The following is a 138,787-nucleotide window of genomic DNA, read 5'->3' as shown; positions in this document are numbered from 1 at the left end:
ATTGTGAACACAGCTTAGATTTCAGCATTCCCCGCTTCAAAACCACTAAGATGTCTGGTACCCGGTATCTAGACGCCCGAGAACTATTCAAATGGGGTATGTTAGCTGGAGTTCGAGTTATATATATATATATCTTTTTCACTTTTGTTAAAAAAATGATAGTAAAGTGCAAGAAATGAGAATATTTTAGTCTAGTTCATCTATTCATTTGGTGGCTGCTGATCTACAAAGGTTAAAAAGTTTTAGGAAATGTTTCATCAATAGCAGATTAGTAGCAGAATCTTTATTTATTAGTTTTTCTGCACATGATTTGTCACAATTTAGCATCTCCTTTCTCACATAATTGTCCTGTTTCTATGAACCATATTTCGTTATTTGCCTAAGTACGTATGTACAATGCACCCCTTGCATAAAGAATCATATCAGGAACTGACATGTGGCTTACTGAGACGGGGGAAATTTTTGCCTTGAAAAGGATGACTAGAACTAAAATGCTTATACACAGTTCATATAACTCGAGCATCAAAAGATCATGCGCATATGTTTGCAAATTGCCAATGCCAGTAGTGTATTTGGTTGATTATGTTTGCAAAGACCATGTATATATGTTGAAGATAATGATTCTCCTGCTCCTTAAGATTTGGAAGCCGGCCAGCCATCCTTCTTTACTTGTATAATAACTATGTGAGCATAGGCTGGGAGTTTAGCAGACCCCACGGAATGGGTTGGGGGAACATCGGTATACCTGACCCTATAAAGAATCCTAACCTGTTTCAAGATAATCAAACCATTCTTATTGATAATATATAAAATAATCCATGTTGTCCAGCCTGAAAAGGCGTAAGGCTATCTTTGCAGAGGCTTTTAAATAAGTCCAACTGGAACTACAAACCTACCCTTCAGATATAAAAGGAACAATCTCATGGTTGCAGCAATGGAGAATCGCAGCACTAGAAATCTCAGGTTTTCATCTCCATGTACTCAAGAAAGGATCTTACCTTGCGGTTATCTGCAACCATGCGTGTTCTATTGCCTTTTACTGCTGAGGCCTAATTTAACCGCCGTTGTATAGTTTGCACACCAGTAGATAGCAGCCAATGCTTCAAATAGAAAAGTGAAATAACTAATAACTGAACAATTGTGGACAATTATATAATAACAAAGGAATTCTTGCATAAATCAAATTTATCATAAGTGCTTGGATTTATATATCTAATAAATAGATTATATTATATATCTTTTATATTTAATTTTTAATGGATAATATATATAAAATAATCTGATTGCAGCTTAAAAATCTAATACAAAATAAATGAGGAAAAACTCTATTATAATAAAATGAAAATATAGACACGGCTATTTTGTATTATCCATTAGGATTTTAAAATTTCCCAAAATTTCATAATTAATTACTAATTGATATTATAGTCTATATGATTTCAAAATAAAATTTATATTTAAATCATAATAATTTCAATACTACTAAATAAAGGTATTACAAAATAAGTAATCAACCGTTAGCTAACAAAAATTATCTGACTTAAGTTGTTAAAGATAAAAAGGTTACAAACTTAAAAAACGTGGTAAGTAGATGTAAGGTAAATAGAGTAATTTTTGTTTTTTGGAAACTAGTAAAAATAAATATTTTCAAAAATAAATAATAAAGCAAAGATGATTAATCTGCGAGTGAAACTGGGTTAGTTTGCTGAGCTTGACGGCAATGGCTGCTTCTCTTCTTTCTCTTTTCCAGCCAAACCTCTCATCCCCTATAAGGCCCCTTGCTGTTCTCAACAAATCCCGCAAAATGAGGATTCCCTACGAGTTAAAGCAGGGGCAGACTCGTCTTTTCTACCAGCTTCCTTCTGGGTTGAACATGGAGGTGATTGAGCAGAAGGGTATAGTATGTAATAGTAGCACAGACCCAGATTATAAGAGAAGCAGTGAAAACCCACCTCTGGTTTTTGTTCATGGAAGCTACCATGCGGCTTGGTGCTGGGCTGAGCACTGGTTGCCTTTCTTTTCAAGCTGTGGATATGATTGCTATGCCCTTAGCTTGTTGGGTCAGGTCATTCCTCTCTGTACACTCGTGTTTTATTTACTTGTAAATTTTGCCAAAGGATTGTTCAATTCTCATTTACAATAATCATATCATGTTTATTTGCCCCATTTTTATACTTCAGCATTGATTGATTTTGACACTAGTCTTAGCGCAATAACTCAATGGTTCCTTTTCTTGTTTTCAATTTGTGACTCCTATTTCTTGTTGCTTTCCTCTTTCTCTGTTTATTGATTTGGCTTATTGTTGAAAAATTAAGAGACATTGAAAGATATTTATAGTAACTTAAATCTTCTTCCTTCATTATTGGGATCTCGGGAAAGTGAATAGGAGTTCATTTAGGTGGGACTATATGTGGCTTAATGTAAAGGTTCTGTGAGTATAGGCCTGACCAACATAAAATTTTAGGACGCAAAGCCGTAGACTTTCCTTTTCCTACTGTCTTGTTGGTCCTATCTGATTCTGATTCATTAATATTTAGTTTTTGACTATCAGCCTTTGTGTTGTAAGGCTTTCTTCTGTACTTTAAAATGAAAATCTAGACACGATGCAACTTTATTTATCATTATTATTATTATTATTATTATTATTATTATTATTATTATTATTATTATTATTTGTTTTGGAGATAAAATTTTCTTTTTGTAGTTATACTGAAAGATAAATAATCAATTTGAGAATAAAATCACTTATCCTATACTTTTGCTTTCACATTTCATCTATTTCTTGGAAGGATTTACTGGCGTTTGAAGAAAAGCAATCCTTCCAATGAACTCCAACAAAACAAGGGAAGTGTCTTCGTCTTGGCATTCTTTACTTATTTTCCTTTTCCTTAATAAGATATTTTCCTTTTACTTAAATTATATATGTAAAAGATCACATACTTTAATGTCTGGACTCTGGGATGTGAATGTATCCCACTTGTTTAACAACTCACTTTCGAAAAAGCCATAAGCATTTTCTTCTTATCATAACGTTTTAAGGTTGTTAACTCTGCATCGGTGCCAAGATGTAGTAGCTTGAGTACTGGAGTGTAAGCTGCCTATATGTAACTGATTAGGTACTCCTTGCCCACTTATCTACAGGGTGAAAGTGATGGACCTGTTGGTTCTTTTGCTGGTTCTCTACAGGTATTTTGGCTTTTCGATTAAAAAAAAAAAAAAAAAAAAAAAAACACAAACACACCCTTCATTTTGATTGTTCTTTCCTTCTTCTATTCTATTTTCTAGACATTCTGCTCCATATAGTTGAAAATGCTCAAATAATTCTTATATCTTGTTCACTTACAAATTCTGCAGTAGACACATGCAGGTGACATTGCTGACTTCATCCAGAAAACACTCAAGTTGCCACCAGTTTTGCTTGGACATTCTTTTGGGGGGCTAATTATTCAGTATTATATTGCAAATATTAGAAACAAACAATTTATAGGTAATCTTCATCTTCCAATTTTTAGGCAACTGTCATTTAGTAGTTGATCATTATTGCTGGTCTCATAACCTTCTTGTCAACAGTCTAAAATTATTGTAGTAGATGCATTGAACCACTTTTGTGATTAGCTTATGCCGTCAAGAACCAACAAAATGTTAGTTATGTTTCAATTTTCTTTGGACAAAGCCCCTCCTAAAGGGGTTAGCTATGAGATGCAAATCTCTTTTGTAGTCACAGATATTGAACCTATTTTTGGGCCCTCACCTACAAAGCTTGAGCTTGTAGGTTTAAGATCTTTACTATAAGATCTAGGCTGTTTTATTGCTTTGAAAAGCTACTGCTTCACCCTGTGCTGACTTTATTCTTATTCTAATTGGGCTAAATTCTAGAAATGAAGAAGCTGTACCCTGATCTTGCTGGAGCTGTGCTTGTCTGTTCTGTACCTCCTTCGGGTAATAGGTAAATTCACGAAGTATCTATGGATATACTATTCCTTTAGTTGAATTGTAACTAGCTGAACTTAAATTTTGCTTATCTGTGCAGTGGGTTAGTGTGGCGGTATCTCTTTTCCAAGCCTATTGCTGCTTTTAAGGTACTCACGTTAGATTCTGAGGAAGAAGCTCACAGCTCTTTATCCCCTCATCAATCTTGGAACTTTGATTATGAAAACCTAGATTAAAATACTCTCTCTGCTTTGCCCCTTTTTATTCACCTAGAGTACAGTTCTGATTTCAGCTTCTGACATCAGAAATTGTCAGCTGCATATTCTATTCTTCAGAGTGATTTAAAGTCCTTGATACTTTCTTTTATCTGTAAAAACTTATTGTAGAATTTGGAATTCTGTGTAATGTTAAAGAAAAATGTTATCATCTCTTAATTGATATTCTCAGCTCTCCTTCTTCACTTTTTGATTCACATCCTCTGCTTTTCTTCTTCATTGCACTCTAATCTTGAAGAAAAGCCTTCCTTTTTTTGGATATGACTAATGACTAAAGTACAATTCTTTTGAACTATGAGCAGGTGACACGCAGCTTGGCAGCTAAAGCTTTTCAAACTGATCTTTCTCTTTGTAAGGAAACATTTTTCACATCAACAATGGAGGATAATCTGGTGATGCGGTTTGTTCACTGGCCCTTTAAGAAATAACAATTCTCATGAACAGTTAAACTCCTTGTGGCATTTGAAATGATAAATGGAAATTAACAATGTAAATTTATACGGTTAAGGTTGTGTTTCATTTTATTGATTTAAGCATTTGTTGGCCTATTTAAGTGCAGTGTCTTCAGAAAATTGAATAAGAAAATTTCACTGCAAGTCAACTTGCATTCTAAAATCCAAACTCATACTATCTGAGCTAAAGAGAGGCCATTGTTTGATCTGATCTAAAATCATCCATGTAGTCCCTGGTCTTGAAAATACACAGAGAATGTGCCAAGCTGTGATTGAACTTAATGGACATCCATAACTTAATGAGAGAGTTTATTTTGATGGATGTTTTAGTTGAAGTTTTCAAACTTGCCCATATGATGTCATTCCTTCACTGTAAAAAACCCTACTTGAGTTATGGAAATTATATTTGTTGATCCTAGCCCTTGATTTTGACTGATATCTTACATTATATATTTCTATTGAGAAATAATTATAAAAGTCATCTTTGGTATATATCTAGGCAGTAGCAATGTAAGCTCAAGAAAATTATGTCCTCATAAATGTTTCAAAATGCTTAACTTGCAACTTTATGTGATTGCATGCTGAGCAAAGGCTAGTTTTTTCTTCAATATGAAAACTTGGATGGTGGTTTCTTTCAGTTATCAGGAACTAATGAGAGAAAGTTCAAGAATGCCATTGTTTGATCTACGGAAGCTAAATGCATCACTTCCTGTTCCTTCAGTGCCAAAATCTTCCATGAAAGTCCTTGTGGTGGGTGCAAGTGATGACTTCATAGTGGTAAACTTCATGTCTAACTTAATTCAATTCTTAATTAACTTCTTAAATTCTTTACTATGTTGCTGCCTATATAGATCTCAGCCATACATATTTTTCCTGGTAAGAATGATATTTTAGTTAAGATATTCACTGGGAACAGAAATATGCAAAACTGTTCAAAACCTTTAGCTTCAAATGGAAGCATAATAGGTCTACAAAGTTTAATCAATGTTTCTAACAGATATCAAACTATGAGTAATAGAATTTGGCTATACTAAACCACTGCAATTTCATATATTTCATGTTGTCATTTCCTTACTTTCCAAGTTGCTTATGATTTGCTTAAAAAACTTTTAGGATGCCGAAGGACTTCATGAAACAGGAAGATTTTATGGCGTATCACCAATCTGTGTTGAAGGAGTTGCCCATGACATGATGTTAGATTGCTCTTGGGAGGAAGGCGCAAAAGTTATCCTCTCATGGTTGAATGGTTTGAGCAGATAAGACCCTATGTAATTCGAAATGAACTCATCCATCCTTAGATTGCCATTTTGACAGTTTGCTCGAAACTTGTGTATCCATGCAAGAGCAAGAATAAACTGGTTTATTCTGATTTTAAATTTCCTTTCGAATGGTGAAAGGTCTATTCCACTAATGTTAAGTCGGTGAGGGTTTGAATCTCACTAATATGATGATCATTCACTCTCTAATATTTAAAAAAGAAAAATCATAATTGAAGATATTTTCTAGCTGCCTGAATTTCTCAAGAGGAAAATGGTGTGATTCTGGCCCCTATAACTTTTACTATATTTCATTGCATTAGGTGCGGTGGGGGCAATATAATTTGTGTTTTGCCCATTTTTAATAGGATATATTTACTTACAAACTTGAATATGTATTTTAATAATTATTTTTCTACTTAATATTATCTACTTATTTCCCTATATTTATATATTTCATATATTCAATTTGAATTATAATAATTTTGAGTTTGATGAATAATCACAAAATTAAGGGCGCGCTTGTAGGGAATATTTAATGAGTGTAAATTTAAAATACTTTATAAAAAATATTATTTTACATCTTTTTTTAAATGAGTTACCTAATATATTTATAAATTAATGTTCATTCATAAATATATATAATTGCATATATGATAAGCCATTCTTCATTAACATAAATTATATTAAAATCAAATTTAAAATCTCTTATGTCAAATCATTTCATATATATATATATATACACACACACCCACACACATGAATAAATTTACTGATATATTTTGTTCCATATTTATTTTATTTTTTGAGGGGCCTATGATGGACAAAAATATAAAAATGTGCAATTCACATACAATATATATAGATGTTATCATATATATCTTCTATCTTATTCCATTATTGATTGATCTAAATAAAAAAAAGTTCCCTAAATTTACATGTATATATAATGCCCCAACAATAAAAATTTCTAAATCCGCCTCTGATTGCATTTACATGCAAGCTCTAATATTATATTATATTACATAAATACAGAATATATAAAAAAAAAAGTAAAAAGAAAAAGTTGGCAATACATAGCATGAGGCATGCAAAATCTGAAAATCAATCGAAAATCACCAACCTAAAACTGAGAGCTGCTCTGTCTTCCCACTCACAAGATTTGGAAGAACCTGCTATTCACACCAGCCCTATACAGATGCAGCTCAGATACAGTTGTTATGCTAATCTCAATGTTGGCAGGTGCAAACAGGACATCTCCTTCAGTAACAACCTCTTTAGATGATTCGGTGTGCATTCTTCCCTCCCCAGCTGTGATCACAAATATGGAAGGACCTGGGACTGCAGGGAACACTGTTGATGCCCCCCTAGGAAGAACACAGCTATCAACCTCAAATTCATCAAAAGGTGGGAGATATCTTGTTATATACGGACTCAGAGGAAATCCTTTCAGGATTTCAGGGAATCCCTGGATCACAATCAGAAAGCAAATTTTCAATGTATTATATTGTGTTCTGTTCATATATTCATTTTGATTGCTTTCTGCACGCAGAGGCATCAACATATACATACATGCATGAATACAGGGACATACCCTATCTATAGCCTCGATTTATGAAAACCAATATCTTGATCAACCAATAAGAGAAGCAAAATGTTGATCAAAATTCACTAAACGGCTGACAATATACCTTCAATTGATTAACCAATAATAGGCAAGGCAAGGACCTGTAGCCTGTAGGTGAAAGAGCACCTCTTACTAGCTTATTTCCTTTGAAAGAAATTTCATTTTCTGTCCCAATTCCCTCCCCTGCGCCGTCATCATGGCGCCCACAATCTTTCCCAAAATAATAATAATAATAATAATAAATCTACTCAAAATGCAAATTGTTCATTGTAAAGAATCACTGCAGCGATCTACATGTCTACTTATCAAATTTTTCTAATAAAAGATATGTTCCTGAAATTTCCTAATTTATAAAGCATCACACTACATAGATCTTTGATCATTTGAATTACCCAGGAAATAAAGAGCACAGCTTGTTTTAGTGCAATATAATAGCAGCTATTGGTAAGGTATGTAATTTCCATGGTATTTCACACTATGATTGCAATTCATTTGATGAGCTAAGGCCAGTACATCATCAATATCAAATTAAACACAGGAAACACATACACCCACTCTCAGAGGAGGAAATTTGAAAAAGAAAATCTTAATATGTGAATGATTTCTTCACCTGTTTGTATGTGAGCATGGAACATAATGTTTGGATATCCCGATGCTTGGGAGTAAGGCCAGCCCGCACAACATTGTCTGATGTTGCCATGCATTCAATACAATCACCGTATAGATATGCATGGGGCTCATTTGCCCCAAGATACAGTGCTTCACCAGGATTAAGCTTCACATAATTGAAAAAGAAGGCTGATATAATGCCAATATCGGCTGGATATTGCTTTTCTAACTGCAAGACCAGCCGTTCCTTGTCTGTCAACTTCCTCACCTGATGCAGTATGTAAAGACTCAGATTAAAATCAAGAGAAGATCAAGAACATAAAAGGAAGTTATACAACTAACCATCTCCGTATTAAATAAAATGAATATTTGAAGAAAATGACACCCCACTACAAAAAATTTAAGCAGCCACACCATTTTTTTGTTAAAAAGAGTAAATTTGTCACCTCTAAGAAAATCAACACATTTAACTGTGCATTGCTTTTAACTCTACTGCCAAATTCACAATCTAACCACCCACTCTCAAAGGTTCACTCACACGCATGGAGACAATATACACCTTACAAGATGGTAACTTCAGATTATATGTTAATCACAACTATCAGGTTACCCTACAAAATACCAGCATTAAGCAAGAAATTTCAACTGACCTGGCTTTCTAGGTGCAATCGAGTTTTCAATTTTGATATTATTTTAGTTGTCATCTCTTTGCTAGCAGACATAAGTTGGGTAAAAATTGATCTCAGGACTGATTTTACTTTCTCCTCCCCATCCTGCTCGTTCATATGTAAAACTTGGTTGGCATCTGTACAGCCAACCAGTTCTACAATCTCAGGAATATTTTGAAGTACCCCTTTGAGCTCCTGAAAAGAGATAGCAATTTTCTCCAGGTAAACTAATGAGTTCATGAAAAAATTCACAAGAAAATCATTAACAATCTACATGCCAGCACAAAATAAGATTAGTAGAAAAAGAAAGTTTTTATCTTTCATATAGTAATTCTAATGATCCCTTTTGGTTAAGAATGAAATTTAGTCCTTTTGACCTAAAAGACATAAACGAATGAGATAAATCAACAAAAAGAATACTAAATCACATAAATGCACGTGACTAAGTTATGTAGATCAGAGAACCACCTCAAGACTGATAAAACCACAAAGGGCCTCAAACTCAGTTATGGCCAAAGCCATCTCAGGCTTATGGTTATCATCCTTGTAAACATCTGGCTGCAACTTGTGCAGCATTTTGGCCAATTCTTTATCAGGGTGAGCCTGAATCGACAATGCTTTTGCTACAGAAAGTACCTATGAAGACAACAAACAGTGAATATTGAGACATAACTCCATAAGCCAAATCCTTGACATTTCAACAGTCTCATAAACTTCAAAAAAAAAAAAGTTACAAAAAACTGATTGATCATACGATGAAATATAAACATACCATTCTTATACACACACCATTTCTAATTGAGAACAAAGTTAAACAAAAATAAAAAAAATCAGATCCAAATGTTCAACAGACAATGCAAGTACAATCACCAATTAACACTTGGCATGAAACATAAATCTCATTGAAATTTTGAAATCGACATGTAGAAATGAAAATTTGAGTCAACCCAAAAAGGAAAGACTGAAAATAAATGGAATGACCTATCGCCTTACTATATTCAAAAAGCCAAGACAGGATGGAACATAGAGATAAAAGATCGCAAAAAACTTTGGCCTTTAGGCCATCCTAACTTGACAATTAGAGCATGCACTTCTGCCTGTCAGAAGCATCTATTGCTTCCAGTTCCCAAAGCAAACACTCAAACTAGAAATGGAAATCCAGACACTATGTGTAGAAGATTATACATCAAAATTCACATCCCCAGCAAGATTACGATTAAAAATTAGTAAAAAGAAGAAAACAAGAAAACGAATAATTACAAAAACAAAAATTCACGTTGTCACACAAACATAAACAGAATCATGTACCTTGAACAAGAAAGGGAGATCAGAACCCCACTTATCAAAAACCTTATCTCCAAGCACATTAGGGTTCTTGGCAATCCACTCTTTCAGAGTGATACATTGAGACCCAATTGAAGCCCCATTCTCCACATCACTTTCCAGCAGAAAAGACGGTCCAGACTTGTGGGTTCCCATCCAAAGCTCGGCATAGAGCTTGTCAAGTTCAATTTTAGACCCAGAATTCAAGGAAAAAAGCCTAGCAACCTGGGAATCCGTGCCTGGTTTGCCCCAATCATAGTTCTGAACTGAGCATCTGAGTCTCAGCAGTGGTCGACGGTGATAGTGGTGGTTGAATTCAGCATCCATTGGTTAAATAAAAATAATCAAGTGAAGAGAAATGCAGAAATGGGAAAAGGGTAGGCAATGGCCATCGAAAGAAGGCAAAAGGGTTATATGTAATAGCTGGTCTATTAAGAGTTTGAAACGGCATGAAGAGAGAGGGAAACAAGTTGACGGAGGCAGACAGAAGCCCCGAAGAGAGACTTGAGTGAGGGACAAGATAGAGAAATGCTGTGGGGTCCGATCTGACTACGCACAGTTCTCTTCCTTTTTCTTCTTTCTTTTGTTTTAACTTTCTTATCGCTAAAGCCAATAAGCCTTTCCTTTCTTTGTATCGTACTTTCTTCTAACGAAATTTCCTTCCTTTTCCACCTTCGTATTCTTCAACTCTCCATAAAGGGAAAATAAAAAATAAAAAATAAAAAATAAAAATTAACTCTAAAATATATATTTTTTTAAATTTATTTTATTATAATTTAACAAAAATTAATTAAAAAAAATAAATTTAATATCAGTCAAGCCGCTTTTTTATTTAAAAATTAAAAAAAATTGAACCGTTATATATGGACTGAATCGAAATTGAAACTGTAATCTCAAGAGTTCATAGTTTTAATTTGAAGACAGGTGGAACTAGAGAAAAAGATAGAATCAAAAGGAAGTTGGAGCGCGGTGAAAAAAACAAAGAAGAAATGAGAAGGAAAGTGCAATTGTAGTTACCGTCATTCGCCCGTACGGTTGGTCATCGTTAGAACCCAATACGATGCGTACAACACCATTAACCGACGCCGTTAAATTTGGAAAATAGACAAGTGGGTCGGTGGAGATTGCCTCGTTGTAAACTCAGCAGTCAGTCAGTCCCATACTTATCTGCACTGTATGGAAGTGGGACCCTGAATCCAGTAATCATCATGTGATAGGAATTCGACACGGCGTCGCTTTCGCTACAAATCTTTCTCTTTATTAATTACTAATTTAAACGGATTAGTTAAATGAAGATTTTTTTTTGAACTGAATTCACATATATTGTTGGACCTTTTCGTATTTTTCTTTTTTTTTTATTTGCTGTTTTCTCTTTTTCTGTTACGTGCACGTGAAACTCATAACTTGCGCAGTTTCGTAATCGAGAACAATCCAATAACTCTCAATTACCTTCTTCTTTATAGTAATTTTTTTTTTCTTTCTATAAATTTAATTAAGTTTATTAGATGTGTGTTTCAAAATAAATATGTGATAATCTAATTGTTTCTATTTTATATTTGAAAGAAACTATTAAATTAAAACTATGAAAATAATTAGAGCAATAAATATGATAAAATGTAAAGACCAACATGCTTTAAAAAGTATTTCAAAAAAAAAAAATCAAAGTTCATCAAATTAATATATAATTTTTTATAAATAAATAAATGCAAATGTAAAAAGATGGACCTGGAATAATTGTAACACCACTCCATAAGGTTCTCAATTAATATGATTTGATCATCAAAAACACCTAAAATATGAATAAAGGAAGCCCAGGGCATTTTGGTGGTAATGCAGAACCTCAAGGACTTCACTGCAAATTTCCCAAATGTTCTCCAAAGCCCTAAACTAGGGTTTTTACTCCAAACGCAGAGGTCTCCAAGTTCTCAAAATTCGCCATCAATAATGGCGGAATCAATTTGCAGAACCCTCCGAGATGGATCTCTAGAAGGAGAGCATGCACCAGCTCTCACTATCAAAGATACTGCTGCTTCTCCATTCGGGTTTGACGTCTTTGCTTATGTGCTCTCCCAATTATCCTCTTTCATTTTGGCAGGAAAATCCCAGTCTCGGTCAGTCCAACTTCAATTCATTCGTCATTCCTTTCTTCCCCGAAACGGCACCGTTTAATATCGGGTCATCTCTTTCTGATGCAGAGTTGTTGTAGTTGTCGCGTTTACACGAAGCCCATCGTTTTATGTAGACTTGTTGAAGAGGAGAGGACTAGATGTTACTTCCTTTCATAAATGGTAAAGTTTTGAATTTAAGTATCTTATGTTTTTCAATCTTTCTTCTTGTTGATTAAATGAAGGAATGTAAAAGAAAATGTGGGAAAATTACCAACCTCCTGTATTGTCTATGCTGTTATTTATTTTGAAGTTTTCTTCTTTTTGTTATTTTTTCCTTGGATAGGAAACATAGTGCCGACCTATGAACATTAATGACTTTCACTCTTTATTAAGTCTTTAGTTGAGAATATTTGTTTTGAATTTTTCTTATTGTGTGTATTTGCAGAATGTTTGAATTTTGTTGGCATTGTTTTCTGCTAGATTAAATTTATGTGCAGAGACCTATGAACTCAACTGTCTGTTATAGGATTCAGATTTTGGATTGTTATACGGATCCTCTTGGGTGGAAGGGTAAGCTTGTGGAGTCTGGAAATGCTATGTGTATATCTGATGAAGCTTCTAGCGTGACTCACCTTTGTAAGGATGTGAGAGATTTGGACAACTTATACTCTTTGATTCTTGAATTGGGGAAAGGTGATTTCTTTGTCAAAATTCATAGCTCAATTTTTTTTAAAGGTAATTTGGACAACTTATACTTTTTTTTTTTTTTTCGTCCTATAATTATTTTGTGGTTTGGAATTGTGCCTGCAGGATTGGCTGGACAGGGCAAAGCTCATTTTTCAGTTGCCATAGACTCGGTATTTCTGCAACCCATGGTTATTATTGTTATCTATATTTTATAATTTGTGAATTAGGTTAATGCCATCATTGTGAAGTTTAATTGAAGTTAAAGCAAGCCAGCTGGTGGGATAAGATGTTTATTCTTGTAAACCATTGCTTTGGATATGTAGGCACATTCCTTATTCTGATGGATAGGAATATGTCTGGATTGTAGTATCATTCTCTGCAAGAGTCTTGTGGCTTCACAGGTGTCGTGTGGAAACGTCCCATCATATGTACTGAACATGCTCCAGGAGCAAGAGTTTTAGTTGTTCTGTGGATGCCTCATTGTATAGAGTATCATCTTTTCTGAAGGTAGTGGTAGAAGGTTTCGAGAAATTATTTAGTGCTTCCTGTGTATGTCCGGCCTTTTTAATAATTATAGGACCCCTTTCCCATATTTTAAGGAAGACTAACTTTTTGTGAGTATGAGGTGCGCTATTTTTTAGTGCACCGGGAGTATACTATAATTTGCTGAGGTTTCTTGTCTATGCCAATATGTACCAACAGAACTTGCAAGGATAGGCATTTCTCAGACAAAGAAAGGCACAATGTGCCTTTTATGCATGTTGTCTAGTGCCCTACATTAAAACTAAGAAATTTATGGATATATTCTTACATGCAGAAGTGGTTGTATGTGATTGCTTCCATTGTGCTTTATAGTCCTGGAATAAATTTGGAACATTTTAGTCCTATCAGAAAATGTTAAAGAATGCTTCTCTATGCCTCCTTTTGGAGAAGTGGTATATAGATGCTCTCTGTTTGTTTTTGTGTATGTGTGTGTATGTGAGAGAGAGAGAGAGAGAGAGAGAGAGAGAACCTGTGTGAATTTGGGAGTATATGTCAACCTTGAATATACTACTACTTGGCAGTAATGTGATTTTCTGCTTTTTTTTTTTTTAATAAAAAAACATTGTATTACTTCAAAATGATAAAATTACACTGGTAAAAAATTTGTCTTTGCTTTGAAAGATTGTGGAAATAAGAAAAATAACAATTGCAAAATATATTACCTCTATGATGTTCAGAAATTTTAATTAGGTGTTGATACTTGCTTGAAAAATTCTCAACTTTATTTTTTCCCTATATATCTTCTAATTACCTTCTAACACAGTTTCACAAATTTAACCAGGTAAATGAAATGTTAAGACACGCTTCTCTTTCAAGAGTTGCAGGCCTTTTAAGCAACCTTCGTAGTCATGGTATAACACATTTATGCTCTTATCAGATTTTCTCTAATTGTTGTAGGAATTCAGATTGTTTTTCTCCTTTCAACTATTTTCTGCTGCTGCCATTTTCTTGGCTGCAGATGCAAACTGTAGTTTTGATTTTTAAATGCTTAAATTTTTGAGGTTTGTCACTTGTGGTTTATTATTTTTAATTATGTCTAGATATATGGGCATGCCCATAGTGGAGTAGATGATGAGGATGCAGTTCAGTGAATGTATGATTTGAAGTCAACTTTGAAATGCTGCTGTTTTCACTATCTTTTCATGGTTGCAGATCAAATATCTTGCATCTATTGGTTGCTACATTCAGACCTTCATGAAGTGAGGGTGACATCTTCTGTTGAATATATGTCCTCTATGGTGGCCAATGTGGAACCACTAAATCCATCTGCTAGTGGGCAGAGATGGGATTCGGAAAATGTCTCTCTGTTGAAACAGAATTTCCAGAAAGGAAAGCTTAATGTCAGATTCAAGCGCCGAAATGGGCGTGTACGCTTGATGGTGATCCCCCCCTTCTCTCTCCCCTCTCTCTTCCTCTGTCTCTGTGCATAGTACCCAATTATGATGTAGCAAAGCACTAACATTTTTCTCTTTATTCTGCTGTTAGTGTGAAGAATTTCATATCGAGCAGTCAGGAATTAATTTTACACCTGTTTCATCTGAAGATGGAACTATTAATCAAGGCCTTTTGCCAAAGGTAAGTATTAGTTTCTTTTGTAATCCCCCACATGCTAACATAAAATACTTCTATATGCACAAATATGCACAGACATTCATTATTCGTACAAGGATGGTTAATACCAAACTTCTCAAGCGATAAACTGGCACACTAATTTGGACGCCCATGATGCATATATAGCTCAAATGAAAGAGAAGAAACCAGATTCTAATTTTTCATTCATTTTATTTGAATCGGTGCTTCTTTTAACAGGTGCAGTTTAGCCTGCAGCTGTCAGAGAAGGAGCAGACCGAAAGGGCTAAGGTTTTACTCCCTTTTGAGCACCAAGGTGTGAAAAAACAAAGAAAGATTTGACTTTTTCCCCCTTTCTGTTAGTGGACGTTATGTTAATGTACCTGTGGTATATTTTGTATGTTGAAAACCTTTCCTTTGCTTGCTATAGGAAATGGCAAACCCATACAAATTTATGATGGTCGAAGATCTCTCGAGGATAACAAAAATGAGGCAACACTTGCGTCAACTGGGAATTTGCAAAGAAATGAGGCCTCTGGTGAGGGTGAGATAATATATTTTCGTGACTCAGATGATGAGAGGCCAGACTCAGATGAGGATCCAGATGATGATTTGGATATATAATGGGTGTGAAATCTTATTAATGCCAGACTGCCAAAAATTGTAAATTATAGCTTCTTATATTTGTTTGGTTGATTTTTTCACATACCCTATGATATGGATTCAAATGATATAAACGTTGGGGCGTCCTCTACTAACGACGCGCTACATCGGAGCCCGGGTGTAGTGATAAATATGCAAGGGTGTAGGGCGTTCACCGAAAGCGACGCGCCATGCCGGCGCCCGGGTGTGGTGTTAAGTGAGCAAGGGTTCCCACATCATGGACGGGTGTGGGTAAAGAAGTTAGTCCATAGGACAGATAGTAGAACAAATAGTGGAACAGAACACAAGATAGACATAGAAAATAATAGAAGATATCATAGAAGGAAACCAATTAGGAAGGAGCAGTATAGGAGGAGGATCAGGGTTGGTACTTGGAATGTTGGATCACTTACAGGAAAATTAATGGAGCTTGTGGATACCTTGGAAAGGAGAAGGGTGAATATTGCTTGCATTCAGGAGACTAAATGGGTAGGAGAGAAAAGTAAGGAAGTGGGTAATTCAGGTTACAAATTGTGGTTTCTGGGAAAGGAGAGAAACAAGAGCAGTGGGTATAATTATAGACAGGACATTGAAAGACGCAGAGTAGTGTGAAAAGAGTAGGAGATAGAATTATACTAGTAAAGCTAGTACTAGACGGAGAAACAATAAATATAGTTAGTGCTTATGCCCCACAAATAGGACTAGACAGTGAGAGTAAACAAAGGTTTTGGGAAGATATGGATGATTTAATGCAAAGCATACCGAATGAAGAGAATGTTTTCATTGGTGGAGATTTGAATGGACATGTAGGAAGTGATAGGCAAGGTTATGAGAATGTTCATGGAGGTTTTGGTTTTGGCAGTCGAAATGAGGAGGAAAAAAGCATCCTGGATTTTGCTATGGCATACGACCTAATACTAGCAAATACCTACTTTATAAAAAGAGAGTCACATTTAGTGACTTTTAAAAGTGGGCAACATAGAAGCCAAATCGACTTCCTCTTAACCAGGAAGACAAATAGAGCTCTATGCAAGGATTGCAAAGTCATTCCAGGAGAGGCTTTAACAAGTCAACATAGGTTGGTGGTCTTGGATGTCAAGTTTAGGAACAATTCAAGTAAGGTCAGAAGAAATAGTGTAGCTCGAACAAAGTGGTGGGAGTTCAAAGGAGTAAAGCAAGTGAAGTTCAAAAATGAGCTTCTCGAGTCCATAGAATGAAAGCTGGATATGGAGGCCAATGATATGTGGATACTGGATGGCATCAAAGATTAGAGAAGTAGCTAGAAAAGTACTTGGGAGTCTAAAGGACATGGACCACCCTCAAAGAGAGATGGTGGTGGAATGAGGAAGTACAAAAGGCGTTGAAAAGAAAAAGGGAATGGTATAAGAAATTACCTAAATGTGATAATAATGAGGCATATGAGCAGTACAAGATAGCAAAGAAAGAGGCAAAAAGGCGATTAGCCAAGCAAGAGCACAGGCCTTTGAAAAGTTATATGAGAAACTTGGAACTAAAGAAGGGGAGAAAGATATTTATAGATTAGCAAGGAGTAGAGAAAGGAAATGTCAAGATCTCAATCAAGTTAGGTGCATTAAGGATAAAGAAGGAAAAGTGTTGGTGAAAGATGAGGACATTAAAGAAAGATGGAGAAATTATTTTAATGATCTCTTTAATAATAGTCAAAATGGAAATAGCGTGAATATAGATTATAGAACAATAGAAAAAAATGTAAATTATACTAGAAGGATTAGATCTTTAAAAGTAAATGAAGCACTTAAGAGAATGAAAGTAGGTAAAGCCTGTGGACCCGATGAAATACCAATTGAAGTGTGGAAGTATTTGGGAGATATGGGAGTGGCATGGTTAACTAAATTATTTAATAAGATTCTAAACTCAAAGAAAATGCCTGATGAATGGAGGAAGAGTATTTTAGTACCTATTTTTAAAAATAAGGGAGACATACAGAGTTGCTCAAACTATAGGGGAATTAAACTCATGAGCCATACTATGAAGTTGTGGGAGAGAGTTGTGGAGCATCGACTACGTCATGATACTTCTATCTCTCTCAATCAATTTGGTTTCATGCTCAGTCGTTCAACTATGGAAGCGATCTTTCTCATTAGAAGCTTGATGGAGAAATATAGAGATGGGAAGAAAGATCTACACATGGTTTTAATTGATTTGGAGAAGGCTTATGATAGTGTTCCAAGAGAGGTCTTATGGAATGCGTTAGAACAAAAGAGGGTATATATTAGGTACATACAAGTATTGAAAGATATGTATGAAGGAGCAACTACTATTGTGCGCACAGTGGGAGGGGACACGAGATTTTCCGATCTCAATTGGATTACACCAAGGATCAGCCATAAGCCCTTACCTTTTTACATTAGTTTTAGATGAACTGGCGAAACATATACAAGATAGTATTCCTTGGTGCATGATGTTTGCGGATGATATTGTTCTGATAGATGAGACACGAGAAGGAGTCAATAGGAAGCTAGAACTTTGGAGAAGTACTCTAGAGTCAAAGGGTTTTAAGTTAAGTAGAACGAAGACAGAATACATGCATTGTAAGTTCAGTGAAGGCCAAACTGGTGATAGGGAAGGAGTTAGTTTGAATGGAGTGGCACTGTCCCAAAGTAATCACTTTAAATATCTAGGCTCAGTCCTTCAAGTAGATGGGGATGTGAGGAGGATGTTAGTCATAGGATTAAAGCCGGGATGGTTGAAGTGGAGACGTGCCACGGAGTTTTATGTGATTGTAAGATTCCCAATAAATTAAAAGGAAAATTTTACCGTCTGACCATACGACTAGCTATGCTATATGGTAGTGAGTGTTGGGCACTGAAAGAGTCGTATGCATCTAAGATAAGAGTTGCAGAGATGAGAATGTTAAGGTGGATGAGTGGTCATACTAGACTAGATAAAGTCCGTAATGAAAGTATTAGAGAAAAGGTAGGAGTGGTGCCAATTGAAGATAAGTTGAGAGAAGGGAGATTGAGGTGGTTTGGTCATGTGAAGCGTAGACATACGGAGGCTCCAGTTAGACAAGTAGAGCACATTAGGCTAGAGGATAGAAAGAAAAAAAGGGGTAGACCTAAATTGACTTGGAGGAGAGTAGTACAGCATGACTTAGAAGCATTACACATTTCTGAGGATTTAACCCAAAATCGTTCAGAGTGGAAAAAGCGAATCCATATAGCCGACCCCAAATTTTTGGGATAAAGGCTTAGTTGAGTTGAGTTGAGTTGAGTTGAGTTGATTTTTTCACATACCTTTGAACGTGAATCAACTTTTACGATCAAAATATGAAAGCCAGTAAACCCACTTGACATTAGGAATTGGATATCCTACAACCCTAAATTCTGAGTCTCTGCACGCCATCTCTTTCATGTGTAGGACCGAAGCTTACCTTTGTACTAGACATTGGCATGGGTTCCCACCAATCCAATATTAAGACCTCTAATATGTTATGCGTATGTGAGCGCACCTGCGCATGAGGTAGGTGCCAGTTTAACTTTATTTGTGCTTTCATATATAAGTGCAGGAACATTGGAATTTTATTTTAGCCATGGCAATTATTGAAGCTTAAGAATTGAGGGGGGATTAATTTTATTTTAAGCAATTTTGTTCTGAAATTTCAGTTATGCTTTTAAATGAAGCTTTTTTATTGGACTTCTTTCCTGGTTGGTATATATCAGTAGGTTTAGGCGAAGCCCAATGAACTTTAAGAAGCTTAACAGTTTCATCACCTTTAGTGAAAGAGGAATATTTGGAGTTCCTGAAACACGTGTGTGTTTTTGGTGAATATGGTAGTCAACTTGCAAAGGATCTACCTTTCACAATCAAAAGGAGCAGAACATAATCGTCTTAAATCCACTAGTTTAGATTAAGCTTGTATGGGGAAAATTCATTTATTATTTTTTAGTATAGGGAAACCAAAAGTTGCTTCCCAGGCTGGTATCAGAACAAATGAAGACGTTAATGGGGCAACAGGCAATTTGTCAATCTAGTTTCTTTGTAAGGTCTAAATAATATTCGTGGCTAGCTATTCTTGCAGTGGGGTTATTATCGAATTTATTCTTCGAAAAGTATGAAGATCTCAAAAAACTTCTTGCTGTTTTGCTAAGGATTCCATGACTATTGAATATATATATATATATTGATGGAAGATCGAATAGATTTCGATGGTGGCCTCCTTTAATTTCTCCCTTGCATTATCCAATTAGGGAATTTATTACCCATCAAAGGTTGAATTCGCAATTAAAAATATTGGACTTTCTCTTGACTCTTCAAGTGGTGAATGAGTCCATTTGAGAATTGAGATCTTTATTCTTCAGAAAATTCGGGAATTCTTATCTGAACCAATGTTCCCACTTTCCAGCCACTGGGTTTATAAGGTTCAAGCAACTTAATAAACTAATTGGCGAGCAATAAAAGCCACGCAATATTAGTGTAATTAATTCTACCAATAAACACAAAATAAAATCACAAGATAAACGAATATATATGGTGGGGGTGTTTATACAGAGTTTATTATAAAACTCAGTTTAATATATACACCATGTTTTAGTAAAACTCGAATTAACATGCAGACTCGCTAACCGACTTATTTAGGGCCTGTTTGGATTAACTGTTGAATACAACTGATAGCTGTTAGCCGATAGCTGTTACTGTTAGCTGATGATAGCTGTTTTATATTAAGTGTTTAGTAAAATTATATTTAGCTGTTGCTGTTAATATGTGAAATGACTAATAAGGGTATATATCATATAATTTATTTTATTGTTTAAATAAATATAAAATTATAAATTTATTACATTATATTATTTATTTTATTATTAAATTAAATATATAATTATTAAATTAATATATTATATTATTTAAATAAATATATAATTATTAATCTTTTATATTATATCATTTATTTTATTATTGAAATAAGAAAATAATTATTTTTTAAGATAATTAAATAATTTTAAAAATATAGATAAAATAATAAAATAATTATTATTGTTAATAGAAAAATTTATAATTAATTTTAAGTTTTTGGATATAAATAAATATTTTATATTTTATGTTATTAATAAAAAATATTTTAACAAAGTTGAAATGCATTAATTAAAATATTAAAATTACAAATAAAAAAATAAAAATATTAATAATATTAATTTTCAAGTTAAATAAAAAAGGATAATATGGTCAAAATAAAAAATAAAACCAGATCAGCTATCAGCTGATGAGAAACAGATCTAAAAATAGAGCTGATACAAACTGCAGCTGATGGGTATCATATCAGTTGCCCATCAGTCATCAGCTCTATTTTTTTAAACCTGCCAAACACCACAATTTACCTGTTTGGGTGCCTATCAGCTATCAGCTGCACCCAACAGGTAAACCAAACACCCCCTTAATCATACGCTAGACAATCATCCGCTAGAGAGTCAGTTGTCTCATGTATAAAAATCAGGTAGGAATGGCAATGGGGCAAATTAGAAGTAGGGGTGAGCACTGTTACATTTGAGTCAAATAAATCAAATTGAACCCTTTTAATTTAATAATTTGGTTTGGTTTAGTTTTTCATTTTAAAAATTTCGATTATTCGATTTAGTTTGATTTTGGACAAAAGAAATCGATTGAATCGAAGTAAACTGAATTGTTTTATTGATTTTTAAATTGTTTTATATTTATGAAGAATTTATGTATTTTATATATTTTTATATATATAAATTGTTTAATTTTATTGATAAATGGTTATTAGATTTAAATTAAGATCAAAATAAAATCAAATAACTTGAAAATCAAGTATAAATACAAAAACTATCAAAGTTCAAACCGATCGATTTAAACTGAGCATGATCGAATTAGGGTGATTTAGTTTACTTTTTCATACATTTAGTTTCGATTCCGTTTCTAAAATATGGTGATTCAATTAATTCGAGTTTGACAATTCACTTGAGTTTAGTTCAATTTGAACTAAATGCTCAGCCCTAATAGGAGGCGGAATTGCTACTCGTTCTTGCCTTACAAAAATTGAGGGTTAGGGTGGAGACTTTTTTGCTAAAGAGCGGAGTGAATTTTTTGGCATGGACTTTTCTTTTTATTTTTTTATTTTAATTTATCATTATATAATATATATTTATTCATTAAAAAATAAAATTTAAATTGAAAATATAAGTTGTAATCATAATTTTAATAATATATTTATAATTTTACTAAAATTATAATATTTAAATACATAAAAATATAAAATATTTTTTTAAAATAATAATATGTTATTGTGTAGAGTAGGTTATAGGAAGAGAGAGAAGGCTACCTCGTCCCAACCCACACAATATTGGAATCAAAATAAATTCAAAAACTTTTGTCATCCTTTAAAATTAGGTATAATCTTTTTGAGAAAAATATATTATACATAAAAGACATTTAAAATTGGACGTAATGGTGAAAAATATTAGGTTACTTTTTTCTTAAAAAAAAAAAGGCTGGTGATTGAAAATTTTAAATAGTTTTTTTAATTTTATTTAAAATTTTAATTTTAATAATAATTTATATTGATTTCAAAACTTAATTGCAATTTTTATTTAAAAGGGTTAAGATTGAACTAATAAATTTATCACTACTTTAAGTTATAAATTAATAAAAATTATGTGTAAGTCCTTTCGAATGCAATTAGTATTTTTTATACCCACATATATACGAGTCTCTCTATAAATTATAGAGAATAAGTCTCACATCCACGTTCATTTGCTATAATACTACACGCTAAAAATATTTTAAAATTTATCCAACATGAAATACCTGAAATGATGGCAAACGAATCGAACCTAAAACCGAAAAATATTTAAGTAGAGAATCAGATGATACTGAGTGCGCTTGCTGGATTCGATCAACTTTTCTTACTAATTAAGTGGATGGATTATAAAACCCAATGAAGCTCATACGTAGATAGGCACAAGGGCCTTGTTGAGCCTGAGACTGAAGAAGGAGAAGTTCCAATCTCCCTCAAAGGCTTCCAATATTCCAGGCTATGATAAGATTATCTTACATGGGAATGTTGGAAGTCTTTGAAGGGGACTGGAGGCTTACTCCACCCTACCAATAATTAGTTAAGAAGCTTTCTTTCATCACCATTTTAGCTAAATTTACTCCACCCTACCAATTATTAGTTAGGAAGCTTTCTTTCATCACCATTTTAGCTAAATTCCTGGATGATGATAGTAGGAGATCATGATCCACTATTCTTTATTGCGATCTGGATTCGTGATGCACTTGGTTTTTGAATTGCATGCATGCATATGCATATTAACTTGTATATATTATGGTAGAACTAAAAGACTATATATATGTACGCAGAAATCGAATTTGCATGTTAGTTTAATTATTAGGAATAAAGACAGAGGAAAGTAAGTTCATCATATCTAATAGATCAATGCCTATAAAAATATATATGTAATAGATCGATGCTCAACAGTTTTAAGGCTTGTCCATGGACCTACTGCCTCTGTCAGACTTTCCTGTTTAGTTTTCTGAGAGGAGATTACCAAGTGCGAAGCATGCTGTGTAAAACCAGATCACAAGACCGGTCTTTCTTACAGCAAAAGAAGAACCAAGTATATCAATGATGACTACAACGATTGAAAGAGGTTTTTCTGAATTTCTGATGTTATGTTTTATGCATGTTTATCTTTGAGTTTCTTCTTGTCTACAATTTCATTAAGTCATTTTTCATCATCTTCAATTCATCGTGTTGTATTCATAATATCCCTTCCCTTTTTATAATCATCATCGTTTTAATCTTCTTAATTAGAGGTAATGAATAGCATCTTAATACTTATTAATTAAATTTACTCAAGGAACCGAGCTTAAATTTTATGAAATTATGCAAGAAAAGATCAATATTAACTATGCATTATTTAGCGGCACTTATTAATTATATCATCGCAATTGCGCACCATTTATCCAAACATTGCTAAGATAATAAAGTTCGATATAATTTTATGGTATGGGAAGAAATTAAAAATTCAATAAAATTGTTGAAGTGAAATCTTATTTTAAGTGAAGTGATCACAGAAGTTAAATAATCAAAACACATAATAAAATAAATTGAAAAATGCGAAATTAAGAACAAGAGACAATAGTTACAATTTATTAAAAATATTTAAGATAAATATTATCTCTCTTTTTCTCATAATTAATGGATCCTAATGTAATATGTATTATCCATAATATTTACTTAAAATTGTATGGGATACTCTAGCAAAAACCATAAATAAGCTTTTTGATATGTAAATCTAAGAATATTTATAGTGGAAGATGGTATGCCCGTGAATGTAGTACTATGTAGAGAGGGTAAACCACTTAAATATTGGTATTTTGTTTGTTTGTTAGAGTCCAAGTCCAATTGGAATTAGGAAGTATATTAGTTTAGGAAGTATAATTAGTTTAGGAAGTTTAGTAAAATTTAAATTGTGAAGTTTAATAATTAGAGTCCTAGAAAGACTAAATTTTAACGGCCTATATATATGAATAGTTGGCCGGCCATTATATGGAATGTATTGCAAAGAGCCCATAAAGTGGAGAGGTGTGTTGAATTCTATAAGTTTTTGTCTGAGTGATTTTGAGGGTAAAAAAAATAATTAGTGATTGTATTTATTTTTTTCTTGATAGTGGATTTGTTTGGTAGAGTAAGCTTACGCTGAATTACGTTAAATTTTGTGTTCTTTATTTTGTAGGTGTAATTTTTCACAACAAGTGGTATCAGAGCCTGGTTCGAGATGTCAAAGATGGCGAGCACAAAATTTGAGGTGGAGCCGTTCAATGGAAAAAATAATTTCAGTTTATAACAAAGCACCGTAAAAGATGTCCTTATATAATAAGAATTAATTAAAGCATTAAACGAGAAGAAACCATCAACCACTAAAGATGATGATTGGAAGGAGCTTCAATAAAGGGCTGTGAATACGATTAGATTGACGTTAACCCCAAATATAAAATACAATGTCTTGGAGGAGACCTCGCCTGTTATTTTGTGGAAGAAATTGGAGAGTCTATACATGTCAAAATCACTCACAAATCGTTTGTACTTGAAGAAGGAGTTGTACCAACTCAGAATGGATGAAGGTATTTATGTGAGGGATCATCTTAATATTTTTAATAAATTAATTACCCAATTGGCTAGTGTTGGTGTTAAGGTTGATGAAGAAGATAAAGTTCTCTTGCTTTTAACCTCTCTCCCACACTCTTATAAAAGCTTGGTGACAGCTTTAACAGTTGGGAATGAGACTTTAAAGGTGGAGTAAGTTACCGCAGTTATCTTGGATGATGAAAAGTTCAAGAAGATAGGTAATGGCAATGAAGGTGGAGTTTTTGTTGTTGGTTCTAATCGTGGTAGAAGCAATTCACGTGGAAATAATTGGAGAAGGAATAGTAGATCGAGTTCAAGATCATGAGTAGACCATGAAGATAGAGAATGCTACTATTGTCATGAGAAGAGCCATATTCAATACTATTGTATGAAGATGAAGGAAGATCTTGTAGAATTTAAACAATTCAAAAGGAGTTGCAGGAAAAAAAAAGAAGAAATTGTTGTAATTGCAATGGATGATGATATTGATAGTGAATATTTGACTGTAGATGATGATAAGGAAAAGGCAAAAGATCCATTACAAGATGAGTGGTTAATGGATTCTGCTTACCCATTCCATATTTGCTCAAAGAATGAGTAGTTTGATGTGATTAAAGAAAAGAAAGGAGAAAAAGTGAAGTTAGCCAATGGGAACAAGATGGAAGTTGAAGGTATTGGAAAAGTGAAGATCAAGCTGCATGGTGATCAAGTAAAAGTATTCAATGAAGTGAAATATATTCCTAAATTTGAAAGGAATTTAATTTCCTTGGATAAATTGAATTCTTTGGGTTATGGGTGTTCGATTCATGGTAGATTCATGAGAGTTAGCCGAGGTATTCTTGTGATCATAAAGGGTGAGAAGATTAGTACAAAGAATCTCTACAAATTGGAAGGAAGCACATTGATTGGAAGAATGCAAGTGGAAGCAAGAGGCAACATCAACAATCAAGAGTGCAAGGAAGTACCCAAGAGAAATTGACTTTTGCAAAAATTATAAAGATTAATTTCATTTGACTTGGAGGTGGAGATTGTTAGAGTCCAAGTCCAATTGGAATTAGAAAATATAATTAGTTTAGGAAGTTTAAGAAAATTTAAATTGTGAAGTTTAATAATTAGAGTCCTAGAAGGACTAGATTTTAGTGGTCTATATATATGAATAGTTGGTTGGCCATTATATGGAATGTATTGTAGAGAGCCCACAAAGTGGAGAGGTGTGTTGAATTCTGTGAGTTTTTGTCTGAGTGATTTTGAGGATGAGAAAAATAATTAGTAATTGTAATTATTTTTTTCTTAATAGTAGATTTGTTTGGTGGAGTAGACTTATCCTGAATCACGTTAAATTTTGTGTTCTTTATTTTGTGGGTGTGATTTTTCACAACAAATATCAATAACAAGTTTATCACCTTAAATGAAAACTCTAATTCTAAAGCCAATAAGGCTAAGAGTACTAAACATTTCGTGAAGGAAGATTTAATGAAGTCCACATATTTCAAGTGACCTAAAACCAATAACAACATTACAAAAAATACCAAAAAAAAAAAAAAAAGTAAGCCCAATCAACAAAATAAATATATAAATGAGAAGGAGTGAGAAATCTAACGGATGTTAAGAGAAGATCAAGAATCAAGAAAGGGGAAGGGGCAGAGGGGGTTTTAGTGGATTTTTAAAACTATGCAATGCAATGCATGTATGTGTATCCTAATATTTTCAAAAAATAGTAATAATATCTTAGAGAAATTTTTGCCTAGGCTCATTAATTATGAACTCAATGTATTCAATAGGTAGACTTCACTATACATTTTGTGTCTTATGTTCATAATAAATTAGGTCTAAGTAAAAAAATCCTCCATCTTATGATCTATATCTAATAAATATGAGCTAATTAATACACAGGTCTTTTCGGATTTCATAGAAAAATTTGTCACTACTGCTGAACACATAACTATGTTCATAATTTGCAAAATAAAGGTCGCAAAACAGCTCTCAAGAAAGAAGCATGTATCGCGCCGAGGGGGTAGCTAGTTTAATGACAAATAATGTACCTTTCAATGTGGACAAAATCCTCAATTTGAGTCCTCTTCTGGAAAATGCAATTAATATACCTACCACTTAAAACAGTACTACTACATCAGCACTTCAGCAGCACGCTGGTATCATCCTATCTTGCTATATTGAACCTATCGATCATTCATTTAATATCTAGATACAGATGGCATCAAAGATTAGAGAAGTAGCTAGAAAAGTACTTGGAGAGTCTAAAGGACATGGACCACCCTCAAAAGAGAGATGGTGGTAGAATGAGGAAGTACAAAAGGCAGTGAAGAGAAAAAGGGAATGGTATAAGAAATTACCTAAATGTGATAATAATGAGGCATATGAACAGTACAAGATAGCAAAGAAAGAAGCAAAAAAGGCAGTTAGTCAAGCAAGAGCACAGGCCTTTGAAAAGTTATATAAGAAACTTGGAACTAAAGAAGGGGAGAAAGATATTTATAGATTAGCAAGGAGTAGAGAAAGGAAATGTCAAGATCTCAATCAAGTTAGGTGCATTAAGGATAAAGAAGGAAAAGTGTTGGTAAAAGATGAGGACATTAAAGAAAGATGGAGAAATTATTTTAATGATCTCTTTAATAATAGTCAAAATGGTAATAGCGTGAATATAGATTATAGAACAATAGAAAAGAATGTAAATTATACTAGAAGGATTCGATCTTTAGAAGTAAAGGAAGCACTTAAGAGAATGAAAGTGGGTAAAGCCTGTGGACCTGATGAAATACCAATTGAAGTGTGGAAGTATTTGGGAGATAGGGGAGTGGCATGGTTAACTAAATTATTTAATAAGATTCTAAACTCAAAGAAAATGCCTAATGAATGGAGGAAGAGTATTTTAGTACCTATTTTTAAAAATAAAGGAGACATACAGAGTTGCTCAAACTATAGGGGAATTAAACTCATGAGCCATACTATGAAGTTGTGGGAGAGAGTTGTGGAGCATCGACTACGTCATGATACTTCTATCTCTCTCAATCAATTTGGTTTCATGCCCGGTCGTTCAACTATGGAAGCGATCTTTCTCATTAGAAGCTTGATGGAGAAATATAGAGATGTGAAGAAAGATCTACACATGGTTTTTATTGATTTGGAGAAGGCTTATGATAGTGTTCCAAGAGAGGTCTTATGGAATGTGTTAGAACAAAAGAGGGTATCTATTAGGTACATACAAGTATTGAAAGATATGTATGAAGGAGCAACTACTATTGTGCGCACAGTGGGAGGGGACACAAGTGATTTTCCGATCTCAATTGGATTACACCAAGGATCAGCCATAAGCCCTTACCTGTTTACATTAGTTTTAGATGAACTGACGAAACATATACAAGAGAGTATTCCTTGGTGCATGATGTTTGCGGATGATATTGTTCTGATAGATGAGACACGAGAAGGAGTCAATAGGAAGCTAGAACTTTGGAGAAGTACTCTAGAGTCAAAGGGTTTTAAGTTAAGTAGAACAAAGACAGAATACATGCATTGCAAGTTCAGTGAAGGCCAAACTGGTGATAGGGAAGGAGTTAGTTTGAATGGAGTGGTACTGTCCCAAAGTAATCACTTTAAATATCTAGGCTTCTTCAAGTAGATGGGGGATGTGAGGAGGATGTTAGTCATAGGATTAAAGCCGGATGGTTGAAGTGGAGACGTGCCACGGGAGTTTTATGTGATCGTAAGATTCCCAATAAATTAAAAGGAAATTTTTACCGTACAGCCATACGACCGGCTATGTTATATGGTAGTGAGTGTTGGGCACTGAAAGAGTCGTATGCATCTAAGATAAGAGTTGCAGAGATGAGAATGTTAAGGTGGATGAGTGGCCATACTAGACTAGATAAAGTCCGTAATGAGAGTATTAGAGAAAAGGTAGGAGTGGTGCCAATTGAAGATAAGTTGAGAGAAGGGAGATTGAGGTGGTTTGGTCATGTGAAGCGTAGACATACGGAGGCTCCAGTTAGACAAGTAGAGCACATTAGGTTAGAGGATAGAAAGAAAAAAAGGGGTAGACCTAAATTAACTTGGAGGAGAGTAGTACAACATGACTTAGAAGCATTAAACATTTATGAGGATTTAACCCAAAATCGTTCAGAGTGGAAAAAGCGAATCCATATAGCCGACCCCAAATTTTTGGGATAAAGGCTTAGTTAAGTTGAGTTGAGTATAGTACTGCTTCCAAATATATGTGAATTTGCAGAAGATGGTGGACAAAGATTCTGATCTGATTTGAAATGAAAGTTCAGTTCACTTCTTTTTGCGTCTTTATGCAGGATTTCTTTCTAATACAGCTAGAAATTCTTGTTTCCACTCCACCGAACGCATATAGAAAGGTTACAGTGATATGTGTGCATGCCAATTCTTGTTTTTTTTCCTGTTCTTGATATATTCCAAAGGGTGATAATGTGCATTTTTCCAAGTTTAATGATGACCCTTTAAATTATTCTTCACTTAAGTGTGAAAACTTTATATATATAATCTTTTTGAGAATATGGATTCTAAAGCTATATATATAATTACAATCTTGTTTTCTTGCTTTTAGATTTACATATAAATGAACAACTTGCAGCCAGATAGAAGTTGAAATTCCCATAGAAAATTGAAGTATTAATTGCATCGCACTTGACTCTTGAAGGATGGAATTAGTCCATGCCGAAGTTGATATTTTTATTCTTTAGAAACTGTAGCTTAGACTACAAGTAATAAACCCTAGGCAGATGTTTGCCATCTTAGTTGGAACTAAAATATATTGACCTAAAATTCGATGAATACTTATTTAAAATGTGTAGTCGCCAACCCAATAGAACCCTAGGGAAAGAAAAGAAATAAATTAATGCAGACCATACTTTTTTTTACAGATAGAGGGCGATGTGATCGATCATACATCCCTATATAAACCTTACAAATGTTTGTAGTTTGGTATGGCTCTAAGCAGGTATAGGGATGCATTTACAGAGAGATCAATGGAGAAGGTCTCAATTTCCCTCAAAGGCTTCCAGTATTCCAGGCTAATATAAATGTTACTAATTAGGTATATGCGTGGGAATTCTGGAAGCCTTTGAGACAAATTGAAGGCTTACTCCCAGCGACAAAGCTTCATGAGATGGGAATGTTAATTTCACTGCACACTTTGCCAAATAATCAATTTACAACTAGCTAGCTAGCTTTCTTTTTTCAGGTATGCTATAATTTGCTTTCATTAACCAATTGAAGTTTACATATGTATATATCCTTAATGCATTCATGTGTGTAAATTATTTGTGCAATGCATGCATCAAAGGTACACTAATGAGAGATTCAAATTTGATATATCGAGCTATCTCCTTTAAGAAGTTTCTATGTATAAAAGAAGAGAAATATTTCTCGATCTCTATGTCACCAGTCCATCGCTCTACCTCTTTCCATATAATCTCTCATTATTCTTTCTTCCCAGGAAAACCCAAATGGCCATGCTTCTAATTAAGTACCGTCTCTTTCATGGAATAGCAGTCCAAGCCATGAACCCTGTTGCAAGAGCTTTTCAAACATGGCCTGTTACAGGTATTTCAGATTTGCAAACGCCTGACAATATACAATTGTTCATATTAAAATAATAAGCTTTAACAGAGGTGATGATGGAATGGCATCTTTTCAATGGGTGTGACCGATGCTTTTGCACCGCAAAACAGACGGCTACACCATGAGCAGTTGGGGTTCTCTCCACCTTTCACCAGTGACTAAGCTAATTAAGCCTTTTTATTAATAAAATTACTCATTTTTATTTTTATTATTACTAAATTTTGATAGAATAATTTATACTATTTTTTTAGAAATTTATTCGAAATTTTCAAATATAGCTTATACTATTATATTTCATTTGTTAGTACATAATAAAATTGACTAAAATTTTCACAAATTCTGCACTGAAGATTTAATTTAAATAAAACAAAACAATAAAATTCAATAAATTGACAATTAGTGAATACTTTTTGGCCATAAGCCACATGAAACAATATCAAGTTTGTTTCATATTACATACTGCAACCAATTGATATTGAGCAAATTAAAACATTTTTTTTTTCCCAAGAGATAAAATTTCCATTGACAGCTTTAAAAAGGCAGACAAAAACCCTAAGGTTACCCAATCGGGTGGAACACCCACAGCTGAGGACCTGAGACATGGCAACCAGCGCTCCATTTCTAGTCTTGCTCAGCCAAGACCATATGATAGATAGGGAGAGGCAATCAGAACCAGCAAAACCAAAGAGCAAATCAAGCTAAAAACATTATCAACTGTGTAAATCAGGAAAGCCATGAGGCCAGAGAACCATTCAAGCATAGATTTGCGCATTCAGAGGGAGGAAGCAAAGGAGCAGCAAAAACCCAGCAGGCATCTCACACTCAAGCAAGGGCGGTGGCACTCTCTCGGCCAAACACTTTAACCCTAGGGATGCATCCTCCTTACATGCACAACAACAGAGTTTCCTTCAATCAAGTTTGCAAGGCTGCTCAAAAGGACATGCAAGAGTCAGACAAAGCAAATCTTTAGAGGCTCCTCCCTTAAGCCATTTAACACCTGCAAAAGCACACACTAAAACCAGCAAAGGAACAAACATAGCTAGATCACAACACAAATAAAACCCATCGGCAGCCCAAGGACCCTCCTCCTTTCTCCATCACTATCCTCAAGTCAAAATCTATCTAGAACCCAACCCATCAGTGACGGAGGGGAAGCCCACTAAAACAGGAGGGGAAGGCCTTCCCCTCCCAAAGAGGCAACGGCGGCCATCCCCACCTAAAGGGGCAAAGGAAAGCCGCCTGAAGCAGTAGAGCAAGGGGACTTCAGTCTCGGAAGAACGAAAGAAAGATGAGAGAAATTTTCTCTCTCCACCAAGTGGAGAGAGACAGCTCGATTATAAGTAATTCATTGCAAAAATTCTTTTTAATACCTTATGAATCACTATCCATTGTTTTAAAATAGATTAAGAGGAAGCTCTTGAAAATATATAGATGAGACCTATACCGTCATAGCTAGTGCTTAAAGTCTACGGTGTTAAAACAATCATTAAAAAATCGATCCTCTTACTCTTTATGATTGCATTGTACAATTAAAAAATGAACATTAACAAGTTAAACCGAACCAAGCTCAACTCCCTTAAGGGAGATTTTTATTTTTAATCCTTAATCAGACAAAAAAAAAAGAGTATATTTGGAAGGTCAGACAGAAGAAAAATGCAATTGAATTCTACTTCAAGCTTACATGAGCTTCTATAATAAACACTTTTAAGTAATACCGCTGAACCTAAACATTCCTCTGCCTAAATCTCACGTATAATGATATAATGAAGATTCTTCATTATTCCAACTCCTAAGTCATGACAACAGGTAGCAGTAGCACGAAAGGTATTAGTTATGTGTAGCCTGGAGAGTCACGGACCTGTGAGGCTTTGGTGCTGAAAAATGGGGGAAAAATTATTCATTAGTAGAAAGGAAAGAAGAAAAAGTAAAAAAGAAATTATGACAAATTTTTTACTTCCGTCTCAACAAAATTACTTACCATTAGGGTTCCCTTGCTCATAGAAACATCGCAAAAGTGAGACTGCTTCAGATGCCATTATTCCACCAGTACATTTGAAACCCTTTCCTTGTGCAACTTCCCCACTATCAACAAAAAGGATATGTTAAGAGTTGATCTGAATTGCATAATAATGGAAGCTGTATTTTAAATGAAATCTCTACCCATTGATTGAATGTCCCTGCATCAGGAACTGGACAATCCAGGTAATATGTAACTATAACAACCTCCAATCCTACTAAGAGAAATCAATCAGAAAAACATACTATTTTTATTTTCCCTCAGTCATAATAATCTGCAAGCAGGGAAGTGATTCATATATTGCAATGGTATATGATGAAAATTTAAAGAACATAATTGCATAATTACTAGCTTTACAGCCGTTGAAGATACAAGTACACAACATATGAGACACAACTGCAATTGCATATGATTAAACGTTTCTCATTCTTAATTCTTCTTCTTGTTCATCTGTTCCTGCTTTCTTCTGTTTTTAGAGATGGCCTAGACCCAATCATCAGTTCAGCCTCTTGATCCAAGAGTGCTCCATATCTCCCCTCTTTCTTTAGTAAAAATAGTATAATTGTACTGATCTGAAATGTTATTTTCATATTGAAGTCTGTCACTGGCTTATTTGTGAGAAAATTTCAGAGGGGCATTCCCTTGATTTTGTTGAATTTAGTCAAATATTGAGATCCTATATCCTCACATGCTATTTGAAATTTCCTTCTTATAATTGTAGTTATTCAGAATGTATAAATAAGGCATAGTGTTATGTCCAGTAGCAGACATCTGAATAATTGTCACAAACTAAAAGAGAATAAAAACATAATGTACCTATTATGTGGTTGATTGCTGCTTGAATGCAAAGACAATATTGACCCACAGCCTCCAAATTTATCATTTGCACAGCCATAATATACTTCCTTTATACCTAAGCCAGGCAATAATAGAGCAAGTTATTAACTAGACTAGTGAGCAAAATTAGAAGAGATGTAACAGGCATTAGAGAATCATCATTTGAAAACCAAAGGATACCAAGAATAGACAAAGCAGCAGCACACATTATACATGGTTCACATGTAACATAGAGAGTGCATTTTGAAAAAATTTCAGCAACTTCTGACACTGAAAGTCCATTTTTCTGCCACTGCTCGAGAAGAACATCTATTGCTTCCATTTCTGCATGTCTTGTAGCCTGCCTCAAGAAATTAAAGCAGAAACTCAGAAGCTGTAAAAGCATAGAGTAAGGATTATAATATGAATGCTAGTGATTTCTGTCATAGTGTTTTTTATTTTCCAAATTTCAAATTATATTGCGATTTTCAGGAGAACTGTGGTTGAGTTTTTCTTGAATAATGGTCAGATTATGTGTTCAGGTAGCCACTATATCACCAGGTATTACTAGTAGTCTCATCTAGATTACATGATTCTGTGAAGAACAAGACATTCATGTGCTCACACACAACAACCAACATAGTTCAGAGGAGCTCAAGACAATGAAACTAATCATAGAACATCATTAAAGGATGTCAGAAGAGTTAAACTAATTGATGAGAGAAATGAAACCAACATAGTTCAGAGGAGCTCAAGACAATGAAACTAATCATAGAACATCATTAAAGGATGTCAGAAGAGTTAAACTAATTGATGAGAGAAATGATGCATTGATGAACTTACATTTCTTGTCTCTGTGGTTCGATTTCTTCCAGATGCAATTACATTCCCACTTTCAACCATCACACAACTGGTCCATAAAAAAATATTTTATTATTAAAGGAGGAACTGCCCAAATATTATAATAAACAGATTTCAAGCAAAAGAACCAATTTCTTTTTTCTGGAATGGGTAACTGCAAATATTGAGCATCTTATTCTTAATGAAACAAAGCCGGTCTTTATAACCACAGAAAAATTACATTATACCAAAAACTTGTCAGAGAAAATGTCATGACACACATCGGTAAAGAAGCAGAAGCTCTGCAACTTAAAACCTCAACTTGCTCATGCTATGGAAAAATTACAAATTCGAATAATAGAAAACAGCTTACCCCACTGGCACTTCAAGACAGTCCAAAGCATGTTTTGCCTGCCATACGACAAACTGATAATATATCAAAGAGAAACAAGTCTAAAATCCAACACAACAATTTAAATTGAACACAAGCTAAAACAATCAACATAACGTTTCACTTGCTTTAAGCAGAAACAACATTTTCTTAGCATGCCAGGAGGAACAAGTAGCACCTACAGGTTAACTTAGCCTTGTCAAATTCACAAATAATTTAGTGGACACTTTATCTTTTCAAAAATATCTAGATAAAGAATTGCTTTACAGGTTTCCTGACATCAATCAAGATCTGCTCATGAGGATTACCATAATTGAGTAAGTACTTCAAGAATTCAATTTAATCTTTTTTCCTAAGAGCAAGGTCGACGCATTACCTGTTCTATTGCAAGCTCCATATATGCAAGAGTCTCAGGTGAACACACTTCCCCTTGACCTTGAGATTCCATCTAAAATATAAGCCCTAAAGAAGAGGAAGAAATTACCAAAAAGAAGAAGAAGAATAGAACAGCAATTTCATTCAAAAAGAACTAAATTAATAACAAAATTATGTGAGCATGAATCGTTTCCTTCAAAAAAAAAAAAAATTCACCAAGTCCACAAATACTTGTATCTTACTAACAATTAGTCTTCATCTTTTCATTGGACTGGCATAATTGTCTGAATCAATGAAAATCACAAGGGGGAGCTACTGTTTTCTCACAAACATATTGTCAAACGTGTGGCAGGCACACTTTTTGAGTGCTGAAATGCGTCAAACTTATGACTAAGGCACGACTTCGAACGATAAGTGAAATCGATTACCTGAAAGTAAGCGGAAAAATGTTGCAGTCCAGTGAAGCGAAGGGAACCTGGGGAGATGGGCACAGAGCAATGTCAATGTACTTAAAGCAGTGACATTTTCAGTTTGGATAGAAGCTCCAACAAAGAATTTCGAATCAGATTTGATTATTTGTGGCCGAAAGCTGCACGGGAGAGATTAACGTCTATTCTTACTACTAATAATAACAATAATAATAAAAGCTTCATTTGGATAAAAATGTAATGATTTGGTAAATTGTTTTGGATATGAATATGATAATAAAAGAAAATAAGGGTTTATATAGAACCTGTAAGGGTTAAATATATAATAAAAAAATAATTATAATTCTATGATGGCTCAGAGTGTTAAAGTGTTAACTTTTATAATTTTTTTAAATAATTATTGTAGTTAGCATTATCATACTCTTTAATTTTGATATGGTTGAATTGCTTCAAAGTTCAGCCATAATTTTTTCGTTAATAATGGTTTTTTTATTTAAATATCCGAAAACTCGTATTACCCGTTTGTAAATATAAAAACACTATAAAGTTGGCGTTCTTGTTTCTCTATCCCTTCGGCTTAGGATTTTCGTTTCCTCTCCACCCAACAATAGGTTTATCTCCTCCTCCACTTTAAGTGGTGTTTATAGATATGGTATTTTAGTGTTTTGCAAGTCCAAAGCTTCAATAGGCAAGGGGTTTCAGGTTGGACCTGCATAGCATTGTCACTAGCTGCTTGTGTGTTTTTTTGGAGGTTGTGGGTTTCTATGTTGGGTTTGGAAGTCTCATGCGTCTGTGTATGTTTCTATAGTTCTGATATAGCATGAGAAACAATCATCTGGTGAATCAGTCCGAAAGTTGCAAATGAGACGCCGAAGAGTCCCATCACCAGTGTTCTCTGCTTGTCTTTGTGCCAATGCGGAGTGTTCCTTGAACTACCTGCAAGTTCCTCTGTTCACCATCTTGGCTCCGAGATTTGTCGATGCTCATGGGTCCTTCTGAGTGGCTTGATTTTCAGGGAGTGCTCCTGTGAGGAATGGTCTATCTATAGGCTCAGCCATATTGATTCCTCGGTGATTTTTCTCATAGTTCAACAGTTTTCCCTGTTTGATCTTTAAGGGGTTTGACTCCTTGGACAACGACTATGCTCATGATTTTCAGAGTGCTCCAACTTTACGGCTCTGTTAATCTTGGGCCTCCGAATCCCTTCGTTAGCTCTAGATTAAATCTATCTTTAGGGCCCATTTTTTATGGGCCTTGATATATCTTATTAAGAGCTGTAATTGTGATATATTAGATTGGTTTTTAATTAGGGTGAACTAGAATGGTCTTGGATCCTTAGGTCCTTTCTATATACTGGGCCTTGTTTCCTTAGTTCTTATTCTACAAAACACCACTTGTTTAGTTATTTTTTTAAAAGCCGTCCAAATGTACTGCTACCACCAGTAAATGGAATGTACTTTGAAAAAAAATTGAGTAGCCTCTAAATTCCAAATCAATAAATTGGTATATGTCTCCTGTACAAATAAATAATAGATTGTTATATAACCCCAAAATAAAAAGGGCTAAAAGAATGAGACCATGTACACAAAACTACACAGGAGAACACTACTAAGCATCTGATGAATCAAAATGACAATGTTTCACAATGAAGAAAAGCCAGAGATGAGAAGGGGCCCATAGTGAACAGTAAACGAATGCCCCTCCAATTTATCAACAAAATATTTGATCCTGAGTCTGCACCTGGGAAACACAAAGCATGGTCAGAACCACTTGAGGTATGAATGTAAATCTTAGGCATGCTACCCCACCCAAACCAAAAATAAAAAAAAGGAAAAAAAAAAGCACTTAAGAAGTAGACTGTCCCTCAAGATAGATCACAAGTACCTCAAGATAAGATCACAAGTCCAAGATATATGGATCCAGAGAGAAAAATAAATGATATCATTCCCCTGCAAATAGCCACGATGTAAAGTATGTTAGAAACAAAAACGTAAATCCATAATCATTGAAACATTACCATTTCCACAGATCATATAATGATGACTGATAGTCAATTATCTATGCTCTTGCCAAAAACTCACCAAATAACTCCCCAACCAACACCATTACAAGGACAGGGGCAAAGTTCTGCAAACTTCTCAGCATCACTAGAGTGGACTCTTCGAGATATTAGATCATCATAAATATCTGCAATTATTTGCGATTAGGAACTCCATAACTTTAATAATAGCCCATTTGACCAAATAATAATAATAATAATAATAATAATAATAATAATAATAATAATAATAATAAAATAAGGTAGAAAAGAAGAATGAAGAAAGTATAGTTGTATACCATAAACTGAGAACAAGCTGTTCATTACTCCTGCAATTATATACGGATACGAGTTACAATGCTTTAATGTACAACTTAACAAAGAAATTTTTGTACAGAAGCAAGTTAAGAATAAAAATGGGAAGATATAATTGAATAAGTATTTATACCAATGAAGAGAATGACATATCGAAGAATCCGTACTTTTGTTGTTTCTTGCAATAGCCAAACAATAGCAAGAAAAATAATGAAGCCTGATAATTATATTTGTAAACATGCAAGATGTGAGAATTCAAAGCTATGAAGAACTGGTAACAAAAAAGGAGGTGGAAAATCATTGTAGCACTCACCAATACAAAGACCTCGAAGTGTCCACTGTTGAAAAGTAATGTGTAGTTAGTAAGACTATACAACTTTAAAGCTTCAGAAATCCCTTTCTAATGAATGTTAATAAAGCAATAAAGAATGATATCATGAAAAAATTTATAGCATATAGTAGAAATAGGAAAAAAAAAATTATTATTTTGTTCCTAACTTACATTTTTAGCAATAAAGAGCACAACCAACAAAGCAACAGCAAAACAACCTGCTGCTATTCTTGCAGTAGTGAGATTTGTGGATGCAAGTATCAAAGCCATTCCCCAAAATGATGAACCAAGATCTGGATGCAAAAAGGCAATTGCACACTGTAAATGCCGATAAGGAGTAGAATTGAACATGTCTCAAGGATAGCATTTAAATTGAAAATCAGTGGAAGTTAAATGATGTTATTAGGGGAAAAAATACCAAACTCAAACTCATGGGTTATTATATAACACTTCTAGCGTTTAAGAACCTGGAATCATGGCAATTCCAAAAGGTTGCTACAAACTGAACAGGACATAATTAACATAACTTCTCAATATCTAGTATGCTTTGTACTTGTCCAAATCACAACATATTGGCTATACAAAGCGATAAAGGTTATGATGGGATTGGAATAGGCCTACAGGTTTAAACGCAGAAATGCAATAAAATTAGGCTTCCAATAGGAAGAGGAGGAGGAGAAGAACCAGCCAACAGCTAATCCCTTGAACACAGGTATGCACAGCAAAGATACAAATAATATACTCTCTGCGCTATGACTGGATTCTTACTTCAAACAAAAGCCAATCAGCATGCCCTTGTCTTTCCCTCTACCATAACCATGTCATGCAACATATATATTAAAACAAGAAAACACTGATTAAAAATCTAGTTTTCAGGGGAAGAAAAGAATTACATCCTGCAGGCAAGATCAACCAATATACACCACCCCTTGTTTGTGTCACTCCACCTTCATTTGCATGAACCTGAATCCCTTCCACCTGCATATTTCAGTGTGTGAGAATAATGGCAGTTGTGCATGTCGCCAGAATATTTTAACATGAATTGGCATGTTTGCATGTCAGCAACATGAGTCCTAGTATAGTTTAGACATTGAAAATATGGTAAATCCATCCATCTGCTTGCTGGAAAAGCATTCATCATTAGAAGGCTCAAAGAACATACAAATAAACATCCAGAAGTTAGTGAGATAATATTTCAAACCAGGCAGAACGATTACTAAATAAATTAATTTGCAAATAGATACAGTTGTGAAGAATTATGCGTCAGACCTCTGAAAGTTGAACTAAGTTGAAACAGACAAGAAGACTCTTATTTTAATTTATCTCTATTCGTCTGATGAAAAATTCTAATTACATCATTCTTTTCCAGAAAAATAGTAGCAGTAAAGGCAAGTTCTTTGTTTACATTTCGCTTCACTAAATAACACCACAATGTAAAATATTGCATGCAACAAGAGCAAGCATGAGTATTTGGACCTCTCACATGCACAAAAGCATATTAAATGGTGGTGAGAAGTGGAGACAAAGTGCTATCTAATTATTAAAGCGTGAAAATTTGAAATGGCATGACAAAAATATCGTGTGTTTTGATTCTGCGGTAAAGTGAATAACAAGGCACCGCACAACCCAATTTAGTCAATGACCAGAAAGAACTGTGAAGTATTCCATATCGTTAAGTAGTCAATTTTCAAGATCTCCCCTGCTATTGACTAAGAGGAAAAGTGATAAACTAGATGCTTTACATGCCTCTAAATCTCATCTGCCACTGAAGAGGAATACCTGAAGGATATTTCAAAGTTAACTCCCATTTAGGCAAACTCAATTACATTCCAGTAATTCTACCATAAGGGCTAGTTATATCATAGTCCATTAGAAATGCACTTAGTTAACTTTGAAAGAAGCAATGTTTCATAACCAAAAAAAGAAAGAAAAAGTAATATGCTTTGTTCAAATTGTCTATTTATATCTTCCATTAAGGATTAAACTATAACGTTTGGCAATCAAGCGGATTATGAAAACATATACTATCTCTGTCCCATCAATGAAATGCTCGAGGGAATCAAGAACTTGTTACCTGACCACAAGTGAGTTTACACGCAATTGCATGACTTGCTTCATGCAAAAATACGGTGATGAGCTTAAAAGGTGTCATTAGTATTGTCCTCCATAGCTACGTCAACAAAAAGACCAAACTAAACATCAGAGGAGAAGACAAGCAAACAAAGTTTGAATGCAACTAAACACAATACAATAAATATACCAATCTAAATCGCATTAGCATGTAGTTATACTTTAGAGCTAAACTCGCAACCATCTTAATTATATAAATACAGCAACATGAATCCTTCTCTTAGTAGCACAGGCAAAAATGGGAAACGCTCATTGCTGTAATACACAGCTATTCAACTTAGCCCAAATCTTCCATCTTAATTATTTGTTAAATTCTATCTTATCATAATCTCAGTGCTCTATGATCACCTCTAATCCCATCTGCATCAACCGTTGTAAGCATATTGTAAATCTGAAGTGCACAAATACCTCCACCCCTCTATCCAAGTTTCACTATATATATAAAGCTCGAAACAATTAAAATTCTCCACAACAGTAAACAATGTGACTGCAGATCCAACCTAAAAGGTTTCGTAACACGATTTAACTAATTAAAACTACAGCACTGTAAATCTGCCAACAAAAAGAACACCCAATAGAAACGAGCTTTTGAATTCACAAAGCTTATAATCTTCAAGGGAAAAAAAAAACAGAGAAGCATACCGCGAGGATAACAAGGGAGAAGACGCCGATGGTGACAAGGAAGACGACCTGGTCGTGCTGGCAGCAGTTCTTCAGTTCCCAATTAGGCATATTTCTGTAATTTTTGAATCCGGAAAATGGCTGATAGGGACGAGAGAAAATCTGGACAGAGAGAACCTGAAGATAAAAGGAAGCAGAGAAAGTTAAAATCCTTTTGTCCTCTAACTTTTCAAATGGGTCCTTTTAGCTTTAGGTTTGTTGAACGTTGCATTGCGCCGTGCATATGTCAAAGAAAGGAAGAGCCAATAGCGTGTGAGAAAATTTGAAAGCATCCTTGGAGGTTGAAGCTTAGTTGTCCTTTTCCAGACTCGGTCGTCGTCATTGGTTGTTTTGGCAACAAGGAGCTTAGTTTGTCCTCTTCCATTACAATTTTAAATTTGTTACCACCAGCTGTACATTTTTTTTTCTTTATTTCTTTTTATTATAAAATATAAAAGGTTTTAAAAAAAAAAAAAAAAAAACCCTTAACTATAGTTATAAAATACTGATGATCGAACAAGTTGACTCAGAAACAAAATTGTGTTGATTTTTTCATTGAATCGAATGCCAAGTTAACCCAAAAAATTTAAATGATCTTATAATTAAACTGATGATCCATTAATTCAGTTAATTTATTTTTTTTTAAATATATTTTTTTAATTAATGATATTAATTTTAATATTTTAATTTATATTTAGATAATAAATAAAATATCATTTAGCTATTTATCTTTTTCACTTATAGTAATGCAAGAAACTTTATAAAAATGATACAAATGATATGTTTCTTTTTTTTATTTCTAATATATAATTAATATTTCGTTAATTAAGGAGATAATTATTCATTTATAAAAATATTTTTATTTCATGTATTAATTATATAATTTGAGAATAAAAGATATCTAAAATTGAAATATTTTTACTATTTTCACATAAATTATAAAAATATTATTAAGATTTACATAAATATAACATAATGTTGAAATTTTAATTTTAAAAATAAAATTTAATTCATTAAATTTATTTATTATATTAATAAATTTAATATTTAATTAATTTTTTTTAATGATGAGTTTAATATCGAAATAAGGTTCAAATTGGCCCCTTGTACTTATTGAGAAATTTCAATTTAGTTCATTTTTAATTTTTGGTCTAATTTAACCCATAAGTTTTAATTTATGCTCAAATTAGTCCAATTAATAAAAATATTATTTTTTAATATTAAAATATAATATAAAAATTTATTTAATATTATAATTATACAAATTATATAATATAAAAATAATATTTTAATATCATTTTTAAAATATTTAATTATTTTGTTTAAATAATATTAAAAAATGACTTTTGTTAATATTAAAATATTATTTTTATATTGTATAATTAATTAATTAATTTGTTTATATATCAAATAATTTATTTAAATTAATTAATTAATATTTAATTATTTTTTAATATTAAAATATTATTTTTCTATTGTATAATTAATTAAATAAAATATTATTTTATTATTCAATATTATTAATTGGAATAGTAATAAATTTTTATTTTAATTAATTATATGAAAATATAAAAATATTTTTTTATATTTTCAGTTTAATTAATAATATTGAATAATAAAAATAATATTTTTATTTTTTTAATTAATTATATAATATAAAAATAATATTTTAATATTAAAAATAATTAAATAATTACATTTTTTTAATTGAATTAATTTAAGCATAAATCAAAACTTATAGGTTAAATTAGACCAAAAATTAAAAATTGATTAAATTGAACCTCCCTAATAAATACATAGGGCAATTTAAACCTTATTCTGTTTAATAAGTATGCTTGTTATGATAATATTCATTATGGATTGAAAGTCATAATTTCGAATTATGAAAAAATTTCTGTCTGCGAGTTAGAGGTAAGGTTGTCTACATCATTCTTTTCCAAAATTCACACATAGAAATGTCAACGAGTCAAACTTTTATGGGTATCCGATCTGATTGAACTCCAAAAGAATAAGATTGAGTAGTATATAATTGGGTTTACAATAGGTTCGGATTTAAAATTTAATATCCATGATGGGTTCAGGTCAAATTCAGATTTTACATATTGGGTATCTGTTACCCGAACTTGTTTATATAAATATTTAATTAAATATAAAATATATTTTTTATAATAATATTTATAAAATGTTATGTATTTTATTTGATATAAAATAAAATTGAAATATTTTATGAAATTATTAAAATTTTAAAATATAAATTATTAATAAAAATAATTTTTTATATATATTATTAATTAAAATATATAAAATTAAACAGGTTCAGGTATTTGCTGAGTAATAATAATCGAGTTTTAAACGAATTTAGGTAATTGAGAATAAATTTTAATTGGATTTATGATAAGTTTAGATTTTGATAATATTAATTGGGTTCGGATTCAAATATAATAATTTCTGTAAGTATGTTATCTGCTGTCATCCATATTCTCACATGTAAAATGTTTTTTACATTAAATCCCTTTTTTTTTAATTAGTGTTTGATTGAATTAAGCGATCATCAATTAAAATTTATTTTTTAGAGTTTAATTTTTAACAAAGATAAAAAAGAACCAATTTTGATATATTTAATTGAGCATAGCTTATGGTAATTCTTTCACAATCGTTTTGTTGGTTCTTTGTTTTGTTTTTTTAGAATTCAGAGACTAAAAGCTAATTTGAGTTTATACCTTAATTTGAATTTACAAATATTTAAAAATTTAAATAATAATATGCTTAGTTAAAATATTTATAAATAGTTGATAAATAATTAAAATTTTTTATTAAAAAAATAATTTACAAGCATACTTATTATTAAAATTACCAAAAAATGTACTAAATTATTTTCTTAAATAATAAATTATATTAACTCAATATTTTATTATAATATTATCAAAATATATTTCAATAGTATTATAATATAATTTAATTTTAAATTAAATAAACAAATATCTTATGGACAAATATTTCACTAAAGTTAATAAAAATTAATTTTAAATTTATTAAAATTAATTTAATTAATTTTTAAATTTATTAAAATTAATTTGAGTAATTTGCTTAAATTATTACAAGAAAATAAAATTTTAACATGAATATGAGAATAAATACAATAAAAATATATAGTAAAATTATAAAATTATATGAGAATAATATAATAAAATACTTTATTAAATTAACTTATAAGCATCCAATTTATTAGTACTAAAACAAAAAATTGCTCTCCACTAATTTATTTATTTTGACTTCACAAACACCCTCTAAGTTTTGTTGATAATATGGCTTTATATATATATATATATATATAGAGAGAGAGAGAGAGAGAGAGAGAGAGAGAGAGAGAGAGAGAGAGAGAGAGAGAGAGAGGAAAGAGGCTGCATAATTTTGATACTTCAAAGTTCGAAGTCCACTTCAATTTTCATAATGTAGCCTTAGAAAACAGAAAGTGACCCAACAAAGAATTCCTTTTTTTTTTTTAACTCATATGTATGTTTCAATCATTATTATTAAAAAAATTATTTTAAATATATTGATTAAAATTTATTAAAAATAATTTTAAATTAAATTTAATATAGTTTAATATAAAATATAAAACAATTAAGTAATTTTTTCAAACTGAATTTCGAATCAATATCTATAATAACATTCTTCCAAGAAATATACTGAAAAACCAAACTCTGACTTCTTTTTTTTTTTTTTTTTTGAGGAACCAAAGCTCTGAATTAGTAACAAAATTTCCATTGTAATTCCAAACGTGACCCAATTGACAATATTTGAGCCCAAGTTTTCATAGTTCTTTCTAATGGATATCCAATGTGGCCTAAGTTGAAAGGTTAATTGGGCTTTCCATTAAATAAAATTCTACTTTCTTATGAGCCCATGTAAAGCCCACAATCATTTACATGCACGAATTGTTTTTGACCTCAGCCCAATTTTTCAGTATCAATTTACAAATTGTCCAAAACAAAGCCGACAAATGAGTGTGTGCGTGTTTTATTTTTTTTTTAAGGGTTTGCAGAATGAGATTAGAGCTCGCATTTAATCACTAGATCAAATCAAATTAAGTAATAAATATGTTTGTTTAACATAATTGATTAAAGGAAAATAATAAAAATTCAAAAAAAATTACTTTGCAAAGAATTTTTTTTTTTTCATAAATCGATTCCACCGTAAATCTAAAATACTAATGAAACTCATCCATTAAATATATGAATTTCACATATTTATTTCTTGGGTTTATAGTGGATTGAGTTTGGTTAGTTGTCTTATAGAAGTAGGAGTAGGACTTGAACACGGTGGTGATATTTATTCTAAAAGAAGTATACATAGTGTATCTTGAATCGAATTCTAAAAATTCTCTATTTTTATTATTTTTTGTAATTTTCTTGAAGACATCAAACATATAAATGAAATTTTGTAAAGCTAATCCTTCAAAGTTCAGCAGCTTTATGCATATTCTCTTTAGTTTTTCTCAGCGCTTTTGTGAAGGGACAGAGACATGCATGTCGGCCAGCAAAAGAATAAAGAGAAAAAGATTATTTTTCATGCATGCAGCATGCTTGATCCCTTCTCTCAATCATCAGTTTATTTTGACACCAAATCAAATGTCATTACAGAACTGAACTTGATTACTGATTGAGATCAAATGTTAATTTCTATCTCAAAAATCAAACAAACTACTACTGGCAGTTGAGAATCTCACCTTATCTACACAAAATGAAAAATAAAGTTTTTGCAGGATAGTGGTGTGCAGGAAATTTAGGGCTATCATTTTGGATTATACCTACCATTATTATTGCTTACTTGTAAGGCACTGAGTCTGTGTGGCATCCCTGACCACTGGCCTTCTTTTTTCCTTCTTGCTTTTATGCCTATATATCTTGCAGATCACCAACTTTGTCCCTAGCTCTTGTTGGGTCCAAACATGGGACGTGGAATCATCATTGTGATTGATCCATTTTTTGCTTACCAAGAGGGTTCAATGAACCACATATAGTTTTGGAAACCAATTATTAGATGCAACTTAAGAAAAGCAAAAATCATTAGCAGAGACTGATCAAATGGAACCTGAGGCACCAGCCAACAATCAGAGGCAGTTCTGAGATAACAATGGCTAAACTAAGATTTGGGTTTGGTTAAGTTTAGGGCATGGTCGTCCACCCACAAAGATACAGCAGTAAGGACAGTGACAAAACCCAAGAAAAGAGAAAGAAACATCCATCTCTGGTGCCAAAAGTCCACGTTGATTGTAGTAGTAAAAGAGCAAAGCAGATGCTAAAGTTTCCTAGATACCTTTGCTTGTTCTCTTACTTTCTTTTAGGGCTATGTCACATGGCAAGTGCCCTTGGATGGGAAATTAAAGGCAAAGAAAAAGGGCTCATAGAAGTTGAAAAGTATTCCTTGGTCCCATCCCATGGATATAAATATATATCCCCAATCTCCTGGGCCACGTTTTTGCTGGACCATCAATCATCCTTCAATTAATAAAGTAATTAATAACCTCTCAAGTTTTGATCATCGATCTCTAAAGAAAAACAATTATTAAAAATTAAACCTATTATCATGTGAATTTAAGACAATTATGGATTGGTTGCTCCCTTCGTTGCTTATAGCATTTATATTGGAAAATTCTTATTTAGACCCGATTCATTACGAACCTAAGATATAAACATATGAAACCTATATATTTAATGAGTGAATATTATTATGCATCTTATATATTAATTCATAATAAATTGAATTTAAATAAGAAAAATCTTATTTATATATTCCTTTCTCCATAGAATTACATAAATAAAAAAAGTATAATATGTTAGGTAAAGTTGTTAAATAGTAAAAAGTGGATTAGTTTTGTAATCTTAGTTAATTAGCTATTGACAATTTGCGACTAGATTTTAAGTAAATAATAAAAATCTCAATTTTTAGTGTTTTAATTATAATTTTAATTATTAAAATTTACCTATATATTCTAATCATCAAACCATCTTATTTAATCTCACTCACATCTATAATTAAGAGTACAAACATCAAAAGCTAGCTTTCAGTTACACTTTGAAATAATGATTAAATTTAAATTTTTCAAAATTTATTTTCTGTATCAAAATTTTTTAAAATACTTATATTTTAAATAAAATTTAAATAATATTATATATTATAAAATAATTATTTAATAATACATTTGGTAAGTAATATTAGATGTATAGTTGAGATTCTAATTTCTATTTTACTTCTATTGAAAACAAACAATAATTCCTCAGAAAATGTAATATGAGCTGCTAAGTTGTGATGCAATGCTTATGTAAGCCAATAGGAAGTGATTCTTGGCAGTCATATACTTATTATTTTTTTTGTCAATATTATATATTGTTGAAATTATAAAAAATATATATATATAAATAAAATAAAATAAAACCAGGGAAGATGGCCTAAAAGAAATGAAATTAAAGATTTGTTTTATTATCCATTTTTTTGAGTTGGACAAGAGAGTCGATGCATTAAACATCAAGAATGGGAATGATTCTCCTCCTAAACAAACAGCCTTAGGCCAAAAACCTTATTTCTGCTATAACCATATTCAAAAAGTTGGCGCATGCCGATTCTCTGTCTATTTATAATAACTTGCCAATTCAAAAGTTTAAAATTTTTTAATTCCAATTATTTAAAGTCTCCAATTATATATTGTTTTTGATAAACACTACGAATACAAAATTTTTAAATGGGTATCAGAAATTTTAGTTTGAAGGATGTCAGGTTTTAAAAGATAAGTTCTTAATTTCTTATATTAAAAGATAAGTTCAATTCGATGATTGGCAATGATAAATCAAATAATTAATTAAAATTTTCAATTATTTAATATTTTATATTGTTGCATCAGAATTGGAAATGAAATCATTCTCTCTTCATAATTAATAGATGAGGGATATATTTAATTAATGGCTTTGATCTACCAAAAGATGGACATGCTGCCCACTAATATGACAAATTCAATTGCAAAAGGATAGGGTCTTTGTACGGCAACCAACATATATAGGCCTAACTAATCAAACTTTATTTTATTTATGATGTTTAGGTGACAGATATAATAACATATCATAAAATGATTATATGTTCACACCTATATTATTTGTTAATGAGTTCAACTACTGTTTAAAGCACCATTATGCAAACATATATATCTAGCATATCAAGCTCTCTCTCTCTCTCTATATATATATATAAAAAGATTGTTAGCATTTGATTATGAATTTGCTCAAGTTAAAATAATTAATTTTATTCTCATGAATTTATAAATATTTATAATTAGATTAACTAAAGACTTGAAAGTAAACATTTGATATCGCAAATCTCAAAGAAATATATGTGAATGATGAATGGATGGGATGATATGCTAATTACAAAACATTGATATAATTATAAGAAAAGATGAATGCCCTTCCATAATTATAATTTGATAGAAAGTGGGTCAATTTCTGAACAATCAAGATTGTGATTTGTGGGGAAGTAAGGATCAAACAGAAAATCTTGCATGCTAGCTAGCCTCACAAACATGATTAATCAAGAATCCCTAAACAAAAGTTTAAGTCAGTTGTGTTGGAGTCTTTTTCTCCAATAAAACTGAGAAGACATGCAGAAAAAATATTGACCACTAATTTATCAAGTGTTGGCAGGCAGCAGCAGTATGATATTGACCTTGGGGTCTCACTGACATAGGCGTGCTGTGCCTTTTTTCTATAATTAGACAAATTCTGTCAATTGCAATGGTCACTTTTGTCACGGTGGTTCACCCACCAGATCTAAAAGGTGATATTAATGGTTGCATTATTATTAGGGTTTTCATTAATTAAGGAGATGTACATATAGTTAATTTTCTTAGCCTAAATGGACAGGTCGAACTTGGAGGGAATACCATTAGATTCATATGAGGAAATTAATTAATTTTTTTATAAATAAAAATTTATTAATTATAAGAATAGAAAAAGACTTAACATAAGTGTCATCGACTAAATCAAGTTGATAAGCCACCCATTAGGCATAAACCAAGCCGATTGATTAACTAGTTTAATGGTTGCATTGAGTGAAATATTAGTGACCATTAGGCATGTTTTCATTTCCGAATGCGCAATTATCTTCATCAAAACCTGATGAACACAGATATAAAATCTATGAATAATTAAAATTTCCACTGAATGTCGATATAATATAATGCGACATGTGTCATTTTTATTTATTAAAACTGAATTAAATTTTATTAGCTATTTAGAATGATAATTGTGCTCTCTCTAAATTTTATAAGCTTTGAAATTTTATACGATAAAAAATTTTTAATTTTCAATAACCGTTTTATGTGTAACATATTAATATAGACAATTCAAAATAACAGTAACGTGAATAATTCTCTTTTTTTTTGTGAGAGTAGTAAAATTGATTATAATTTTCTTCAAAGATCAATCATGAAAGAATCTCAATCTCATGAAAAAATAAAGTACCGAATATATAACAACTTACTAAAGGGATTTTGCCTCTAAAGAATAACAACAATTGTCCACATCAATGCAGCTTTTGATTGTACACATCACTGTATTACTATAATTAAAATAATTTTATTATACAAAATTTTTTAATTTAAAGAATTTTACATTATATTTTTAAATTTAAAGATATTATTATTATAATTTTTAAAATTTAGAGATAATTATTAAATTTTATCTTGTTTGTGTGATTAACAAACAATTATGTACTTTCATGTATTTGCGATTTAGAACAATGTGGGATATACACACAAATAGGGAAGGCATCGTCACTTATCATATGGAATACAAATAAAATTTATTGAGAATATATTTTTTTTAGATTCTACCCATAATTCATGATATAAATATATAAATTTTATATATTTAATAAATAAATTTTATTATATATAATTTTATATTATAACTTGATTATTAGTGAAATTATTCAGGTAATGAAGAGGGCTATAGCCCCTCTAAAATTTTTTAAAATTAAAATTTCACCCATAGAACTTAATATATTTTTTCAAAAAATTATTATTTGCCTCAAAATATTTTAAAATTAAACTTTTAGCTAAAAATTTTATTGTATTTAAAAAAAAATTGCCCCTTCAATATTTTTATATTTTTCTTGACTTTTGTACTTTTTTATAAATTTTATTTATATCTTCTTTATTATTTAATTTTGATCTATTAATATTTTATATTTTATTTTAATCTCTATACTGACAAATTAACCGAAAAGGATATCATGTCCAGTCAAGGTACCGAAATCCTCTTCAGTCCCGTCCACGAGCCCAAATCCACCACGACTCCACTTGCGCAGACTCTTAGTGCAGAGTTGTTTTTTATGCAGGAGGGACACTCAAACCCGGGATCGCACAGACCGTTACGAGGCTCTGATACCAGTTGAACCGAAAATGATATCCTGTCCAGTCAAGGTACCGAAATCCTCTTAAGTCCCGTCCACGGGCCCAAACCGATACCTAGGCAATTGCCTAGAAGTGAGCTTGAACAGCTCATCTCGAAGGATTGGTTAACTAATTATGAAAGGCTCCATTCAACCTCTCAACCAATCCAGATCACAGAATACTCTTTTAGGATAAATTCTGATGGAACAGTACAGACTTCCTTTCAACTACCACGGCATTCTACAGGATCCTTGCCTGTATTTCAGACCATTATGGTTCAGCCATTAGAAAATGAGCAAAAAGACTTTCTCATTGGAGCAGTAACACCTGACAACCATTATATCTATCCTCAAAAGATAGATGGACACTGTCCCTGGGATCTCTCAGGATTTAAAATGTGTGATGAAGACTGCTCTTGAGATCATCAGAAAAGAAGGAAAGAAACTAACCCCTCTTAACCCGGTTTCTTCCACTCCTCTTGCTTAACTGTGACTGTTGTGATAACTAATGGAAAAATGAATATGACCATCCTTTATCTGATAAAAACTGGAGGAAGCTTACCAAAAGAACGAGGAAAGCCTCTTGCAAATCTCAGCAAATTCTCAGAAAAGACTATCCAGATAATAGCCCATGGATTGGTAGGAAACCAAGCAGAGAAAGACTTTTCCCATCTATAAGCAAATTTAAAAAAAAAAAATCTAAAATTTACTCTCTTTCCTTACTTTTCAAAGAGTAGGCTAGCCAATGACAAATTTTCCCTTCAGCACCCGTACTGAAAATCTGTTCGTGCATTTATGAATCTGTTTCTTTTGTAAATATTTTTACAGCATGATTTTGTACAATTAATATAAAAATATAAGAGATTCTTAAACTTACACATATTTAATTAGGAAAATTTTATATGCTAAAATTTTTTTCAAAAGACGGTGATATTTACACTAATCAATATGGAGTTATATTAGCACTCCATATTGATTTTATTAATTAAATGAACCTCTTTTAGATTACATATTTTATTAAATTTACATTCCGTTTTAATTTTTAATAATTTAAATTGATATAATTAATAATTCCTTTTCCTTTTTTAATATAAAATTTTATTTTTTTTAAAAGCTTAATCAGTGTGTAACAAAATAAAGGGGGAAAAGTTGTAAAAAAAAAAAATAAAGGAAAAAAAAAGCTTAACAATTCAAATGATTTTATTAATTCTGATGTTTATAAATTATATAATCACTTCTTTTAAAATAATTATTTACAAGAAAAATTTTTTATTTTATTAATAGAATTTAATACATTTCTATTGAAAATAGAATTCTTTTATTTGTAATAAATTTTACGATGATAAAAATTAATTAAATTCTTTCTTTGGAGTAAATCAATAATGAATTAGAATTGATTTTTTTTTGTTATCTTTTAAGTAAAATATTAATATTTATACTTATAAATAACAATTATTTTTATCACATTAAAAATATTTATGAAATATTAGTATTAACATCCGAAAATCTAATTATATATGCAAAAAATTCTAAATTATTATTATTGTAAATAATAATAATTATATTTCAAATGATCGATTTAAACAATTTGGTGTTGCATAGAACGAGAGAGATGAAGAAAGGGGTAATTGAGTCATTTTAATATAAATAGACTTAATTAATATCATTTTTTGCAAAATTTGATCTATTTTTTATCCGAATTGTTTTAAATTTAAAAATAATTCGTACAAAATCAATAAAATTATTAATATTTTCAAAACACAAAAATTAAAAGATAGAAATTTAATTCATTTAAATTCTTACAAAATAATTCATTTTAAACACATTGTACGTGAAAAAAATTAAATTTCTTAATTATACGTAAAAATTAGGAAATTGCTGACACTAATGCATGTGACTATTAATATTTTTAATTTTTATATATATATATTTTTAATTTTGGTATATAAAATTAATTTAATGTGTTAAATTTTTTTATTAATTATTTTATATTTTATATTTTATATTTATTACTTTTTATCTCTCAAACTTTTTAATAAAAAATTTCATAATAAAAATAACTAAACTCTATCTATATATAATATAGATATAAATATATGTAATTAATATATATTAATATATTATAATTAACCTTATAATTATGGCTATTTATTATAATATTAAAAAAGTAACTATTAAATAAATTATAATTTATATATAGCATAAAAATATAATAGGGAATACCATACGTCAGTCTCTTAAGAATAGTTGCCTGCTTTGTATATATATATATAAATAGAGAGAGAGAGAGGTAACTGCCCATGCTTTGCACATGATGAATAGTATTTTTAATATATTAAATATTTTTAAAATTAGATTAAATAATAACTATATATTATAATCATTTAAGGAATAAAAAAAAATTAAAGTTGACATTTAAAAAAAAGTTTAAAAATTAGTGGATAGTTAACTATCCAAATTAAAGAAAATTAAATATTTTAAATTGTCAAGATTTTAATTTTCAACATTTTTAATTGGTGAATAATTAATTTCAAATTAAAAAAAAATAAAAAAAGAAGTAGTTATAATTCCTAATTAGCAACTGTTACTATTATCATATGGTTCAAGAAGAGGATTATATATTTATAATTTTAATTGATTAGTTATAATTATTATCATTTCTTTAGTATAAAATTAATGAAGTTAAAATATCAATTAATTAAAATTGAAAATAAATATAAATATTTAAATTTTTAGTCATTATAATTATAACATAAAAATTTTTAGAACATAGTTCTTTAAGAGATTGACCAAATTTTAATGAAAGTTTATATTTTTTAATAATTAATCTTTGTTATTTTTAAGAAAGTCTGGATTAAAAAATTGTAAATTTTAAAAACTTAATAATTATTTTGGCAAGAGCATGTTTAGAAAGTAATTTTTTTTTACTTTACTTATAATATTTTATTTATTTGGTAAAATACTTAAAGTTACCGTGATGTTGCATTATCTTTAATAATTAAATATTTTAAAAAATTTTAATTATTAATTTTTCACAAATATTTAAATATTTAATTTTCATAAATAAATGGTAAGATTATTTAAATTTGAAATGTCAAATTAATTAAGGAGTTATCTATTATGATCATTGATAAAATAAAAAAATATTATTAACCTTTATTTTTTTTCTTTTAAAAAAGTTTAAAATTAATTAACATAATTTAATGTTTAAATTAGTAGATAGTTAACTATTTAAATTAAAAATAATTAACTTTTTTAAACCGTCAAAATTTTGATTTTAACATAATTAATATTTTTTATTATTTAAATTTGAAAAATAAATTAATTAACGAATAAAATTTGGATTATATTTAATTAAGAAATACATAAATAATTTATCATTATTTGGAGTCAAACGTCAAAATTAATTTAAGAGTGCTATTTGAATTTTAATTGGATAATTAAAATATATTATTATTATTATTATTATTATTATTATTATTATTATTATTATTATTTCTTTAGAAAGTTTGAATTAAAAATTACACGTTTTGAAATTTTGAGAATTATTTTAATAAAGAGATATTATATTTAGAAAGTAATTTTATTTATAATATTTTATTTATTTAGTACTCAACTCAACTCAACTCAACTAAGCCTTTATCCCAAAAATTTGGGGTCGGCTATATGGATTCGCTTTTTCCACTCTGAACGATTTTGAGTTAAATCCTCAGAAATGTGTAATGCTTCTAAGTCATGCTGTACTACTCTCCTCCAAGTCAATTTAGGTCTACCCCTTTTTTTCTTTCTATCCTCTAGCCTAATGTGCTCTACTTGTCTAACTGGAGCCTCCGTATGTCTACGCTTCACATGACCAAACCACCTCAATCTCCCTTCTCTCAACTTATCTTCAATTGGCACCACTCCTACCTTTTCTCTAATACTTTCATTACGGACTTTATCTAGTCTAGTATGGCCACTCATCCACCTTAACATTCTCATCTCTGCAACTCTTATCTTAGATGCATACGACTCTTTCAGTGCCCAACACTCACTACCATATAGCATAGTGGCCGTATGGTCAGATGCGGTAAAATTTTCCTTTTAATTTATTGGGAATCTTACGATCACATAGAACTCCCGTGGCACGCCTCCACTTCAACCATCCCGCTTTAATCCTATGACTAACAGCCTCCTCACTTCCCCCATCTACTTGAAGGACTGAGCCTAGATATTTAAAGTGATTACTTTGGGACAGTGCCACTCCATTCAAACTAACTCCTTCCCTATCACCGTTTTGGCCTTCACTGAACTTGCAATGCATGTATTCTGTCTTCGTTCTACTTAACTTAAAACCCTTTGACTCTAGAGTACTTCTCCAAAGTTCTAGCTTCCTATTGACTCCTTCTCGTGTCTCATCTATCAGAACAATATCATCCGCAAACATCATGCACCAAGGAATACTCTCTTGTATATGTTTCAGTTCATCTAAAACTAATGTAAAAAGGTAAGGGCTTATGGTGATCCTTGGTGTAATCCAATTGAAATCGGAAAATCTCTTGTGTCCCCTCCCACCGGCGCACAATAGTAGTTGCTCCTTCATACATATCTTTCAATACTTGTATGTACCTAATAGATACCCTCTTTTGTTCTAACGCATTCCATAAGACCTCTCTTGGAGCACTATCATAAGCCTTCTCCAAATCAATAAAAACCATGTGTAGATCTTTCTTCCCATCTCTATATTTCTCCATAAAGCTTCTAATGAGAAAGATCGCTTCCATAGTTGAACGACCAGGCATGAAACCAAATTGATTGAGAGAGATAGAAGTATCATGACGTAGTCGATGCTCCACAACTCTCTCCCACAACTTCATAGTATGGCTCATGAGTTTAATTCCCCTATAGTTTGAGCAACTCTGTATGTCTCCCTTATTTTTAAAAATAGGTACTAAAATACTCTTCCTCCATTCATCAGGCATTTTCTTTGAGTTTAGAATCTTATTAAATAATTTAGTTAACCATGCCACTCCCATATCTCCCAAATACTTCCACACTTCAATTTATTTAGTAAAATATCCAAAATCATTCTAATAGCATTATCAGAATTTGATGGGTTAAATTAATTAAGGAGTAAAATTTGAGTTGTATTTAAAAAATTAAATTAAATAATAATTATATATTATAATTATTTAAAAAATATTAAAATAATTACTATCTATAAAGTTGAATAATAATTATATATTATAACTATTTAAAAAATATTGAAAAAATAATTATTAATAAATTTAATTAAAATTTATTATTTGATATAATTGTGATTTATTTGAAATTTTTTATAATGGATAGATTTTTTTTCCTAGTCTTTAATTTATTATGAATAAAGCTTTAATTTAAAAGGAAAAGATAAATAAACGTTGATCTCTTAAAAACGTGATTTGTCAGTAACATAACCTTACATGTCAACGGAAACATGCCTACCCGTTTCTAGCAGCAGACCATTATTGTCCTATAACCAACTCCACCCAGTTCGATTTTAAGTGCTAAAGCTCCCTTCACGTCTCTGTTTTTATCTCTCCCTTTCTCAAACAAACGACCAACACCTCTCATCTTGTTAGACTCAGTCTCCCAAAATCTCTGCTTCAAGGTTCTAACTCGTTATTTACTTTTCACTTCACAGGTCCTTATCTTCCTCAGTAATCATCTTTTGAAACTTGGGATTAGTACCATTTATTGCATATATGGTTTATAGGTCCTTATCTTTAACCTTCAATTTGCTACCCGCATCAGAATTGCTTTTACAAATCCTTTATTGGGTTCTCTTTTACATCCTCTCTTGTCTTTATAAAATATTATTTTGGGTTTTCAATACATCATTTTCCATTTTTATGGTCTGTTGTTATGACATTAAATGCAGTCTTTGTTAGGTTTTTTCCAATCTTAGTGATTTCTTTCTTGACAAGAAAACCTTGATCCTTGACCCTGGAATTGTCTCAAAATTTTCATTTAGCGTTGCGCTTGAATGTTTTTCTTGTTTTCTTGAAAAAAGTTGAAGAAATGGCAATCCAACTCTGTTCGGATAATTCTGCTGGTATTAGTCCAAGAATTTCATTTTCTCATGACTTGTGTCTCTCGGACATTGTTCCTGTTGAGCAACACCCTCTTCGATCAAACTCAGTGGGCAGCATTGATTTCGACTTCTGTACTCGTAAGAGCTTCGATCAGGAATCATCACCAGCAGATGAGCTTTTCTCCGACGGAAAGATTCTCCCTACAGAAATCAAGAAAAAGACAGCCCCAGCAAAGCAGATGGATAAGTCTTCGCCTCCACTGCATGCCCTACGCGAAGATATTTCAAGCAAGAAAGAGACGATGAAGGAAGTGAAGGGTGCAAGTGATGAACTAGCAGAGGAGAAGCAAACCTCAAAGTCATTTTGGAGGTTCAAGAGGAGTAGTAGTTTGAATTGTGTGAGTGGCTATGGAAGGAGCTTATGTCCTTTGCCACTTCTATCTAGAAGCAACTCTACTGGGTCTGTACCTAGCAGCGTAAAGAGGGTGCCAATGTCAAGGGAAAGTAGTTCTAATCATAAGCAGCACAAACAAGCATTCATGAAGCATCAATCATCATCCTCATCAACCAGTTACCAAAAACCTCCATTGAAGAAGAACTATGGATCTTATGGCAATGGCGTCCGTGTTAATCCAGTGTTAAATGTTCCATCGGGGAATTTATTTGGCTTAGGTTCAATCTTCTTCAATGGAAAAGATAAGAACAAGAAAAAATGATTGATATATGTTTGCTCTAATCAGAAGGAAAACCATACATGATTCAGTCCAAATTGCATAATATCATTATATATATAATTTGTGGGTTGAGGATTTTACCTTAAATTATACATCACCTAGGTTTTTCGATTTATTGATGGTTTACCACATGAGTTATGCTAAGAAAAGGAAAGTAAAAGAAAAATGAAAGAGAGAATGCCTTTGAAGACAAAGAGACATTGAAAGGTGGATGGATGAATGGAGGGACCTGGAGATGATGGTATAATTCAAAGGCACATGCTTTGGAGCACAAAATGACAGGTAACAATTGCTTTCGTGGTTGTATTTTTCTGTATCTTTGCCTTCGATATTTGCTCACACATGGTGTGTACATACTTTGATTTTCGTTCCTTGTTTCACTTTATACAATCTGATGAGCAAGATATTGTGGGTATTGGATAGAATATGATTTCCTTCATTCATTATTATGATTGTTCTTGCATGTTATGAATTGCCAGATTTATGGCAATTAATATCATTAGTTGCAATTCTAATTAAGTGTGTTTTTATACAAATCCAAGTATCATAAATGTGCCTAACTAATTTGCTACCATTGTAGATAATAACTTTTTAATTAACCATGCAACCAATCGCCGTATATGTAAAAAAGTAAACTTTCAAGAGTTCAAATTTAAAGAGAAAAGTTATTTCTTTCATTGTGTAACTGTTAAATTACATTATTGATAGAATCTATCAATAATTAAATAATTAATCAACCGACTAATTAACTTTTCTTGAAATCTACAAATTAAAATTTGAAGTGATATTAATTGGAAAAAGTTTTATGATTAGATTAGATTTGATTTGTGATTTGGCGATTGAATTTATCCTAATATTATTAAAGGAAAGTAAGGTGTAGATTGTATGTATAGATTGAATTGAGAAGGGAAAGAGATATATAGGTGGTATGCCATTGCCAAAGATAAGTTAATCATACCAATATTGGCACAATCTGATCAGGCTGTGGGACACAGAAAAAGACATGAAGCTTTAGTTCATGTTTGTCACAATCTGTAATTTTGATGATCATGTTTATGGTTAGTTGCTATTGTATGCACTCTATCATTGCTTCTCTTCTCCAAGTGATGACTCTTGTCATGTAGTGAAAATTTTGGAGCTGAATATTTGTCCTATTAATTGTGAAAAATTTTGAACATGGTAGTTTCAGCTTTTGTTTCTCCTATTAATCAGAACTTAATGTGATGGGACACTAACATTTACACCCCCCCATGTGTGGATACTGAATCCTCATCTTCTTCACAACTGCTGCTGTTCCAAGTACACTACTGTTGATTAGAATTGGATTCTACACATCTCAAAGAATTTGATAATTAATATAGCGATTAATTTGAATTTTTATTTTTCCCATTATTATTACTTGAATGTGTAATAAGATAAAAACTTTTAGGTGTCATTTACCCTAATTACAATTTTAGTTTGTGAGTGGCAATTTTTCCATTAAGGAAAACATATTATTGAGAAGCAAATACCGAGCAATTGTAGATGGAAACTCATATGATAGTGAGTTTAGAATACAAATAACAAGAAATAGACAAACGAACAATAATTTCAAAGAAAAATATGGTGAAAAATCCAGTAAATTTACGCAGAAGAAATATCACAAATATATTTTCTGCTGCCATATACAAGAAATGTCTTCTTCTTCTACTTTCAAATTTTTTGACCTTTCTTTCTTTGTATGAATATGATTGTCGCCAGTAATAAAATCAAACTACAAGTGGACGTAACAAAAACCTAAAAAGTAATATTTCATTATGACAATAATTTCACATACAAAATTTCACATTTTCTTCCCCTTCATTCATCTTTTAAAATTCTTTATTTTAACGCATTTTTTTACCCTTTTATAATTTCAACTGGGATATGACTCAATTGATACACTTTCAAGTAATTGTAATCAAGTAATAAGGGTGAGAATCATAGATCTCATTAATGCCTGAACCCAATTCTTTTTACAATGGTGGGATGACTGATGAAGTGAAAATGAATAAGCAGGCTGGTGGACCATTGAAAAGTGTATTAAATCAAATGGTCGATTCAATTGCATAAATTAGTTGTCATTTTCTGTTGCCACCCCATCCATTTGGCAAATATTATAATACTAGTAAAAACGCTGTGGCACATCATTGTCGTCCGATTGGATAAATATTAAACTAGCTGATGCCAAATGCAAGAATTACAAAATACGGTTCCTCCAGCATTTGCATATCCTCCTACTTGGATCCATATTCGATAATGAGACACTTCAAGGCTGCTTGCTGATTATGACGTTGTATGCCTCTTTTAGACTATTTTCCCTTTTTCTACCCTTATGTTTGAATTGAAATAGGATATTAAGACCCAACTCTTTATTTACAATTATATTCTTATTTTATTATTTTAAATGAAATGGGTAAGCTAGACAAAGTGTCTTGTTGATGTTATTGCCTGCTCAACTCATCCCGAAAGAGAAAAACTTGATATTTATATCACATGAAAAATGTAGCCCTTATCACAAACACTGTTTTCATCTCTATCTCTTAAAGTTATTAGGTTCCTGTTTAGTTTGTTTTCATATACCTTCATCTTCTGCTTTCTTTCTCTTCAATGCTTACCACCCACATCTCAAAATTCTAATTCTAGCGTAAAATCAAGAACTCCTTTCTAATCTCTTTTATTTGGATTTCAAATTCTATGCAGTTTTCTAGTTATATGAGATTTGTGTTTGTTTTTGGGTATTAAGCTATATCCATTTTAGATATCATATTAAGTCCATTTTAAGGTTGATTTCAATATCAACTACCACATCAGAATTATAGGATTTCCAAGAAAAATACAAGTCTTATGTTTTTTTCCTTTTTTGATTATTGATTGTTTTGGATTTAAATTCTAATTTTTTGTCCCGTTCTTCTATATATAATTTCTTTGAATGCCTGTTTGCACTTTTTGCTGAAAATTGGCAAGCAACGGCTGCAAAATTATGGTCGGGTAGTCCCAGCACAGCATGAGTCGTAGACTCTTCGTCAAACGGACAGCATTCCAACATATCCCCAATTCCAATCGTGCTCACCAAACTTTGGTTCGAGCAATGATTTGGACGTCTGTTTTCACTGCATTGAGATTAATGTTCATCTCCTGACGAGCTTTTGGTTGATGGAAAGATCCTTCCTGTTGAAATCAAGAAAAAGATTATTGCTCCTTCACAAGAAGTACAATATTTCAATCACATTGCCCAATGCCCACCTCTAAGTACATTTGTTGAATCTACGACTGATAAAGATTCAAGGCATGAGATCTCCAAGGGAATCAAGAATATTGCAAGCAAGCACAATGAAGCAAATCATAAGCATTTCTTTAACCATGAATAATCTGTATTTACAAATGGGAAGATCCGTCCTGTCAAAATCAAGAAAATGATTACTTCCAGTTTAAAGATAGTAACTTTTCATTGAATTTATGTAAAAATATTCACATCAAAATGGGATGAAAATATCATCAGTGGCTTAAAGAATTGGCCCTTCCAAAGGAGAAAATATCTGGAATACAGTAATGCCTTCAAAATCTTCCTGAATTATGGATATTATTGATAAGTACATTAAATATTAGGCTGCTGAATGATAAAATAGATAAAAGAATAGAGCAACCCGGTTGTCAAAGTTGGGCTCGTTTGATCCTTTAAATCTGCACAGCAATTGGCCCATCAAGGCAAACCCAATATGGCCTCATATATGGGTGAGTTACGCTATTGATCTCTTTTATGGTTTTTTTATTTTATTTTTTTGGTTAAATTATATATTAATTCTTTTATAATAATTGTAATCAAAAGGAAAAAAAAATCATAGTAAAATCTACTTTGAGAAAAAATAAAATTATGGTAAAAACTCTTTGTGCTCTTATTATTTATTATTATGTATAATAAAATAAATAAATAAATAACTCAATCTTGATCTCATTAATAAACTAAAATGCAACACCTAATCCACCGTAATTAAATTAGATATTAATCATATTCAATGCCGAATGGCTTTAAATTCAAAAATTTTCATCTTTTATAAAATTTTAAGGTTGAAATTAAAAAAAAAAAAAAAAGGAAACGGTAAATCTCTCTCTATAAACATGATACATAGGCTCTGTTTTGAAGTTGATGTTAAGAGGATAGAAGTCATTTTTGAAAGTATTATTTTAAATAGTATTACCAAAGTAATTAATTATTTTAAAATTTTTATTGTTAAAAAATATTAAATTTAATTTTAAACTTATTGTTAAAAAATATTAAATTTAATTTTAAACTAACTTTAAATAATATTTAATTAATACATTTAAATAAAATATATTTTTTCAATAAAGATAGTCATAATAATGTCAAACAAGGGGATATATAGAAAGCAAGGCCAAGAAGGCTTAGAAATTAGAAAAGTCCTTATCGCTGCTGGTTAGTAAAAATTTGTGTCTTTTATTGTTACTTTAATTTTTAACTAATTTTATTTGTATTTTATATATTTTATTATTAAATTAAAATTTAATAAAATTCATCTAATAATAATTATTAATAAAACAACTGACTTCATGAAAAATAAAATTATATCTAATAATAATTATTAATAAAACAATTGACTTCATGAAAAATAAGATTACCCTAAAATTTCTCAGTAAAAATTGTTGCAAGTTGGGTAATAGTTCCAATTCCATGCCTCACAAAGCTAAAGGTTTTCAACTAAATTATTTGGCTTTTGGCACTTTCCTCTGTTCTTGTAATTCTGGGGTTCTGCAATTGGCATTGACATTTTGCTAACCGCACCTCTTTGGTTGGCTGGCTCACCTCAATTATTTTTTTGGTACAATAGTTATTTTTCAATTTTACGTGCAAATAATTGGCATACACATAAATGCACACCAAACAATTGTTACAACTCTATTTCTGTTTTTCTTTAGTTAGCCTTTTTTTTTTTTTTCCCTTTATCATTTTAAAAGAAAAAGGAAAATTTTCTTAAATAGTCAAAAGGGCATTATTTTAAAATAGAAAAAATTTATTTATTATTTTTGTTTTTATTGAATACATTTTAGTAATTATATATGGGGTCAAATAGCAACAAGATAATTAGAAGTTGAAAGAAAAGTGCACGAGCATAATGGTCAATGGATCAACCAACCAAAACTACCAAGTTCCTCGCCCCACTACTGCCTGGCTACGCTACAATTACTCTAGCCAATACTTCCCTTTCTTTTCTTAAAAGCGTGCGGAAAATTCAAATTCCATTTCTTATTTTTTTTAATAATGTTAATATTTATTTAATAGCTTAAAATAACAAAATTAATAATTTTATAAATGATAAAAGTATTGTTGAAAATATGTACTTATTAATACTTCGGTTATTTTAAACAAAAATATATATAATATTCATTAAATATAAAAAAATATTAAATAATCTGGCATGATAATGTGGCCTTAATCCACTGAACCTCGACTTTAACAATATGGACAAGACCGCACCTGGATTAATACAACCCTTGCCGGGCGGGTCCATGGTCCAGGGAAACTCACGTGGATCCAACTTATTAATATTATATTTATCAATAAACTCCAACTTGCTGTGTCATCACGTTAAGTTTGGCCCATACCATACCTAGAAAATGTTCCTCTTTCTTTTGAGCGCAGCCCATTTCCATTCTTCAATTTTAAAAACTATTTTTTTTTAATAATTAACTATAATTAAAACTCAAATTTTTAAGTTAAAAACTCGTTAATAAATCATTTTGCCAACACCAAAGATCAAAGATTCAGCATTCACTTCATATAAAAATTACCAACAATTAGTTGATTTATCGATAAGTGATTTAAATATATATATATATATATTATAATTTGAAATAATTATATATTAATAAAAAAAAAAAATGGTATAGGCATACGCTACTAAAAAAAAAGGTTGGCAAGCATCAGGAGACATATGAGTACACTCAACGAAATCAGACAAAAAGTGCTGATTTTTCTTCACTTTTTTTATTGCACTTTCACCTTTTCATTTAGTTTTCCTTAGCATCTAATGACAAAAAGCAACTAATGAATTTCATTTTCAACTTTCCACATGAACATGATTTCTTTAATGTCAACTTCCACTTAACATCTGATCCTGATCAACAATACAATACAATACAATACAATACTTGCTTCTTTATTTGTCATATTATAACTTACAATATAGTTGATTTATTTACTTTTTAACCAACTCCTCACATCTTCTGCTAAAATCTTCAAAACATGTAGGCTACGGCTATTTATGCATGTAGTCCAGAGTGAGTTCAGACAAAAACAAATTTCTTTTTTTCTTTCTGATGTTTGTGTTGGTTGCTAGTTCTTTATTTTTGGCATTTGATTGGAAAGTCTTATATTTAAACATTGACAACTTATTTTCCTTTTAAAAAAAAAATATTTAAAATAAAAAAATATAAAAAGACCGTATATTTGGCATGTGGATCAATTATATTATCTCAAATTTTGGATGTTTAGATTGAAATAATTTCTTACTTATAACTAAGGACAGACAAGCTTGGACTGCTGGAATAGGCAAATACGGTGTCTGTGAGGAGCGAGGAATCGTTAATTAGTGTACTCGCGCGAGTGTGGAAAGAGAAAAGACAAAACATAGTTATTGTCTTATTCTCAGTCTGGAGAGTCTCAACTTTCAATCTTCATGTTTCATCACTCCCAGATTTCACTGCATGAGTGCGCGTGGCTTCCTCTCTTCTCTCCTCGAGAAAACAAGCAGCCTCTTTCACTGCTGGAGCAGCAGAACCTTTTATCGTTTCGCCTTTCTTTCTTTCTCTGTTCTGGTAAAATGGCAGGCTCCTCATCATCCTATTTCTTTCCTCGAGCTACATTTTCTAGGTCTTTGCACTAATACCATCCAATCTTATGATTCTTTCCTTTCCCCTCCATTATTGCTTTTTTCACGCTCTTGATTTGACCATCATCATCTCATCCTGTTGAACAGAGAATCACTTGCTCTTTGCGTTAAGACATGTGGTACCTACAAAGCTAATAAAGCTCTGGCTACATTTTCTTTCTTCCCAGTTCTTTCGCATCATTGGATCGACGTTTGTTCCTCTGTGCCGTCCTTTTCCTTCCCATTGTATCATTGTACGGCTCTTCTGTTTTCTGCCGTGGTTTCCTTTTTCTCTGCTCTGGTTTGGGAGTAAGCTCTACTACATTGTGTTTTTCTTTGCGTGTTTTCGGCAACCTGGGATTTTCTCATGGATTTTGTCGAGATTTCTTCGCTTTTTTTTTTTTTTTGAAAAATGGAGTGGATTTGGACTTGAGATTTGAGCGTTTTTGGGTTTAACAAAGTAATTCTCAGGATTTTTGCTTTGCGGGTTTTGGTGATCTTAGTCACTCGTCTTCTTCTCCTCCTTCCTTCTTGGTTTTGACTTTGGAGAGATGAATGAATCCACGGGGCAAACGACATCGTGTCTGGCGATAACGGAAAAACGGCCACACAGACCTGGTGGTTGTGTGGGCATTTTCTTTCAGCTTTTGGATTGGAACCGAAGATTTGCCAAGAGAAAGCTCTTCTCCAGGAAATTGCTTCCTCCAGGTTTCTTCTCTCTCTCAAAACTGCACACGATTATAGGAAGTACCCATTCAAACAAATTATAATACTGATTGATTTTTCTGTTGCTTATTTCATTTTTTTCAGCTGGTGCAAAGCAATCGTCAAAAAAGTTTGGAGGGGATGAGAAGATGCCCAAAACCAAATCTCATTTGGTAGCGCATTGTTTTCTTTGCTTATTATGCATTTTAGTGACAGCTAATTTTGTACATGAAATGGAACCTGTGGGTACTCATGCTTGTGTTTTGACTTGTGTAGATTGCCGATGAGAACAGCAAGGGGTTCCCGAATGTAAAGAAAAATGGGAACCGTAGTGATAGTGCACAGCCAAAGCACGAAATGAGAGCTGCCGGTTTGGTTGCTAGGCTTATGGGTCTTGAATCTTTACCAGCAGTTCATCGAGATAAGCACAAAAAAGTTTCAAATTCTCCTCCTTGTGAAGTTAAAGAAGAGAAATTTGATAACTGTAATAGTGTGTCTGATATTGAACTTCTAAACTTGGAGAAGGGAAGCACTAAGGTTGAATCTAGGCCTCCAAAGCTTCAAAAGACAGGCCAGTTTGAGAGAACGGCAGTGACTAGGTTTGGAGCTGAAGCTTTGCAAATCAGGAATGTATTGTCAAGAGGAAGAAAACATCATCATCCCAAGCTTGCTTCATCAGTGAAGAGTCCTAGGATATCGTCTTCCAGGAATTTGTCTAGGGCGTCCAGGTTAATTGATGCTGCTACTCGGATTTTGGAACCTGGGTTGCAAGCTACCAATAGAGCAAAATGTGCTATTAATTATTCAAGTTCTACGAATTATATTCCGAAGAATGAAGTTTCGATGGATGGAATGAGATTGGGAGTCAGGTCACCAGATTTACTGAAACAGCAAAGAAATGATGTCAACTATAATGTGGATGTGGATAAGTCTTTGATGGGGCAGTCTTCTTGCAAAAATTGTGGTAATTTGCCCGATGTAGTGGATTCAAGACCGCCTGTGGAGGATCAGCCATTTGTTTGTCTATCCTCAGCTGCAAATGTGGCAAATAACTCTTTGCAGGGGTTGGAAAGGATCAAGCCAAGGCCTCCCATTTCCTCCCCTGAACAAGGAAGGGATGTAGCTTATCAGAGAAATCATGTTCAATTATCTACTGCTGCTGAAAGACTAGATAACATGCGGGCTTGTAGCGAACCTGTGTCTTCAGAGGGTCAAGTGCCACGGCAATTGAAAAGTCAGCAGTGCAGGCCTCAAAAGGATGAGCAGTCTTCTATTGCTTTCAGGGAAAGGACTGCGACCCGAAATGAGATTTCAGTAGGTAAGGGTAGAATTCCACCAAAAGCCAAATTAAACAACCTGCAAAGCCAGAGAGCTTCTTCAGCTGCCAATGCTATTACTGGAGCCAAAGATTTTGTTGCTTTGAACAGAAATTTAAGTGGTCGCACCAGGGCAAGGGTGTCCACCAAGGCAGATAATTACATGGTTGATAGAGAGAGAAGATTTTGCAGCAGGAGAGATGATTCCTTGTCGCAGTTAAGGACACCAGTACGTAAGCGGAGGACTGTAAACCTTAATCCACAATTTGATAGTACCGGACTTGTTAGTTCAACGGCTATGAGACAGAAAAACGTTGAGTGTGATTTTGTGAGTGGAAAAGAATTGGAGCATAATGCTCACAATGCAGACCGTGCGTGCATCAAAACCAGATCAACTGTTCCGGGTGAAGGTAATAGAACTCATGGCAATAAGGACAATGATGTCGTATCTTTTACATTTAATTCCCCATTGAGGCATAAAAATTTCATTTCCCCGGGTCGGAAAGAGACGAGTGATCACATTGATAAGAATGCTTCTCACCAAAGAACATCTTTGCAAAGGCAATTGCCATTGAGAGGAGATACTTTAGGGGCACTTTTGGAGCAAAAATTAAAGGAACTAACCTCTCAAGAAGAGGATGAATTAACAAATGGAGGTAATAACCCGAAGAGATCAACTGCTATGATTCTACAAGAGCTAATATCAGCTTTAACTGCACAACAGCATTTTTCTCCAGATGATCATATGTTCAGTGCAGAAACAACTTCCCAGGTTGGTTTCCTTTCCATCATCTTTGTGCTTCCTTTTTCTAGTTATCTAGATTCTGTATTTCTATACTTTGGTTAGAGGCTTGTTAAAACGTTAAAGAGAAATTGTGAAAATATGTGAAGATTTGTATTGTGTTTACTATTGTTGTCAATAAATCTTATGGCAATTAAACTACTTTAGCGTGCATGTTCGAAGTAAGAATGCTGATTCTGGTGCTTACTCTGGGTGTGTGTAGTTAAATAATGAGAATGGAGTATAACAAAGATGAAAGATAATTATCATAGCACAGTTGAGATTGGAAGATGGTGTAGAAATGAAAGGGTGCAACAACTTTTCTTTCTTGTTTGATATCTGGTTTTACTCCGGTTTGAATAGTGAGATTTAATGTCTCATCGGTTGGTATCTTTATTTTCAAAGCTGTCAATTTTGTCAAATAAGACATTTCAAAATCACAGATAAGATGTTTGAAATTTATTCTCAGTTGGGCATCTGCCGACTTGTTGTTAGGAATATTTATTGTTAATACTTAGATGCAGTACTTTTTGGGGTAGAAATTTTAAGTTAAATGCTCATGTACCAGATGGGGCCTGTAGGTAGTTCAATTGACAATTAGCATCTTACACCTGGCTGGGATCGTCATAGATGGAATTGTTGTTTTGTAACTGGTGACCCTACTGTCAAATTAAATGCATTGGTTACCACTTCGTTAAACATATCCTGAAATTTATCCTTCTACTGGCCCGATAGGGCTTTCACCTTTATGAGGGTAAAATTCTTTGGTGATCTCATCTTTGCATCATTGTTCTACGATTGGCTAGCATTTGTGATTAAACTACTTTTCTGCTTCATCCTTCAGAATCTGGTGGTGTGCTCTGGACTGGTATAATGTGCCGCGCTACTATTTAATTCTGAAAAGTGTGCTTTGTGTTGTTATTCAGACTGTAGGAAGGATTGGAGGGACTTCAGTTGGATTTTCACATGATGGTGACCACTTGAGTCCTGGATCTGTTCTCGAAGCTTCATTCTCAAATGACAGTTGCATTTCTAGCAGTCTGGATGATAGTTCAGGTTAGGAAGTTCAACTTTATGGGAACGCAATCAAATAAACTTAACAAGTAGTGGTGATTAAATGCAGCGAAACTCTTTACAAACAGTTTTCTGCAATGCAAAAGTTTTGTTTCTTCACTAACAAATGTAATTTGTGTATGTTCTTTTTTTCATATAATGTTGGCAGTCTTTACATATTTCTTCTTTTCTTTTTTTTTTTGCGATGCCAGGGCGTAGGCTGCTTTATGACTCCATGGATTACTCGTATGATCAGCTACAACCAATAGAAACCGACACTGACCTTCTGGATTCTGCAACCTCTACAAATGATGGGTGTATGTGTTACAAAATGGTGACCGATCTTCTTAACGTTATTTCTAGGATATTACAGAGCATCAGTCTTGCTGGCGGTGGATTAACAGGTAGCAGGCTCACCTATGCCAAGGAAGTTATCTTGAATGCTGAACTGTTGTTTGGAACCGCATCTCGACGTAATTCAGATAGAACGAAAAGTTTCCTTATATGTCCCATTCTTTTTGATGAACTTGAAACTGTTGCTGGAGCCCTGTGGACAAACTTCACTTGCCTGGGGTTTGAGGAGAGCAAGGAGGGTAGCAAAGATAGTCAAGTTAGAAGGTTTCTTTTTGATTGTGTGATAGAATGCTTAGATTCAAAATATAGCAGGTACTGTAACACCGGATTCAAAGCATGGAGAAGAGTCCCCTTATGCATGAATACAGAAATGCTGATTGAAGAGGTTGGGAAAGAAGCCAGAAGATGGACAAATTTGGCTGGCATGATTCCAGACCAAATAATAGAATGGGAAATGAGTTATTCCTTGGGAAAATGGACGGATTTTGAGATTGAAGTTTTTGAAACTGGCGCTCAAATGGATTGGGATATACTTCAAGTGTTGGTTGATGAAATTGTGATGGACTTATGGGATTGCAGGGGGGGTTCCTCATGAAGTGCGTGAAGGATTGTTTCTTTTTGTCAATAATGTGAAATGTCACAAGCTTATGTCTAATTTGGGAGTGGCGTAGTTGCCCAAAATCAAGGATGATACTTAAAATGGCTATCGACATTGTAAATGCGTACCTGTAGCTTCTTTCTTGGATGGTTAAATGTAACTTGTTTTGCCATGAAGAAACGACTTCAAACGGTTTTCTGGTTGGTACATAGTAATAGCTGATAAAGGTTCAAAGGTATAAACTCCATTTGTATTGGAGAGTTTTTGCACCAATCCTGCGAGTTACAGTGCCAAAATCAGAATTGTGCAACATCCACTCTTTGATTCTAAACTAGGCAGTAAAAAAAGGCAAATTTCATTGACTAGCATATTACTGAAAAATTAGCTAGGGTTAACAGGTTAATGTCTGCCATTGGGATGCCTAAAAATAAGACTACATCTAATATAAGTTTGACTTTATTTAAAAATGAGTTTAACAATAATTATATTAAATATTCATATCAAAGTCCATGTAAAATTAATTAAAGTGTGTATAATAAATAAATAAATTTAGATGTAAAATTATAATTTAATAGTTATTAAACTCATTCTTCTATAAAATCAAATTTACAATCATTGTACTTATCTTTTGCAACTTAGAGCTTGATGGAAAATTGAGATTAATAAAAGGCTTAAAATTCTTTCTTGAATCATGTGATGAATGATTTCATAAAAAAAATATTTATGGGATGTACTTACTATATGCTTATTGTTAACAAAGAAACCAAATCGTTCACATTTAAGTTACAGAAAACAAGCATTCATTAATAAAGAAACCAGATAGCTCACGTTCAAGTCCATCGTTGACAATATCTAAAAACTGGTAGCCTAACCTTGATTATAAATGGGCTGGCCTTCAGCCTCATAAACAGTAGTCAATCCATCCTTCTACTCAAAATTCTCTAACTTCGGTAGCGAACTGCAGCATAACATTAAAAATGTGAGTACCAGACTGACACCAATTGCCAGTGAATGCCAGAAGGGAACAATTTCCCATCCACAACTATTACAACGCGATTACCAGTTAAAACTTGTAGGCATGAATACAGAAACTCGTGGAAAATAAGGGTGAAGAACAGAAAATTTTCAAGTCAGCAAGTGTGCTTCAACAGCAGCGCTTGAGAGTTGAGACACAGTTTCAGATGATTCCTCAGGTTCCCGACGAAAAGTGAAGGAGAGAGAGTGTGTGTGTTAATCATGCTTTCCGCTATTTGACACAAAGTAACGCTGATCATCCACAAGCCATAAGTATATAAGATCTTATTGGCAACGCATCCCTGTTTCCTAGTTGTTTATAGTAACATTTTAAAATCTAAATCAATAGATTTTTTTTTTTCGATGGTAGACACACATACAGGATTCAAAGAATAAACATGCTCTTTAGTAAAATCAGGATAATTTTACTAAATAATGCTAACCAACGCTATCAAAAGCGCTAGGCGCCCTTAAGGCAAGAAGGTTCTTTATCGCCCAACGCACTAGGTGCTCGCTGGAGTGAAGTGAAACACTAATTTATTCTAAAATAATAAATAATTAAATATATAATATAAAAAAAGGTCTAACATATTACACAATCAATAAACTGTCAAATTTCATATTTATATTTCATGATATATTATATGTTTTAAACTTTAAGATAAAAAATATTCTTCTAATTAAACAAAATGTTAAAGCAAAAAACCATAAAGCATATAATATAATTTAAAATTCTATATGCATTGTTCAATTTCATTCATTACAACATGCAAACTCAAATTTTAATTCTCTAGTCATCGTGTAGATGCCAAAAAGTAAAAACAAATCAAATAAACTTTTCTCTTTCTTAACCTTTTTTTTCTTTAATTTCTTGCCCAGGGATGCCTAGGCAACGCCTAATCAAAGGCGCCTTGTATGGAAGCTTCCTAAGTGAGGTAGCTGGATTTTGCCTAGACTAAGCACCCAATCGCTCTTGATTACACTGGCGCTAACCTTTATAAGTCCACATCCACATCCACATCTATCCGTAATCAATATGGAATCCCGAAGGATCGCCCACTTACAGATGGGTCCACTCTAAGTTTTTTGCTATGGACACACACACAATAGCTCACCCCTGGGCACTTTGCCTTTCTTATTCAAGGTAGACAAACACTCTAAATCAAGAGAATAGATTCTACTGGAGCCAATATTATAACCCCGTAGAATAATTGGCACATAAACCAGTTTGTTGGCATTCTATGCAATATGAACTAGAAAACAGAAAAATGACGTACTGTAAACTAACCATGTCAGGCTTGAACATGGCTTCACAGGCACCATAAAGTGACTCTGAAGCTGTGCCAGCAACAACAAAGACTTTTGCTGAATTCTGCATTTAAGGAACAAAAATGTAAGTAACATAATTTCAGTATGACAAGAGGTTACCAAAAATCTGATGAAATTTGTTCAGAATTTAAAATAAGAGAAAATCCATCAGTTTATTTAGTAAAACTCCATATGCTGATTACATGTTAAAAACATCACAAACAATGATGTCAATAAAACAAGCTTGTGTCCACCAACAGTCAGTAAGTATAATTCATTGGCATTCCTACCAAAATCAATAATATTGAAAAAAAAAAATCCAAGAATGTCCCATAAGTGGCTTTCCTAGTTTCCCTCCCAAGTTGCAGGTTTCACACAAAATGTGAGGTGAAACAAGACGCCGCAGCATCAAGGAAATATCCCAGAAAGTAACAATTATTTCTGGCCCTAATACAAAAACCCAGTAGGAAATTTGCAAACTGCCATTAAATAAACTAGAATGAATGTTCTTACATATTTGCAATCTATTATGAAAACAAACTAGACCAATGATGGCATCGTCTATGGACGCTAGCACATTCAAGTTCAATAAGAACTCTGCATGTTGAGACCTCTCTAGTAGGGGTGGGTGGCCTTGGGTTGGAACAGGCTATTTTTGTTCAAGGTTCAGGGTATAGAAACTGAAACAAAAGGTCCCCTCCGGTTATGGTTCCTGTTCCTGTTCAGTTAAAGTTTTTCAAATATTTTATTTTTTAAAAAATGCAGTTTTGAATCAAACTGGTTCTGATCCACTTCAAGACCAGTTTTGATCAAATCTATTTTGACCAATTTGATCCGATTTCAGTCTCAGGTTGGAACAGTTGTGTTTTGAACCGGACCATCAACATGGCCAAGTCTAGCCTACAGGGGTGGGTGGCCATTGGGTTGGAACAGGCGATTTTTGTTCAAGGTTCAGGGTACAGAAAGTGAAACAAAAGGTCCCCTCCGATTACGTTCCTGTTCCTGTTCGGTTAAGGTTTTTCAAACATTTTATTTTCTAAAAAATGCAGTTTTGAATCAAACTGGTTCTGACCCAGTTAAAAACCAGTTTTGATCAAATCTATTTTGACCAATTTGATCCGATTTCAGTCTCAGGTTGGAACAGTTGTGTTTTGAACCGGACCATCACCATAGCCACGTCTACCCTATAGTTCCAAATAATGAAAAGAGAGAAGAAATCTAACAAACTTGGCTCCAATTGTATCCATTTTCATTGTGCAAATGAATGGCTTGTCTTCATCACTCAATCCTGCAATTTCAGGCTGGCAGAAATAGGGACCAGACCTGAGAAAGAGTAACATCTTCATTTATTTCCGTGCATGCAAACCAGTTGTGCTATAAGAAGACTTCAAATGGAACTAGTTCAAACGGAATTATGTAAGTTACAAACTTTTCTCATAAAGGAGGCTCCATGTCCCTCTCTTCTTGCAACTGGTACCACTGATACCTACATATTATTCACATTCCTAACCCTTGAAAAACAAACATACAGCAAAATGAAGAGAAACCCGCCAAAAAGCCAGCACACACGACAATAGGAGCCAAAACAATGCAAACTCATAAGATTTAATAGAGAGGCGATAAAAATAAAAGTAAAGATGAGTGAATATACAGAGTTTAAGTATCGGTTGCTAGGCCGGATATACCAAGAAAGCGCCTGTCGGGGACTTTGTAGATTCTCTGAAAATCAGTAGCGATTGCTTGAAGCTGGACGCCGAGTCGCCAATCGCTCGCTATGGCAAAGCAATTCTTGCCCTCCATCGCTATTAGGGCACTTCATTTGTACTCGAAGATCTGCAATTGCACCATGAAACTGATCATCTCATGTCTTGCCCTTCCATTAGTGCCTCTACATACACTTTTGTATATATAGTTTTTATATACCGAAATCTAGGTTACAGAGAGAAGAGAGAGAACGTACAGACGTCGGAATTTCCTCCCAGAGAGCTGAAAGAAAGAGAACACAGTATCGGACGTGGCCTTCCGTTTCAGCGGAAAGAGTTGGAGGGAAAAGGGGCAGAGTCGTTTCGGCTTGGTTGTTACTGCAGGAGGGCAGGATGGAGATGGGCTATGGGCCTACGGCTTTGTGCTTTAGACAGGTTTCGCGTTATGGGCTTTGATGGGCCATCTAAATATGTGTTTTTTATTTAAGTGAATATTTAAATTTTATTTTTTTAACGGTGATATAAATTCTATCATTAATTGAAATTAATGAATAATTAATTCTAAAATACAGTAATAGATTTGGAGGTTAAACAAGATTCACCCCTTAATTTAGTTAATGAGTTTTATTTATTTGCTTATTTATTTTTGTTAGTGAATGAGCTTAATCATAAGTTAAACATGATTACATCCAGAGCTTTACAATCCACCATAAGCAAATCTCTCAACTAAACAAAGAATCGTAGCAGTAACAAAGAAAACCTCTCATAACGCCACATCCAATTAAGAACCCAAGAAAATGAAATTAAAAGAAAATAACAAATCTCTCACATCATTTGTAGAATCACCATGGATTCAAAGTCAGAACTGCCTCAAACCCAACACAGTCTTGCCAATTACTCTGCCACCTCTTCCTCCCCTGTTTTCGCAATTAATAGCGGTGGCTGCAGCCATTGACAATCCCTTCAATGCTTCAACACTTGCACAGCTATTTCTCGACATTAGTCCCCCATTTCCATTCTTTTTCTCTCCAGCGCTCGCTGACTTACTTCCTCTAGAATTCGACAGAATCCCATTTATCGTTGACCAATTCTTTGATGGAGGTGTCCACTCTGGCTTCGGCTTTCGATTCTCTTTTCTTAAAGTAGCTGAGAAATCTGGCACTGACTGGGCCAAAACAGAAGACCCTTTTCTTGAACTAGTTAAATTGGCTTGAAATTTGACCTGTTTCTTCGGTGGTGTTTGTTTAAAATCACTCTCATCTCTTTCTTGTTGCCTTAAGATCTTCATTCTCAGCTTTGATTCTCGCAACTCTGCATATGCTCTGTATCTTGGTCCTCTCTCCATGATGTAGCTATCTGTGGTGAGTTTCAGAGGGACCGGTTGGTGAGAGTCTAAGGAATTGTGGGAAAGGATTAGAGACATGGGGTCAAGTGCATGGAAGAGAGATTGAAGAGTGGGGTTTTCTTCCGCCATTGTTGATGGATTTGAGAGATGGGTCAGTTTCTTGGTTCTGTGTTTTTATTAATTGTTTTCGTAGTTTCTTTTGGGAGAGCATGCTTAAAGAAATTGATTTTACAACGGTCTAATAAAAAGTGTGGGAGGCAGAGAGAGAAAACCAACCCTTTTTTTCTTCTCCCCATACTTCAACGTTATTGTTGAGGTGGGTCCCTTTTTTAAGCAGAAGAACGATTTGAATCACAGAGGATTCTACAGCTGCCGCTTGATCTGATGTGGATTCTGACGATGGTTTTTTTATTTGCGTTTCTTGATGAGATCAATAGCGATCGCTTCAGGGTTTTTTTTTTTTTTTATCCTTTTCTCTTAGTTAAAGATATATATATATTTTTTTTGTTAGTTGAAAGTAAAAAGGACTTTTGTTGGAATTTTGACAAAAAGATAGTGTGCACAGGCTGCCTTTTCAAGGCTTTGCATATGGCAGGCCAGGTCTCAGGTAAGGTGTATGGTGTAGGATTTACTTAAAAATATGAATTGAATTGAAATTTTTGTATAGTTTTAATTTAATTTTTTATTATTTTAATTTTAATTTAATATGATTCTTTATTCTTTAATTTTAATTTAATTTTTAATTATTAAAATAATTTTATTTAATTATTTTTTAAAAAATTTATACTTAAATTAATATTTAAATTTTAAATTGAGTTATTAATATATAATATATTTTTTAATTATTTTTAAATTATATAATCTATAAATACAAAATACATATATAATTTATGATTAAATATATTACATAATATAATAGTACATTAATAATTAAAAATTATAAGATAATTTAATACATTTATAACTAAAATATTAAAAAATATAAAAAAATGAAATATAATATTTATTTTATTTAGTTCATAATTATATATACACATATAAAAATATCTAATTATATTAAAAGTATATAATATATTAAAAAAAACATAAAAATATATATATATAAATTCAGTTCTAGGTTCAATTCTAGTTTGCTACGATTTTAATTTGATTTCAGTATAATTTCAGTTCGATTCAAAGTGAAAAATCAAAATCGAACCAAAATATTAAAAAATTTCGATTCAATATGATTCATATTGGTTTGATACAATTCTTCTATTCAGTTCAATTCTTCCAAGAACCGTGCACAGCCCTAATCTTAGGTTTGCATTATTGATCCTAAATATTCCATATTTATCAGACCCACTTCATCCGGCTGAAAGATTGAATTAACCGGGATCATTAATTCAAGTTTATTTTATAATTTAATTTTAAAGACTTAATTTTTTATTAATAGAATAATTTTTATTAGAATTTATTATTAATTATATACTGAAGTAGTCTATTTAAATTTTAAAAATAAATTATTATAATACATAAAACTAGATCTGTCAAGTGTCAGTTAAAAAGTTGAAAGGTTTCAGCACTGATGTTGGAAATTCGAAATGCACCCATCTACGCTGACCATCTACATGCTACATATGAGCATTGGAGTGCTAAACAATTGTATGGAGGTGAATTTTTCATGGTGCATTCCAGTTTCCACAATCATTTAACATCAAGTAAAACTGTTTTAACTAGCCACCTTAACAGTAAGATGTTTCATATATAATAGAGTTTAAATGTTTTTTCATAAGATAACATGATTTGATTATTTTTCATGAAATAGCATGCCTCAATTATTTTCAATGATTAAAACTCAGCCATAGAAAAAGGTGAAAACAATTTATATTGGAGTTTCACACGGCAATTATATACTTGGTTCTCTCTCTGTTGAACTGAACTCCTGTAGAAGAAAAGCCTTCATGTCCATGGTGTCAGGTGGATTTCCAATACCTTCAAGAAATGAAAGTTTTCACAGCATAAATAAGAAACAATCTTCAAGTAGATAAAATATTCATGTCAAAAACGGGAATAAATGTGACTAACCAACCTAAACACAGTTGAGGAAATTCCTGGCAACCATGCAAATGGTCGATCACACTTTCACTCTGTAGCAAGATATCAAAAGTTATAGTTCTATTTATCTCCTGGTTTTCAATTTGACAAAAACAGGAAGGAAAAAAAAAAAAAAAAAAGAGTTGGAAGTTCTTTGCATGAAAAGACAAGAATTCAAAATTATCTAGTCAATTGTGTCCCCCATGGATGCATCTACATGAAGACATCATCATTCATCACAATTATATTAAAGAAGTTGGATGGAATTTGATTTAATGTAGTAAGGAAAGTAAAGGTGGATTTAGAAAATATGACCCCTGCACTGAAAGAAATTGCGGAGTAACACTAATGCAGTGACTATCAGTAACAGAGATCAACTGATAGTTCACATACACTGATAGTCAAGTTAGGTCACATACAGTGTTGCTCTTCTCCGAAAGTTATTAAAATGTAATTATTAAAATGTAACTGATAGTTCATATACACTGCTGTATATTATTAAAATGCATACCAATAAAATATGACACAAAGGCACTTGATAATGAGCAGCAAGTGGTCCAACCTAGGCAATAATGAAAAGAGAAGAAAAGGTTAAGCATCAAGCAAATCAGCTACTTATGGTGGCCAGAATCTAATACAACTTATAAATCCAATGTAAGTGAAAGGGGGTAAAAAAGATAAAAGACTAACTCGGTTACCAAAAATTTCTCAACCTGATAGACCAGTGATTCCTTGCATCTCTTTCATGTTCAACTCTATTTAAAATCATATTTAGCAACAAAAATCCCTGGCATTCTAATTTTATTCACATCCTCAAAGCAAAATATCACAATGTGTAAATCAACTGAAGTAATTTCTGCACATCAAAGTATTGCTCAAATCTAGGTAATCCCATCAGCACTCAGCTTTTTACAATAAAATCTACTAATATTCTGGCATATGCAATTTAGGTTGACATTGATAACAAATGCTTCTCAGATTTGAATAACAGTGATGCATATACTTTTTCCACAATACAAAAAGGATGAATGGTGATATGAACCTACTTAACTCCACTTCAAAAGCTAGCACATAAGGAAAGGTTTGCAAACTCATATATATAACACCCAAGACCTTCCTGCAGAACCGATGTAGGACGCATCATTCCCGACCTCTTTAAACTGAACGTCCTCGTGAAGCAACCAGAGTTATGACTTGTTCACCCCAACCTCTCCCAAAGAACATCAAGGAACCTTTGTATATGGTCTATCAATTCATGCAAAGTGAGGCTCTGATGCAAAACTCCACTTCAAAAGCTAGCTTACAAGGGGAGGTTTGCAAACCCATATATGTAATACCCAAGACCTCCCTACAGAATCGACGTGAGACACATTATCAAATAGAGTACTTAAAATTGTTTTCAGATAATCTAAATTCAGTGCATCAAAATTTTCTTTCTTATTTTCCCATTATATTTTGAGGTTCAAAAGCTAGCTTACAAGGGGAGGTTTGCAAACCCATATATGTAATACCCAAGACCTCCCTGCAGAATCGACGTGAGACACATCATCAAATAGAGTACTTAAAATTGTTTTCAGATAATCTAAATTCAGTGCATCAAAATTTTCTTTCTTATTTTCCCATTATATTTTGAGGTTGCATTTTGAGTTGTTCAACGCATTGCTGAAGTTCAGCTGCATACAAAAAAATAAAAAAATTCTGGATGCCACATAGAAATTAGCAATTGAGAAGCTTGATAATGCATTACATAGTTGCTGATGCACATACCATCCAAAGGCCATAATAGATATTGGTTGCATTGGCTCATCTGCAAGGATACTAAAATCCAAAATGTTTAATGCTATAAATCATAATGATTGCTACCATCCCCTATAACAGATTCATTTGTGATAAAGGATGATATCACTTGCATGATATCCTGATTATACTTTATCTAGTTAATTTCCAAAGGATATCAGTGTCCCATAATCACTAAAGCTAATATTAAATAGCCATACATGTCAAGAAGTAAAAACCAAGAAATTGTAATGACAAAGTCAAATCAAGCTGTCAAACAAGAGATAGAACTAACCGATTCCCCACTAAAGTTCATGTATGCCTGAGGTTTTGCTATCAGAATTGGAACCTCTTTGATGCAACCTGTACTGATTACATAAAGAATCAAAATAAATGATCAAGCCCATACCAAACAAACAAAAAAGGGAATAAAACATAAATAGAAACTAGCAAAGAACATTCAACTTAACAACCTATTCCAATCAGAGCCTTTGATTGAATTTTGTTCATCACAACACCTTCTGCTTGGGCAATTTGATCAACCGTTTCAAAACCAACCTGACATGAGAATCTACCCAATTCAAAAATACAGCACAGGAAGCAACAAAGATTAGCATAATACATGCATTTGATTACATTGTGCCTAGTGCCATGGTACTTAACCCAATCCAACAATTAGCCAAGGGGTATACTCTACTTTAAACCCGTTGCTGTTAATCTGGCAATGAAGCACCTACAGACAACCTAGTGGAAACTAAATGCCTTTGCTGAAAGAGACAACTTCTTGGACAGGAAATGAAAGGTTTTGGGGTAGAGACTGCATACAACATTGACCTGCAAAAAAAAAAAGCAACATTTTGTCATGCGGGTATGAACAGGATAAGTTATCATCATTCAATTAATGTAACCAAGCCAACAATAATAAGATGAATGAGTTATTCACATGATTGACAGCCAGCCAATCGAGTATAAATTCATAATCAGAGAATCTGAGAGCTAAATAACTAGACAAAATGCAATTCCTGCAATATAAACGCTGAAATAGAGATCATCACGAAGTACATAAATGAAAAAAAAAAAAATCCAACAGAGAGAAAGCATTAAAAGAAAAACAAAAGAAAACCTATAACAGATAAGCTCAAAAGCGGCACAAACATACACAGAGTCGGTTCAAAACGAAGCAAGTTGAAAAAAAAAAAACCCTCAACTTACCCAGATTTGAAACTCTAGAGAGTCGATAAAAGAGGAACAGAACAGACGTCTTCTACGTTTGATACACTTGAATTTGTAGAAGAAAACTGATTGAGATAGTGAGAGAGAAGTGACAGAGCTGAAAACCTGAAATTTTGAGAGCTGTTGGTCAGCAACAGCAAGTCGCAGCTGGTTGGAGAAGGAGATACCTTCCAAAAAAAAACTTTGCACAGATATTTGGGCTGTGACTGTGTTCGGGTACAGTAGAGCAACCCGGTTCTATACAATAATGAATTGGGCTGAACCTGAAATTTTTCAGCTTTTAGTTTCTATTTTATGTTAAAAACAAAATCATTTTAGAATTTTATTTTTAAAAATATAATATTTTGTGATAATAAACTGGACCAGGTCGAGCCCTCAATAATCAATTGACCTCACAAAAGATTAAATTATATAATTATATATTTATTTATTTATTTCATTAGAATAATTTGATTTGCTAATAATTTATGAATTACGAGCGTATTAGATACTGAATGTATCAATTATATACTTTTTTAACTTTTCAAATAATTATGTAAACTTAAATAAGCTGAATATAGTTTAATTAAAATCTTACTTAAATTGAATAACTAAAATAATTAAAAATTATATTGATTATTAAAAATTTAAGTATAAGATTTAAAAAATAAATATAAAATTAGAAAAATAAAAAGACAGATAAAATTAAAGATAAATAAATTATTAAAGTCTGTTGTTAATTGATTGAGTGAGTGATTAGGCTTTTTCAAGTATCTAACATTTATAGTTTTATCTGTAGATATTTAAAAAACTCCTGAAAGATTCTAAAATATATTCTGTCATATTTTATGATTACTTGTAATTGCCTGTCCAGTTTTTAAAACTGCATAAAACTGTTATCAACTACTTATCTCAGATAATTATTCAGTAATTATTATTAATTCACTTATTAATTATTTAAGACTATAAATTAATTAAATTAATAAAATAAAATTAATTTAATTAATTTAAAAAATAATTCAATTAATTATTTGGACTTAAAAATAATTAATAAATAAAATTATTATTTGTGGCATAGATAATATTTAAAAAATTTTGAAAAAATTATATCAATGTCGTTGGAATTTTAAGGTTTTAAATTTAATTAAAATTAAATGAATTTTATACAAAAGCCTATATTAATTCCTAGCGGTGATAACTATTGCCACCCCACGAAGTTGGAGATGTTGCCTTCTTTGTTAAATGAAAAATTAAATTGTGAAACCATTGGTTTCACCATAATCATTGATTGTGAACTCTGGCCGTGCACGTAAATTTTAATTTAAACAGAGCTATAGTAATTTTGTCTTGTCTGGATGAATATATAGAGAGAGAAGGGTTTGTTTTATGTCTACGTAATACAACTCTCATCATGAACTGTGGAGCCATATGTTCCCACTCACACACACACATATATATATATATATATATATATATATATATATATATATATATTGAATTAAATACCTTATATTTAATACTAGGATTACTAAGCTATTCCATATTGATCGTGTGAAATTTACATTCAACGCAGCTGTTTACTAATAACTTTAAAACAGCAATGGCAATGCACATATTCTGCTTCTACCAAGGCATTTACTTTACGATCAGATTAATCACTTTCCTTATTTATATGTATTTTCTCGTGAGCATCACTTTGATCCCATGATTAATTTCCGGCTAAATAAATTTCTTTTGATTAAAACAAAAGAAGTCAAATTAATATAACATCACAGAAATTGATTCATTTATCTTGCAAATTGATGGATAACTATAATTATTTTTTCACAAGAACACTAAAGTTTTTCAAAAGAAAAAGGTTAAAATTAACAATTTTGATATTAATTAATTCACACAAGCTTAATTTGAATTAATTCAGTGAATTAAGCTATATTCATAATTTGATAGATGTTAGATTCAAATCTTCATTTTTTTCCTTATAAAATAATTAATCAAGATAAATAAATTTAAATTGAGTCTCATCCCTTTAAAATTTAAAATAAAAATGGAGATTGGAATTCTTCTAAAAACTTTTGGTTCTAGTCCTATATAAATGAAAATCATTTTCCTCACAAATACAATTTATCAGAAATTACCTTATTGATAAAAAAAAGTTGAGGAAAAAGTGCACCAAATTGGAAAATGTATACATGTCCCTAATTAACGGCACAACAAGGCTCTACATATCATCAACATTGAATCAAGCCCAAATAATTGTACAGGTGATCAAAGACCTAAATGCAAGTCCAAATTACCTAATCCCTTATCACGGTGAGACCCGACCTCTTCTCTGGTAAATCCACTCCAGGCCGCCATTGAATTTCTGGGATGAAACCCCAAACCCTCATCCAATGCCAGAACGTCGCCTTCCACACGCCTTCCAGGGTCAGGCCCGCTGCCATTTGAGATGAGACTCGAATGGGACGTGTAAAACCATGAAGGACACTGACGCTGCCTCGCTGCCATCGGAACCATCGCCGGTGGGAGGAGATGTGGTGGAAGCGGCTTGAAGGTGGAGAACATGGAAGTAGGTACATAAGAAGCAGCCAGGTTACGCGTTGCTTGGATCTGTGCGCGCTTAAGAAGCTGCCTTTCCTTCTTGTGAGCGTTTTGGTGGCCACCTAGTGCTTGCGAGTTGGCAAACTCCCGGCAACAATATTGGCACTCATATTTTCGACCTTCAGTCAATGATTCCGGAGACCCAGATGGAGATTTTCTTGAATCAACGGGAATATTATTCTCTAAAATATTGAAGCCAAAGAGCTTTAGAGTTGAGTTATTGGTGATAGTATTATCAGCCATGAGAGAGAGAGAAGGAAGGGTAAGGGGGATCGATGAATGAAACTCTTTGAAAGATAAAAACCAGCAGTGACTTCTAGTAGTGAGTACTGCTTTTGTGTGTGAGGTGGTATATATTTATAAAGGGTAAAAGATTTTAGCAAAAGAATTTGATTGAGAAGATGAGACAGAAAGGAAATAGAGAAAAGGGAGGCCTAGTTGGTTGTGAAAATCCCAAGGATGAAGAGGAAAAACTCAGAGCAAGAAACCTTAGGAGCTAACCTAGCTTAGAGTATATCATACTTTACCCAAGTCTTGGAAAATACTTCACATAAGACTTGGAAATATTTCTCTATCCAATGAATCAAAATATGTATGATGTCATTATATTTTAAATTTATAATGGATAGTAAATATATCTTGTATAATAATCGGCGCTTAATTATATATAACATATTTAATTATTAATATTTAAATACTTGTCCTATAATGTAAAATAGCATAATAATCAAATATTTATTTTATAACACAAAACTAATCATGATATTTTTTTATTTTTGCATATCTATCCTTAGATTTTTGATCCACGTTCCAAGCTGCAAGATTCAAACACTTTACCTCACAAGACAAGTGTTAGCTTAGAAATATTAAACCTAACATCATTAGTTTATTTGAGTCTGTTTGATGGGATGTCTCTTTGCTTCCGAGTGGCTAAATTGATTTTTTAGAATTCTATATCAGTCATGAATAGTATATATAAAATACAAGATTTAACATATTTTATAAAATTATTATGATTTTGTTAAATAGTATATATTTTCTTTATTTTATGTATATGCATATATTCTTAATTAATTTAAAAAATATATAAATATTATTTATTTAATATATAAATCTCATTAGATATAATATATTTTGAATGCATGATTAATCTAGATAAGAATTTTCTATCATATTTAAGAAAGACTTACTTAGAATTGGAAGCTTGAAAGAGAAAGATTGGCGTTGTCTTTTATGGGCCCATGGTGAGTAATAATTTTGGGATGTTTGCGTGATTGGCGTCAAGTTCTAACTCTAATTAAGCTTTATTTATTAAAGGGAAGATCTTCTCGTATCTTACTAACTACCATGATTAAGGATTCTCATCATCGGGTTTTTCATAAAAAGTAACCAAGTCCCACATGCTAATTAAATCCAACATGCATGTCATCTATGCTGCTTAGCCTCCTTAGCTTAGTCTTCTTTTTCTTCGTCTTCTTTTGAAATTTAGGGTCTTTGATTTAAGGATTGGATATAGCAGCTAATTTATGGCTAATTATAATTGTTATATTTTAAATATTTAATAAAATTATATTTATTAATATATAAAATAATTGATGAAGATATATATATATATATATATATATATATATATATATATATATATATATATATATATGAGAATGAACATTATATCTAATTGAATTATTATTTGTAATATTTTTCTATATATGATTTCTTATACCTTTAAATAATTTATTAATATAAAAATTAATTTAAAGACAAAAAATTTTATTATTAATAAATTTTAAAAGGATAATATAATTTAAATAAAAATTAAATTCAAATCAGTTACAAGTTACAAGTTGATAAAAACTATTCTAAAAAAAATCTATTATAAATTGCAATCGATAGATAATCTATCAGCTATTAGTTATAATTTTAATAGATTAACGAAATAATTTGGATATCAATCAGTTATCAAATATATTTAAAAATTAAAACAAACACTTTCTTAATCATTTTATTTATCGTAATTAAATTCTCCATAAATTTTTAGCTTAAAATGTTAAGTCTATTTAATTTGATTTGAAAACATGAACACATTAAAATTAATTTAAAATTAGTTGTTATTAATTAATAATTATAATAAAATTAATAATTAAAATTTTCAACTTTAGCATTTCAATTATAATTAATTTTAAATTGATGACTGTCAAAATTTTAAGTGTATTTCATCGCAATGTTTATTAAGTATCAAAAATTTACACTCAATCACTCATTCAAAAAAACACTTTAAAATAATAATAATAACAATAATAATAATGTCTTAAGGAATAAATGGAGTGTAAAAAAAAAAAGACAAATACTTCATTGTAATGGAATATATTCACTAGATTTTGTTAAGCTGCGTAATTGATCTTTGATAAATGTAAGGCTGGTAGTCTTGGAAGAAATTTTGTAATAGCAATTTCAAATGTGAAAACAAATATGTAGTCATGGATCCCTTAAAAATCCAAAAGGTCTCCCCGAAAGTCATCACCAGAATCCTAAAATTGTCCCATCTTGTCTGCCCATTCTTGCTATAATGACTTCATTTTGTCAATTTCCCTTGCTATTGTATACCTATTAGTCTTTTTCTATGTATGCGTAGATACAGCTGAATTCATGAGAACAAAAGAAGCATGCATGATGCCTTAGTTTCTTAGAAAATGACTATGATGTGATCAACAATTGGTAATCTAATCTCTTTTTCCCTCTATTTTCATAAGTTCTTTTTATCTTCTGAATTATGATTTGATCTTTTGTAGTTTTGCATGTGTGCGTGAAAATGACAATGTTCTAGATCGGGGTGGCCACGGTTCAAAAATCACCGATTACGGTTTCTGAACTGCTAATTCAGGTTCAATGAAATTATAAAACTGAACCAAACCATCATGGGACGGTTTGGAAGACAGTACCTGAACCACCGGTTCCGATTCGAGACCCGGTTTAAAACAGTTTAAAAGACGGTTTGAAAAAGACAGTTCAAGACGGTTTAGAAGTGGTTTAGAGGCGGTTTAAGAGCCACTTAAATGAAAAAATTAGAGAAAAATTTTATTAATTTATAATTTAAGTTATATTTATAAAAATATTTTAATATTTCTTAGAAATCTTTCAATCAAAATAAATAAGAAAAAAAATAAAAATAACTTATTTTTGAAAAAAAATTAATAAGGAAAGACTCGAACTTATTAAAAAAACTAGAGATTAAATTAATTTAAAAAAAAATAGAGAAAGGTGCATGAACTTAATTTTGCTCATGTATCCCTTTAGAATTTAGAGCAATTAAAATTTTCAGTCATAAGTTGAGAGAATATAAATTGAGGTAGTTTGGTCATGTGAAGCGTAAACATAGGAAAGCTCTAGTTAGACAAGTAGAGCACATTGGCTTAGAGGATAGAAAGAAAAGAAGAGATAGATCTAAACTGACTTGGAGGAGAATAGTACAATATGACCTAGAAGCATTACACATTTCCGAGGATTTAACCCAAAATCGTTTAAAGTGGAGAAAGAGAATCCATATAGCCGACCCCAATAAATTTTTGGGATAAAAACTTAGTTGAATTTAGTATTACTTGCCATTTTTTAAAAAATCATATGATAATTGATAATTAAAAAAGTATATAAAAAAATTAAAATACAGAGTATTAAAAATTTTATTGAATATATAAAATAATAACAGAGTAATTGGGATAGTATTAAAAATTTCAGTAAGCATATAAAATAATAAAGTAGGAAAATTGTGACAGTACTGAAAATTAAAAGGAGTATAGAAAATAATTATTTAGAAAATTTGAGAGAAATTGAAAGAGTATTAAGAATTAAATAGAGTATAGAGAATAATTGTATAGAGAATTAATGATATATATATATATATATATATATATATATATATATATATATATATATATATATGAATTCGAAGTGGAGTGAGGTATTTATTGAATTTTTTTGTATTTAAATCGCCGGTTTGGTCTGGTTTGGAATATTCAGTTCAATCCGATTTACAGTTTCTAAAAAATATGAACCTGAATCAAACTATCGACGAAAAGTTTTGGTCTGGTTCGAAATCGATTCTGGTTTTGATTGATTTCGATCCAATTTTAACTGAACTGGTTCTGGTTTGATTCTAGTTCGAAACCAAACCGTCGCTACCCCTAATTCTAGATAATATGTGTGTGTGTGTGTTGTGATGCACTTAACTCCAGCATTTTAATGGCACACAGCTTCGACCTCTACACACATTGCACACTAAGCTAAGACATCACACTTGTGGCAGCCCAATTGCTATCCTGCCGAAACGTGTTACATGAAAATTCTGAAGACGGAGAGCCAAGTCAATTCAAGGATGTCTATTATGGACGCCAACGTAATTGAAATTTGAGAACAAACCTTAATTTGTTGCATTGATAGACAGATATCCATCAATTCATGACTCTTTACAGATATCCATCAATTCATGACTCTTTGCGGCTTTAATGCAATCAGTTTCGCGAAACACATTCCATAGCTTCATATGTTTCTTGCCATATGGAACTAATTAAACATTTTCGCCATTGGCTACAAGCTAACACATTGATTTAAAAAAATTAGAAATTTAAATTATTATATTTATATTTCTTGATAGAGATGTATACCAAAAATCCAACTTTAAGTTGTTTGCTTTAATTATACATGTAATTATCCTAGAAATTAGAAAGTATCATCTAGCTAGCTTTGCTATGCTCTTGATTAACTTTTATTTTTCAGAGTATCGCTCGGCCATTGTGAAATATTTCTTTAATTTGGTGCATAATCAATATCGTATTTTACTTTTGAAATGAGAATAAAAATAAAACAGAAAAGTAATTAAAAGCTAATCAAAGACTAAATTATTGAATTATACATATAGCAAGTCACTTTTTATTTTAAAATCACCAAGTTGATGAGTAATCTTGACAAGTTCTTTTTCTTGTGAAGTTGTGATAATGTCTCTCACCTAATCAGTAATAATATATATATATAACTATCTTTTACAAGTCATTTTTTATGCTTTTCTTATTGTTGATTGAAAAAACGTAGAGTTCAATAAATGTTATCCTAGGGAGGCTGTCTCTGCTAATGCTCGGTTTCTTTGAGCTTTTTTTAATGAAGTTGGCTGTTTTCTCAAAAAAAAAAATAATAATAATAATAATAAATATTATTCTATAATTAAGATTGCCCGAAACACCAAGCATGCATGGCCCGTCAAATGAAGAAATTATATTATGGGGTTGTGGTTGATGTAAACGTATTACGTGAAATAATATTTCAATAAAAATTAAACATGTAAATAATTTTAGTTATTAAATTTAAAAAAATAAATAATTACTTAAATAATTATAATTTTATAGAGTCTACTCATCTATACACGACTAAATCTTATTTATTTATTATTTTATATAGAAAATCCTATATGAAATCACTTATTCACTATATAATTATTGTGCTAAGTGGGTTAATAAAGTGAGATCTTATATGATGGTACTTATACCTAGTGGTTATTTATATATTTATTTTCACAGTATTAGTAATTAATTACAGGACTAGCTTTTATATATCAAAAATATATTATTTTTTAAAAAATTTAAAAATATATTCACTCATAGTGATTTGTAATTATAAGAAATGTTTCTGAATAATAAAATAAAAAAATTCCTACTTTTACCCACTTGGTTAATCCTATTAAACATGAAGTAGTTTTGATATATGAACATAACTAAAGTTCTAGAATCATGCCCCAACATGGATGTTTCCACATATATAGTTGGTTAAGACTTAAGACTAAGCAAGAAAATTATGCAATTATTAATAAAATGAGGTTACCAACAATGCGAAAACATTAGGATGGTGCAGAATATGTCTACTCAGTGAAGAAAATCAAAACCCAAACAACAAATGGTTTAACTTAATTAATATTAAAAATATAATTAATTAGCTACAATTGATGTTTAATTATTCTTGTGGTTACTTAAATATTATAAATTAATTAATTGGCCGGGAACATTAAGTTTATTCTTTTATCGGAGAAGCTTAAGCAAATTCTTGGGGTTGCTTAAGAAATGTCCTGGGGCAATTGTTAAAAACATTTCTTAAGTAACCACAAGAATTATGTAAAAGAATTAATATAAGAAATGTGTTTCAATAAAAATAATTTTTTAAATTTTATAAATAATTTTTATTGAAGAATTATATATACATATATATAATAATTCACCATTTTTTTAATCTAACCAAATATTTAATTAAGAAATGATTGATTTTTAGAGATATAATTCGACAAGGAGGATTTTATAATATTTGAAATTATAAATTTAAAAATTTTTAAAAATTGCAGTGAATAGAATTTTATTTAATTATTATTTTTTATATGAGATAAAATTTTAATAGTTAAAACTTGAAAATATTTAAATAAAAATTATTATTTAATATAATAGATTAATTTTTATATGAAAAAATATAAAAATAAAAATAATAAAGAAGTATGCTGCATATCAATTTTTTAAACACATTATTATAAAATCATTTTAAAGGCTTAACTTTATATATATATATATATATATATATATATATATATTACTTCTAATATTTAAATTTGCTTGCATTGTGTGTACAAACATCGAAACCCCATGATGGATAATGGGTCCATTTCAGGCAGGAACAACTCTAATAAGTTGGGCTGATTTTACAGTGATGAGCACTTCTCGTCATGTAACTGGTTCAATCTGCTGGGCTGGGAACCAGGAAAATGAGTGCTAGGTCTGGACTTTCTTTACTTGGGCCTTGGGCTTGTTTGTGCTTTAACTCAACTACGACACTTGGCATGACAATGATGTGCCTTTTTCTAGATTATTTTAATGGTGTGCACTGTTTATTATTACACTGGCTTTGCGGATGATTGCTTGATTTTATTATAAAATAAAATTACTTTATTATATAAAATAATATGATTTAATAAAATTCGTGAATTGATAATTTTTTCTGTAAATAATTTATTGTTGGCAGATATTATTAAAAAATTATGTTACTTATTTTATTTTTTATCTGTACTTAATATTTTTTAATATTGTTAAAAATATTATATTTTTTATGTATATTTTTTATTAAATTAATAAAATTTTTATAATTAATTATTTTATGAAAAAATATTTTATAAAAATGTAATGGATTAAGTTGTAAATTTATATCAAATTATTTTATTTCTTATAATAAAATAATTTTGCTTTATAAAATTAAATAACCACATAAAAAATGAAGTGAATTAAAAGGGATTTATTGAAAAGGATTATATATTTATTTAGAAAATAATTTATGTAAACATCCTTTTAAAAGGGTAAAATTCAACCTTTTTTACCATTTGATCTCAAAATTAAAATGATTAGAATTTCCTAGTTGGTTGTGGCTTTTTCTAGATGCTCTCAAGGAATTGTTCTCCTTTTATTTCCATCTAAAGGATAGATTCTCGTTGGTTTATATTAACTTCCACTCATGCTTATCTCGCCTATACTATTATGCCGATTGAGCATAGATGCTTGGGGAACTTTTAATGACCTTTTTTTCCCTCTAATTACATTAAAAGGTTCAAAGAAAGAAAAAGGCAGAAGATTTTTATAATTGATTGTTCTATTAAATTGTAACAAAGGATTCTTAATAAATTTATTTATCAAATTAACATTTCTTCAGCTATTCAACGGGCTCTATTTGTGGTCCTTTCAGGTGCAAAGTATTCTATAAGAACAGCACAGACCAGAAAATCCAAAGCCGGACTAACAAGAAAGCCCTTCAATTCAAACCCTTCTTCAGCACCTCTGCTCTCAACTTGCTTGATTTTGTGGACCTCTTATTGACGAAGGCCAAATAATTAATCGCAGAATTTGGCGTCCTTCAAAACTAACCCGTTTTCACGAAATTTTGAAAACGCTTAAAAAATATTAATCTACAAATGTTATTTTCTTAATTAAAGAAAGATTAATTTATTTTTGAATTTCATAAATTTATTAATAAGTAAGAAATTTATAAAAACTTTTTAATATCGGTGACGGATTTTATCGTCAAAAAATAAAACCATTCCAGCGAGGCAGAGACTAGTAGTAGCAGTGTAGTACTAGTGCCGCAAGCAGCAAAGGAAACAGAGCAGTGGAGTGTATCCACGTGCATCCACCTGACATCAACCCAAAATCTAATCCGAAATCCCAACGCAATCATCCATTTCTCAATTTTCCCATTTTCTTTTTTGAGAAAACGAAAATGCACGCATGTTTATCGAATCCATAATAAATCAGGTGAGTTAACAATAAAGATTGATTTCATTTTTATTTATTTTAAAAAATGAGAATAAAGAGAGTTGAATTCTCCACCAATTTTGTTGTTGCTTAGGAAACTCTTATAGCAAGTGAACCGTCTCTTCTGTCTCAACGGATTTTCCAAAGCCTCTCCCTCTCTCTAACCGGTAACCAAACAATAAATAGAAACTAGAGCGCGAAGCCAGCAAGCAAGAAGCCAGTGACACACACGAAAGGAAAGTTATCTGAAACGCAAGCGTGAGTCACCGACTTCGAAACGGTTTCGTTTTTATCATCTTCAATGTGGCATTGCTTTTAATTCCCACGACCTTTTTGGTTTTTGGATTTTTTTTTTTTTTACCTATTTTGACTTTTCTAACTGTATGAATTTCAAATCAGGTGAAAGATGCAGGCATCTATGTATGCGGTTAAAGGTACCACCACCACCAGCATAAGCGTCGGTTTTCAGCATCCTAACCGGAGGAGGCTGCTCACCGCCAGTGGCCTTGCCGGTGGTTTTAGGAAAAGAAGTTCATTATCACTTTCGGCATCGTCTTTGAGCAATAACAGCTGCATGAGTTGCGGGATCAGTTTCTGTGGATTGCGTCCAGCTGATTCAATTTCCATGGGAACTGAGCTCGTGCGTACTGCTTTTTCTAGGTCCCGTCCGGTTAAAGCTCTGTCCTCCGGTTTGTTCTCTAGCTCTTGATTTCGTGTTTCGATCAATTCTTGTAGTTTCTGAAATTTGAATTGTTCCGAACTGTGATCTTGCAATTCGCATTTGAATCTTAATTGCAGATGGAGATGTTGAAGAAGCTGCTCCTATCCATCCTCACAGAAAATCTACTGGAATTGTCTTGCCGTTCGTCGGTGTTGCATGTTTGGGAGCTATTTTGTTTGGTTACCATCTTGCGTATGTCTTTGTCCAAATCAGGATTAGTATCTTTCTTAGCGTTGTAAATTTTTGTCCTTGTAAATTTGATTCTGGATCTTTGGCAAGTGATCATGAATTCATGATTATCTTTCTGGCATGGCTTTTTCTTCTTGTTGTGCCTTACTTTGAAGTATGAGGCTTAGTGTTATCTTCTTCTGTGCTGCTTCAGGGTGGTGAATGGTGCTCTTGAGTATCTTGCCAAGGATCTTGGGATCGCTGAAAACACTGTCCTACAAGGCAAGATGAAGTTAAATTGTGATGCAAAATGTTGATGTCATTTCTTTTAAATGTCGTTGGGTAGTACTGGTAGCATGTGTTTATTACTTGAGCCAAACTTTAAGACACAGAATGCCTCAGCCAAAACAGCTGAATGCTTTTTGTTCACGAAAGAATAAGGAAATTGGTGAATTGATAAATTCAATTTTTTTTATTGAGGGGAAAAAGTAATTCAGACTTTGATCAATCAATACTAGCTATCTACATTACCAGAAGTCATGGTTGTTTCTTTCTTTCTTCCTCTTATTGGTTAAAATCGTTACTGTTTCAATTAACATTTATGTGTAGCTTATGGTTTTCCATATTGCAACATTAAGCAGGATGGATTGTTAGCACGCTACTTGCTGGTGCCACTGTTGGTTCATTTACTGGGGGAGCATTGGCTGACAAGTTTGGCAGGACAAGAACCTTTCAATTAGATGCTATCCCTCTCATAATTGGAGCATTTCTTTGGTGTGTCCACTTCCACTCTCGCTGGTTTTGAGTTCTTATCTTAGAAAGTTATGCTAAAATTAAATTTTCTCATTTTCTTAAATGTTTGCAGCACTACTGCTCAGAGTGTACAAACTATGATAATTGGTCGTCTACTCGCTGGTATTGGAATTGGCATATCTTCTGCCATTGTGCCTCTTTATATATCTGAGGTTGTAATTTAGTAATACTAAAGTCACTGTTGACTCTGGATGATTTGCAAGAGCTCATTCGCTAACACTGAATTGTTTTGGTCAGATTTCACCAACTGAAATTCGTGGTGCACTGGGGTCTGTAAACCAACTCTTCATATGTATTGGGATTCTGTTGGCACTGGTGGCTGGATTACCATTAGCAGGAAATCCTTTATGGTATTTATAGTTTGCATATTTGTTTTGGTTTCATTCTTAATTTTTATATTAAATCAACATGAAAATAAATACAACCATGATAAGACAGCATACTGCCTATTTGCAGTTTAAAATCATAAAAAATGCTGCTTCCAAAATCCACTGTCTAACATATAAAAGGTGGCATAATATGTAATGCTTTTAACTTGATATGCATGCATCATATATTATTGAAATGCGCTTTCAAGATTAGCAATGATTCTGAATAAATTGTTGCTGCAAATAAACAGACCAGTTGAGTACTATTAGAATGCAGGGTAAAAATGCTCTTTCTTTTTTATTTATTTTATTTTATTTTTTGCTTCAAAGTATTTCTTTTTTATTTATTTTATTTTATTTTTTGCTTCAAAGTACTCACTGTGTTGAGGTGACGATACTAATTCTGAGATTGTGACAACTTTCTGGCATGGTATAAAAACGATATAATAGTCTCTAGTTTTGATATTGGCATGAAATTTTGCTTTATCAAATGTCAGAAAAGGTCAAGATTTTTATATGTTTGTTTCTTTAAAGAACCTCTAAATGGATCAAAATGATAAACTAGAAATATAATCTGTTGAACTTTGTCAAAATGTGGATGACAATTTAAATTGATGAGGTATGGTCTCATACGGACCTGAGGTTAAATATGGTTGGAGATTCTTGGTAAAATCATGCATTTCATGGACAAGTGTATCATAATTTTATGAGGCCATATGTAATTGTTTTGTTCATAATGTGAGCATATTTTACTATAGTATCATAAGTGCCCACTTGACTCTTTGGTGGAGCAAGGATGTTTTGAAAGTGCGGTAAATCATTTTGTAGCTGGAGGAATGGAACTCCAGCATCTGCATTTAGGATGTGTGACATCATGCTGTGGATGGATCCATTGAATTTGGAATTTTAAACTTATTAAGATTGGAATGTGTATGTATTAATAAATTATGGTTTATTTTTATTTTTAGATTTTCATGTGGTCTTAGTTAATTTTAAGTAGTTCTTCTAGAACTCCCTGTTGAATGCTCAATTCACTCCTTAGACATTATTTAAGAAGATAGTTTGATTTCTGATAATTGCTATCACATAGCAAAAGAAAAACAACTCAAGATTTTGTAATTATTTGCATGGCTAGAAAAAAGAAATTTAATAAGCTTGTCTCATTAGCATAACGAAAACTCTACATTGGAAACTCAATACAGCTTCAGTTATAAATGGACCTTTATAATGATTCTCATGTGGATGTTCATGTTTTTGCTTGGACTTCACATCAGTAAAGCTGTGACAAAAATTTATGGTTTATGCACATTTATTAATGTAGTTAATTGAGTAGTAGCCAGTTATGGTTTAATTTGTATTATGTCTCATTCTTGAATGACTTCCTAAATCTTGGTCTTTCTTAGACATTGTCATTCATGGATGACTTTTAGCTTTATCATATTTAGTTCTCTTTAACTGCTGTCTTTTAGGTGGAGAACAATGTTTGGCATCGCTGCTGTCCCCGCTATTCTATTGGCTCTGGGAATGGCATTTTCACCAGAAAGTCCTCGATGGCTTTTTCAGGTTTTTCTGTGGGCTTTAACCTCCTTGTTGGAGCCTTTGAATATTTTTATGTTTTTCATTGTGACTACATATGGATTATTCATTCATTGATAAAGAGTTATCGATCAAACACAATGCCCTGCAGCAAGGGAAAATTTCTGAAGCAGAAAAGTCCATAAGGACACTCTATGGAAAAGAAAGAGTTGCTGAGGTTATGCAAGATTTAGCAGTTGGAGGTCAAGGTTCTGCAGAGCCAGAAGCAGGATGGTTTGATCTATTTAGCAGCCGCTATTGGACAGGTATCTGTAAAAATATGCAAGCTTCTTGTCTTCATGTGAAAACTATTGATTGAGCGTTGCACAACAATAAGTTGGATCAGATGAAATTATGTTGTTTGACTTGCAGAATTTTCTGTGGCTTTGAAATCAATAATGGTCCAAAACTTTTTAAAGATATTATTAAACACAATCCGTATATTAAATAGCTATTGATGCATCATTTAAAGCTACTGCTACTGAACTTCATACAAGGAATATGCTGCGTAGATTCTCTTGAACTTGTCATTACCTGCTTTTTGAAACCAGTGGAGCTGAGTCAGGTGAATGATAACAAAACTTAGGGTTGTTAATTGGGTTCATGCATCCAAAGCTCAAGTCTTAGCATTTTTAGTCATTATGGCTTATCAAAAGTCTGTTTTCAAAAGAAAAAAAAAAAGCCTAGTAAGTGTATAAATGACATCCCTAAAATGATCTTCTTGTGCCTTAGTTTCGGTGCTGTCTTTTTTCTTATTGTACTGTGTTCATAATTTATAGGTCTGATGTATGATGATATTTTTTGTCCTCCTGACTTTTTTTCTGTGATGCAGTTGTGAGTGTTGGTGTAGCACTTTTCTTTTTCCAGCAAATGGCTGGGATAAATGCTGTGGTGTATTATTCTACTGCTGTGTTCCGCAGTGTTGGAATTGCATCTGATGTTGCAGCAAGTGCTCTTGTTGGGGCGTCAAATGTCTTTGGTAAATAAATATATTTTTTTGTCTTCTTTCTGAAATTTAGGGAAAAAATTTATCATAGTTTTCATTTTGCCTTCCATGTTTAACATGCTGGCTTCTTCCAGGCACGACTGTGGCATCATCATTAATGGACAGACAAGGAAGAAAAAGTCTTCTAATCACAAGCTTTCTGGGAATGGTATGTTTATTTTAGGATAAAACTATATCTAGAGTAGATATATTTGATTTTCTGTTACATTTTTTTCCAATCAAGTACATAGCTTAATGTCCTTGAAATTACCTTCTGCAGTTACATTTTGGTCGTTTTAGTAGTTTTATATTTTTGTCTCCTCTACCTTTGTTGCTGAACTTTTTTTAAAAGTTTCCTTACTGTTCCAATCCCTAATATAATTTATTTTGTTAAGAATAGAGAGAATAATAATATGTATCTTGCCACTGAATCTATTTTATTATGAATTGAAATATTAAATCTTTTTCTGGAGGAACTTGTCTTCTTTATGTAAATGAAAATAGTTTTTATTTTCTTTTTTTAATAATATGATACAATAAAATATATATATATATATATATATATATATATATATATATTTTTTTTTTTTTCTGTTTTTGTGCCTCTTTCTCAGCAAACATCTTTTAACATGCAAAACTTATTACCCATTTTTTAGGGTACTTACATTTCCATTTTTTGTTCTATGCTTGTGAAGGCTGCTTCAATGTTGCTGCTTTCTTTGTCCTTCACTTGGAAGGTCCTGGCACCATATTCTGGCACCCTTGCTGTTCTTGGGACTGTTTGGTAAGTGATCAGTTTTCCTTGCTAGGTTAGTGAAAAGTTCTTTCCATGTTTGGGATTATATCTTTTTTGGCTTGTGAAACCTAAATGTTATTCATCTCATAACACAGCTATGTGTTGTCCTTTTCACTTGGTGCTGGTCCCGTGCCTGCTCTTCTTCTGCCAGAGATATTTGCCTCAAGAATCAGAGCAAAAGCAGTTGCTTTATCCTTGGGCATGCATTGGGTAAGTAACGAGGATGAAAACTTTCCCCACTATTCATAAGTAGCGATTTATGACCATGTAATTGTATTTGAAGGATTTGATTGCTATTGATTGGTGCCTTTAGAATCTAGTTTTGTGAAGAGGAAAACAAAACATAAATTCATCAAATAATGCAATTGATTGGACAATAGGGAACTTCCCTAATGACTGAAGTTGTATGTCTATGCATTCCTGTCATTTGGGGCAGGGAGAATACCAGATTATCTTTTCCACAATGAGGGGTTATTCTGTATGCATGCATATTTATATATTTGTGTATGTATTTTATATATATAAAATCACTCGTCCTTCTCCATTCATGATGAGGAAAACTAATACAAGTTGTGAAATGTATATGACGACTTTGTTTTCTTTGGTAACAGATCTCAAATTTCTTCATTGGTCTCTATTTCTTGAGCGTTGTAAACAAGTTTGGGATCAGCACTGTGTATTTGGGATTTGCAGCCATCTGTGTTCTTGCTGTCTTGTACATAGCAGGTAATGTTGTGGAAACGAAGGGAAGATCCTTGGAGGAAATAGAGCGTGCTCTTAACCCTGCAATTTGATTTGGATATTTGTGGAAAGTGCATATGGTAATAATTTCACTGGGTCTCATGATTGACCTGAAGACTGGTGATACTTCTTTCCTTTTCTGGAAGGTTTATTTGTTGTACTGAGAGTACTGGGGCACATTTCTTGTCCCCCATTTTCTTGTCAAACCTTCAAATGTTAAATCAGCTGTAACCAGCGTTGAGAGAACTACCTCTGTTTGCGTAAATTTGGAACACTAGATTAGGTCGTTGGAGCTGAATGATAAATATCCCGAAGATTTTTGCTATGTGATTCTTGTGATGAATTTTACATGACTGCTTATCGGATATCTAAATTCTGTAAGTCTATTTAATCATTTTCATGTTAAGTTGTTCAGCTTGAGGTTAAAACTTCTGATCGTGATATGCCGAGCATGCTATAGGCGCAGCTTGCAGGGTGTGCGACTGCTGACTGCAGACAACAGACAAATAAACTTCGAAGATGAGGTATTGTCTCGGATACTCATATTGCATGGTAAGTATGATTCTGTCAGGTAAAGGTGTCCAGTTTTTGTCATCTTTTCGTCCTCTTTCCTAACATTGATATCGGTTTACTAACGCCAAAAATAAAACTACCTAGGAATTCCTTCCCTAACCCCCATGAATATTGGAGCCCCTTGCATTATCGAAAATTTTTAATCCATTCAATAGAACAAATTTATATGTGAATGACGATGCTCTTCTTTCACATTGCTGGTAGTCAAATTACCTTGCTGATGTGAGAAAGAAATCAGTAAAGCTACCATGGGTGGAATATGATAGATTCATTGCTGCTCGTAGGGGGGAATTACCAACGAATAACATTACTATCCAAAATCATGTTGCTCACACAATTTCATTAAAATTCTAGAATAATTGTTTTTGAAATTGAAAACACATTTGGATAATTGTTGCTCTAGTAGAAGCATTACATCTAAATCATTCTTTTTTCAATTTTCTTAAGATAAAGATGTATCACCATACTATTACCTAACACTAAGGAAATAATATAATCGTTTATCCCGAGCCGTGAGCTGCTTCTATCTTTTTTTTTTTTCAATACATGGAAAAAAAAAAAAAAACTGTAGATTGAATAGCAGGTATTCCTCAACACGTAAAGCAAATTCAACATGAATCTGCCTCAACACCTTTTCTGCCTATAGTTAAACATAAGCAAATTTTGGAAGTACGAGAAAGCCGGATTTTCATGTGCATGGTCATATTTACATGTTGGCTTTCCTTTTCCACCTTTCCTTCGTGTCAAGCCTGCAAAAAGTAAATAAATTAAAAATTAAAAGACCATTAACAAATTAAGAATGTAAGAAATATTTGCGGCATTAATGTTGACTTCCAAAGGGCATTGCACAATTTGCTTTGCCATATATCATGGATAGTCATAAAGAAAAAGAAAATATGCCATTAAAAGAAATGCTCCAAGATGATAATAAAAGCACACTGCAATTTTCATGGCTTAGCCTATATTCTAAAAATTTGATAATACGAGCAAGAAAAATCCTCCAAAATGAGATTACAAAGTGAGAAAAAGCAGCTTCCAAATTGGCAACTGCTAAAAGCCAAATGATAATGGACTCTCATTCTGAAAATGCCCAAAGGATTTCTTTCCAATTGAATGCGCATATCTGGCCTACAAAGCATCCTTTCGAACATGTTATTGAGGGAATTCCCTGTGTGTGTCCCACTTTGAGTGAGAGACAAGATTTTTGTATTGTAATGACATCCATGTTCTAACACGTTTACACTAAAAAAGGGCCATAACAAATGCACGTGTAAGCATGCACAAATTAGAGACAGGACCTTTCAAATGTCCCTAAAGGGACAACTTGGTGGTTAAAACTTGGAGGTTTCTCGCTTGAATCGTGGGAATGGCATGTGAGGTAAATGTGTAGGGAGGACTACCCACCAGTGTATAGCCCTATGCTAGATGGATCAAAAGAATAAAGGACCTCTGCATTACTGTTTCAGACTATTATTTTCAAACCAGATAGTGCTTGATTGTTCAAATTGGAAAAGATAAAGCCTACAACTATCCTTGTAAATGTTAACAAAAATTCTTTTTGGTCTTTTATCCACGTTGAGATATCTTTATAACCTATTAGCCCTCTAACTTTAGAACTGAATTTTAAAATTGGACTTGTATTTTTAATATTGTATCATAATGTAATTCTTTTCTTTGGGTCATTTCTCAAAAGCTTATGAGGAGATGGGCCGTTAACAAAAATATTTCAGAGCCTCTTATCCCACATTACCTGTTTATAAATCTTGAGATCTCTTTATAACCTATTAACCCCTCTAACCTTAGTACTTAGGGTTTAAGATTAGACTTGCGCGTCAAATTCTAGTCTATTTATGAATGTACCTAGCTGAATGTGTCCTACAAGCAAGTCTTTAAGTCTACAAATCACAACTACAGAGAATCAATCAGTATAAGTATACTTGCATGCAATATAATATGTAGCCAGTGGCTAATGCCAAAACATAACCCCAATGCGATTTCTGGCGCTTCTTTGGTGCTTGATTTACTGCTAAATTGTCATGCTGTGATAAGGAATTAACGCTGTCATGGTGTTTTTTCAAGTCGGCAACACTTAAAGTCTTCAATTTTTCTACCTGTATCTTTACCATCGCTTTGTTTGAGGTCTTTGCCATGAGATCTGCTAGTGCCACTGCCATCTGCAATCCATATGGAGATATTAGAAAATCCCATATGCAGTGTGTAATATTTAATTGATGAAAGTACCTTCAAATTTCGTTTGAAGCTTTGATTTTATTTTCAAGCGACTCTTGTGTAGCTCCTATAGGGAAGGAAAAGCAGTTACAGAATTGATATGGAAGAGAACTACTATATTTTACGTAACCAACAATATAGAATAGTCACTCGCCGAAAATATAAGTGTCATTTGCATATGTAAAGATTCATACATAGAGAAAGGGTCTAATACTCTAATTTCAACAATGAACAAGCGAAAATTTAGAATGATGCACCAATTTTAGCACGATAATTTTTACCATATACCTCATTTTTACTGTATTTTCACAATTTCATTAGGAAAAAAAAAAAAATCACAGCAGCACTCATTACACGTACAAGAAGCCAGCGGAAGTCCTACTCCATGATGGTAGCCCATGATTATCATTTGTACATATTTGATGTTAAGAAGTTAGAACCTTAAAAAATCTCCAAATTTTGGTGGCAAAAATGTGCCATTGAGGTAGCCTAACTAGCTTTGTAGCCTTTTGTAAGTCGGTTGATATATATATATAAAGCAAGAATATATTTTCAAATAGTGTTATATGATTTTTTTTTTATAGTGTTGTCACGTAATTAACACGTGATATTTTCTTTTATAATATTGTCATATGATGTTCTTTATTATATGTAAATTATAAATTATTTAATAGTTACCTTATTAATAATATAATAAATAATAATTATTGTAAGGTAACTTACAATATATTAATTATATATATGTATATCTATATTATATATAGATAAATTTTAATTATTTTTATTATGAAATCTTTATTAAAAACTTTAAAAAGTAAAAGTAATAAAAATAAAATTTAAAATAATTAATAAAAAATTTAAAGTATTTTATTATTTTTATATATTAAAATTAAAAAAATATATAAATTAAAATTATTAATAACACAAAGTATATAAATGTGAACCACATAACAAATTATTATAAGATTCAAATTCTCATTCATTGAGACGGAACTAATTAATATTTTGCAGATAATAGAAAAAGTTATCTCCTGCATCCATTTGACAACTTGATTATTTAATTAACTTCATTATTGCATGATCTAAAGTTTAAGCAATATGCTCTTTTAAAAAAAAAAAAAACAAATATGTATATAAGATGTGCTCTCTAAAATATTTGTCAATTTACATATTCTGTTAATATTATCATATTTTTAAAATTTTTATATTATTTTTTATAAATAATGAATTTTATTTATATAGAAATATAATATATTATTTTTATTTTTATGCTTTATTTCTAATTAATAAAATATATTTTTTATTTTATAAAAAAATTATTTTATTATTAAATTAGAAGGTTTTGAATTTGAATATTTTTATTTATTTCTTTTTAAATTAATTATTTCTATTATCAAAAAGATCAAAAGAACCAGTCAAGTCCCCTTTCTTTTATCAAGAAAAATTAATAACTTCATTCAAGCAGGAAGAGATCCCAAGTTAACAATACATCCAATTTTGACCCAAAAAAAAAAAAAATCGCATTATTAAACTCCAACTAGGAATATCTATGGCCAATATGCTTGGCAAGTAGGAGTAAATATGTATTTACCTAAATATAATTACTCAATGATTCTGGCGTCGTCTCTCTTGTTGTTAAGTCCAGTCAACAGTGATTCAGCCCGCTGCAAGATCAATGATTTTAGACAAACACCTAGCCATGGCCTCTATTATAAAAATGTCTATAATTTAGATTTTTTATATTAATTTAATTATTCTGTTATTACGTGATAATATTTAAATTTAAATCTTTTTGTTTATTTATTTTAATTAATCGCTTTATAATAAAAAAAGGCCATTAAATTTGCATCATAATATTATTTAACTCTGATATTAGTATTAGCTTGATTTAATTTAATGATTAAAGTCTTCAAATTTCCCTATTAAACATCAAAAAAACTTTAATATTAGAGTCTTATTTAGTAATAATTTTTAAAGTAGTTTTAATATTTTGATTATAATTAAAATATTATCTTTTTTTTATATTATTCGGTGATATAATATTTATACTAATATTTAAAAATTAAGTAAATAATTTATAAAAAGTTATTACTCCTAACTTTAAAAGTTGAGAGAATATTTTGACTAAAATTAATAAAATAATATAATTATTTTTTACATTTAACAATTAATTCAATAACTATTTTAATCGAACACTCTTACTTTAAATTAATATGTAAATAACTAATTACTATCTACTAATATCTAATAATTAATAATTAATAAAATAACTATAACTACTAAAATAACTAATTACTACTTTAATTGTTAATTTTACCCAAAAAGGCCTAGAAATCTATTGTCAATATGCTGGTAAAGGAGTTAATGGTTACCAACCTAAAATTAAGCAATGATTTCAGCGTCGTCTTTCTATAGTTAAGTCCAGTCAAAACAGTCATTCAGCCCTTTGCATAATCAATGATCCTAGACAAACTCCAAACCGCTGGCCTCCATTATAATCTCAATTAATCAAATATGTCGTATTATATTGGGTGCATAATTTTAATTTTTTTTTGTTTAAAATTAATTTCTTATATATTAAAAATAAAAATATATAAAATTTACATAAAAAAGTGGATCTTAGTATCTTAATTTATATTAAATTAGAGCTAGTGAAGAATTTTTCAATTTGCAATTTTACTAAATAGATAACACACACTTTCTATATCATAACTTGCGTTTTCTTTCTAATAAAGTTTTCACATGCAACAGCTTGCATAACTTGCGTTTTCAGAATTTCTCTCTCAATTTAAACACACAATCTCCTCTCCTCTTCCCGTCCCTAACCTTAACAATGGTTACTGAACAACAGAAATTTCCATTGTCCTTAAACCCTCTCAATGCCCATTCACAGTTAACCCATGTCCTGCATTTGCTTTTCTTCCTTATTGGTTTGTCCTTCGGGACGCTAGCTTGTTTATATCTCAAAAGCTTCCCATTCTCTTCACAATCCATTCTCCACTCTGTGGCTTCACAGATACTACCGCCTTTGACATCATCTCCGCCGCTACCACCACCGCAGCTGTCATCAGAGTCATCATTACCAGTGTTATCTCTCGAAACAAATGGGACGCATGAAAATAATACTAGCGTTTCATTGACAGGACAGCAATCCCTTGTGCACAATATGAGCGACAAGGAGCTGCTATGGAGAGCATCTATGGTTCCCATTTATCAAGAATCTTCTTACAAGCTTGCTCCAAAAATGGCTTTTATGTTCTTGACTCATGGACCTCTTCCCTTGGCTCCTCTGTGGGAGAGGTTTTTCCGAGGGCATGAAGGCCTTTACTCCATTTACGTGCACCCACATCCCTCCTACAATGATTCATGGCCTGAAAGTTCTGTCTTCTATGGTAGACGAATTCCTAGCCAGGTTAGCTTCTTTTAATATTCATATATATATAACTACAACTTTCAAAATTACGTTTTGATATATATTAGATGATTATAATATTAGAAGTTAATTTCCTTTTCTTTTTCCTGTGGCAGCCAGTCTACTGGGGAACTGGAACAATGATAGATGCAGAAAGACGCTTACTAGCAAGTGCCCTCCTTGACAGCTCTAATCAAAGATTCGTATTGCTCTCTGAATCTTGCATTCCATTGTTCGATTTCAAAACCTCATATGATTATGTAATGAACTCAAATTTAAGCTTCCTGAGCTCATATGATGATCCAAGAAAAGTAGGTCGTGGCAGATACAATCCCCAAATGTGGCCTATAATAAACATTACAGATTGGAGGAAAGGGTCACAATGGTTTGAACTTCACCGTGACCTTGCCATTTGCGTTATATCTGATAACAAGTACTACCAAGTCTTTCAAGAACATTGTCACCCACCATGTTACATAGACGAACATTATATTCCAACTTTAGTGAACATACTCCACCCCGAATTGATTTCAAATCGGAGCATTACATGGGTTGATTGGTCGAGGGGAGGTCCCCATCCAGGGAAATTTGGATGGGGTCAAATTACGGATGAGTTCTTTAATAGAGTTCGACATGAATCGGAATGTGCTTATAATGGTAATACTACATCCATGTGTTTTCTCTTTGCTAGAAAATTTTTACCAAATGCACTGGAGCCTTTGTTGCGGATTGCTCCCTTGTTGCTTGGTTTTGATCCCTAGCATTTGACTTCTTTTATTATTATTTTAATGCAAACGAAAGTAAATTTCAAATGTTGCAAGTAAGATTTGCAAATTATATTTCTTAATTTTTATCGAAAAAAATTATTATATAATTTTCAAGTAAGATTCGCAAATTATATTTGTCATTTTGAAAAATTATTTTAATGTTTCAAAATTTTGAGTAGAATTTTTTATTATACATCTTTGAAAAAATTGATTCATCCAAAATTAATAGACATCTTTTAATAAAGAGAAAAAAGACAATCATATAAAAAAAATTTAACTTTACACAAAGAGAAAAGAAAAAAAATCTTATGCAGGGTAAAAAGAAAATTAAAATTTGTTTTTTTTTTTAATAAGAAATTAGAAGAATAGGAATTTGAACCTATTTCTATTAAATGAGTGTTATATCTTTAATAATTTGATTAAATTAAATTAAGAAAAAAATTATAAATATGAAAATAAAAAAATAAATGAAGAAAAAGGAGAGAGATATTAATAATATCAGCCTTAAATTAAATTTAAGTTTAAAAAATTGGTGAGAGTAAAGAGGAGAGGCCGGCGGTTTTCCACCAAGTTAAAAAAATATATATATATATATATCCTCAAAAGCCGCCGTAGATATATGTCGTGTCGTGCCCCACTAGTATTGATGTTAGAACAATAGTGAATAGCCCAACTTGCCTAGGTTAGGCCTCGATCATTACTCAAGTCATTGAAATAGAAAAATTGTATAAAAACATCTAGATCATTCTTGGTCAACTAAATAAAAAAAAAATATATATATATATATATTATTTTAATAATAGTATGTTAATTTAATTATTTTTAAAGTTTTAAATTAATTAATAATTTTAAATTTAAATTTAATTTAATTTAAAAATTAAAAAAATTTAAATTATTAATTTAAACAAAAAAATTAAAAAATTTAATTTGTTAATTTTTTATTAAATTTAAAAATTTTTTAAAAATAATTTTTTAATTTTCTTAATTTTTCAGTTAAATTGAGTTTAAAATAAAATATTGGGGTTAAAATAAAATATTAAGCCTTTCAATAAATATATTTCATTCTAAATTATAAAGTTCACAAAGCATGGCCTTTAGCTTAGAATCTACTTAATTTTATCTCAGCACAGCACTGGCAATTAAGCAAGTTCAAGTCTAATTAACTGTGCAAGCAATCAGCATAAGCACTTTTTGCTTAAGAGGGAAAAAAAAAAAGTTGTTGTGCATGTAAAGTGTAAGAGAATTAATTTTAATTTTTAATTTTGACTTTTTGAAATTTAATTTTAATTGTCTAAAAGTTTAGTCGCCATCCCATTTATTTTTAATAAAAAAAATTAATATAAAAAACAAATTCCGTATTATTTCACAATGAACCTTAAATAGTAAAATAATTTAAATAAAGATTTTGCCTAAAACTTGTGGCCCATTAAAATTTGTTGAAATTGTAAGAAATAGAAATCCAATTAAGTAGCCAACTTTAGATTATTTTAGAGTAATTTGATTTTAGACAACTTTTAGGTTAAGGGTAGAAATTAGGTTGTTTTGTACAGTACGAGGAAAGGCTGTCAACTCACAATTAAAGAATATTAATTTATCTACCAAAAAAAAATATTGATTATGGTTGATAAATTATAGTGTGTGTGTATATATATATATATATATATTTGAAAAATATTGATTACGAAGGGAGGGTGATATTAAGTATTTTTTACTAAAATATATTTTATTATTTAATTTTTAATTTTTTTATTTAAATATATAATATTTTCACTATCAAATCGAGTGTAATATTAAAATAAAATCTTTCTAATAAGATAAATTAATGACATATATTTATATTATACATATATGTGTGTTTTTATATTATAATAAACTTGTTAAAGTTTAATAAATAACTTTATTTTTTTGAAAATAAAAAATTATTTTTTAAAAAATTATTTAATTTTTTATTTAATTATAAAAATATTTTTTAAATATCTTAAATATTAAAAGTATAAGAAATGTTCTTTTAAAAAAATATTTTCACAAAATAAACGAAATCTAAAGGAATGGTGTTTGATAATAAGACAATAACAATGAAAAAAGCATGATAGTATATTATCATGTAACTTAATTATATTTTAAAAAGTATGATTCATGTTATATGCGATTTTTTTTTTATTTAATTTCAAAAAAAGAAATACAAGTTGTGATATGAATAGGGGGGTGCTTTCGCGGTGTTTCTGCTTCTGGTCTTGGATCCCACATCGCCCAAGTAACGTGTTTGTGTGGTACAAAAGCATGTGTATAACTGTCATCCAGTCAGCAATTGTCTGGAAGTATAAATGTGTACAATAAGTTTTCTCTATACCATGTGTATATATTTTTTAAAATTTAATTAAAAAAAATAAATATATTTTATATTTTAAGTTTGTACAAACTTTTTTGAACTCCACCTAAGTATAAGTCTTCCCTATATTACGTGTGTACATTTTTTAAAATTTAATTAAAAAAAAATATATATCTTATATTTTAAGTTTGTACGAACTTTTGTGAACTCCACCTAAGTAATTTGCGCTTAGTCAATCCCAAGCGCAGATAAAAGAGGAAGGTTGCGATAGGTAATAACTAACGTAAAAATTTCGTTACACCTTATGATATGCATTCAAATGATATAAACGTTGGGGCTCCTCTAGAGATATGGGAGTGACATGGTTAACTAAATTATTTAATAAGATTTTAAACTAAAAGTAAATGCCTGATGAATGGATTACGAGTATTTTAGTACCTATTTTTAAAAATAAGAAAGACATACAGAGTTACTCAAACTATAGAAAAATTAAACTTATAAGCTATACTATAAAGTTGAGGGAGAGAATTGTGGAGCATCGACTACGTCCTGATACTTCTATCTTTCTCAATCAATTTGGCTTTATGCCTGGTCATTCAACTATGGAAGCGATCTTTCTCATTAGAAACTTGATGGAGAAATATAGAGATGTGAAGAAAGCTTTACACATGATTTTTATTGATTTGGAAAAGGCTTATGATAGTGTTCCAATAGATGTCTTATGAAAAGTGTTAGAACAAAAGAAGATATCTATTAGGTGTATACAAGTGTTGAAAGATCTGTATGAAGGAGCAACTACTATTGTGCGCACAGTGGGAGGGGACACAAGAGATTTTCCGATCTCAGTTTGATTACACCAAGGATCAGCAATAAGCCTTTATCTTTTTACATTAGTTTTAGATAAATTGACGAAACATATACAATAGAGTATTCATTGGTGCTTGATGTTTGCGGATGATATTATTCTGATAGATGAGACGCAAGAAGGAGTCAATAGAAAGTTAGAGCTCTGGAGAAGTACTCTATAGTCAAAGGGCTTTAAGTCAAGTAGAACGAAGATAGAATACATACATTGTAAGTTCAGTGAAGGCCAAACTGGTGATAGAAAAATAATTAGTTTGGATGGAGTGGTACTATCCTAAAGTAATTACTTTAAATATCTTGGCTCAGTTCTTCAAGTAGATGGGGGATGTGAGGAATATGTTAGTCATAGGATTAAAATCAAATGGTTGAAATGGAAACGTGCCAAGATAGTTTTATGTGATCGCAAGATTCTCAATAAGTTGAAAGGAAATTTTTACCGTACAGGTATACGACCGGCCATATTATATGGTAGTGAGTGTTGGGCACTGAAGGAGTCATATGTGTCTAAGATAAAAGTTACAGATATGAGAATATTAAGGTGGATGAGTGGCCATACTAGACTAGATAAAGTTCGTAATGAGAGTATTAGAGAAAAGTATGAGTGGTGCCAATTGAGGATAAGTTGAGAGAATGGAGATTGAGGTGGTTTGGTCATGTGAAGCGCAGACATACGGAGGCTCCAGTTAGACAAGTAGAGCACATTAGGTTAGAGGATAGAAAGAAAAAAAGTAATAGACTTAAATTAACTTGAAGGAGAGTAGTATAATATGACCTAGAAGTATTACACATTTCTGATGATCTAACCTAAAATCGTTTAAAGTGGAAAAAACGAATCTATATAACCGACTCTAAATTTTTGAGATAAAAGCTTAATTGAGTTGAGTTGAGTTGTAGCTTTAAATATATCAAATTTTTAGTGAGCGTCCAACTTATGCAACCAAATCATGACGCAAATGTCAATTCTTTTACAGATGAGCTATTGAATGTATTTCTTTCCAAGATTGTCTCTTTTTTCTTTCTTAAAATAAATAATAACATAGTATTTTTTTTTCTTTCATTCAAATAATATAATATTTTTCTTTAAAATGAAAGTAATTTAATATATTAATATTAATGTACAAAAGATTATTAATTATATAATATAAATTTAATATTTATTAAATATAATACACGATAAACAGTATACCAAATAAATGCTAACTTTAATTGCTTCCCTACTCTAGTTTAAATAATAGATCGAACTTGAAATCTTGGCTTTTATAACGATAACGACTCACACCAGTCACTTCTTACTAGCGCTTAACTGGTCGAGTTGATTTGGCGAATTAATGAATTAAATGCAATTCAATTAGATTAAAAAAAATCGTTATTATAGGAATTTAATTATGCCATATCAAACTTATATTTATTATTTTAACTTAATTTTAATTATTTTATGAGAATTGAATCAAAATTATATTAAATTAAAATCAAACTAAACAATTCATTATATGTATATTTTTTTTATATATTATTAAAATATTTTTTATAATATATATAAAATTATAAGTGTATATAATTTAATATTATTTTTATTTTTTATTTTTTAAAATAAAAATTGCATTAAATTTATTTTATAATTATTAATTAAATGACTAAATTATATGTCAGTCTTATTATATATTTTTTAATTTTTAATTATATATATATTTTAATTAAAAATTATATAATTAAGAAATGCATAAAAGATAGTATAATATTATTATCAACATATATATGTAATATATTTTAATATTAATAATTTTAATTTAATATTAATATTATTATTTTTATTATTATTTTAATATTACAAATATAAGATTTTTATTATTATTTTAAAATTAAATGTTGTACTTCTTGATGTGAGATCGAGAATAAACTGAAATTAAATTTAAAATAGAATCAAAATTAAAATTAGAACCGTATAAAAAATTACTTAGAACTAAATTAAAATTAAAGTTAAAATTAAGCTTAAAATTTAATTCTTAAAAATTAGAGAACCAAAAGATTTGATTCTAATTCCAGTTTCTTAAATAAAAATCACACTAGAACCAAAATCAAACACCCTAAATTTTAGTTAAACCAAATAAAACATTAACCCACCAAAATCAAATGACACTATAAACTTTAAATAATATCACTATCAACTTTAAATGATATATATAGAATAATTATTTTTATTGCATAATTCCCTTATAAAATTATTTTATATCAATTTAATTATTATTTATAAATATATTAACATTATTTTTATTTATATTTTATAATAAATAAAATTAATCTAGTATTTTTATATTATATAATATTCAAAATTATAAAATTTAAATTTTAATAAAATATTTAATAGTTTATAAAATTATATTTATTTTATTCATTTTTTAAAATTTTAATTACATATAAAATTTATTATTTATATATATAAATTAAAGACATCGTTAATAAATAAGAAAATATAATTTAATAAATATGAAAACTTAATTTAAAAATAAAAAAATTTATTTATTTATTTATATTAGTAAAATAATATTTAATTAATTTTTTTAAATTCATTAATTTAGTCGGTGAGTAATTAATCCGGTTAAACAGCCTGTCGAGATCTGCAAACCGGTCTCATAGTTTTCGTCCTCGCTTCTCAGTCCCACACCTCTTACTCGTGCTAATCTCCTCCTACTATAAAACCACCGCCGCCACAATATTCCACCTCAAAGACACTGTTCATTCTCTCTTTTTCTCTCTCTAACCAACCGTTCGCTGGAGAATTTGGCAGTCCGTCATCCATGGAGGACAAGTATCTGCAGTTTTTCTTGGATGAGACCTCGCTTTATAACGACATTGTGCTGGGCCATCTGCTGCCATCCAGCTGGTGGGTCTCTCTCCCCCGCTTCTTCCAGACTTGGCTTCGTAACTACATTGCTGGAACCCTTCTCTACTTTATCTCCGGGTTCCTCTGGTGCTTTTATATTTATTACTTGAAACGCAACTTGTATCTCCCCAAAGGTATGAAATATGTTATCCAGATTGTTTAGTAGTTCAGTTGTTGAAGTTTGAAACTGGGTTGTTTGTTTGTTTGCTTTGCTATCCATTTGTGCTTGGTTGCCGGCTCTTTATGAGTGTTTTTTTTTTCTGGGTTTTATTTGATTTAATATATTTTTTATTGGTTTTCCTGATTGTTTAAACTGGACTGTTTTTGTTCATATGTTGAAATCTGGCCTTCTTTTCTTAGGCGCATCTAATTGATGGAGAGATGCAATTTGATTTTTTTTTCTTTTTTTTTTATGATGTTTTTAGTTCACTCATTTTATTTTTCTCTCTGTAGCTTTTTTGTTTTTTTTGGTGGTCTTATAAGTAACTGGCTTGATCTGTTGTTTATTTCGATCTGGACCTGATTCGCTGTTTCATTATTATTATTATTATTATTATTATTATTATTATTATTATTATTATTATTATTATTATTAATTTAAAATATCGATTGGAGTTAGCGCGTTGAATATGACATGATCTGGATTTGCATGTTGTAAGATATTGGATCCTTTCTTATTTCTACATGTAATAATTGGCGGGTTGTTTATCAGTTTTAATCTGCATTGAAATTTTAATCAACAGCCAAGTGATTAAAAGTGCATTTCTTATGCTTATATGTCATATTTATGAACTTTCGTTTGAGAAACTATGTCAAACATGTCCACAGCAGTTCTTTTTCTTTTCTAATATTTATAAAAAGTATTACCATATGGAATTTTATTGCTCTCAATTCTGAATTTATTATTTTTTTCAGAATATTTTACTTGTTTGATGGCTATAGCACTGTTCTTGCTATTCATTTTCTGTGTGGCAGCAAATTTCTGTTTTTCTCTTTCTGTTCTCGTAATTATTTATTCATTTTTGGGTCTGTGTTGGGAATTTTTAAGTTGATTGATGTGATATGGGTATCTGCATCCTCATTTTCATTTGCTTCTTCTTTTATTCCTTTTTATTTTCCATTTTTTTTTCATTTTAATGGAAACTCTTTGCATTTCTTCGTCAAAGGGTGAGTCATATGGCTGAAATAATCCCTTCATTTTGATTACTTTTCTCCCCTATATGAATGTTAGACGCTCATGGTCATTTTGAAATTACAACTCTATGCATGAGGAGCATATATATTGACTAAAGAACACTTGGTGCCTTTGTATATGTACTCCCAGCCAAACATACTGCAAGGTTTTCCTTGCTTTGCTTGTAGAAGTACAATAGTCTTGTATCATGCTTGCCCACTGCTTGCTACTTTCTAAGAAATATTTTTAATAATGCCATTTTTTCTGTTGACAACTGAACATTCAAATTGGCGTAGTTATTATTTAGATAAACATGATGGGCAGAATGGCGGGTAAAAACAACATTACTTACTTTTATATGAATACATCTGTTTTTGGTCCTACAGTTAACTATTAACTTACCTGTGATTCAGTTTCAGAAGTTCTAATCTACCCATAAATGCTTTCTTGTTCTGTAATTAAAATAATAATGCGCAGAACACATTACTTCTTCTTTTATCATAGTTCTGCTTGTTTGATTGGTGGAACTTTCTTACATGAGATGGCCATTATTTAGTTTTTACTCACATTTTTAAATTTTTTGATGTCAAAAGAAATTTTAGGGGCATCTCTAGTGCATGAGATTCCTTGCTTTGTGAGGATTAGGGGAAGGTACAGCTATCTATTTTTTGCACAGCCTATCCATTGATTTTTTCTTTTTCAGTTGCTGTTTCCATGAGTTAGACAGCTGATTTTCTGGTCACAAAGAAGTAACCTCGCCACAGTGCCAAAGCTTGTCTTTGTAGAAAATACAGCATGAAGGATAGGATATCTTCTAGAATCACATTTAGTGTCTCCGTTTATTTTATACTTTTTTTCTCCTTTGTAAGTATATGGTCACACCTGGCCACTCACATTCATAAATATGTTTTAATGAGCATAAAGAAGAAGGGCACATTAGCCATTAGGAGCAACTAAGGTAGCATTTCTAGTTAATTTTAGAATCTTATTTCTTCTTTCACTCTGGATGGAAATTTTGTTAGTCTTTTGCCCAGGCATAACACCTTTGCTTTATGTCTTGAATGCCGCTGAACATTCCCATTGCAGATGCGATCCCTACGACAAAAGCCATGCTCTTGCAAATATATGTAGCCATGAAGGCTATGCCGTGGTACTGTGCTCTCCCATCTGTTTCTGAGTACATGGTTGAAAATGGCTGGACAAAATGTTTTGCAAGCATATGTGATGTTGGTTGGTTTGCCTACATCATATCTTTAATTGCATATTTTGTTGTGGTGGAGTTTGGGATTTACTGGATGCACAGAGAATTGCATGATATAAAACCTCTATACAAGTATCTTCATGCAACCCATCACATCTATAACAAGCAGAATACTCTTTCTCCATTTGCAGGTAATTTCTAAATCCTTTCAATTCAATTCTTTGATCTATATTATGTTTAGTTAGAGTTAAGCATTTATGAGATTATTAATGTTCATAAATATAGATTCTGCTTAAGAAGCTCTCTGGTAACAGGGATGTATAGTCATCAAGACTTTGCTTTTCTCTCAGAATGTATACCTTTGTTAAGTTGGAAAAGTTGTTCATTACTAAAATTATAACTGCTGATTTTGAAGTGTTAGCCTGGTAGGACTAAGAGGGAGCAGACCACATTCCAAGTTAATATAATTTATACTGGAAAAGCTACCTTGGCAAATGCTTTTAGAGTGTCTACTTTGCTTTGGTTATTCTATTGGTAGTTGGAGACACAACTTTTCTGTAACTGATAGAAGACATGATAGTTGTGTTGTTACTTGCTAGGAATAAGACATCAAGTATCCCCTTCTTTTAAGTGTTTGGCGTTCTGTGTCCTGGAATGAGGGGAATGGGAATGAGAAACTAAGAATAAAAGATTATCTTTTTCCTTGTTTTTGAGGAATGGGAATAAAACAACAATCCTATCCTCATTCTCCTGTTTCTAGTAATCAAACCGGCTTGTTATATTGTCTTATTAAGGATCCATTTGGTTCAGCAGTTGAGATAAACATTTGGCAGTTGAGGATCCAACTGCTGAACTCGAGTTATTTAGGAGTTTCTTTTTTCACGAGTAAATAGTAAGGATTAAATGCTCAACATCTATTTAGAATTATTATCAGTTTTGTGAGATTCCAGCAAAGCACATTTCATTTACAAGGTTTCGTTTAGAGATTAATTGGAAATTATTGGTTTGTTTAAGGTCTGGCATTTCACCCGCTCGACGGAATACTGCAAGCAGTCCCGCATGTTATAGCTTTGTTCATCATTCCTACACATTTTAGATCACATGTAGCTCTCTTATTCCTTGAGGCCATATGGACTGCAAACATTCATGATTGTATTCATGGCAAGATCTGGCCTATTATGGGTGCCGGCTATCACACCATCCACCATACTTCATATCGGCATAATTATGGCCATTATACCATATGGATGGATTGGATGCTGGGTACCCTTCGTGACCCCGAGGAAGATGTCTTTGAGAAGGTTAAGTGATACACAATTACACATCTGTATGCCTTGACATAATGCTCGTACATTGTCAGTACTTTGTTAGGTGCACGTCCATTTTGTTTGTGGTACTTCTGATATGTGCCTTTTGTATGCAAATGTTCTTGTTCTTTTAAATAGAAGGTTTGTTTGTCTGCTTAAACAACTTGCAGCTTTGATCTCAGCCCTATAACCCATGTACTCGATCTATTTCTGTTGTGTAAGTTGTTATGTTGGGAATGTATTTTTCAATTGATGGATGTCGCTAATTCGCAATCCTGTATTTTTTGTGCGTATGCTGTGCCAAGTGTGTTATGGGAAATGCAATGTGGAAAGCAAGCAAGCAACATGTTTGCCATTTCAATGAATTAGAAGATGGAACTCTATCATATAAGCGGGATCCATCCCATGTGATCGGACATCGTTTCAAATAAAATAAATACAAAAAACCAAAAACAAGGCAATGTGAATCTCTTTTGTTTTTTTACCTGAAGGCCATGTTGAATCTTATACTATATAATGTGATTAAGGCTCCAATTTGTTTGTTTCACGGAAAATTGAAGGTCATGTGAATCTTATACTATATATAATGTAATTAAGATTTTGTTTGTTTGTCTCATGGAAAATAATTTATGTATGAAAAATATTTTTTATAAAAAATATATTTAAAAATAAATTATAAAAATATTCTTCCTTATTTGATTTCAATGTTAAATTAATAATATGTATTTATTTCACTTATATATAAATGTTTTTAACATTTTAATAAAATTATCAAAGTTTAAAAAATAAAAAATAATTTTTTATTTTAAAAAATAAAAATTATTTTTTTAAAAATAATTTAATTTTCTCTTAAATTAAGAAAATATTTTTTTATTAATTTTTTAAGTAATCTAAATATTAAAAAATATAAAAAATATTTTTCACAAAACAAATAAGTCTAAATTAAATGAAATAATTTGTGAATAAGAAGTGAGATTTTAACTTATCATTTTGAATGATAATAATTGCAATTGAATATATATATTTTTTTAATTTTTAATTAGAACTATTCCTTTTTTTTTTTTAATTTCATTTGACAATTTGGCGCATCCTAGTCAAGAAGATCTAAAATTTATAATTTAAATTAAAAAAATTAAAAATAATAGAATATAATTACAAAGAATACTAAAATTTATGAGTGTTTTTTTTCTTTGTCAGAGATACATTTTGTTGAGGGGCTCGAATTCAGTATTACTCAGAATGAACGATATCTTAACCATTAGGCAAAGCTTGAGCCGACAAATTTATGAGCTTTTTCAATTATTATAATCCTGCAACAATGGATTTAAATTGCGGTTATAAATAGTGTTATTTTCATTCAAGGAAAAAAAAAAAAGGTAATAGTTTGGCCAATATTCGTTTAATTTTTAATGGATTGTTTGGGCTGAAGGCCCATGATCCATTCCAGATCCCCTTGCCTAAGTCGCTACTCCGCCTGCAACAAGTGCTAGTGGGCACAAAAATGGAGTTCGCAAGCAGATTGGTCACGTGGCTATCGGTAATCTATTTCTCTCTTTTCTATTCGTATATTTGTGCATGTCAAGATAAAATTACAGTGATATTGGGTATGTTTCAGTTTTAGCTGAAGAAAGAATTTTTTTTTCCCATTGATGAAAATTTATTTCATATTCACAGAAGTTAATTTAGGGATTTTGTTCTGTTCAGTCTGTACTGCTTATTAGGTAAATTTTGCTTCGAGGTTGATGCGGTATTTAGTACCTTCTTCTGCCAGAAGTTCTCAATTCCTAATTGTGTTGTCTATATGATGCAAGATAGCTTAGACAATTTAAAGATCGTCATGTACTTAACTGCTGTCTTGTAATTTGCAAATTGTAAAGAAAGAGAGAGTGTTGTGCAAGTGGTTAGGGTCTGGCAGAGTTAGAGTTTGAGAACAGAAATATGGGGATTACAAAATTTTAGGTGCTGATGTCCTCCAAACAAAGCTATCGATGTGAGCTTGTATTCTATTATTTATTCCAAAAACAGAACAGTGAATACTAAAACTCAAACCTCTGCTATGCAATTATGTTGATCGTAATTCACACATCGAACAATACAAGATCCTGGGTTCAAATTCATCCGTACACCAAATACTAGTGAAAGTTTATTAATTATTGTTATTATTTGGGGGGTTTCAATTATCCTAGGATAAATAAATTTCTGTTGAAATCCAAAATAATGGTTTCTTGCTAGCTCATTTTGGATAACTATATGTTTTGGAAATCATTTTCCTCCTAAAAAGTGGTCCAGTGGTGTTTAATTTGGTGCATTACACTGTGAGAGAAATGCAATGATGAAAATACTATCTTCCTAATCCTTTCCTTTGATTTTGAAGCAAGTGTATTATGAGGTTGATTTGACCAATAAATTTTGGAGAAATTAAATATAGCAATATTTATAAATTTTGTTCTTATAAATTTGGGTCTTAAGAACAAAATTGAAACTCGTATTTTTAGTTTTAGAACTCCAAAAAAAGGCTAGCCTGGGGGCAATATAAGGGCAAAATTTTCATATACGGCTTGATGTAATGACCAAGAATGAATTTTATTATCTCTAACAGATATAGCCCCTAGGCTGGTATTTTTTTGGAGGGAGTTTAGCCCAACATTTCTGGCTGATAAGTATTATTAATATTAGCAAGATATATATACTTAACCTTACCATGTTCGCAACAAGATTGCTTGCTCCTTGTCCAGTAGGGAGGTGACAATAGTATAAAACCTAGCATGATTTATCACATTTAAATTCTTATAGTCTGAAATAAGCTCGTATGAGATCTTGGATTGTTTTCATTCACGAGCATGGGTGTTGATGGTTATGCGAAAGCTAGACTCATTCCTTTGCTATCCCAAAACCAAAAATATGGGATTTCTATATATTAATTTGTATATTGAATCTGATTGTCAGAAGTGTAAAGGATCTTATGTAAATTGGAAGATAACAGTAGTCTTATTTAAGCTCTTAGAAACACCAGATAAATCCATGTTTTTCATCTCAAATCCTAAAGTTGCATATTAATAACCAGTTACAGTTTTGAATTGGGTGCTAATTCAACTTCAGTTAATGACAAAACCACCTCTGCATTGCTTTGTGACCACAGATGTGCTGTTGTGGAGTGCTTCAGGGGTGTAGCTGTAGAAAGTAACAAAGGTTTTGGTGGAATTTGCAAGCATTGAAGACCACCTTCCAGCATCTCTAAGACCTTTGTCATTGATGGTCTATCTGAGGGATTGGTTTGAATGCACCAAAAACCCACAATGTACATCTTTCTGGTGATTATCTCTGCTTCCTCGACTGTTATATTCTCATCAAGAATAGAATTCTGCCCCAATTCAAGATGCTTATAAATCCAATCCGGAAAATACATTTCGCTGCTTTGAGATGCTCCAACATCAATATTGTTTCTTCCTCCAAACATTTCAAGAATCATCATTCCATAACTATACACATCAGACTTGTAAGAAACTCTACCAAAGCTTCTCATGAATACTTCTGGAGCTATATATCCTGGAGTCCCTCTCGCACCCAGCACTGAGACTATACTTTCCTTTCTCTTGCATAGCTTTGCAAGACCAAAGTCTGAGATTTTTGGGCAAAAATCTTCATCTAGGAGAACATTTTGAGGTTTTATGTCAAAATGCACGATCCTGGTATTACAACCACGATGTAAGTATTCTAGACCTCTAGCAATGCCAATTGCAATATCATGTAATATTTTCTGCTCTAACCGGCATTTGTTATGCTCAGAACATTGATCATTTATGAACTTATCTAGAGATCCATTTGGCATGTATTCATAGATCAATGCTCTTTTAGTCCTTCCGTAGCAAAATCCCAAAAGGGAAACTATGTTTACATGGGAGGTTCTACTAATACTTGCAACTTCGTTAATAAATTCTTCTCCATTAGGTGTAGCCTTATTTAGGACTTTTACTGCAACAAAACGACCATCTGGTAACTTTCCTTTGTAGACACCTCCAAATCCCCCTTCACCTAGCTTATACTCGAATGAGTTTGTCATTTTCTCTATATCTGAATATGAATATTGCTTTGGCATGAGACAATTATAGTTCATAATGAATGCCTCTATCTTTTCTTCTTGTTTTGCATTCTTCCATTGCAATGTCATTGTTTTGTCACTGCAAATTACTTGCCTTTTGAAACAATAGTAGCATCCTAAAAAAATGGGGATAGCAGTGGCAGCTGCCATTGCAATCCCTGTAATGGCACAAATATTGCTATGTTATTAATATTGCTCAAAATTAAAGAAATTCTAATGTGTGTTGTAGAAGAGCATAATTACCTATTTTAAGTGAAACTTTACGAGATTTGCCCCCTGCAATTATCATGAGATCCAAAAAGATTAATCATACGTGAATGACCATTTTAAAATAAATTTGCAATGAAAGAGTCGTATGCATCTAAGATAAGAGTTGCAGAGATGAGAATGTTAAGGTAGATGAGTGGCCATACTAGACTAGATAAAGTCCGTAATGAAAGTATTAGAGAAAAGGTAGGAGTGGTGCCAATTGAAGATAAGTTGAGAGAAGGGAGATTAAGGTGGTTTGGTCATGTGAAGCGTAGACATACGGAGGCTCCAGTTAGACAAGTAGAGCACATTAGGTTAGAGGATAGAAAGAAAAAAAGGGGTAGACCTAAATTGACTTGGAGGAGAGTAGTACAACATGACTTAGAAGCATTACACATTTCTGAGGATTTAACCCAAAATCGTTCAGAGTGGAAAAAGCGAATCCATATAGCCGACCCCAAATTTTAGGGATAAAGGCTTAGTTGAGTTGAGTTGAGTTGAGTTTTTTTTTTCGGTGCTTCAAAATATATACATTGGAAATTCCTAAAATAGATAGAGGCTGCCTGGTTTTGAATTCTTGATCTTTTGCACCACACGACAAATATTTGATCGCTGGACTACTAGAATAGTGACAGGCATGTATGCTTAAAACTTTAAAATTGTTAATATAGCACATATTTGATTCACAAAATTTTTCATATTATCACCTAATGTGGTATGTTTAATTGTAAACGACTTTAAAAAAAAAAATCTCTTAATTATATTTTAAAATTATCAAATATTATTTATAGCTTAAAAATTAAAAAGGGAACGGGAAAAATATGTATCTTATCATTGTCTTCTCCCTCTATTTTTCCCCTCCATTCTCCCTTTATTTATAAAATACATATCACGTGAACAATTTTCAGTTAGAGAGTTTTTGAACCAAAGTGTGCTTTGATAAATAACAAAAACCTACGAGTGTAGTTTAAAAAATTAGAAATCCTAAATTTTAGATTCAACGGCTAGCTTTCATTGATAAAAAAAAGTCATTAAACTAAAGAATGATAATAGTAATAAAAAAAAAACTATTTTTGCATAATTTTTATAAAATATATATACACAGTTACGCACACACACTCTTATAGGCAACGCACGCTAGCTCATAACAATCATGAAAATAATGATTAAGATATGCATGGAAGATAATGAACATTTACTCATAAAAACAAAAAATTTGTTTGTAATTTTTTTTTTGTCAACTTTTTATCTATCATTTTGCTAATATTAAATAACAATGAATTATTGGCAGCAGAGACAATTAGTCGATTTTTTTTTTATTTTTTTTTATGAATGAATATCATATTTGTTAAAATTCATTAAACATATTTATTTATTATTAATTTTATATCGATAATATAAAAAATTATGTTTTCTATATAATATTACACCATTTTTATGTAATTATATATTTTTATATAATATTAATAATATTTGATTTAAAATTAATAATAAATAAATATATTTAATAAATCTTAATAAATACCACGAAAGATTTTTTTTTTTGGTAGAATATAGTTTGTTAACAAACCCAAGCAGGCTTTTAAGTTTCACAAATTATCAAATGTTCTCTCCCTCAGTAGATTGGAATGGATCACAGTCTTTATCTAACTTACATAATTAATGGAATTAATGTAATTAATGTTTGTTTACTAAGTCCAGCGTAATTGAAGAGTTTTACCAATCAAACTAATAGTTCTCGCCTAATTGTTAATTGGGTCGTTGGATGGAAAAACCTAGTCAAGGATGAAGGATGCCATGCCCGAGATCAAAGTTTAGTGATACCTAATTCTGAAGCACCTAGTCTTTGGAAAGTGCACATGGTTCGTTCAGAGTATTCAGAAAAGTATTTCTATCCAGTTTGTAGCCCCCATGAGAATAATGGCTATACCTAAACCCAAGCAGTCTATTGCGTGATATATTTCGAGAAAAAACAAATAGAAAAGAAGACACACCTGATGATGATTCGGGTTGATTTGTTGTAGATCGTCCACAATTGTACTGCTCAGACTCAGTCTGATTAGTGCAATAACAAGCAAATGAATTAGTAGTTGTGTTGTAACCACACGACCCACCGGAAATTTTACACGTCTCGCAAACGGAATTGTTTGCTTGCCATTGCAATCCAAAACCTTGCTCTAGAGCTGTAACCAAATTCTCCTCGTTTAGACTTATTAGACTATTCTCTAAAGAGTTAATAGCTGATTCAGTTGCTGGAACGACAACGCTATTGTTGCACGACCTCAGGAGATTGATTATTGTAGAATTACCTAGATCAATGTTCCTCGTCCCGTAGAAACCATTGATATCCGTGTCGTTTAATTTACATGTAAACTGAGGAGAAAACCCTGCAATGCCAATCGTGGTTGAAGGGGAGGAGCAACCGTAATATAGAGTTACATTCTGAATATCAGAAGCATAGCTGAAATGGACAAAATCCAAAGTGGTGTTGATAAGGAGGTTAGGACAGATGCTTCCTATGTAATCTGTTCTGGCAACCGTAAGATTCTTTGCCACGCTATCGATTTCAAGCACTTGGTAAGTTAAATTCTTGATGGTGATCACGGCCGTTTGGTCAATGCAATTAAGCCTAAAGTTGGGGTTGCCACAATAATCAGGTCGGTTCAAACCCCAGAAAGGATAGCCAATATTTGTAATGTTTCCGCACTGAAATGTTGAGCTGCAGTTTTGATATCGCTCATCATTGGCAGACACAAACGAAGGAGGGCAGAGGAAGATTATTGTCATGATTAAAATCAAAGGCATAGTTGGGAAGAGAAGGGGTTCCATTTCCAAAGAGATGAGGAGGAGATTGTAGGCACAATATTCAGATGCTGGGCAGATGAAGTAAATTGACTTCTATCCCATAAAATTGGTCTAAGGGAGAAGCATCCTAGCTAGAGATCCATTATGTCACAATTTACAACTGGCTTCCTAGCTAAACTACAAACCATATTTACAAAATGTTAAATAAAATTAAATTATTTAATTAAAGAGACCAAATCAAATCCAGCTTAAATTTATAGTTTGATTTGATTTTTAAACTCGATTAGTATACAATATTTTAAAAATGTAATGACTTAATTAAATAAAAAAAATAACAATTATATATATGCAAAACGGCTTTTGAATTTATTTTAACTAGTCCACCCGCGCACCATAATTTAAACTTTTTATTTCTAATTTTTATTTAACCTAAATCAAATCAACTTCCATTAGTTAAATTATTTATTTTTTTATATATTGATTAAAAATTTATTTATTATATTAATTTGTGTACCAATACATAATGATTTAATAATATTTTATTTAAATCAAAATAACTAACCAAATAAAATTTTAAAGCAATATTTTACCTATTAAGTAATTAAATTCGGTTTGTTTTGAATTTTTTTAAAATACTGATTTAATTGATTTAGTTTGATTTTAATTAAATTAAATTCACTTTTAAAATAAAATTTCAAATATTTTATATTTTTTAAAATTTTAAATATTTTATATTTACTAATAATTAAAAAATAAGTTAAAAATAAATTTTAAATTTTTTATATTTTTAAATAAAATTATTATACGTATATATATGATGTCTTTTTTTTTAGTAAATTATAACCATAATCCTTAAAATAATTGAATGATAATAAAAATTAATTTATTATTAAAAATTATTAAATTTAATAAAAAATTACGATCGATCAATAAATGTAAACTTTTTATGAATATTTTATATTATTTTCTTAAATTGATTTTAAATAATAATTTGAGATATAAAAAACCAATTTATAGTATTGTATTCTCACCCAAAAAACTAAAAATCTAAAAAAAAAAATTATAAATTACTCTTATAAATCTCAAATGATATATATATATATATAAAAGCCTTTTGTATAATGACAAATTAAAATCTATTAAAAAAATAATTTTTTTTTACAATCAAAACCTTTAAATATAAATATATATAATTTATTAAAATTAAATTTCAAATATTTTATCTTTTTTAAATTTTAAATGTTTTATATTTTTAAATAAAATTATTATTTAAAATTATTTAATAGTATTAATTATAATAATAATAATTAAAAAAATAAAATAAAGTGAAATTTAAAATTATTATTTATTAATATATCAAGTGTCATCTTAATGTTGAAGTCAAAGTCATGGGTCAAATTTTTGTTAAAAATTTTAAGTTTATATATAATAAAAATAAACAAAATTATTTTAAAATTAATTATTTGAAAAGTTTTCAAATCAAATTGAGTCATTCTCATTAATTATATATCAAATTATATAATTCAATGTGGTTCAGAGAATAAAATGTGCGACTTTTTCACGCGGTCCTGCAGGCTTGATTGATGGACAAAGTTTGAGATTTATTTTCCCTATGGAATAATTTACACAATGGGTTGACTGACTCTCCCTCTTTTTCACAAACTTCTCATCCTACGCAGCAAAATTTGAACTTACGACCTGGAAATATAAATCTTAAATTTTTAGGGCTGAAATGTCTTATAAGGAAACAATTGACTTATGAATTAAATTAATAAAATTGAAAGCATAAACACAATTGCCAAAAGCGGCCATAGTTTAGAATTTATTTGCTCATATTAATTCTAAAATGTTAAAATATATATATAAATCAAATTTAAGCATCGATTCATTTAAAATCTCATATAAATAGACCAATAAGTTTTAGTTTGTTAATCTCAGAGCATTCTGCAGAGCTGTGAGGGTTTAGATTCACTTAGTTGCTCCTTGTCCACAAGGGGGTAACGATAGTGTAAGACCTAGAGTGATATGTTGCACTTAAATTCGTATAGCCTGAAATAAGTTGGTATGGAATCTTTGATTGTTTTCATCTCGCCAGCATGGGTGCTGACGGTCACTGGAAAGGTAGGCTTATTCCTTTGATATCCCAAAACCAAAAATATGGGATTTCTATATATTAATTTGTATATCGGATCTGATTGTCTGAAATTTAAAGGATTGGTTTGAATGCTCCACAAACCCACAATGTTTATCCTTCTTGATACTACTCGCCTAACAATATCCAATAAGATATCTAGTGCGGCAGTAAAAAATGACAAAATTCGTCAAAACCGAATCGGAGATTGCTTGGTTATCTAATCTGAGCAGTCTCGAGCCTAACAAGAGATGGTTTGACCTAGACCGGACAAACAGAGTAACAATGCTCACCCAACAAGCTGAGCAAAATCCATACTAAGCAATATCAAAATCATTATATAATAAAGACAGATTTCTAGCAGATTTTTAGGAGACAATCTCATAATGATAACCCAAAATCACTTTTGTAATTGAAATAACAATTATTTTTCTAACAAAAGCCTATAAATATCAGAAAAGGACCAAAGAGAATGTAGGCATACTTACTATCTCAAATCAACTCTGTATCTCTTATCACTTTTCGTAGTGGCCGCATCACTTCTGATGACTGTCTCTTCTTCCTCGATTGTTATGTTCTCATCAAGAATAGAATTCTGCCCCGATTCAAGGTGCTTATAAATCCATTCCGGAAAATACATTTCACTGCTCTGAGATGCTCGAACATTAATATTGTTTCTTCCTCCAAACATTTCAAGAATCATCATTCCATAACTATACACATCAGACTTGCAAGAAACCCCACCAAAGTTTCTCATGAATACTTCAGGAGCTATATATCCAGGAGTCCCTCTCACACCCAGCATTGAGACTGTACTTTCCTTTCTCTTGCATTGCTTTGCAAGACCAAAGTCTCAGATATTTGGACAAAACATTGTGGTTTTATGTCAAAATGCACAATCCTGGTATCACAACCACGATGTAAGTATTCTAGACCTCTAGCAATGCCAATTGCAATATCATATAATATTTTCTGGTCTAACTGGCATTTGTTATTGTTGGTATTTGAAAGAAGATAAAACAAGAAACTAAAACTGTATAAGTTACAGAAATGGAGAGGAGAAAACAGAGTTAAGTTGTAGGAATATGAATATTTCTCACTCTTACTCATTCCCATTCATTTCCAGTAACATATATAAAGAGAACATCAAGTACATTACTGTATTACATCAGCTTTACCATAGCCTCTTTATAAGCTTTTCTACCTACTAAAACAGGCAGTCATACTTCTAAAACCAAAAAGCTAGACTAAGTACAATAATCAAAAAACCAAATCCTGCATAGTGTGACAGCAAAATGTCACAACCTTCACCACTCCTCCTTGGCATTTTTGCTGGAAACACCAAGGCCACTCTTTAATGTTTCAAATTTCAGAAAATCAAACTTAGATGCAAGAGAGTTGGGCCACCAGTTCTCCTTTCCATAAATTCCAAGAGAATACGCCACTGCTGGATGAAAACCTCCTCCTTTAGAGTAACTCTTCATCAAGACCATACTAAGATTTCTTCATATGACTTTCTTCCAAGTTCTTTTTTTGCTCTTCCTTCAACAATAAAAAAAACTTACAAATAATAGATCAAGGCCCTCAACCAAATCTCTTTGCAGTTTTTGGACTTGCTAAGGTCCCTCAAAGGACTTTTCTGTAGATTATGGACATGCAGAGGTCCCTTCCAACATAATTTTGCAGTTTTTTGGACATGTCGGTCCCTTCAATCTCAGCAGTTTAAAGACTTGATGGTTTCTTCAATATTTTCAGTTTTAAGACTTGTTGGTCTCTCAAAGTTTATACAATTTATAGACATGCAATGGTCTCTCCAACATGATTTTTTTTTTTTCCAGTTAAGAGACTTGCTGGTCTTCCCATGATAAGAAAATTCAAAGCTTTTCACCCTTGAGAATGGAGCAAATGGTGCTTGAATAAGCCACCATTGTTGAAGTAAGAGACTCAAACAATAAATCAACATAACAGAAAACAAAGATTCAATGTCTCTTAAAATAAAACCTCCCTCTCTTAAAATAACAAGGAAGACACACTTTAAGTCTCAAAAACATAAAACACATGTTTCTCAAAAATTTCTTGCACATAACTTTGTAAAAGACTTCTTTTTCTTTTTTAATAATAAAAAGCATATTTTTCTGTTACAAGAATTTGAGTTAAGAAGACACAAATGAACAATAATGTGGAAGCCATGCTTCTACTTGAAACTCACACTCTTTCTTTTTTCTTTTTCTCTCTTTCTCATATTTGAATGGACCCTAAGAGAAAAGTTCTTGTTTTTCCTCTCAAACTCATAGTCCCTCAAAGATCATTTAGTTCTGATACCACTTGTTGGTATTTGAAAGAAGATAAACAAGACACAAGAAACTAAAACTGCATAAGTTACAGAAATGGAAAGGAGAAAATAGAGTTAAGTTGCAGAAATATGAATATTTCTCACTCTCACTCATTCTCATTCATTTCCAGCAATGTATATAAAGAGAACATCAAGTACATTACTGTTTTATATCAGCTTTACCATACCTTCTTTATAAGCTTTTCTACCTACTAAAACAGGCAGCCATACTTCTAAAACCAAAAAGCTAGACTAAGTACAATAATCAAAAACCCAAATCCTGCATAGTGTGACAGCAAAATGTCACAACCTTCATCAGTTATGCTCAGAACATTGATCATTTATGAATTTATCTAGAGATCCATTTGGCATGTATTCATAGATCAATGCTCTTTTAGTCCTTTCGTAGCAAAACCCCAAAAGAGAAGCTATGTTTAAATGGGAAGTTCTACTAATACTTGCAACTTCATTAATAAATTCGTCTCCATCAGCTGTAGACTTATTTAGGACTCTTACCGCAACAAAACGACTATCTGTAACTTTCTTTTGTAGACACCTCCAAATTCGACTTCACCTAGCTTATGCTTGAATGAGTATGTCATTTTTTCTATATCTGAATATGAATACTGCTTTGGCTTGAGACGATGGTAAGAGTAACAACCTGATAAAAGGTACAAAGCAGCCATGACAAACTCCAAGACAACAAGAAGCAAAACCAGCAAAACGAGCAAAACAAGCAGCCAAACATAACAAAACAAAAAAAAAACAGAGCAGCAGAGTAAGAACAAAAAAAATTGCAGCTGATGGTAACAAAACAGCTCGCACCAGCAAAGCGAAAAATGCATAAACTAGCGCACACCAGCAACCTTCTAAACAGACACTTGACCATGGACTAGTGTTATGAGCGGCTTATATGCTCGAACTTTAAAATTGTTAATGAAGCATATAATTGGTTCAAAGAATTTTTTAAATTAGTAGTTAACAACTAATTGAAAATAACGGACGTAATATCGTCTAATAAGAAAAGAAAAAAAGACATGCCAGATCATTGTATTGGCCGGTAGCATCCTAGAATTTTCCCCGTTAGTAGTTACATACTCTTTTTTTGTCAAAGTTTTCTCATTAACATCTCAAACCCCTAACTCTTCTCGTTATTATTAGGTTCTGTTTTATGGAACAACCTCCTTAATCACGACACTCCGTGGATCTACGTTCTGCCACAAATTAAGTTCTTCTTTTGTTTCTTCATTACTTGATAATGAGCATCTTTCAATTGAACTTTTGTTTTTGTTTATACTGTTATCTACAAGAGATTTTGGATCTGTCATCATTTTGAGAATAAGAATTGAGATGGTTATAATCGCATTTCAACAATTCACAAAAGGAATAAAGATGTTTCAAATTTGGATTCATTGGCAAATTTTTATTCCGCTGGAAGAGTAAGAAAATGCTCATTTACCCTTTGTTTAGAATGTAAAATTTTATAAAAATTAAATTCAATTGTTTTTTTTATTAATTTTTATATTTGAAATAGAAAGAATTTAATTCTTTTTAATTTAAATTTTAAAAAAAAATAAAATTCACATATGATTATGTGAAAATTCTTTTGAATTTTTTTTCTTGCAAATGATTTATTTCAAAATCATACATTTTCTAATATATAGTAATTCACCAAATGCTATAGTTTTTGTTTTCTTGAATTCATATACACTTTGCTTTAGGTTGCAACGTTGTTGTAGGTAAATTTTATTGATCGGCAGCTGCCAGGTTCTTGCATTAATAGTTGAATTTATTGAGGTGGTACTCCAGGCTCAATACAATAATCTCCCAGAAGGGACAGCTGATGATTCGGGTTGATTTGTTGTAGATACTCCACGATTGAACTGCTTCCCACTGCAATCCAAAACCTTGTTCTAGAGCTATAACCAAATTTCCCTCGGTTAGACTTAGACTGTTCTCTAAAGTCTGAACAGCTGATTGAGTTACTGGAACGAATGTTACCCCAAGAGATTGATTATTGTAGAATTACCTATGTCTCCGTTCCTTGTCCCGTACCATTGCTATCGGTGCCATTTAGTTTACAAGAAAACTGAGGGAAAACCCTGAAATTGCAATTGAGGTTGAAGGCCCGGAACAACCGTAGTATAGAGTTACATTCTGAATATCAGAAGCATAGCTGAAATAGATGAAATCCAAAGTGGTGTTGATAAGCAGACGTTAGGACAGATTCCATTTATGTAATCTGTTCTAGCAACCTTTAGATTCTGTGCCTCGCTATCGATTTCAAGCACTTGGTAAGTTATGTTCTTGATGGTGATCACCGCCTATTGATCAGTGCAATCAAGCCAGAAGTTGGGGATGCCACAATAATCAGGTCGATTCAAACCCCAGAAAGGATAGCCAATAAATAATGTTTCCGCCTTCAAATGATGCGCTGCAGTTTTGATATCGCTCGTCATTGGCAGACAAACGAAGGATGGCAGAGAAAGATTTTAGTCATGATTAAAATCAAAAGACATACTTGGAAAGAGATACGGTTCCATTTTCAGAGAGAGGGAGGAGGTTGTAGACACTATATTCAGATGCTTGACTTCTAAGGATTGTACTCCCTCCGATCCACTTTTATCCGTCATTTGATAAAATTAAGGAATATTAATTAAGTTTTTCAAATTTTATCATCTCACTAAATATAAAAATTATTTTTATAATTTCTTAAAATTCATCTTATCACATTTCTATCTCTTCTTCAATCATTTTAGCAGTGTCACCTTAAATTGAAATAATTAAATAAGATAATAGTAATTCAATCAAATACTTCCTTAATTATCACATGAAAACCTTAAAAAACATGTTAAAAATGTAAGGAAGAGGATAAATTTGGTCTAATGAAGAATAGTCCTGGCTATAGATTCATTAAATCACAATTTCCAACCAGCTTCCTAGTTAAACTGCAAACCATATTTACATAATGCTAAATAGAATTAAGTTATTTAATTAAAGAAACCAAACCAAATCAAGATTAAATATTATAGTTTGATTTGATTTTTAAAATGGTTTAGTATAGAATGTTTTAAAAATATAATCACTTAATTAGATAAAAATAACAATTACATATTCAAACAGTGACTAAGGTAGAAATTTAGATTAGTGGAGCTCAATTAAAATATATTATTTGTTAATAAATCACTCGCTTAGTTATTGATTGAATAAATTGATTGACTAATAGTGATAATTTTGTAATAGTTAACTAATAGAATCATTTTATAACCATAACAAAAAAAATTTTAAACTCCGCTTAAGTAGTTTGCGCTTTGCCGATCCCAAGCCTGGATAAAGGAGGAGGATTGCGGTTGGTAACAACCAGCATAAAAATTTCGTCACACCTTATGATATGGATTCAAATGATATAAACATTAGGGCGTCCTCTACTTACGACGCGCTACATCAAAGCCTGGGTGTAGTGAGAAATATGCAAGGGTGTCGGGCGTTCACTGAAAGCAACGCGCCATGCGAGCTCCCGAGTATGGTGTTAAGTGAGCAAGGGTTCCCACATCATGGACGGGTGTGGGTAAAGAAGTTAGTCCATAGGATAGATAGTAGAACAGATAGTGGAACAGAACACAAGATAGACATAGAAAACAATAGAAGATATCATAGAAGGAGACAAATTAGGAAGGAACAGGATAGGAGGAGGATCAGGGTTGGTACTTGGAATATTGGATCACTTACAAGAAAATTAATAGAGCTTATGGATACCTTGGAAAGGAGAAGAGTGAATATTGCTTGCATTTAGAAGACTAAATGGGTAGAAGAGAAAAGCAAGGAAGTGGGTAATTCAGGGTACAAACTGTGGTTTATCGGAAAGGAAAGAAATAAGAACGGAGTGGGTATAATCATAGACAGGACATTGAAAGACGCTGTAATAGCTGTGAAAAGAGTAGGAGATAGAATTATACTAGTAAAGCTAGTACTAGAAGAAGAAACAATAAATGTAGTTAGTGCTTATGCCCCACAAATAGGACTAGATAGTTAGAGTAAACAAAGGTTTTGGGAAGATATGAATGATTTAATGCAAAGCATACAGAATGAAGAAAATGTTTTCATTGGTGGAGATTTGAATGGACATGTAGGAAGTGATATGCAAGGTTATGAGAATGTTCATGGAGGTTTTGGTTTTAGCAGTCAAAATGAGGGGAGAAAAAGCATCATGGATTTTGCTATGGCATATGACCTAATGCTAGCAAATACCTACTTTATAAAAAGAGAGTCACATTTAGTGACTTTCAAAAGTGGGCAACATAGAAGCCAAATCAACTTCCTCTTAACCAGGAAGACAAATAGAGCTCTATACAAGGATTGCAAGGTCATTCTAGGAGAGACTTTAACAAGTCAACATCAGTTAGTGGTCTTGGATGTCAAGTTTAGGAACAATTCAAGTAAGGTCAGAAGAAATAATGTGGCTCGAACAAAGTGGTGGGAGTTCAAAGGAGTAAAGCAAGTGAAGTTCAAAAATGAGCTTCTCGAGTCCGAAGCATGGAAGCTGGATATGGAGGCAAATGATATGTGGATACAGATGGCATCAAAGATTAAAGAAGTAGCTAGAAAAGTACTTGGAGAGTCTAAAGAACATGGACCACCCTCAAAAGGAAGATGGTGGTGGAATAAGGAAGTACAAAAGGCAGTGAAGAGAAAAAGGGAACAGTATAAGAAATTACCTAAATGTGATAATAATGAGAAATATGAACAGTATAAGATAGCAAAAAAATAGGCAAAAAAGGCAGTTAGTCAAGTAAGAGCACATGCCTTTAAAAAGTTATATGAAAAACTTAAAACTAAAGAAGGAGAGAAAGATATTTATAGATTAGTAAGGAGGAGAGAAAGGAAATGTCAAGATCTCAATCAAGTTAGGTGCATTAAGGATAAAGAAAGAAAAGTGTTGGTGAAAGATGAGGACATTTAAGAAAGATGGAGAAATTATTTTAATGATCTCTTTAATAATAGTCAAAATGGTAATAGTGTAAATATAGACTATAGAAGAATAGAAAAGAATGTGAATTATACTAGAAGGATTAGATCTTTAGAAGTAATGGAAGCACTTAAGAGAATGAAAGTGGGTAAAGCCTGTGGACCCAATGGAATACCAATTGAAGTGTGGAAGTGTTTGGGAGATATGAGAGTGGCATGGTTAACTAAATTATTTAATAAGATTCTAAACTCAAAGAAAATGCCTGATGAATGGAGGAGGAGTATTTTAGTACCTATTTTTAAAAATAAGGGAGACATACAGAGTTGCTCGAATTATAGAAGAATTAAACTCATGAGCCATACTATGAAGTTGTGGGAGAGAGTTGTAGAGCATCGACTACGCCATGATTCTTCTATCTCTCTCAATCAATTTGGCTTCATACCCGGTCGTTCAACTATGGAAGCAATCTTTCTCATTAGAAGCTTGATGGAGAAATATAGAGATGTGAAGAAAGATATATACATGATTTTTATTGATTTGAAGAAGACTTATGATAGTGTTCCAAGAGATGTCTTATGGAGTGTGTTAGAACAAAAAAGGGTATCTATTAGGTACATACAAGTATTGAAAGATATATATGAAGGAGCAACTACTATTGTGAGCACAGTGGGAGGGGACACAAGAGATTTTTTGATCTCAATTGGATTACACCAAGGATCAGCTATAAGCCCTTACCTTTTTACATTAGTTTTAGATGAATTGACAAAATATATACAAGAGAGTATTCATTGGTGCATGATGTTTGCGGATGATATTGTTTTGATAGATGAGACGCGAGAAGGAGTCAATATAAAGCTAGAGCTTTGGAGAAGTACTCTAGAGTTAAAGGGCTTTAAGTTAAGTAGAACGAAGACAGAATACATGTATTGCAAGTTCAGTGAAGGCCAAACTGGTGATAGGGAAGGAGTTAGTTTGGATGGAGTGGTAGTATCCCAAAGTAATCACTTTAAATACCTCGGCTCAGTCCTTCAAGTAGATGGGGGATGTGAGAAGGATGTTAGTCATAGGATTAAAGCAGGATGGTTGAAGTGGAGACATGCCACGGGAGTTTTATGTGATCGCAAGATTCCCAATAAGTTGAAAAGAAAATTTTACCATACAGCCATACGACCGGCTATATTATATGGTATTGAGTGTTGGACACTGAAGGAGTCATATGCGTCTAAGATGAGAGTTGCAGAGATGAGAATGTTAAGGTGGATGAGTGGCCATACTAAACTAGATAAAGTCCGTAGTGAGAGTATTAGAGAAAAGGTAGGAGTGGTGCCAATTGAGGATAAGTTGAGAGAAGGGAGATTGAGGTAATTTGGTCATGTAAAGCGTAGATATACAAAGGCTCCAGTTAGACAAGTAGAGCACATTAGGTTAGAGGATAGAAAGAAAAAAAGGAGTAGACCTAAATTGACTTGGAGGAGAGTAGTACAACATGACCTAGAAGCATTACACATTTCTGAGGATTTAACCCAAAATCGTTTAGAGTGGAGAAAGCAAATTTATATAGCTGACCCCAAATTTTTGAGATAAAAGCTTAGTTGAGTTGAGTTGAGTTGAGTTGAGTTAACAAAATTTTTTTAATAAATATAATGAAAAAAAAAATAATTTAATTTTTTTTAAATTAATTTGTTAAAAATTAATTAGAATTGCTATTAGTTCAAAAATATAATGAATGATAAATATCATTAATTATTAAACCTAAAACATATTGATGAGCTAATATTAAAAAACTTATTCAATTTATCTTAATTTTTTTTTAATTTTGAAAAGTAAATTCAATTAAAATTATAGATTAAGCAAAATAAATGACATGGTTTAACTTGTAATATCATGAAAGATTTTTTTTTTTAATTTGAATATGAAGACATTTTAATAAGAAAAAAAAATTAAAATAACAATGGGATTACAAGAAGAAAACTACTAATGTTTTAAATTGATATAAAAAATGATCAGAGAATTATGTTAAATTTTTTTTTTATGATATTGTTCAATAATTTAAATTTTAAAGAGTAGAAACCGATAATTACGAATTTGATAGATGAGAAAAATGATAAAATGAAAGTGATTGAAAATACTAGACCAAGAGGTAATAATGATTTAGATTTTTTTTTTTTTTTTTGTAAATGAGAAGATTTATATTTCACTGGCATATTATTTTTTTAATAAAGAATTTGAAATTTTTTTATAAAATTATTATTAAATTACTTGAAGTTTTAAAACTATCAAGAATCTTATACTCATCAAAATTTAATATAGTAATAGATTTCTTTTTTGAAAAATATATCATTAAACCCTTGAAAATTTTCAAAATTTCAGGGGAGCTCTAAGTGACTCTGTCACCATATATAAAACGTTTTTTTATTTGATTTTAATTTATTATAAAAATCGACAAAATTGTTTTAAAATTAATTATTTGAAGATTTTTCATATCATATTGAGTCATTTTCATTAATTATATATCAAATTATGCAATTCAATTTGATTCATGGTATAAATGTCTGACTTTTTAACATGGTCCTGTAAGGCATTAGTGCTAGACAAAGTTGAGATTTTTGTTTTTTTTTTTTTAATCATGGAATGATTTACACAATCTTTTCATAAGCTTCTCATCCTATACAACGAAATTTGAACTTGAGACATGGAAATATAAATCTTAAATTTTTAGAGCTGAAAAGTGTCATTAGGATACAATTTACTTATGAATTAAATTGATAAAACTGAAAGCATAGACACGATTGCCAAAAACGAATATAGTTTAGATTTATTTGCACATATTAACCCTAAAATGCTACTATATATAATATCATATTTAAATATCGATTCATTTAAAATCCCATATAAATAGAGCTTTGACTAATTTTTATTCTTTCACGAATCTATTAACTGCTAACAAATACAGTTGACATAGGAATAGGAAACTACTACGAGTAAATAATCTCCTCTCCCTGTAACTGAGTTAAATTACGATCATCAAAATTTTCACATCACTCCAGCAACTTTAATATACAGAGAAATAACAGAGCCTATGCTTCAAATACTTCTTTAGCTTTAGAATTCACCTCCATAAGGGTGAGGGCTAGTCAGGTATGTCTACCATGCTACCTTATTCGAACATAACAACTATAGTTATTACATGAGCTATTTTGGCCACCAACAAAATCTTTCCTCTTGAGTCTTGATGTTGAGATTTTGAATTTGCTGAAAATATGACAGGTTTTTATATTACCCGTTACACTTCTAAACTGATGATGCCTCCAACGTTTAGGTTTCAGCTAATGACATAACTTTTCCTTTCATTCTTCTGTGATCATATTTTCTGGTGCTGATGATGCAACGGAAGAGTACTGCAGTGGTGTGCTTGAAACAAACAGGAGAGGCTTCGGTGGAATTTGCAGGGATTGAACATTAACTTCCAACATCTCTAATACCTTTGTCATTGAAGGTCTATCTGATGGATTTGTCTGAATGCACCACAAGCCCACTATGATCATCCTTCTTATCGTTTCTTCTTCTTCTGTTGTTATGTTTCTATGAAGTCTAGAAATCTCTCCTGATTCAATGTGTTTATATATCCAATTTGGGAAGTATATATCGCTGGTGTCAGAAACTCCTGCTTCAGTGTTGTTTTTTCCTCCAAAGATTTCAATAATCATCATTCCATAACTATACACATCAGACTTATACGAAACCCCTCCATAGCTTCTCATGAATACTTCTGGAGCTATATACCCAGCTGTCCCTCTCGCACCCAACATCGACACCATACTTTCCTTTCCCTTGCATAATTTTGCAAGACCAAAATCAGAGATTTTAGGACAAAAATTTTCATCTAGAAGAATGTTATGAGGTTTTATGTCAAAATGCACAATCCTTGTATTACAACCTCTATGCAAATACTCTAAACCTCTAGCAGTGCCAATTGCAATGTCATATAACATTTTCCACCCTAAATCACAGTTATCATGCTGAGATCCTGGATCATTTATGAACTTATCTAAAGATCCATTGGGCATGTATTTATAGATCAAAGCTCTTCTAGTCCTCTCATAGCAAAACCCTAAAAGAGTAACTATATTTACATGGGAAGTTCTACTAATGCTTCCAACTTCATTAATGAATTCTTCCCCCTCACCTGTAGACTTGCTTAGAACTTTTATGGCCACAAAGCGACCATCTGGTAATTTTCCTTTGTATACACCTCCAAATCCTCCTTCACCTAGCTTATGGATGAATGAGTTGGTCATTTTCTTTATATCTGCGTATGAATATCGCTTTGGCATGAGAGAAGGATAGTTCATAATAAATGCCTCTATCTTTTCATCTTCTTTACTATTTTCCCACAACAATGTCTTTACTTTGTCACTGCAAAATCCTCGTCTTCTAATAAAACAATAGTAGCATCCAATACAAACAATGACAATAGTAGTGGCTGCTATAGCAAGTCCTGGAATGAATCAGATTTTCGTGTTACTAACCCTGCATAAAATTAAAGCTAAAATATGTCTAAAAATTGTTGGTAAAGAACCTGACCTATTCCCAGCGAAGTTCGATTAGATTTGCCCCCTGCAAGAATCATGAGAAACATGAATGACTCATTGAAATTATATTCAGTTGGGAGATATTTCCACCTAACCAAAAGCACTCTAAGACATGCCTTATGTTGATTATCTTAATTGATATCGCTCAAGTATGAATTAACCGTGATTTGAATAGACTATATGGACATGCAGATCATTGGCTCAAACAATCCAACACTGTAAATGAAGCAGCTGAGTGACAGGGAAACCAGAATACAATTTGACCACGATTTCTATTTAGTTCAATTTTATGTATCACCAGGAATACAACTACCTTTGCAGACTTGTTATGATTGCTTAAGAGCCATAAGGGCAAGTAACAAATGAATTTAACATTTACAGCACCCAGAAAGCAACAATCGAAATCCAAAAACGTTCAAGAGACAAACAAAGGAAGGTTTATCAAATGAAGACTTAATATTCCTGTAGATAAATTTCAGGAAAGAAGCCAGAACAGAGCATACCATCTTTGGCTGAGGATGTTGCACAGGTGAACGGATAACGCTGGCCAGGACAATAACAAGTAAATGCACTTGCAGTGGAGTTGTAACCACACAGCCCACCGGACAATTCACATGATTTACACAAGGTATCATTTGCAGTCCACTGCAACCCAAAACCCTGTTCAAGAACTTCAACCAAATTCTCCTCTATTGGATTGCTCTCTATGCGTTGAACAACTGATTGATTTGCAGGAACAATAAGACGACTGCCGCACGTTCTCAAGTAAGTGCTAATTACGGTGGGAAAGCTATCTGCGTGCCTTGTCAAATAAAAATTTTGGCTATTGACGCTGCTTAAGTTGCAAGAAAACGGAGAGGAAAACCCTGGAGTTGTGGGAAATGACATGTTGGTGTTGGGGCAGCCATAGAACAGAGTTATATTCTGAATATCAGCAGCATAAGTGAAAAGATTGGGGTCCAAAGTGGTGTTGGAAAGGACACTGGGACAGAGATTTGCTATGTAATCTGCTCTGGCAACTGTGAGAGTCTGTGACTGGCTATTGATCTTAAGGACTTGGTAAGTTAAATTCATGATTGTGATCTCTGCCGCTTGGCCTTTGCAATTAAGCTGGAACCCCAAGTGGCCACAGTAACTTGGCTGATTGGATCCCCAGAAAGGATAGGCAACACCCGAAAGGTTTCCGCACTGAAATGAGGAGCTGCAGTTTCTGCTTTGCTCATCAGCTTGGGCAAACACACGGGTCGGATTACGAATATTTAAGATTATGGTCATGAATATGAATATGAAGAACACAGCCATGGCCTGGAGGAGATTGGGCTGCATTGAAAGAGAGAGAGAGAAGAAGTATAAATGATTCACTAAAAATTAGGGATGTATATTTTAGAATTTTCTGGAAGGGTGAGATAGAGTCAAATATATAAGGTGCGACTATAAAGATTTCTATCTTATATAAAAATGAGGATTCCTGAATTTTATATAATCCCTTTAATTAATTTTAAACACATCTCCATATAAATATTTAAAATTATTTATAAATCAATTTGATCCTAATTAAGAGGGCTAGAATGGTTTTTCTATATCTTAATTACATTAATTAAAAATTAATTAAAAAATTGCTATTATGTAATGACATAATAACCTTTAGTGTTTTTTCTTTTTTAATGGGGCAATATTTTAAGATGACATTTAAAAGTTAAAGTTTATCTTGATTATAGAACAATATTTAATTACAATAATTATTCTCAATGTAATAATTTTGTAAAATTCAATGACTATTAGTGTTGCATTAATATATTGCAGCACTCATCATCTATTCATATTTGTTAATGCAAATCATGTTTTTTATACTAACTTTTCGTAAGCTGAAAATTTTGAGCATTAGAAAACTTCCTTTCCTATTATTTTAACTTGTTTTATTTTGCATCATTCATAATGCAAATAAGATAGGAAAATAAAAAGGATGGTTTTTTTTTAATTAATATTAATAAAATAAAATATTAATTTTATAATTAACTTAAATTATTATTAGGATTAGAATAACTAATTATAATAAATTTATAGTATTTTATTATAAGATAATCCAAATCCAAATCCAAGAAAAAGAATCAAGTGAAAAATTAGCTGCATTTGAGGAAATCCAACATCCAATAATTATATTTTATTAACATAAGAATAATAATTATTAATGTAACACCCCAAAAAAATTTTAAATTATGAACATTTTTGGTATTTTAATTTTATTTAAATTTTAGGAATTTTTTTAGATTTTTTTTTTTAAAAAAAATTTTCGATTTTTTTAAAAAAAAACTTTGATGATTTAAAAAAAAATTAAATTTAAACACAAACAAAAAAAAAAAAAATATATTTGAGTTTTTTTTTTTTTTTTTTTTTTTTTTTTTTTTTTTTTTTTTTTTTTTTTGTCGTCCTGAATAAAAAAAAAAATTCAAAATTTTGTATTCATCAAATCGATCGATCGACGAGGACGATCGATCGGACCGGCCCGACCCTTTCTTTTCCTTTTTTTTTTTTTCCCCCCCCTCTCCCCTCTCTCTGTCTCTCTCTCTCTCTCCTCTCCGCCCCCTCCCCTCCCCCCCCTCCCCTCCCGCCTCCTCCCCCCCCCCACCCCGCCCCTCCCCCCCCCCCCCCCCCCCGCGCGCTCCCCGCGCGCGCGCGCCGCTCGCCTCCCGCTCTCCCGCGCGGCCCCTTCTCCCCCGCTATCCTGATCCGTCTCTACCAATACCAATTCTCTACGGTCTTGTGTCTAAAATAATCAACTCATCAAGCATCCCACAATGACACCATCCAATCCATTTTTTAGCTTTTTTTTTCCTTTTTTTTTTTTTTTTGTTTTTTTTTTTTTTTTTTTTTTAGATTAAAAAGTGAATCCAGACAAAAGAAGGCGAAAACCGAGACTTTCCGACTTTTCCTTCAAATTTTTCATTTTTAATTTTTCGATTTTTTTTTTTTTTTTTTTTTTTTTTTTTTTTTTAAAAATTTTTTAAATTAAAAAAAAAAAAAAAAAAAAAAAAAAAAAAAATTAAAAATTGTGTATGTATGTATATAGGTATGGTATTCATGAATTTGTAAAATTGATTCGCACGCATTAATCCGGCCCGACGAATTGGCTACTATTCTTCAATTTGAGCGTTGAAAGTTTTCCCCCCCTTGTGTCGGCGTCGTCCCCCCCGAAAAAGCGTGTTTTTTCAAAAAAAAAAAAGGACAAAATTAATAAATAAATTTTAAAAAAAATAAAAAGGAAATAAAATTAATAAAATTAGTTTAAAAAATTAAAATTTTTTTTTTTTTTGCAATAGCTTTATTAAAATTTTTTTTTTTTTTTTTTTTTTTTTTTTTTTTTTTTATTTGTTTTTTTTTTTTTTTTATTTAATTTTTTGAAAAATGAATGAAATTTGAATGATTATGGATGATGATGAGAGAGATTATGATGAGATGATGTGTGATATGAGTGATATGATATGATGTGTGATATAGTATATGTGAATATTTTTTTGTTTTTTTGTATTGTTTTGTGTGTTGTTTTATTTCTTTTTTGGTTTTTTGTTTGATTTTTTTGTATTTTTTTTTTTTATTGTTTTTTTTTTTTTTTGTTTATTTTTTATTTTTTTAAATATAATGTAATATAATTCGAATTATTTTAATAATTTTTTTCTTAATTAATCGTAGTTGTAATATTATTTATATTATTTTATGAATTTTAATTTATATTATTATATTATTATATGTATATGTTATATATATATATGTATATAATATATATGCATATATATATGTATGCATATTGTTGCATATGTATATGTGTTATTATGTAATGGATGTTGTGCAGTGTGTGTGGTGTGGTGGTGGTGTGGGGTGGGTGCGTTGTGGTGGTGGTGTGACTATGGTGGGGACGGGTGGATGCGGCTGAGGACGTCGCGGAGTAGTAGAGTGATTAGAAGTAATTAGTGAGTATTTGCGGAATTCGATTATTTTGAATTTTAAGATTTATTTAATTATGTGGTTTTGTTTTTGATTAATTTTATGATTGAGATTCATGAGTATTATGATGTGATGATTGATATTTTATGATTATGATTGTGATATGATTATGTGTGATGATATTTTTTTGATGATTTGATGTTATGATTTTTTTTTTTTTGATTTTTATTTGATTTTTTTTTTTTTTTTTTAATTTTTTATTTTATTATATAATTATTTTTTATAATTTTTTATATTTTTTTTTTTTTTTTATTTTTTTTTTTTTTTTTTTTTTTTTTTTTTTTTATTTTTTTTTTTTTTTTTTAATTTTTTTTTTTTTTTTTTTATTTTTTTTTTTTTTTTTTATTTTTTATTTTTATTTATTATTTATTTTATTATTGTTATATTATTATTATTTATAATGATATGATGATTTGATGATTTGATTGTTTGATGATGTGGATTTGATTTATTATTTTTTGATATGATTGAGAGAATGGTGAGCTGAGGAGTTGTGGAGTATTTGGAAAGTCCATTTTGTTCAAAAATTTTCTGGGAAAGTTCCCCATTTGGTAGTTTTTAAAAATTTTGGTATTGAATAATTAATTGGATTGGGAAAGGGGGGGTTAATTTATGGTAATGTTAAAGGTCTTAGGCTTTAATCTAATTCTTCGTTATGTTTAA

At 31.5% G+C, this 138,787-nt stretch overlaps 15 protein-coding genes, 2 long non-coding RNA genes and 2 pseudogenes across 22 annotated transcripts; 8 read left to right on the top strand and 11 right to left on the bottom strand.

Moving 5' to 3' along the window:
- Nucleotides 1-1,650: 1,650 nt before the first annotated feature.
- LOC110637837 (uncharacterized) lies at nt 1,651-6,161 on the top strand. Its single transcript, XM_021788181.2, has 8 exons — nt 1,651-2,065; nt 3,142-3,186; nt 3,358-3,487; nt 3,877-3,946; nt 4,031-4,079; nt 4,508-4,605; nt 5,296-5,434; nt 5,771-6,161. Exons 1-8 carry the CDS (start codon nt 1,721-1,723, stop codon nt 5,915-5,917), a joined length of 1,023 nt encoding a protein of 340 aa, XP_021643873.2. The 5' UTR covers nt 1,651-1,720; the 3' UTR covers nt 5,918-6,161.
- A 614-nt stretch (nt 6,162-6,775) lies between these two features.
- On the bottom strand, nt 6,776-10,813 carry LOC110637843 (mannose-6-phosphate isomerase 1). Its single transcript, XM_021788190.2, has 5 exons — nt 10,126-10,813; nt 9,286-9,453; nt 8,800-9,012; nt 8,151-8,417; nt 6,776-7,381 (listed from the first exon to the last, which is right to left on the bottom strand). Exons 1-5 carry the CDS (start codon nt 10,465-10,467, stop codon nt 7,067-7,069), a joined length of 1,305 nt encoding a protein of 434 aa, XP_021643882.2. The 5' UTR covers nt 10,468-10,813; the 3' UTR covers nt 6,776-7,066.
- Nucleotides 10,814-11,945: 1,132 nt separating this feature from the next.
- LOC110637844 (elongator complex protein 5) lies at nt 11,946-19,157 on the top strand. Of its 2 annotated transcripts, XM_021788193.2 has the most exons (10): nt 11,950-12,251; nt 12,336-12,428; nt 12,775-12,941; nt 13,059-13,105; nt 14,260-14,329; nt 14,631-14,857; nt 14,964-15,053; nt 15,288-15,363; nt 15,478-15,757; nt 18,966-19,157. In XM_021788193.2, exons 1-9 carry the CDS (start codon nt 11,971-11,973, stop codon nt 15,669-15,671), a joined length of 1,245 nt encoding a protein of 414 aa, XP_021643885.2. In that variant the 5' UTR covers nt 11,950-11,970; the 3' UTR covers nt 15,672-15,757; nt 18,966-19,157. The 2 variants fall into 2 exon arrangements, with proteins under 2 accessions (XP_057994769.1, XP_021643885.2); XM_058138786.1 differs by lacking the exon at nt 18,966-19,157 and having other exon boundaries at nt 11,946-12,251; nt 15,288-15,338; nt 15,478-15,751.
- An 11,608-nt stretch (nt 19,158-30,765) lies between these two features.
- On the bottom strand, nt 30,766-35,757 carry LOC110637869 (tRNA-specific adenosine deaminase TAD2). Of its 4 annotated transcripts, none has more exons than XM_021788236.2 (9): nt 35,282-35,757; nt 34,855-34,940; nt 34,461-34,513; nt 34,091-34,157; nt 33,482-33,608; nt 33,248-33,344; nt 32,393-32,496; nt 32,273-32,288; nt 30,766-31,340 (listed from the first exon to the last, which is right to left on the bottom strand). In XM_021788236.2, the coding sequence occupies exons 2-9, from the start codon at nt 34,924-34,926 to the stop codon at nt 31,280-31,282; spliced, it is 597 nt and encodes a 198-aa protein (XP_021643928.2). In that variant the 5' UTR covers nt 34,927-34,940; nt 35,282-35,757; the 3' UTR covers nt 30,766-31,279. The 4 variants fall into 4 exon arrangements, with proteins under 4 accessions (XP_021643928.2, XP_021643925.2, XP_021643931.2 ...); XM_021788233.2 differs by having other exon boundaries at nt 33,449-33,608; nt 35,282-35,750; XM_021788239.2 differs by having other exon boundaries at nt 30,766-31,411; nt 33,449-33,608; nt 35,282-35,747.
- Nucleotides 35,758-36,755: 998 nt separating this feature from the next.
- On the bottom strand, nt 36,756-41,016 carry LOC110637868 (uncharacterized). Of its 2 annotated transcripts, XM_021788230.2 has the most exons (10): nt 40,738-41,008; nt 40,040-40,135; nt 38,859-38,943; nt 38,137-38,258; nt 37,948-37,972; nt 37,768-37,851; nt 37,619-37,648; nt 37,363-37,468; nt 37,166-37,230; nt 36,756-37,021 (listed from the first exon to the last, which is right to left on the bottom strand). In XM_021788230.2, exons 1-9 carry the CDS (start codon nt 40,825-40,827, stop codon nt 37,167-37,169), a joined length of 702 nt encoding a protein of 233 aa, XP_021643922.1. In that variant the 5' UTR covers nt 40,828-41,008; the 3' UTR covers nt 36,756-37,021; nt 37,166. The 2 variants fall into 2 exon arrangements, with proteins under 2 accessions (XP_021643922.1, XP_021643923.1); XM_021788231.2 differs by lacking the exon at nt 37,768-37,851 and having other exon boundaries at nt 40,738-41,016.
- A 14,644-nt stretch (nt 41,017-55,660) lies between these two features.
- On the top strand, nt 55,661-57,426 carry LOC110637836 (uncharacterized). The gene has a single exon (XM_021788180.2). The coding sequence runs from the start codon at nt 56,236-56,238 to the stop codon at nt 56,962-56,964; it is 729 nt and encodes a 242-aa protein (XP_021643872.1). The 5' UTR covers nt 55,661-56,235; the 3' UTR covers nt 56,965-57,426.
- Nucleotides 57,427-63,696: 6,270 nt separating this feature from the next.
- On the top strand, nt 63,697-68,901 carry LOC110637859 (uncharacterized). The gene is made up of 6 exons (XM_058137666.1): nt 63,697-64,196; nt 64,359-64,595; nt 64,698-64,765; nt 64,869-66,680; nt 67,616-67,745; nt 67,955-68,901. Exons 2-6 carry the CDS (start codon nt 64,439-64,441, stop codon nt 68,689-68,691), a joined length of 2,904 nt encoding a protein of 967 aa, XP_057993649.1. The 5' UTR covers nt 63,697-64,196; nt 64,359-64,438; the 3' UTR covers nt 68,692-68,901.
- A 1,023-nt stretch (nt 68,902-69,924) lies between these two features.
- Nucleotides 69,925-72,816, bottom strand: LOC110637860 (proteasome subunit beta type-3-A-like). Its single transcript, XM_058138460.1, has 6 exons — nt 72,702-72,816; nt 72,442-72,502; nt 72,244-72,339; nt 71,236-71,302; nt 70,997-71,080; nt 69,925-69,960 (listed from the first exon to the last, which is right to left on the bottom strand). Exons 1-6 carry the CDS (start codon nt 72,814-72,816, stop codon nt 69,925-69,927), a joined length of 459 nt encoding a protein of 152 aa, XP_057994443.1.
- A 500-nt stretch (nt 72,817-73,316) lies between these two features.
- On the bottom strand, nt 73,317-74,346 carry LOC110637861 (uncharacterized). Its single transcript, XM_021788219.2, has one exon. It carries the CDS (start codon nt 74,191-74,193, stop codon nt 73,579-73,581), a length of 615 nt encoding a protein of 204 aa, XP_021643911.2. The 5' UTR covers nt 74,194-74,346; the 3' UTR covers nt 73,317-73,578.
- A 1,442-nt stretch (nt 74,347-75,788) lies between these two features.
- On the bottom strand, nt 75,789-77,415 carry LOC131174509 (uncharacterized). Its single transcript, XR_009144839.1, has 2 exons — nt 76,136-77,415; nt 75,789-76,038 (listed from the first exon to the last, which is right to left on the bottom strand). It is a non-coding gene; the product is annotated as an uncharacterized LOC131174509 (long non-coding RNA).
- A 662-nt stretch (nt 77,416-78,077) lies between these two features.
- Nucleotides 78,078-80,556, bottom strand: LOC110637871 (chloroplastic group IIB intron splicing facilitator CRS2-A, chloroplastic-like; annotated as a pseudogene).
- Nucleotides 80,557-81,281: 725 nt separating this feature from the next.
- LOC110637867 (zinc finger protein GIS3) lies at nt 81,282-82,265 on the bottom strand. Its single transcript, XM_021788229.2, has one exon. It carries the CDS (start codon nt 81,967-81,969, stop codon nt 81,394-81,396), a length of 576 nt encoding a protein of 191 aa, XP_021643921.2. The 5' UTR covers nt 81,970-82,265; the 3' UTR covers nt 81,282-81,393.
- Nucleotides 82,266-90,025: 7,760 nt separating this feature from the next.
- LOC110637858 (plastidic glucose transporter 4) lies at nt 90,026-96,539 on the top strand. Its single transcript, XM_021788216.2, has 14 exons — nt 90,026-90,305; nt 90,447-90,736; nt 90,846-90,960; nt 91,151-91,218; nt 91,578-91,710; nt 91,802-91,901; nt 91,987-92,099; nt 93,587-93,680; nt 93,805-93,958; nt 94,525-94,671; nt 94,773-94,846; nt 95,373-95,461; nt 95,569-95,683; nt 96,085-96,539. Exons 2-14 carry the CDS (start codon nt 90,454-90,456, stop codon nt 96,265-96,267), a joined length of 1,668 nt encoding a protein of 555 aa, XP_021643908.2. The 5' UTR covers nt 90,026-90,305; nt 90,447-90,453; the 3' UTR covers nt 96,268-96,539.
- Nucleotides 96,540-101,771: 5,232 nt separating this feature from the next.
- On the top strand, nt 101,772-103,191 carry LOC110637884 (glycosyltransferase BC10). The gene is made up of 2 exons (XM_021788254.2): nt 101,772-102,428; nt 102,545-103,191. Exons 1-2 carry the CDS (start codon nt 101,850-101,852, stop codon nt 103,187-103,189), a joined length of 1,224 nt encoding a protein of 407 aa, XP_021643946.2. The 5' UTR covers nt 101,772-101,849; the 3' UTR covers nt 103,190-103,191.
- Nucleotides 103,192-108,970: 5,779 nt separating this feature from the next.
- On the top strand, nt 108,971-113,208 carry LOC110637842 (delta(7)-sterol-C5(6)-desaturase). The gene is made up of 3 exons (XM_021788189.2): nt 108,971-109,403; nt 111,530-111,835; nt 112,659-113,208. Exons 1-3 carry the CDS (start codon nt 109,184-109,186, stop codon nt 112,952-112,954), a joined length of 822 nt encoding a protein of 273 aa, XP_021643881.2. The 5' UTR covers nt 108,971-109,183; the 3' UTR covers nt 112,955-113,208.
- Nucleotides 113,209-114,303: 1,095 nt separating this feature from the next.
- Nucleotides 114,304-116,783, top strand: LOC131174400 (uncharacterized). Its single transcript, XR_009144666.1, has 2 exons — nt 114,304-114,488; nt 116,091-116,783. It is a non-coding gene; the product is annotated as an uncharacterized LOC131174400 (long non-coding RNA).
- On the bottom strand, nt 115,921-120,189 carry LOC110637872 (LEAF RUST 10 DISEASE-RESISTANCE LOCUS RECEPTOR-LIKE PROTEIN KINASE-like 2.1). Its single transcript, XM_021788241.2, has 3 exons — nt 119,294-120,189; nt 117,294-117,326; nt 115,921-117,208 (listed from the first exon to the last, which is right to left on the bottom strand). Exons 1-3 carry the CDS (start codon nt 120,126-120,128, stop codon nt 116,016-116,018), a joined length of 2,061 nt encoding a protein of 686 aa, XP_021643933.2. The 5' UTR covers nt 120,129-120,189; the 3' UTR covers nt 115,921-116,015.
- A 1,930-nt stretch (nt 120,190-122,119) lies between these two features.
- On the bottom strand, nt 122,120-127,026 carry LOC110637885 (LEAF RUST 10 DISEASE-RESISTANCE LOCUS RECEPTOR-LIKE PROTEIN KINASE-like 2.1; annotated as a pseudogene).
- A 5,489-nt stretch (nt 127,027-132,515) lies between these two features.
- On the bottom strand, nt 132,516-135,510 carry LOC110637849 (LEAF RUST 10 DISEASE-RESISTANCE LOCUS RECEPTOR-LIKE PROTEIN KINASE-like 2.1). Its single transcript, XM_021788204.2, has 3 exons — nt 134,629-135,510; nt 134,118-134,150; nt 132,516-134,031 (listed from the first exon to the last, which is right to left on the bottom strand). The coding sequence occupies exons 1-3, from the start codon at nt 135,449-135,451 to the stop codon at nt 132,881-132,883; spliced, it is 2,007 nt and encodes a 668-aa protein (XP_021643896.2). The 5' UTR covers nt 135,452-135,510; the 3' UTR covers nt 132,516-132,880.
- Between the last annotated feature and the right edge of the window lie 3,277 nt (nt 135,511-138,787).

The sequence above is a fragment of the Hevea brasiliensis genome, chromosome 16 (assembly GCF_030052815.1).
Source record: "Hevea brasiliensis isolate MT/VB/25A 57/8 chromosome 16, ASM3005281v1, whole genome shotgun sequence".
Classification (NCBI taxonomy): domain Eukaryota; kingdom Viridiplantae; phylum Streptophyta; class Magnoliopsida; order Malpighiales; family Euphorbiaceae; genus Hevea; species Hevea brasiliensis.
The sequence above is the reverse complement of the archived record's forward strand: the minus strand, read 5'-3'. Positions and strand labels throughout refer to the sequence as shown.

Bases quoted from the DNA above. Each gene is read 5' to 3' on its own strand.
- LOC110637837 (XM_021788181.2), top strand. From the start codon at position 1,721: ATGGCTGCTTCTCTTCTTTCTCTTTTCCAGCCAAACCTCTCATCCCCT. The intron at 3,187-3,357 runs GTATTTTGGCTT...ATTCTGCAGTAG, and splicing joins CTTTTGCTGGTTCTCTACAG to ACACATGCAGGTGACATTGC. The intron at 3,947-4,030 runs GTAAATTCACGA...TTATCTGTGCAG, and splicing joins GTACCTCCTTCGGGTAATAG to TGGGTTAGTGTGGCGGTATC.
- LOC110637843 (XM_021788190.2), bottom strand. From the start codon at position 10,467: ATGGATGCTGAATTCAACCACCACTATCACCGTCGACCACTGCTGAGA. The intron at 9,454-10,125 runs GTACATGATTCT...TTGTCTTCATAG, and splicing joins ATCTCCCTTTCTTGTTCAAG to GTACTTTCTGTAGCAAAAGC. The intron at 7,382-8,150 runs GTGAAGAAATCA...ATTGTGATCCAG, and splicing joins CCATGCTCACATACAAACAG to GGATTCCCTGAAATCCTGAA.
- LOC110637844 (XM_021788193.2), top strand. From the start codon at position 11,971: ATGCAGAACCTCAAGGACTTCACTGCAAATTTCCCAAATGTTCTCCAA. The intron at 12,942-13,058 runs GTGATTTCTTTG...TTGTGCCTGCAG, and splicing joins GATTCTTGAATTGGGGAAAG to GATTGGCTGGACAGGGCAAA. The intron at 15,054-15,287 runs GTAAGTATTAGT...TTCTTTTAACAG, and splicing joins ATCAAGGCCTTTTGCCAAAG to GTGCAGTTTAGCCTGCAGCT.
- LOC110637869 (XM_021788233.2), bottom strand. From the start codon at position 34,926: ATGGAATCTCAAGGTCAAGGGGAAGTGTGTTCACCTGAGACTCTTGCA. The intron at 34,158-34,460 runs GTAAGCTGTTTT...TTTATGGACCAG, and splicing joins TGTCTTGAAGTGCCAGTGGG to TTGTGTGATGGTTGAAAGTG. The intron at 33,609-34,090 runs GTAAGTTCATCA...TTCTTGAGGCAG, and splicing joins GAACCACAGAGACAAGAAAT to GCTACAAGACATGCAGAAAT.
- LOC110637868 (XM_021788230.2), bottom strand. From the start codon at position 40,827: ATGCCTAATTGGGAACTGAAGAACTGCTGCCAGCACGACCAGGTCGTC. The intron at 40,136-40,737 runs GTATGCTTCTCT...TTGTTGACGTAG, and splicing joins TCTCCCTTGTTATCCTCGCG to CTATGGAGGACAATACTAAT. The intron at 38,944-40,039 runs GTAACAAGTTCT...TGAAATATGCAG, and splicing joins GTAAACTCACTTGTGGTCAG to GTGGAAGGGATTCAGGTTCA.
- LOC110637836 (XM_021788180.2), top strand. From the start codon at position 56,236: ATGGCAATCCAACTCTGTTCGGATAATTCTGCTGGTATTAGTCCAAGA.
- LOC110637859 (XM_058137666.1), top strand. From the start codon at position 64,439: ATGAATGAATCCACGGGGCAAACGACATCGTGTCTGGCGATAACGGAA. The intron at 66,681-67,615 runs GTTGGTTTCCTT...GTTGTTATTCAG, and splicing joins GTGCAGAAACAACTTCCCAG to ACTGTAGGAAGGATTGGAGG. The intron at 67,746-67,954 runs GTTAGGAAGTTC...TTGCGATGCCAG, and splicing joins CAGTCTGGATGATAGTTCAG to GGCGTAGGCTGCTTTATGAC.
- LOC110637860 (XM_058138460.1), bottom strand. From the start codon at position 72,816: ATGGAGGGCAAGAATTGCTTTGCCATAGCGAGCGATTGGCGACTCGGC. The intron at 72,503-72,701 runs GTATATCCGGCC...AATAATATGTAG, and splicing joins CCCCGACAGGCGCTTTCTTG to GTATCAGTGGTACCAGTTGC. The intron at 69,961-70,996 runs GTTAGTTTACAG...GTGGATGATCAG, and splicing joins CCATGTTCAAGCCTGACATG to CGTTACTTTGTGTCAAATAG.
- LOC110637861 (XM_021788219.2), bottom strand. From the start codon at position 74,193: ATGGCGGAAGAAAACCCCACTCTTCAATCTCTCTTCCATGCACTTGAC.
- LOC110637867 (XM_021788229.2), bottom strand. From the start codon at position 81,969: ATGGCTGATAATACTATCACCAATAACTCAACTCTAAAGCTCTTTGGC.
- LOC110637858 (XM_021788216.2), top strand. From the start codon at position 90,454: ATGCAGGCATCTATGTATGCGGTTAAAGGTACCACCACCACCAGCATA. The intron at 91,711-91,801 runs GTGTGTCCACTT...AAATGTTTGCAG, and splicing joins ATAATTGGAGCATTTCTTTG to CACTACTGCTCAGAGTGTAC. The intron at 91,902-91,986 runs GTTGTAATTTAG...TGTTTTGGTCAG, and splicing joins TGCCTCTTTATATATCTGAG to ATTTCACCAACTGAAATTCG.
- LOC110637884 (XM_021788254.2), top strand. From the start codon at position 101,850: ATGGTTACTGAACAACAGAAATTTCCATTGTCCTTAAACCCTCTCAAT. The intron at 102,429-102,544 runs GTTAGCTTCTTT...TTCCTGTGGCAG, and splicing joins GTAGACGAATTCCTAGCCAG to CCAGTCTACTGGGGAACTGG.
- LOC110637842 (XM_021788189.2), top strand. From the start codon at position 109,184: ATGGAGGACAAGTATCTGCAGTTTTTCTTGGATGAGACCTCGCTTTAT. The intron at 109,404-111,529 runs GTATGAAATATG...TTCCCATTGCAG, and splicing joins CAACTTGTATCTCCCCAAAG to ATGCGATCCCTACGACAAAA. The intron at 111,836-112,658 runs GTAATTTCTAAA...GGTTTGTTTAAG, and splicing joins TACTCTTTCTCCATTTGCAG to GTCTGGCATTTCACCCGCTC.
- LOC110637872 (XM_021788241.2), bottom strand. From the start codon at position 120,128: ATGGAACCCCTTCTCTTCCCAACTATGCCTTTGATTTTAATCATGACA. The intron at 117,327-119,293 runs GTGTGTCTTCTT...TGATAATTGCAG, and splicing joins TCAACCCGAATCATCATCAG to GGGGCAAATCTCGTAAAGTT. The intron at 117,209-117,293 runs GTAATTATGCTC...GTGCCATTACAG, and splicing joins TAAAGTTTCACTTAAAATAG to GGATTGCAATGGCAGCTGCC.
- LOC110637849 (XM_021788204.2), bottom strand. From the start codon at position 135,451: ATGCAGCCCAATCTCCTCCAGGCCATGGCTGTGTTCTTCATATTCATA. The intron at 134,151-134,628 runs GTATGCTCTGTT...TGATTCTTGCAG, and splicing joins AACATCCTCAGCCAAAGATG to GGGGCAAATCTAATCGAACT. The intron at 134,032-134,117 runs GTCAGGTTCTTT...GATTCATTCCAG, and splicing joins TCGAACTTCGCTGGGAATAG to GACTTGCTATAGCAGCCACT.